The sequence below is a fragment of the Scyliorhinus torazame genome, chromosome 7 (assembly GCF_047496885.1).
Source record: "Scyliorhinus torazame isolate Kashiwa2021f chromosome 7, sScyTor2.1, whole genome shotgun sequence".
NCBI classification, from domain to species: domain Eukaryota; kingdom Metazoa; phylum Chordata; class Chondrichthyes; order Carcharhiniformes; family Scyliorhinidae; genus Scyliorhinus; species Scyliorhinus torazame.
The window spans coordinates 15,120,420-15,264,598 of record NC_092713.1 but is presented as its reverse complement, the minus strand read 5'-3'; the positions used below and the strand labels follow the sequence as shown (position 1 = coordinate 15,264,598).

The window sequence follows — 144,179 nt, the reverse complement described above, 5'->3', positions numbered from 1 at the left end:
GCGCCAGGGTCCCAGGTCCGATTCCCGGCTTGGGTCACTGCCTGTGCGGAGTCTGCACGTTCTCCCCGTGTCTGCGTGGGTTTCCTCCGGATGCTCCGGTTTCCTCGCTAAAGAGTCCCAAAACGTTTGTGCTTGTTAGGTGAATTGGACATTCTGAACTCTCCCTCTGTGTACCCGAACAGGCGCTGGAATGTGGCGACTAGGGGCTTTTCACAGTAACTTCACTGCAGTGTTATTGGAAGACTAATTGTGACAATACAGACTGTTACAAAAAAAAGATTATCATGTATGGCCTGGTAATTTGTCAGATACCGTGGTGAATTTTTTTTAATGCTACTCCCATCGGCTGGGGCCAACTAAAGTGAATCGAACCCAGCAAAGAAGGGAAGCAGTATCTTGACGGCAGTTTGGGCTGCCACTTGACCTAATTCATGTCGATTGTTTCAGAACATTCCTGGAGAGTTCCTGCAAACCTCAGCCCCGATGTTATCTGTCAATGGCTCCACAGAGCACAAAAAGGGAAGGCAGTATCTTGTTAACCTCAGCAAATGCCATTAATCTCACTTAAACTCTTTTTCCAAGGAATTCTACTGCTGTATAACTTTTCTCAACTTCCTGGATTTGGACTTTGTTGATTTTTTGGGGGGGGGGGGCAGTTAGCGAGAAAGTGAAAACATCGAGGAATGTCAGGGGGATCGGATTTTAATTTTTTTTCCATTTATTTTTTTTCCCAGTTGGAGCACATTGAAGGGATCGTGTCCAGTTGCGACCTTTCAGAAAAAAGGGAGGCCGTCAGGAACTGGAGGTGGTGCAAATAAGGGCCAGGAGGCTGATCGCTGACATTGGAGGAAAGAGACTAGAGGGAGAGACTGGAGGCACCTCGGGGTTTTTAACCATAAGACGAGGGGGCAAGAGGTGATCTGACAGAGCTATTTAAGAATGTAAACTGCCTTAAGATGTATCATGGGTGATAAAAGCAAATTACTGCGGATGCTGGAATCTGAAACCAAAGAGAAAATGCTGGAAAATCTCAGCAGGTCTGGCAGCATCTGTAGGGGGAGAAAAGAGCTAACGTTTCGAGCACAGACAGTGACCCAAGCCGAGAATCGAATCTGGGACCCTGGAGCTGAGAAGCAATTGTGCTAATCACTATGCTACCCTGCTGCCCTATGTTTAGTAATCCCAGGGATTACATTATAAAAACACAACATCATGTGCAACAGTAGTTCCTTCCAAAAATGTTCGGCCTGACAGCAAGATTAAGTACAGGTGCGACGTGATGAGAAATTGTCGTTTCCTGGTACATGGCAAGAGGAGACCTTTGATGTTTTGGTCAGGCTACAATGGAGTCACAGCGTTGGAGAGTGTTGCGAATGCAGAAGGGTGGCCTCCTGGTAGAAACATATACACAAAGTGAATGACAAACCAAAAAGTGATAATGATGTGCACGATAAACAGGCTGGTGGCACAATGGTTAGCACTGCTGCCTCACAGTTCCAGCGTCCCAAGTTCAATTCTGGCCTCGGGTGACTGTCTGGGTGGCGTCTGCACGTTTTCCCCGTGTCTGCGTGGGTTTCCTCCGGGTGGTCCGGTTTCCTCCCACAGTCCAAAGATGTGCAGGTTAGGTGGAATGGCCATGCTAAATTGTCCCTCAGTGTCCAAAAGATTAGGTGGGGTTTGTGGTTCACGGGAATAGGGTGGAGGCGTGGGCTTAAGTAGAGTGCTCTTTCCAAGGGCCAGTTCAGACTCGAAAGGCCTCCTTCTGCACTGCAAATTCTATGATTCTATGAGACAAAGAGCAGTGAAAAAATGGGTGGGATTCTCCATCGGCGGGATCCTCCATTTCGGCAGCAACGCACTCACGCCCACGGATTTCCCGACGGCATGGGGGTGCCCACAATGGAAAACCCCATTAGCCGGCTGCCTGGACAGAGAATTCCACTGCACCGGAAAACGGGTGCGACGGGACGGAGAATCCCGTCCAAGGTTTCACACCGTCAATCTTGCGGAAAACAGAGATGCCGTCACACCGTGCTTGCCAAGATTCAGATTATCTGCCCTAAAAAATAGTTGGTAACTGCGTGTTACTGGCCATAACTTACACAGAGGCAAGTGCCACCATACCATCCCCGTGAATTCCAAAAGACATGAATCCAAAGAGATGAAAGCCGCGGCGAGAGCTATGCTGGCCAATCCCTCAGCGTATGATGATGCATTGATTCCATGTGCAGCATCCATAGTCTTAAAGTGCAGGCATAATCAATCCTCTTGAATGTTACAGGTGTTCTACATAATGGAAACTAAAGGCCCAGTGATCGCAGGTCTACAGGCACATCGTAACCTCACACTAGTAACAATACATAGGATTAATCAGACTTCATGCAGCAGGTCAAGTCAGAGAGTGCTCCTCTCACCTCAGTTCATGACCGACCAACGGAATTGGCAGTTTCAAGATAGTTGCAATGTTACACTTGCAGGAGAATGCAAGCCCGTCAATTGGTCTGGTCTCTTTTGCTCAATAAAATCTCACTGGCTACAATAGATTTCACACTGCAGACACAGTGGAAAACCATCAATAGGGGGTGCTCTCATTCAATGCAGCATGTCCACAAACACATGAGATAATTTTGGCCTTATTGGGGTGAGCTAGATATTTCCTGGGGAGTTATTTTTAGAGGCATGCATATCATCGTGCCAGGTTCTTGGCAACATGGTGTTCTTCAAGAACTTCATCAGTCATGCATGGACATAGATCAGACAAGCAGACTCACAAGAGACATAGTCCATTGGTTGGATATGAACAATGACATTTCTTGTCTTTATTCATTCATGAGATGTGGGCGTTGCCGGTTGGGCCCGCATTTATTGGCCATCCCTGAGGGCATTTAAGAGTCAACCTCATTACTGTAGGTCTGGAGTCACATATATGCCAGACCAGGTAAGGATGACCGATTTCCTTCCCTGAAAGACATTAATGAACGAGATGGGTTTTTACAACAATCGACAATGGTTTCATGGTCGTCATAAGACTTTGAATTCTAGATTTTTATTGAATTCAAATTCCACTAACTGCCCTGGTGGGATTCGAAGCCGGGTCCCTGGAGCATTATCCTGGGTCTCTGGATTGCTAGTCCAGTGACAATACCGCCATGCCACAATCTCGCCTATTAATTGAAATCATTATCAATATTTGCAAGGCATGTCGAGAGCTTATTCTAAGGCAGCACAAAGAACCACTGATTCCCCATGAAGCTCCTCCCATCCTTGGTCCAAAATCACATCTCACCTCTTCTGTATCCATGGGACTGACTTCACTGTCATCATCGACTGCTTTACCAGGTCCCACATTATTTAACTATTGCACAATCCACCAAGCACAATTGTCGCTCACAAGTGCCATTTTCTGTTTATTTGGTCTGCTGTGGAGACCATTATGGATAACAGTCTACAACTTATAGATAAGCCATTTCAGGATATGCGTGTGAAGTGAAATATCAATCATACCACTACTTCTCACTGCCCTTCATCTCAAGGTCTAGCTGAATGAATGATTCACACATCACACATAAAATTTACAGTGTAGAAGGAGGCCATTCGGCCCATCGAGTCTGCACCGGCTCTTGGAAAGAGCACCCTACCCAAGGTCCACACCTCCACCCTATCCCTATAACCCAGCAACCCCTCCCAACACTAAGGGCAATTTTGGACACTCAGGGCAATTTAGCATGGCCAATCACCTAACCTGCACATTTTTGGACTGTGGGAGGAAACCGGAGCACCCGGAGGAAACCCACGCACACACGGGGAGGATGTGCAGACTCCGCACAGACAGTGACCCAAGCCAGAATCGAACCTCGGATCTGGAGCTGTGAAGCAATTGTGCCATCCACAACGCTACCGTGCTGCCCCAGACACTGACACAGTGACATCCCTAATTCTAAACACGGACAGACCAAGCAAGATTTGCAATGTTACATCTAAGCGGGGCGTCTTTAATTACAGCTGTTCCATCACAGGCAGAATTTGTGTTCGGCAGACCATTCTGTAACAAGTTACCTGCCCATTCAAAACTCAAGGCAAGATAACTCATCCACACAATAGAAATGCAAGTACAAAATTTCCAGGTTTACAGTTGAGACAACAGGTTCACATAGGGACCCCACAGAAGCTCCATGGCAACCAACCAAGGTGACAAGGGTTTGTATGGAACCAAGGTCCGATGAAGTCATTGCTCACAAAGGAGCAACGGTGTGACTCAGGGTAAATCGGATCTACTCCCGCTCCTCAACCATTGTACTGCCCTAGTGCATCTCGGGCAAGATCCAAAATGCAACTGGGAACAACAGCCAAGGGTGACAATCCCACCGATCATTGTGAGCAATTAGAGACATTTCCAGACAAGGCGATCAGTACAAGTTTTGGGCGTCCCAGCAGATTGCTTCTACCCTATTGAGACGCATAGGTTCACTTGTTCTCTGCGCTTTGGCAAGTGGTGAAGCCTCTTTGAGGAAAGTACCTTTTAAAAGAAAGGGGGGGTGCCTCAATGTGTCTTTAATGGATAGCAGCATGACATCATTGGAAAGGAAGTGTGTCATGCGATCTAGTTTATTTTCACTTTTGCATTTCAGAAGAGCACATCTCGACAGCGCTGCTGGTGACGTCTTCAAACTTTACACCCATGTCTATCTATTCCCATGTGCCTTATCTTAATAAATGAACCCACAACAAGCTTACCCAATTTCTTATGAGCGATTGGTGCCTTTATATCATTATGAAAACACAGCAGCCTTTGGGGAAACCAATTCTGTGGATTGGATATTCTTGGTTGAGTGAGCAATATATTTTGGGGCAACCCCCCTGCTCTTAATGGAATTGTGCTTGGGATCCTTTATGTTCACTCAGAGGGCAGATGGGCCTCGCTTTAACATGGGAATGGCAGTAGGCCAATTTGCCCCTCAACTGAGTCACTATCTGGAAGGTGGCATTTCCAATACTACAGCACTCCCTCAGTACAGCATTGGAGCATTAGCCAAGAATAGCCAGGGAGAAGTCTGACCTAAATGGGTGCACAGGTTGGCAGTACACACATTCTGTCTACTTGTTCATGCTGGCATGAGTCAGCAAACAGATTTGGGTATAAAGTGCGCTATTGCCACCAACTGGACATCCTGCTGCATCGTGGCAGCTCTGAGCACCATCTTATGGCCCAGGGCCCAAGTGGGTTGGCAGGTTGCTAGATCATGGAGATGGAGAGAAGGGCAGAACCAATCACAGGGGGAGGATAATAATAATAATCGCTTATTGTCACAAGTAGGCTTCAATGAAGTTACTGTGAAAACCCCCAGGTCGCCACATTCCGGCGCCTGTTCGGGGAGGCCGGTGCGGGAATTGAACCCGCGCTGCTGGCCTTGTTCTGCATTACAAGCCAGCTGTTTAGCCCACTGTGCTAAACCTGCCCCTGGATAAGGGGAGGGGGGTGACAGAAGCCCACGCTATTCTTGTGATTCCAAAAGGACCTTACATGTGGCCTATTTCTCCAGCTTCTACGAACAGTAAGAAGTCTCACACCAGGTTAAAGCCGGCATCTCCACATCATGTCTACGAACAGTGGCAGAGATGAACTTATTGGAGCAGCCTTGCATCCATTTTGGGTGGGCTGAATGCTCACTCATTTACAGGAGGCCCACCATCGGCCGGAGGGGGGGGGGGGCATTGGGCATCGAGGACCCCAGCAACTGATTTGCAACTTCCAGCCACCAATTCTTTCAACTGCAAAAATTAGGTGAATTTATCCACCTGTGACATATTCTGTGCAACATTCCAATAAACTTCCTTTGCTTTGTTGCAAATCTTAGGATTATATCACAGGCACTATCAGTTCTCCTGCACATGCCGAGCCCCTCGGGAATTAAATTCATCTTGTGACAGAAGCACAAAGGTTGAAATTGTCACGTATTGTTGCTGGAATCTGTGAGTTGCAAGCATATCCAAAGAAAGTATATCGGCGCCAACCGCCAAGCATCAGTTTTGACATGCGAAATGTCTCATTCTCGAACCTACAAGGCAGATAAAGAAAAAACGTTGCCATTAGTTGATAGACAAGGACGAGGAATCACAGGTTTAAGGTTTTGGCCAAGAGACAATGTCTAACGTGAAGAAGAACCTTTGCACGAGCACGTGGTGTTCTTGCTGCCTGTGAGGTGGTGGAACTGGAGACCATTATTTCAGAAGGAAGTTAGGTAGGCCCTTAAGGTAAAGAAACTTACTGGGGTTATGGGGATAGAGCTGGGGAATGGGATGAACCGAGAGCCTGCAGGGAGGTCGACCTACTTTGTCGTCATGACTCTTAAAAAGGAAATACTTGCATTGATCCATCAGGATTCACAATCTCAGGACATTCCAAAGTTGGTTGGAGCTAATGCAGCGCTTTCTGAAGTGTAGTCACTATTGTAAATTTGAAAACGGGACAACAAATTGGTGCACAGCAAGCTCCCACAAACAGCAGTGAAATACGTGACCAGTACAGGTGTTGGTAGCACAGTGGTTAGCACAGGTGCTTCACAGCTCCAGGGTCCCAGGATCGATTCCCGGCTCGGGTCACTGTCTGTGCGGAGTCTGCGCGTTCTCCCCGTGTCTGCATGGGCATCCTCCGGGTGCTCCGATTTCCTCCCACAGTCCAAAGATGTGCAGGTTAGGTGGATTGGCCATGTTACTCCACTTGGCTGGATGAGTGCAGCTCCAACAACAGTCAAGAAGCTCGACACCATCCAAAACAAAGCAGCCTGCTTGATTGGCGCCCTATCCACCACCTTAAACGTTCCCCCCCCCCTCAACCACCGGCAGCAGTGTTCACCATTCCCAAGATGCACTGCAGCAACCCGCCGAGGCCCCTTAGGCAGCACCTTCCAAGCCTGCAACCTGTAACACTTGCAAGAATAAGGGCAGCAGGTGCATGGGAACACCGCCACCTGCAGGTTCTCCTCTGAAGCGCACACCACCCTGACTCGGAATTACACTGCAGTCCTTCATTCTTGCTGAGCGAAAATCCGTAAATTCTCTCCGAACAGCACTGCGGGCGTACCCGCATGAATTCCAGGGGTCCAAGAAGGCACCACCACATTCTCAAGGACAATTAAGGTTGGGCAATAAATTCTCGCCTCGCACCCCATGAAATTATTATTTTTTAATGCCCCGGTGTGGTTGAACATCCTTTGGCAGAGGGCCACCCTGATTTTGTGGATAAAGATTCGAACACAATGCCACCCACCCGTCTGTTGAACCAGACACCCTTGTTGCATGAGGCGAGGGAAAAGCTTCAGGTTTCTTTACTTGGTTTGGTCCTTTGTGCTGGGAGCAACGAACCATTATGTGCAATAATGTGATCTTGTTCATCTGCCATGTGTAGCCATGCCACCCAATACGCAGCAAAAATGGATGTCAATCAGTGTTTTGTTTTTCTTTGTTAAGTACACGTATTTTTTTGTCTTGTGGGCCGGCTTAGCTCGCTTGGCTGGGCAGCTGGTTTATGATTCAGAGGGAGGTCAGCAGCGGGGGTTCAATTCCCGTACCGGCTGAGGTTATTCGTGAGGACCCCCACCTTCGCAACCTTGCTCCTTGCCTGAGGTGTGGTGACCCTCAGATTAAATCCCCACCAGCCAGCTCTCCCCCTCAAAGGGGAAAGCAGCCCGTGGTCATCTGGGACTGTGGTTACTTTACTTCAGTTATTTTGATGGCAAAGTGAGTTATTTGAGAGGTAAATGTGGAATGCTCACTAAAATTCACTGAAACAACAAGAAAAAATATGACGGTAACAGCTGGTCAGATTGATTCATTTCTTGGCGCCATGTGGGTGTCTGTGGGTAGTACTCTTGCGTTCTAAATTGGGAGGTTGTGTGTTAAAGTCTTGATTGGCGTCCTATCCACCACCTATCCACTAAAGAGACTGGAATGCAAAATTGAAGTTAACACTTCATAGTATTTACAGTGCAGAAGGAGGCCATTTGGCCCATCAAGTCTACACCATATCAAGGGAGTGTCCCTTTAAGAAATGTTTTTGTCTTATCACATGGCTTCAGTGATGCCATTGTGTGGGTGGAGCTGGGCTGTGGCACTGGGAGTTGGTTTTACTTTCGTTTTGAGTTTGAACTGGTTTTGTTCTGCACCGATTGAAAGAAGGTTTTTTTTCTCTATCTGCATTTTAAAAGCTGTTTCCAGACTGCTCGATAACTTGAAAAGAAACAACTGTTTTCTGGAAGAAATTCAAACCTGCTGTTTTGGAAAGGAAACAGGTGCATCCTTACCAGGACTTGAGTGCAGTGTGCTGGGCCACTCCTTTGAAGGGGGTTTTCTGGTTTATGGGATTTTGTTATTAAATTGGAACAGTTAAAGGGGGAATTTATTAAGTTTATACATAGAGTACTGTTGCTGTCTGGGATATTTATGTTTCTAATTGATAAAAATGGAGGAGCCGACCCGGACCTCGGAGCTCGCAACCCGGCCTACCGACCGGCGCCAGCCCCCGGATCGCCTCTGACCCGACCCCCGACAGGAAGATCCGGCACAACGCAACCCCGAGAGATGCGCCCAGCGACCCGACCCGGAGAGGCCCGCCCAACAACCTGACCTACCTGGTGATGGAAGAAAGAAAAATCCACGTGGAGGCCCGACCAGGCCTACTTCAAGATCCGACCCCAGGAGCGCCCAGGGAGGGAACAGACGACGGGACCGAGCCCAACCTGCCTCAGGAAGCCCCTGCCCATAACCCAGGACCCCGAAACGGCGGAGACCCCGCGTGAGGACCCAAACGCACTGCAAGGTATTCCCGCGCCCACAGAACGCCAGGACCTATCCGGATCGCAAACATGCCCCCCTAGCAACCCCTCTACCTCAACCAGCACACTGGACCCCGCCAGATGCAACCACCTATCTTCCACAAGAGCTGACATCTCCCATCGGATCCCAGGATCATCCAGCCGCAGCCGCCGACAGAGGAAGCGAGGGAAACGCAGCGGTCTGCAGGTTAGACTGAAGCAACGCGGTTTCAAGATCCCCTCCCCAGCATACTCCTGGCAAACGTCCAAGCAATTGGAAACAAACTGGATGAACTTAACGCTAGACTTAACTCTCAGAGGGAAGTAAGAGACTGCTGTGTGCTCTGTTTCACAGAGACATGGCTCACCCCCGCCTCACCGGACTGTGCCATACAACCTGAAGGCTTCTCAATTCACCGGGCAGACCGCACCGCGTGATCAGGCAAAGCGAAGGGTGGAGGGGTGTGCCTCCTCATCAACTCCTCCTGGTGCTTGGATGTGGCGACCCTGGCGACCTACTGCTCCACGGACCTGGAATACCTGACCGTGAAGTGCCGCCCATATTATCTTCCACGTGAGTTCACTTCAGCCATTATCACAGCGGTCTACATCCCACCCCAGGCAGAAGTGAGGAAGGTGCTGGACGAACTATACACAGTTATAAACAACTACGAAACAGAACATCCGGAGGCCTTGTTCATCGTGGCCGGAGACTTCAACAAGGCCAACTTCAAGAGTGTACTGCCAAAATTCCACCACACATCTCCTGTCCCACCAGGGGCGACAACACTCTTGACCACTGCTACTCAAAAATCAAGGGCGCCTACCGTTCCATCCCCCGACCGCACTTTGGGAAATCAGACCATAAGACGGTGCTCCTTCTCCCGGCATACAAGCAGAAACTCAGGTACAGAGGGGAGGAGAAATGTTTTCTCAGGCGGTTGTGCGACTTTGGAATTCTCTGCTTCAGAAGGCAGTGGAGGCAGGCTGATTTAAGGCAAAGGAAGATAGATTCTTGTTAGGCAAGCGAATCAAAGGTTGTTGAGAGGTAGATGGGACCGTCGCACTTTGGGACCCTGACCGCACTTTGGGAAATCAGACCATAAGACGGTGCTCCTTCTCCCGGCATACAAGCAGAAACTCAAGCGGGAGAATCCAGCTAAGAAGGTCGTACAGTGCTGGTCCGAGGAGACAGAAGAGCTCTTACGTGACTGCTTAGAGACAGTGGACTGGTCCATATTTAAGAACTCAGCGACCAACTTAAATGAGTATGCCACCACCGTCACAGACTTCATCAGCAAATGTGTGGACGACTGCGTGCCAAAGAAAGCAGTACGTGCGTTCCCCAACCGGAAACCATGGCTCAATCGCGGGACTGACTCCCTACTGAAGGACAGATCTGAGGCGTTCAAGGCAGACGACCCTGACCTATACAAGAAATCCAGGTACGACCTCCGCAAAGCCATCAGAGATGCCAAGAGAGAATATCAAACCAAGCTAGAGTCACAGACAGACTCTCGGCGGTTGTGGCAAGGACTAAACAACATAACGAGCTACAAAGCGAAGCCGAACAGTATCTCTGGCAGCAGCGCACCCCTCCCCGATGAACTCAATGCATTCTATGCTGGCTTCGAGCAGGTAACCAACAATCCGCTGTCGGGTGCCCCAGCAGCCCATAATTCACCCATACCCACCATTACAGCTTCCGAAGTCAGATTAGCCTTCCTGAAAGTGAACCCTCGGAAGGCGACGGGCCCGGACGGGATCCCTGGTCGTGCATTCAGAGCCTGCGCGGACCAGCTGGCAGAGGTATTCGCGCACATCTTTAACCTGTCCCTACTCCACTCCGAGGTCCCCACCTGCTTCAAGAAGACCACCATCATACCGGTACCAAAGAAGAACCAGGCAACGTGCCTCAATGACTACCGACCAGTGGCCCTGACTTCAGTCATAATGAAGTGTTTCGAGAGGTTGATCATGAAGCGCATCACCTCCATACTCCCAGAACGCCTTGATCCACTGCAATTCGCATACCGCTGCAACCGGTCCACATCAGACACCATTTCCCTGGCCCACCACTAGAGCATCTCGAAAACAAGGACTCCTACATTAGACTCCTATTTACTGACTACAGCTCCGCCTTCAACACCATAATCCCAGCCAAGCTCATATCAAAGTTCCAAAACCTAGGACTTGGCTCCCCACTCTGCAACTGGATCCTCGATTTTCTGACCAACAGACCACAATCAGTAAGAATGAACAACAACACCTCCTCCACAATAGTCCTCAACACCGGGGCCCCGCAAGGCTGCGTACTTAGCCCCCTACTCTACTCCCTGTACACACACGACTGCGTGGCAAAACCTGGTTTCAACTCCATCTACAAGTTTGCTGACGATACGACCATAGTGGATCGGATCTCGAATAATGACTAGTCAGAATACAGGCGGGAGATAGAAAATCTAGTGGAGTGGTGTAGCGACAACAATCTCTCCCTCAATGCCAGCAAAACTAAAGAGCTGGTCATTGACTTCAGGAACCAAAGTACTGTACACACCCCTGTCAGCATCAACGGGGCCGAGGTGGAAATGGTTAGCAGTTTCAAATTCCTAGGGGTGCACATCTCCAAAAATCTGTGCTGGTCCACCCACGTCAACGCTACCACCAAGAAAAGACACGACGGACTTCCTACAGAAACTCAGCACCCATGGACCAGTTGAACCAGGAACATTCCTCGTCACAATGGACGTTTCGCACTCTACACCAGCATCCCCCATGACGACGGCATTGCTGCAACAGCCTCAGTACTCAACACCGACAACTGCCAATCTCCAGATGCAATTCTGCAACTCAACCGCTTCATTCTGGATCACAACGTCTTCACCTTCGACAACAAGTTCTTCATCCAGACGCACGGAACAGCCATGGGGACCAAATTCGCACCCCAATACGCCAACATCTTCATGCACAAGTTTGAACAGGATGTACTCACCGCACAGGACCTTCAACCGACGTTATACACCAGATACATCGATGACATTTTTTTCCTTTGGACCCACGGCGAAGAATCACTGAAACGACTACACGATGACATTAATAAATTCCATCCAACCATCAGACTCACCATGGACTACTCTCCAAAATCAGTTGCATTCTTGGACACACTCGTCTCCATCAAGGACGGTCACCTCAGCACTTCGCTTTACCGCAAACCCACGGATAACCTCATGATGCTCCACTCCAACTGACAGAATACCCTTCGTCGTCCAGTACTTCCCCGGAGCGGAGAAACTACGTCATCTTCTTCACAGCCTTCAACACGTCATTGATGACGATGAACATCTTGCCAAGGTCATCCCCACACCCCCACTACTTGCCTTCAAACAACCACGCAATCTCAAACGAACCATTGTTTGCAGCAAACTACCCAGTCTTCAGAACAGTGACCACGACACCACACAACCCTGCCATGGCAATCACTGCAAGACGTGCCAGATCATTGACATGGATACCACTATTACACGTGAGAACACCACCCACCAGGTACGCGGTACGTACTCGTGCGACTCGGCCAACGTTGTCTACCTCATATGCTGCAGGAAAGGATGTCCCGAAGCGTGGTACATTGGCGAGACCATGCAGACGCTGCGACAACGAATGAACGGACATCGCGCAACAATCACCAGGCAGGAATGTTCCTTTCCAGTCGGAGAACACTTCAGCAGCCAAGGGCATTCAGCCTCTGATCTCCGGGTAAGCGTTCTCCAAGGCGGCCTTCAGGACGCGCAACAACGCAGAATCGCCGAGCAGAAACTTATAGCCAAGTTCCGCACACATGAGTGCGGCCTCAACCGGGACCTGGGATTCATGTCACATTACATTCATCCCCCACCATCTGGCCTGCAAAATCCTACCAACTGTCCTGGCTTGATGTAATTCACACCTCTTTAACCTGGGGTTGCCCCATCTCTGGATCTGTAAAGATTTAATCACCTGCTAATGGTCGCAATCCAAGCATTGTCTGGCAGCTTTGAATTTGTCTATATATATGTTTCTGGAACAGACCTCTTCATTCACCTGAGGAAGGAGCAGCGCTCCAAAAGCTAGTGACATCGAAACAAACCTGTTGGACTTTAACCTGGTGTTGTAAGACATTCGTACTGTGACCACCAAGAAAGGGCAACAGCGCCTATACTTCCTCAGGAAACTAAGGAAATTCGGCATGTCCACATTAACCCTTACCAACTTTTACAGATGCACCACAGAAAGTATCCTATCGGGCTGCATCACAGCCTGGTATGGCAACTACTCGCCCCAGGACCACAAGAAACTTCAGAGTCGTGAACACCGCCCAGTCCATCACACGAACCTGCCTCCCATCCATTGACTCCATCTACACCTCCCGCTGCCTGGGGAAAGCGGGCAGCATAATCAAAGATCCCTCCCACCTGGCTTACTCACTCTTCCAACTTCTTCCATCGGGCAGGAGATACAGAAGTCTGAGAACACGCACGAACAGTCTCAAAAACAGCTTCTTCCCCACTGTCACCAGACTCCTAAATGACCCTCTTATGGTCTGACCTCATTAACACTACATCCCTGTATGCTTCACCCGATGCCGGTGCTTATGTAGTTACATTGTGTACCTTGTGTTGCCCTATTATGTATTTTCTTTTATTCCCTTTTCTTCCCATGTACTTAATGATCTGTTGAGCTGCTCGCAGAAAAATACTTTTCACTGTACCTTGGTCCACGTGACAATAAACAAATCCAATCCAATCCATTCCCAAATGCTTACTGTGTGTGTTTATAAAAATGTTAACAAATTCGTAGAATAAACTTTGTTTTTGATTAAAAGTGCTTAAGGCCTCTGTTGAAGAACCCCTGAAAGGTAGGCCCTTGTGCTCATCGTAACCAAAATCAATAAACAGTTGTAGGTCAGGTGAACTCCCTGATATACTCTGGAGTTTTATACACCCTGGCCCATAACAACCGGCCCTTGGAAAGGGCACCCTTCCTGAGCCCCCCCCCCCCCCCCCCCCCCCCCCCCCACCATATCCCCGTAACCCAGTAACCCCACCCAACCCAACCATTTTAGACACTAAGGGCAATTTATCATGGCCAATCCACCCGACCCGCACATCTTTGGACTGTGGGAGGAAACCGGAGCACCCGGAGGAAACCCACGCACACACGGGGAGAAAGTGCAAACTCTGCCCAGGCAGCGACCCAAGCAAGAATCTAACCTGGGACCCTGGAGCTGTGAAGCAACTGTGCTAAACACTGTGCCACCATGCCCCCCCACCCCCACCCCACCGGGACAGCACCAAGAGGGTGCTGCACTGTTGGAGGTGCTGTATTTTGGGTGAGGGATTTAAGTGAAATCCCGTCAGCCCTCTCAGGCAGGCATAAAAGCTCCCACGGTGCTGTTTCGAAGAATAGCAGGAGAATTCTGTCTGCTGCCTTGTGTTTGACCCTCAAAAAACATCACCTAAATCAAATGACCTGGTCAACTGTTCCATTGCCGCTTACATAGATTACATAGATTACATAGAACATACAGTGCAGAAGGAGGCCATTCGGCCCATCGAGTCTGCACCGACCCACATTAATCCCTCACTTCCACCTTATTCCCGCAACCCAATAACCCCTCTCAACCCTTATGGACACTACGGGTAATTTAGCATGGCCAATCCACCTAACCTGCACGTCTTTGGACTGTGGGAGGAAACCGGAGCACCCGGAGGAAACCCACGCGGACACGGGGAGAACGTGCAAACTCCGCACAGACAGTGACCCAGCGGGGAATCGAACCTGGGACCCTGGCGCTGTGAAGCCACAGTGCTAATCACTTGTGCTACCGTGCTGCCCACACGGGAGCTTGCTGTGCACAAATTGGCAGTCATATTTCCTGCATTATGCTACCGTGGGCAGCACGGTCGCATCGTGGCTAGCACTGTGGCTTCACAGCTCCAGGGTCCCAGGTTCGATTCCTCGCTGGGTCACTGTCTGCGTGGAGTCTGCATGTTCTCCCCGTGCCTGCATGGGTTTCCTCCGGGTGCTCCGGTTTCCTCCCACAGTCCGAAGGTTAGGTAGATTGGCCACACTAAATTGCCCTCAGTGTCCAAAAAGGTTCGGAAGACTTATTGGGTATGGGGGATAGGTTGGAAGTGAGGGCTTAAGTGGGTCAGTGCAGACTCGATGGGCCGAATGGCCTCCTTCTTCACTCTATGTTCTATAATATCCGCTACACTTCAAGAAGGACTTCATTGGCAACAAAGCTTTTTGGGATAACTTATAAAAGTAAATCTTCCCCTATTTCTTTCTCTCTCTAACATCGCTTTCTCTCACAAGAGCCAAGCGAAACCAAATCATGGAAATTGCACAAATTTAACCCCAGCTTCTGGCATCCAGCAACCTAACCTTGCAGCTCCAAACACCCATACCGTCATTAATGCTTCCCTGTGTGACTCTTTCATTCTATTCTTGCAGATTAAGTTACAACATCTACTTGGTGGCCAGAGAGTTAAGGCTGCGATGCAGCACAGGGCTGGGCTGGAAACCGGGGCCTCAAGGGATCTCGCCAGGAAATTGAGTTGATGACTCCGACCGATATGAAAATATAATGCTAACCTTGAACAAAATAGACATTTCTTTTTGGGGGGGGGGGGGGGGGGCGTGGCGGGGGGGGGGGGGGGCGGGGGGGTGGGGAGGGGGGGAGGGTACACACAGGTGTCTTGAGGAACATTCTCAGACTGTAACATTTTTCTCTGGCAAGTTTCCATTTTTCTCTGGCGCTGGGGGAAAAAAAATAAAAGCTAAAATACAATAATTGGAAAGACAAGGTCAGTAGCGGAAATCACGAACAATGCGTGTCCTGCAGTGAATAAAAATGGGATAGTGTTCTACAAAGAGGCAGGAGCTGTGTTCTTTAAAATTTCAGGAAATATAAAATAGAGCCTGTTCTTCAGTATAACACTCTTCAAATGAGAAGCAGTCACATGTAAAATTAGAAAATATTATAAATGTAATTCAAGTCATGTAGAAAGGAACTTATTAACACAGCAAATGGAGGAGAAACATTGCACGTGACACTTGAGGTAAAGGAGTACATCAGAGGAGCTGACATTTAATTCTCCTCTGGGTCAGGTTGTGTCTTTTTGCTGTCTATTTTCTCCCTCAAAGGTGAGTCTTGACTTTGGTCGATGCTGCAAAATTGGAGGGGGGAGGGCAATATCGGACTAGCTCCTCCGTAATACACCTCTATAAATTTTGCTTTCAATTTCCTTCAGAGGGAAAGGGAAATAGAATGAGTTGTATAATTGGCTGGTCTTACATTGTCTCTCCTAAACCATTTCCCAAAGCGACAATCACCTCCCCGATATCTGCTGGGATAGAGTTCCATGTGTAACTAAGATCAACTCCGAAAGGAAACGAGCAGATAACATAAACACTGATAACAGACGCTTCTGTAAGTTTATAAAGAGGAAGAGAATAGCCAGAGTAAATGTTGGCCCTGAGGAGGACGATACTGGTGAGGTAATAATGGGGAACACAGAGATGACGGAGGCACTGAACCAATATTTTGCCTCTGTCTTCATGGTAGAGGGTAATGAACAATTTCCAAAAACTGCAGTTAATGCAGAGGAACTTGGTGCAATAACCACCACTTGGGAGAAGGTGTTGAATAAACTAATGGAATTAAAGGCAGATAAGTCTCCGGGATCTGATGGCCTGCACCTTCAGGTATTGAAGGAGGTGGCAGCAGAGATAGCAGATGCATTGGTTATGATATTTCAAAATTCCATGGATTCTGGAAAGGTGGATTGGAAACATGCTAATGTGACACCCCTATTCAAAAAGGGAGAGAGGCAAAATGTAGGAAACCATAGACTGGTTAGCTTGACCTCTCTTGCTGGAATAATTATTAAGGAGAGATGACTGAACATTTGGAAAGAAAAAGCTCAATCGACCATTGTCAGCATGGTTTTATGAAGAGTAAGTCATGTTTGACAAACTTTCTTGGATTCTTTGAGGCTGTAGCCAGCAAGGTGGATAATGGGGAACCTGTGGATGTGGTATATCTAGACTTCCAGAAGGTGTTTGACAAGGTGCCGGATAAAAGATGATCCAGAAGGTGAAACTGTAACAGACTGGAAGTAGAGTATTAGATTTGATTGAGGAAAGGCTGACTGACAGAAAGCAGAGTGTTGGTATAAATGTGTCCCTTCTCTGGCCGGCGAACTGTTAACTAGCGGGGTGCCACAGGGGTCAGTTTACAATCAACTGTTTACAATCTATACAAATGATCTGCAAGCAGAGACAGAGTGTAACGTAGCAAAATCTGTAGATGATACTAAAATAGGTGGGAAAGCAAGCAACGAAGCGGAGATAAAGATTTTACAGACGGGCATAGGTAGGCTAGGAGAATGGGCTAAAATTTGGCAGATGGAATTTAATGTGGACAAGTGTAAGTTGATCCACTTTGGCCAAAAAAAGTAGAAAGGCAAGTTATTATCTAAATGGAAAGCAGATTCAAAATGCATCTGTGCAGAGGGATCTGGGCGACTTTGTTCATGAATCACAGAAAGTCGGTACGCAGGTACAGCATGTCATTCAAAAGGGAAATGGAAATTTAGCATTTCTTGCAAAAGGACTGGAATATAAAAGTAGAGAAGTGTTGCTGTAATAATAATCTTTAGGGGCAGCAAGGTGGTGCAGTGGGTTAGCCCTGCTGCCTCACGGCGTCAAGGTCCCAGGTTCAGTACCAGCTCTGGGCCACTGTCCGTGTGAAGTTTGCACATTCTCCCCGTGTTTCGTGGGTTTCGCCCCCACAACCCAAAGATGTGCAGGCTATGTGGATTGGCCACGCTAAATTGCCCCTTAATTGGAAAAAATGAATTGCACACTCAAATTTATAAAAAACAAAAATAAATAAAAAAGTAATAATTATCTCTATTGTCACAAGTAGTCTTACATTAACACTGTAATGACGCTACTGTGAAAAGCCCCTCGTCGCCACATTCTGGCGCCTCTTCGGGTACACGGAGGGAGAATTCAGAATGTCCAAATTACCTAACAGCACGGGCTGGATTCTCCGACCCCGAGCCGGGTCGGAGAATCGTCGGGGGGGGCGGGGGGGGGGGGGGCAGCGTGAATCCCGCCCCGCCGCTCCGACGCCAGCTGCCGAATTCACTGGCGGCGGCTTTTGGGTGAGGGTGGGGATCACGCCGCGCCGGTCGGGGGCCGTTGGCAGTGGCCCCCCCCTCCGGCAATTCTCCGGGCTCCGATGGGCCGAGCGACCGCCCGTCTTCAGCCAGTCGGGATGGACCATGTCCATTTCACGCCGGCGGGACCTGGCTTGAAGGGCGGCTAGCAGAGTCCTCGGGGGGGGCGCACGGGGATCCGGTCCCGGGGGTGGGTGGGAGGCCCCCACTGTGGCCTGACCCGCGATTGGGGCCCACCGATCTGCGGGCGGGCCTGTGCCATGGGGGCACCCTTTCCCCCTACGCCGGCCTCTGTTAGGCTCCGCCATGGCCGGCGCGGAGAAGGAACCCCCTGCGCATGCGCAGGAAACACGGCGGCGGTTCTGCGCATGTGCCAACGTGCGCCGGTCCACAGCGGCCCTTCGCCAGCGTCGGCCTAGCCCCCGGAAGTCCGGAGGATTCCGCAACTTCCAGGCAGCCTGACGTCGGAGTGGTTCGCGGCCCTCTTGGCGTCGGGCCGTCCCGCCAATTGCGGGAGAATCCCGGCCCACATCTTTTGGGACTTGTGGGAGGAAACCGGAGCACCCGGAGGAAACCCACGCTGACACAAGGAGAACGTGCAGACTCCGCACAAGCCAGGTATTGAACTTGGGACCCTGGCGCTGTGAAGCCACAGTGCTAACCACTGTGCTACCGCGCAATTGTATAGGGTGTATCTGGAGTGTTGTGCCCAGCTTTGGTCTCCTTATTTGAGGAAGGATGTGGTGGCATTGGAAGCAGTTCAGAGGAGGTTCACCAGATTGATTTCAGGGATGAAAGGGGGGGGGGGGGCGGTGTCTGTGAAGCAATATGAAAGTGTTTGCTGAGCAGGGCCTGCTTGCTGGCTGGGAGAATGCCCATGGAGCTGCGACCATGGGGAGGTGACATGGTCAAGGCTATGCAAATGAGTGGGCGGTGACTAAGTGTGAACGGAAGAGAGGATCTGAATGATGTGGCCATGTATCAGATTGGGCTGGCTACCTCACCGAGGAGGCGAGTGCGAGGGGAGAGGGATTTACAGGTCACATCGTCAAACATCACACCAAGGGTTGACAGACGTGGCATTGAGAAGTCGGCGCACCATTCTTACAGTTGGATCCGGTTATTAAATAACGGTTTACATGCAGGACTTCCATATTATGAGTCATAGAATTTGCAGTGCAGATGGAGGCCATTCGGCCCATTGTGTCTTCACTGGCCCTTGAAAGAGCACCCTACCCAAACCCACACCTCCACCCTATCCCCGTGACACAGTGACCCCACCTAACGTTTGGGCACTAAGGGGCAATTTATCACGGCCAATCCATCTAACCTGCACATCTTGGACTGTGGAAGGAAACCGGAGCACCTGGAGGAAACCCACGCAGACACAGGGACAACGTGGCAAACTCCACGCAGAAAGTCACCCGAGGCCGGGATTGAACCCGGGTCCCTGAAGCTGCGAGGCAGCAGTGCTAACCACTGTGCCCCTTTGCCACCCTAAGTGTTGTATAGTATCGTATCTAATACTATAGGGTGGCAGATGGGTGGGTGGGAGCTGGGTGGGAGGGAAATGGGTGGGTGGGAGATGGGTGGATGGGCGATGGGTGGGTGGGCGATGGGTGGGTGGGAGATGGGTGGGTGGGAGATGGGTGGGTGGGAAATGGGTGGGTGGGAGATGGGTGGGCGGTTGATGGGTGGGCGGGAGATGGGTGGGCGGGAGATGGGTGGGCGGGAAATGGGTGGGCGGGAGATGGGTGGGCGGGGAATGGGTGGGCAGGAGATGGGTGGGTGGGAAATGGGTGGGCGGGAGATGGGTGGGTGGGAAATGGGTGGGCGGGAGATGGGTGGGTGGGAAATGGGTGGGCGGGAGATGGATGGGCGGGAGATGGGTGGGCGGGAGATGGGTGGGAGGGAGATGGGTGGGCGGGAAATGGGTGGGCGGGAGATGGGTGGGCGGAAAATGGGTGGGCGGGAGATGGGTGGGCGGGAGATGGGTGGGCGGGAGATGGGTGGGCGGGAGATGGGTGGGCGGGAAATGGGTGGGTGGGAGATAGGTGGGCTGGAGATGGGTGGGCAGGAAATGGGTGGGCGGGAGATGTGTGGGCGGGAGATGGGTGGGCGGGAGATGGGTGGGCGGGAAATGGGTGGGCGGGAGATGGGTGGGTGGGAAATGGGTGGGCGGGAGATGGGTGGGCGGGAAATGGGTGGGTGTGAGATAGGTGGGTGGGAGATGGGTGGGTGGGAAATGGGTGGGCGGGAGATGGGTGGGTGGGAGATGTGTGGGTGGGAGATGGGTGGGTGGGAAATGGGTGGGCGGGAGATGGGTGGGTGGGAGATGGGTGGGAGGGAGATGGGTGGGCGGGAAATGGGTGGGCGGGAAATGGGTGGGCGGGAGATGGGTGGGTGGGAGATGGGTGGGCGGGAAATGGGTGGGCGGGAGATGAGTGGGCGGGAAATGGGTGGGCGGGAGATAGGTGGGCTGGAGATGGGTGGGCGGGAAATGGGTGGGTGGGAGATAGGTGGGCTGGAGATGGGTGGGCGGGAAATGGGTGGGCGGGAGATGGGTGGGCGGGAGATGGGTGGGCGGGAGATGGGTGGGCGGGAGATGGGTGGGCGGGAAATGGGTGGGTGGGAGATAGGTGGGTGGGAGATGGGTGGGTGGGAAATGGGTTGGCGGGAGATGGGTGGGTGGGAGATGGGTGGGTGGGAAATGGGTGGGCGGGAAATGGGTGGGTGTGAGATAGGTGGGTGGGAGATGGGTGGGTGGGAAATGGGTGGGCGGGAGATGGGTGGGTGGGAGATGGGTGGGAGGGAGATGGATGGGCGGGAAATGGGTGGGCGGGAGATGAGTGGGCGGGAAATGGGTGGGTGGGAGATAGGTGGGCTGGAGATGGGTGGGCGGGAAATGGGTGGGCGGGAGATGGGTGGGCGGGAGATGGGTGGGCGGGAGATGGGTGGGCGGGAGATGGGTGGGTGGGAGATAGGTGGGTGGGAGATGGGTGGGAGGGAGATGGATGGGCGGGAAATGGGTGGGTGGGAGATGGGTGGGCGGGTGATGGGTGGGCGGGAGATGGGTGGGCGGGAGATGGGTGGGCGGGAAATGGGTGGGTGGGAGATAGGTGGGTGGGAGATGGGTGGGCGGGAGATGGGTGGGCTGGAGATGGGTGGGCGGGAAATGGGTGGGTGGGAGATAGGTGGGTGGGAGATGGGTGGGTGGGAAATGGGTGGGCGGGAGATGGGTGGGTGGGAGATGGGTGGGTGGGAGATGGGTGGGTGGGAATTGGGTGGGCGGGAGATGGGTGGGTGGGAGATGGGTGGGCGGGAGATGGGTGGGCGGGAGATGGGTGGGTGGGAGATGGGTGGGTGGGAAATGGGTGGGTGGGAAATGGGTGGGCGGGAGATGGGTGGGCGGGAGATGGGTGGGTGGGAAATGGGTGGACGGGAGATGGGTGGGTGGGAGATGGGTGGGTGGGAAATGGGTGGGTGAGAGATGGGTGGGCGGGAGATGGGTGGGCGGGAGATGGGTGGGTGGGCGGGTGAGCCCCATTCATTACTGATCTATTTGCAAAGTAGTCCTCCTACCAAAAATCTTTCAGATTCATTGGCCTGTATTACAACAGTGATTACACTGCAAAGTTACTTTGTTGGCTTTGGACATTGTGAGGTTGTGAAGGAGGCCAGATAAATACTGTATTTCTTTTAAACCTTCCTCATTTTAAAACCTCATCCAGTCAGCCACTGTGAGGAGAGGCAGTGTAGGCTGGTTATTCAGACAAGACCTTGCCTTTGCCTGGCAGTCCCTGGCAAGGTTCACTGGAGAGTGACCGGAATCCAGAACCCATTTCCCCTTTCCCGCTCCAGTCAACGAGAGCACCACCACAGATCCTCAGCCCTGTTATGATCAATTTGAGGTTGCTGATGGGGCTGCTGCCCCGACCGAGTTGACACTTGTTGTAGATTTTAGTTTGGAAATGTTCCAATCTGGAGAAACCATTTATGTGTTATTAGTGCTTGGACCAGAATTACGTCGGGGACACTGGAGCTAGTTTGATTATTGCTAACATTAAGTCATTCCCTGGACTGTGAATAAATCAGAGGCATTGAGTTTGACCACCCAGCTTGAAAATGACCAATTAAACTCGCGGTAAAGGTGGCATTGCAAGATTAAAACAAGCCAACTGGTGATTTAGTAACACCTTCTGCATGCTAAACGTGCATGCAATTAAGGTGTATTTAAATTGGATTTTGATTTTGATCCTCTATAAGTAGAGACATAAATGTGCTGTATTTTGCGCTGCGTGTGAAACTGTTGTGATTTGATTTTTTATGCACTGTGAATAACAAAGCTGAGTAGGAATTAAGTGATTTTGAAGTTTCGGCTAATTCAAATGAAGCAACTTTGAATAAAGTATTTTAACTTCTTCACAACGGCGGTGGCAAAATTTAATCAGAGGGTTTCTCCACCTTTTCCACTTTCTGATCACTATAGAAGAATGATCCCCCCCCCCGGCCCCCCCCCCCCCGATGTTCCGACCCCGACCGGCCGATGTTCCGACCCCGACGTCGGTCGCGTGAGGCCTCATCCGTCGGGAACTCGGCGTAGCGGCTGCGGAACCAGTCCAGCGCTGCCACAGTCGGGGGAGGACAGATCCGCGGGCGGGGGACTTTTTCAGGGGCTGAGTGCACTGTGGCGGGGGTGGTTCGGGGCACGCGAGCCGGCCAAAGTGGGGGGACTACTTTGCAGGCCGGGTCCGCAAGCGGCGGCCGCCATGTTGCACGGCACGGCCGTGGACCTGCCAATTCTCTCGGCCGAATCGGCAGATAGAGCCGGCTGCTCCAGCTGCTGACATGATAGCCCCCGGTCAAACAGAGGATCATTGGCCATTTTACACCACTTTTTCTGTTGTAAAACGCCACTGATCCCATGCCGGCGTGGGACATAGCCTCAGGCTCGGAGAATCCAGCCCATGGAATCTTAAAACAAACTTTATTATTAACAAAGTATTAAAATATTTTTAACATCACTCGATAAAATAATGGACAATTGCCCCTTCAGCAATGCTAATCAATTAAGTGACACAATAACCCTTAACTGCTACCTTTGCTTCTAATCAAACAACAGAACCATCACCGATCTCAATCCACTGTTAAATACAGTTATCACTCAGGCATACTTGCTGTATAGAGATGGCTGGATACTCGATTTTGAGATCTTTTGAGTCTGCTTTAAAGAAAGAGACATAGCTCTGTCAGAACAATGCAGTATCTCTGGCGGAAGTCTTAAGAAACCGTCTTCATAGTTTGACTACCATCTGCCAATGGCCCTGCCTGATTTTCTGCGAAAAGCCTGGTACTCTATCTCCTCCCATTAGTTACACCATCTTACCAAGCCGAAACACAATAGGCTGGATTCTCCAGTCCACCAGTCATGTTTTTCTCTGTGGTACGTTGTTCGCTGGTGGTGGGATTCTGTCTTCCTGCTACTTGTCAATGGGACTTCCCATTCAAGCCACCCCACACCCCATGAGGTTGTGCTGCCAGTGAGAAAAGATCATCCCAACAGCCGGAGAATTACAGCCAATGTCATCAACATCTACTCCCCAGGGAACCCTCTTGATCCAATCAAAAATTCCATTTGCCCAACCTTTTACAATGTTTTAATTGCACCTCTGGCTCCCAAAAACCTGTCTTGCAATCCAGGGTTCTAAAAAAATGCTACCGCGGCAGCAGTCATACACACTAACCCAGGTTTTTAACCCTTACAGCACCAAATACATATTGTATAAAATATACATACGAAATTCCTACATTCATCACAGGCTTGACAGGGTAAATGCTATGAGGAAATTGACAACTAGAGGGGCACAGTTTCAAAATAAGGGCCCCCCCCATTTAACATGGAAATGAGGAGGGATTTCTTCTGCTGAAGGGGAGTTAGTCATTGGAATTCTCTCCTCCTGTGAACAATGGAGTTTGATGGAGGATAGTTACACAATAACAATTATCTGGGTAAACCTCAATTATGGATGTCTGTGGCACAGTGGTAGTGTCGCTTCTTTTGGGTTCATGTCCCACTTCAGGACTTGATGGCTGTGAAAGGTGTGTTCATAATGTGGCCAAGCAGGTTGATTATCATAAGCAAAATGATAAGCGGATGCTGGAATCTGAAACCAGAACTGAGGACGCTGGAAAAACCAGGGGCCGAAACATCTGTAAGGAGAGAAAACAGAGTTAAGGTTTTGAGTTCTTTTGTCTCTTCATCAGAACTGAAGAGAGGGAGCACGCGTGTTAGCTATTGAGCTGTATCTGGGAGTGATTGCAACAAGATGTAGCGACCTTAAGAACAAAAAACAGATGGCCTAGTTTGGAAGGGAGAGGTTGGGGTTTGCATTGAGGCAATGCACATGTGGGATATTTTAACGAGAGTTTAAGATGGAGAGGAACGTTAACAGTCCAAAGTTGTTGAACTCAATGTTGTGGCTTTACTGGAGCAGGTTGATTATCAGTTTAGAAATTATTCCAATATGCCTGATGACAGAGCAAGAGAGTTTCCTGGTCAGCCAGGATGCGGACGGCAATGGCAAGCCATTGCAATAACTTCACCAAGCATAATCGTGGGCCAATCCAATAGAAAATCACGGTATGGTATCTGGAGGTGAAGGAGGAGAAACCTCAATTCTATGGCTTTATCTAGTGACACTGCAACATTAGGACGAGCACATCCTAATATTTTCCTACTCCTCTTGCAAGCAAACACACCAGCAGATATAAAAGAACTCAAATGTTAACTCTCTTTCTCGCTTATAGAAGTTGCCTGACCTGCTGAATACTTCCAACATTTTGTGTTTTTATTTCAGATTTACAGCATCTGCAGTATTTTGCTTCTGATATAATTATTCGCCCTGCAGGTACCATCTTTCTACCTTATGACAGTGGCTTCACCAAACGACTTGCTGTTAGGTAAATTGGGCATTCTGAATTCTCCCTCTGTGTACCCGAACAGGCACCGGAGTGTGGCGACTGGAAGCTTTTCACAGTAACTCCATTGCAGTGTTAGTGGAGGCCTAAGGTGACACTAATAAAGATTATTGTTGCCACTCGATTGATTATCTTAAATGAGTTGTTAGTGTACCCATTAGCACACTCAGGATTGTTCAGCAGGGGCTGCCCAATTTCAAAATAATCCGACAGTGGAGAATTTATTTTGGGTTTTGCATGCCTGGGCTGGTTAAATAGAGTCTGCATATTACGAACAACCAAAAGAACATGCTGTTTGATTCGATCAGCCAATCACTGGGATGCAGGGCCTACATACCCAGCATCATACATTCCTCTTTCTTCCCTCCATTTAGAGAACAAGTTTCCTTAGGAAAAGGGATACCTGAGATGGTGCGGAATACCCGCCCACCTGCTTGTTGCCTTATCTATCTGCTTTTACTTTCCAGCATCAGGGGTATTTGTATGGACTAAGGTGGCGACTACCTCAGGATAATGGTGCCCTCTGTTGGCTGAGTGTGGGAACGTTGGCCATTTGCAATTTAAATCCTCTGCCATCCTTAGTAATGATGAACACCAACGATGTACGCTTACAGTGGATCAATCCATTTGTGGACAAACATATTACGCTGCCTTCCACAACCTCAACCGATGTACTCCCAAACAACACAGATCCCTCTGTATCTGGACATCACCCTGGTTCTTGTCCAACCATCAGTGGAAGCAATATTCATGCCAACAGCATGAAAGGCTATTGAGCCCTTTTTGCCTGCACCTCTCTGCTTCAAAGCTGCTACATCCGAAACAAACACTCCCCTCACCTGTGTGACTGATTGCTCAAAGAAAGTCAAGTTGGTGTGCATCAAACAGCTTTAACATTGGCTCATGGTGCATGTGGATGATGGAGGGATTTATGTGGGAAACATTACTTCAGCCAGCGGTTTTCTTTTTGGTAATCAGTTTAATTGTTCCACGATCACTCTGTTCAGTTTGCAGATTGAGAGCTCCAACAGAATAACTTTAGCCGAGTCAGTGATGATGGCAGCAATATCATCGTTATGTACAGAGGGAGCTGGGCGGCATGGTGATACAGCGGTTAGGGCTGCTGCCTCACCGCGCCAGAGACCCAGGTTCGATTCCGACCTTGGGTGTCTGTCTGCGTGCAGTTTGTACATTCTTCCTGTGTCGGCCTGGATTTGCCCCGGTCTTCTCCCACAGTCCAAAGATGTGCAGGTTAGGTGGATAGGTGGAGAGGCCGTGCTAAATTGGCCCTAAGCATCAAAGGGTTGGGTGCATTTACAGGGATAGGGTGGGGGATTGGGCCTGGGTGGGGTGCTCTCTCGAAGAATTAGTGCAGACACGATGGGCCGAATGGTCCTATTCTGCACAGTAGGGATTCTATGGTTCTTTCCATGGAAGTGTACATTTTTTAAACTTTCTGCGTGGAAATTTAAAACAGATGTAGAACATGAAATAGAACCATAAATATATTTGCCTCCATGTAATTGCGGAAGCCTGGTGACTATTTTAAAACATTGGCTTCATGGCAGTTTAAAATACATAGATATCTAGATAATAGGTGTGTGTGTGCGTGTGTGCATATTTATATATGAAATGAAAAAATGAAAATCGCTTATCAAATGAAGTTACTGTGAAAAGCCCCTAGTCGCCACATTCCGGCGTCTGTTCAGGGAGGCTGGTACAGGAATTGAACCCACGCTGCTGGCCTGCCTTGGTCTGCTTTAAAACCAAGCTATTTAGCCCTGTGCTAAACCAGCCCCTGGTTTATTTATATTACATGATTTCTATTTATTTATATTATATATTTATATTATTTATATTATTTTTATTTATTTATTTTTATTTTATTTTTATTTAGATTAACATCTAAAGTACAATTTTCCCTAAGGGGGCTGAGTGAAGTAGTTCACCTTTTTAATCACAAGGACCTTTCCAATCAGGTCAGTTGGGAACACCAAGCTTCTTTCCTCGTGTGATTCAATCTTCCCCTTTAGTCTGCGGCGGTTAATTAAAGGCCCCCTTCTTCCTTGTTGCTTGGGTTTGGGTCATTAAGCCATTTCCTGCAGGGCCCTTGTTGTGGTGAGTTTCATTAACTTTCCCAGGAATGCTGTGTGCCCACTTTGTGTCGGCGCACAGCTTTTCGAGCACCTAATCACCCCTTTCATTTCCAGGGTACATTTCACCAGAAACAGAAGGTTCGGCTCCCCAGAACGTGGCTTGTATCTCGATGGGGCCGCGCCTGCCAATTTGTTTGTATTTGCACCTCCAGCAGAAATGAGGTCTGCCCGCTGATTAGCAAAGGTTAAGTGCTCTGTTTCCTGTCATTGGCCTGTCACGGTTTCATGATTGCAGCCTGAATTCTAAACAATTTTAAAAAAGAAAATCAAATTTCTTTCCCTTTCTTTGCTGCCTCCCTCCACAGTGCACACTGTTTTAATTTTTCAGTGAAATCTATTTCTGTGTAATCCTCCGTCTAATCCTTCATGTGCAGGACTAGACCTGAGCATCGGGGGCAGGCTGTTTGGCCAGGGGGGCCATCACAGATTCGTGCAATACTGTCCTCATTCAACATGTGCACACACTCACCGAGCATGGGTGTCAGAGATTAACAGTCAGCCACGGGGAAGGAAGCCTACCACAGAGAGGTACGGGTAAACTACGGCCCAGTGAATCATAGAATCATAAAATTTGCAGAAGGAGGGCATTCGGCCCATCGAGTCTGCAGCGGCCCTTGGAAAGAGCACCCTACTTAAACCCACATCTCCACATAACCCATAGCCCAAGCTAACCTTTTTGGACAAGAAGGGGCAATTTATCACGGCCAATCCACCTAACAAGCACGTCTTTGAACTGTGGGAGTTTTGTGAGGGCCACGAAGAATCCAGCATGAGTTTTAAGATTACAAAGTAATAACATTTATTTACAATAACATATATATATATAACAGCAGCAGTAACATCCCTTGCTGCACACTTCTTCCTGCTGGTTGCAAACTGGCCAGCTTTATTTATACTTGGAGTTTACTAATGGTTTCTCCGCCCCCTCATTGGGGAAGCTCATACTCCCACAGGATTGTGGGATTGTCATTAGTCCCCAGCCAATGGTAAGTAGGCAGGTTATAACAGGGAGGAAACCGGAGCACCCGGAGGAAACCCACGCAGACACGGGGAGAACGTGCAGACTCCGCACAGACAGTGACCCAGCGGGGAATCGAACCTGGGACCCTAGTGCTGTGAAGCAACAGTGCTAACCACTGTGCTATCGTGCCGCCCTAAATACAGTGGTTGCACTCTCTCATCCCTGCTGACCACATGGCGCTTATGACTAATATCATGTTGTGTGAATTCATATGGAGTAGGAGCAGCAAGAGGCCATTCAGCCCCTTGTGTCGGACCCACCAGTCAATAAGATCGAGACTTATCCTCAGTCTCAGTGCCACATTCCTGGCCTATCATAGAAACCCTTGGTTCCCCCAAATCCTACCTCTGTCTTGAATATACCCATCGATTCAGCAAACACAGCGCTCTGGGATAGGAAGTTCCGAAGACTCATGAGAATGCTGAATGAAGATACCTTTCCTTATTTCAGCCCGCGATAATAAGCCCCTTATTCTCAGATTTCGACCTTTGGTTGTAGGTTCTGCAACCAAGGTAAACACTGGGCTGGATCTTCCGGTCCCCCAGCTCCATGTTTCTCGGCGGCGAGATTCTATCTTCCCGCCGCTTGTCAATGGGATTTCCCATTGTAACCACCGCACGCGGCCGTGTGACCCGTGGGCTGGTGTGCGCTGCCGGCGGGAAAAGTGAATCCCGACGACCAGAGAATTCTGGACAGTCTAAACGCATCTACTCTGTAACGCCCTCATTCGGTACGTTCCAACGAGATCCCTTCTCGTTCTTTGAAGCTCCAGGACAGAGGCCCATTCTGCTCAATTTCTCTTCACCCTTTCGGGCGGCACTCTCTAGCTCTGGTCCCCCCCCCGCCCCCCCCCCCCCTTCCCGCCCCGCCCCCACCACCGCTGTCGGTGAGAACGGAGAACTTCGCTATCAGCCAAAAGTCCGTTCACTGCAGTGGAAACGGAGAATGCCAACCGCAGGCGAGGTCAGAGGGCTCCGGCCTTCAACCCAGGAACCATTCTAGCGAACCACTGATACGCTCCCTCTGAGACAGGAATACCCTTCCTTACGGGGACAGAAACTGGACACAACACTCCAGGTGCGACGGCATTAAAGTTCTGCAAATTACAGCAAGACTTCTTTAATGTTTTACTCCAAACCCTTTGCAATAAAGGCCAACATACAATTTGCCTCACAAATTGATTGCTGTAGTTTCAGTGTTCACTTCAATCTATTTGACCTTCTCATTCTTACATCTAACTGGAATCCAAAAATAAAAACTGATAAACTTGCCCAGTTGTACACATCATGTTGATAGCCCATTAGCAGCTTGTCTTACACGGTAGACAATTTTATTTTGCACATCCTTTGCTGGAAAATCTCAGGTGTCTTTTACTGATATCGATTATGCATTCGCTCATATCTTCCAAGCCAAGAACGTGAGTTGAACGCAATAATCAACAGAGGCTTATTATAATAATAATCTTTATTGCCATGAGTAGGCTTACATTGACACTGCAAGCACTGAGAGATTCGCCACTAATGGGGGGTTGCAACACATCACAGGTTCCGAAGAGGCAACTTAGACCAAATTGGAAGAAGTGCAAGTGAGTCACTGCTTCACCTGGAAGGAGTGTTTGAGGCCTTGGACAGTGAGGAGAAAGGAGGTAAAGAGGCAGGTGTTACACCTCCTGCAATTGCATGGGAAGGTGCTGTGAGAGGGGATGAGGTTGTGGAAGTGATGGAGAAGTGGACCAGGGTGTCACAGAGGGGCACAGTCCCTGCGGAATGTTGAACAGGGAAGTGAAGGTGTACTTGGTGGTGGCATCATACTGGAGGTGCAAAAAATGGCAGAGGCTGATCCTCTGAATTTGGGGTGAAAAGTGAGGGCAAGGTGGACCCTATTGTGGTGCTGCAAGGGGTGAGGGCAGAAGTGTGTGTAATGGAGTGTCATGTGAGAGTACCTTTAAGACATGGATGTTTAAGCAATGTACCTTGAAGAAAACAGTGATGTCAGAGAGTGGGTGGAGCTGAGGTCAGGTCAGCCATTTTGCAGTTTTAGTTTTGCAGTTTGGAGGAAAAGAGCTGGTGTGTGTCTGTGTTTTGCAGTGAGCTGGATCTCTGCCATAAAATACTATCTTTGGATCATTTGGGTGATTTAAACTCATAATTGTAAAGCCTTTAACCTGATGTGATTCTGTATAAAGGTGTTAAGTCTCTTGGAAGTTTGAAGGAACATTTTAAGGAGTTATTTACTGTTGCAATATTTTCTGAGTTATCTTTGAAGTAAGGGGTGTTAAGAGATCCAATGTTTATTTAAGATGTTAAGTTGAGTTCATGGAATAAACAGTGTTTTGTGTTTAAAAACCCACGTGTCCATAATTGTAATCCCACACCGAAGGAAAAAGCCGTGTGCTCGGAAAAGCAACAAATCCATTAAAGGGAGAGGTTGGTTGAACTCCATGGTACATTTTGGGGTTCTGAAAACGCCTCGCCCATAACAGGGGCGAACACAGTTGAGAGCCTTGTTACCCACAGTGGATATGGAAGACAACCTGGGTTCCGGAATAAGGAAGACATTTCGGAAGATTTGTTGCATCATCAGAACAGATGTAAGAGAGCAGGAAAAATTGGGAGGATGGGATGTAGCCTTCCAGGAAGCAGGGTGTGAGGAAGGGTCTTCGATGCAGCTGTGGGATGAGGTCGGGTTATAATAAGTATTAGTTAGACAGTCTGCCACCAGAGACCGAGACAGAGAGGTCAAGGAAGAGAAAAGAAAAGTCAGAGATGCGAAAATGAGAGAGAGGTGGAAATTGGAAATACAGTTGATAAATTATTCCAGTTCTGAATGAGAGCAGGAAGTGACACCGATGCATTTATTGATGTAAAAAAAAGAGAGTTGGGGGGGGGGGGCTGAGTAGGAGTGTTCTACATACCCCACAAAAAGACAGGCATAACTAGGCCCCATGCACTTACCCATAGCCACACTCTTTTATATGAAAGCAGTGCGATAGGTTCAAGGAGAAATCGTTCAATGGGAGAATGGGTATGAAGAAATGCTCCCTGACATCACCCCTGAAATATTAAGTTTATTACGCAGTTACTCTGTAGTACAAGAACTGAATATTGCTGAAAGGAGAGACATATTGCTTTTCACCTTGCACCCAAGACAAATGCAAGAATACCAAATTTCAAACAGTCACAAACATTTATACGCCAAGAGGAGAGGGCGCTAATTGGTTGGCACGTTGAATTTGATTGGCTGAGGTGATGCCAAAGAGAAATCAACGGGAACTATCGGCTCCCCGAGCTCTTGGGTAATTCAAAACGTTATAAGGCTTGATCATATTCCTTTTGTTCACAGATAACCGATCGCTGTGTATGAATGTGTGTCACTTCGAGCAAACACAAATGAGCCACATGTTGAGTTCAACTTAATATCTTAAATTGCTTGTTAGTGTAGCTATTAGCACACTCAGGATTGCTCAACAAGTGCTGCCCAATCACGGAACCATATCAACCATGGATTATTAAAAGGTGTTAACAATTCAGAAGCAGGACATTTAGTCTAACAGGCCTGTGGCGGTGTTTATGATCATGAATCCCATTCCACCCCATTTTGTCTAACCCTATCAAGATAAGATTCTATTCCATTTTACCCTCTTGTGTTTATTTAGCTTCTCTTTAACTGCACCTGTGCTATCCACCTCAAGTGCCCCTTATGGCCGCGCATTCCACCTTTTATATTTTGCTTCCTTGTTCTAAAGTCACCCACCAGGGGAACTACTTTTTAAAAATCTTAGCCTCTAAACCCCCAGGATCGCCTTCAACATCTCAATTAGATCCCCCCTTTGACTTTTATGCACCAATGTAATGAAAGCCCGGTCTATTCAATCATTCAGCATAAGGTATCCCTGGTATCATTCTAGTGAATCTCTGCAGCACTCCTTTCCAAGGTCAGAATTACTTTCCTGCGATGCAGTGCCGAGAGCTGGAGGCAAACGGAGGCACCAGGGGTGGGCTGTGTGTGTATGTATGTATGTCAGGGGCGGAGGGGGTGGATGATGCCAGGGTCGGGGTGTGGAGGAGGGGGTGGATGATGCTGGGGGCGGTGGAGTATTGATAGTCACAAGATTCTTTGACATTTATCAGATTTGTGTTTTTTCTTGCGTTTGTTTGCTTTGCTTATCAGAAGCAAGGGCCCTATCCGTTAATGAGCCTGTTAGTCTCATTTTGCAATGGTTGACAGTAATAATCGTGTCCAACTCGGATTCCAGTTAAAGCACCAAATGATTTAAGGCACTTGCACGCTTAGAAAAGGATGCTGGAGAACAGTCATGTGATTTTCCCTCCAGTGAAAATGCCCCGGTGGTAACAGCACACTGTGTTGTACATTCACCAATACAATCAGACCCAACAATCCCAATGCTGCCCCCTTGGCCAACCTCCCAAGTTCCACCGATGAGCTTCACCTCAGCCAAAACACTGCCGTCCACATCCCAAATCACACCGAATCCCGTTCACCCATTCGCTTAGCTCCTAGTCTAACAAATCCTCGTATTTAAAGTTTGCACCCTTGTGTTCAGGTATCTCCATGGCCTCCCTCCTCCCTTTCTCTGTTCCTCCATCCCTACAATCTTCCAAGATCTCCCAATTCAGAATTTAATTGAGAATATAATGAATTCAACTTGATAGCCTCTGACCAATGGGCTTTAAATGCAAAATGCAGATTACCTTTCATTTTTATCCTGTGAATTAAGGAGACCGGCAATTTTCACTGTATTGTTATGTCGTGGACTAGTGGGCAGCACGGTAGCACAGTGGGTGGCACTGTTGCTTCACAGCTCCAAGGTCCCAGGTTCGATTCCCGGCTTGGGTCACTGTCTGTACGGAGTCCACACGTTCTCCCCGTGTCTGCGTGGGTGTCCTCCAGTTTCCCCCCACAAGTCCCAAAAGACGTGCTTGTTAGGTGAATTGGACATTCTGAATTCTCCCCCTGTGTACCCAAACAGGCGCCGGTATGTGGTGACGAGGGGATTTTCACGGGAACTTCATTGCAGTGTTAATGTGAGCCTATTTGTGACAATAAAGATTATTATTAATATTATTATTGAAATGTTCACAATTATGAAAACCTTCAATAAATTTATACTTTATTTTTATTTTAATGATTTTTCAACAAATCAGTTATCTATCTCTATCCAATTTTAATCGCTCTATCATTCGCAGCCATACTTTCAGCTGCCTGGATTCTACAAATATCAGCACCAGATTCCGTTTGGTAATTCTTCCTGTGAATCACCCTGCTCGGTTTAACAACATTAAAGTTGTTATACTGATGCAAATTATCGTATTGTGTCCGGCTGACTGCCAACAGATGGTTCAGTTCGGCTTCTGACTAGCAGCTAATAGCGGACAGCTCAAGGTGGAAACACAAATTGTGGGAGTGAATTGTCGGAAGATATGAGGTGCTGTTCCTCCAGTTTGCGCCAGGCTGCACTGGAACATTGCAGCTGGCCAAGGACGGATATGTGGATGTGAGAGCAGGGTGGTGAGTTGAAGTGGCAAGCATTTCATAAATTGTGGAAGACCTGTGACCTGGGGCAGAATTGCTATCGTGAGAACGGTGCTAGGCTGTAAGAGCAACATTTGAGGCACCTTAAGTGGCAACTGACAGAAAAATCATGTTTTCCTTTTATTCGGCTGCCATTGCAAGTGTAACCCTGAAAGCTAATGATCCTTGCCATGAGTGAGGTTTTCAATGATCTGTTGACCTTTGCGCCTGACCTCACTGGAGTTCCTGGAGTCAGCCAATTTTCAACAGTGGGTGGGTGTCGCTAACATCCTTTGTGCACATGGGACATGCTGGTTGGAAAGCGGCTACGGAGCAGGTTTCTCTCAGACCATAGGCTTACAGGAGGAAAGACTTTGTTTCCTGCATTGGAGAGAGTGAAGAAGTGGTTTACAAGAATGGCTCTGGGGTGAGAGGCTTCAGTTATGAGGCTAGATTGGAGAGGTTGCGACTGCTCTCCTTGGAGAGGAGAAGACTTAGAGGAGATTTGATAGAGGTGTTCAAAATCATGAGGCTGCTGGGCAGAGTAGTCGGGGAGAAACTGTTCCTGCTTGTAAACAGATCAAGAACGAGAGGGCACAGATTTAAAGCGATTTGCAATAGAAGTAAATGTTTTTTTTAATTCGTTGCTGGCTGGGCCAGCATTTATTGCCCATCTCTGAGGGCATTTAAGAGTCAATCACATTGCTGTGGATCTGTTATCACATGTAGGCCAGACCAGGTAAGGATGGAAGATTTCCTTCCCTGCAGGTGACAATCAGCACCTTCAGACTTTTTAATTCCAGATTTCTTTTGAATTCAAATTTCACCATCTGCCGTGGCGGGATTCGAACCCAGGTCCCCTGAGCATGACTCTGGGTCTCTGGATTACAGCGACAAAACCATTGCGCCACTGCCTAACCCTGAGTATCATCATCTACATCATACATTAATATATCCAATCTGTTAAAGTTTAATACTACGGTTACGTTTTCCATAGCAACGCTTCATCAGTCAGAGGCAACAATCAACACCCTTTTCTCCTGCAATATAAATTATCGTGACTGTTTGAAATTTGACATTCTTGCATTTGTCCTGATGAGACAAAATAAAAGTTGACAACTTGCCTCTTCCTTCAGCAAAAATCTATGATTGTCATTGTTCCCCTGCTTCTATCTGGAGGTTGGAAAATGGGACAAAAATCGTGAAACTGACCAGAACTTCAGCAGATCCACTTCCACCTGTGCCATCAGGTTACAACTGTTGTAATATAACTTTCAGAAATAGCAGCAAGCCTATAGAAGGAAAAAGTGCCCTGTGATCAAGTCTCAGTGTCACTTTGGCCATAAGCAGAACACAGCACACACAGCCCTGCTGCTGATATCCTCAAGCTTCCTATCTATATACATATACGTTTTTATGTGTCTGGTCCAAATAAAATACTCCAAAACATGTTTCCACAATCCATTATGATTGAAATAGTGCATGAGTGACCCTCCATCATCTCAGTGGGCCGCAAGATTGAAATTAGGCATATTCACTAACTATGAACCTTCAGTAAGATTGAATACATTTAATACACATTGAATATTTAATAACAAGTTATAGAAAATTCTTAATCCTTCATATATTAATAGAACTGTCATCAACTCCAAATGGTAAAATCAAGAGAAAAATCTACATTTGATTGGATACAGAGGAAGCGCATGGCACTCATAGTCAATGGTGTGAGCAATCAACACTCATTTCACTTCACTCGCCCTTGCTTTGGTGTGGATCATTTCAGCCATACAAGTAGGAAAGAAACTATGTGGATGGGAACCAGCGGAGTGTGGGCAATGGTCAACAAAATGTCTCATGGGCCACACTCAGAACCCTGATGGGCTGCATTCACAGCATTATAAAACCACAACATTGCCTAACATTGAATAATCCAGAATGCTTTTACAAATTTGGCAGTTTCAAGAGAGCTGCAACATTACACTGGCAGGAGAATGCAAGTCCATCATTTGATCAGTGTCCCAATCCAAGTAAAATAGAGGATATTAAAGACATGGCAACTTCTTGTCGACCAGTAGATGGGGAGCATGGTAGCACAGTGGTTAGCACTGTTACTTCAATGTGCCAGGGTCCCAGGTTCGATTCCCGGCTTGAGTCACTGTCTGCGCAGAGTCTGCACGTTCTCCCCATGTCTGCGTGGGTTTCCTCCAGGTGCCCCAGTTTCCTCCCACAAGTCCCGAAATACATGCTTGTTAGGTGAATGGGACATTCTGAATTATTCCTCTGTGTGACCGAACAGGTGCTGGAGTGTGGCGACTAGGGTTTTTCACAGTAAGTTCATTGCAGTGTTCATGTAAGCCTACTTGTGACAATAATAAAGATTATTATTATAAGACCACAAAGCAGTCCACACCAAATTGTTAAAAGGAAATAAAGTTTTATTACAATAACTATTATTTGCATAGCACGAAAGATCCCAGCCTGGTCTTTCCTGTTCGTACCCAAACTGGTCGACTTTATGCAGAAGTTAACTATACATGGTTTAGGGTTCCCCTCCCCTTTAACAGGGGACCTCATATTCGGCGAGGAGTTTAATTATTGCCACCTCATAACTACCTTGCTGATTATGACACAACTCCTCAAGGTAGGGGTGATGTTTGAAGATGTCTGAGTCTCTTTCATTTCTTCTCTCCACACATTCTCAATTTCACTCAGAAATCATCATCACTTGAGGGAACTGTTGAGAAAGAATGTACCTCTCCTGTGGCACAAAGATCATCAATGCCTCTTTGAAGCACGGAAAAATCCATTACAACTTGTAAATGTAAATTTATTGTCACATGTACCGAGGTACAGTGAAAATTATTGTTCTGTGTACAGTCCAGGCAGATCGCTCCATACGCGAAGACATAGAACATACGAAAAATACATGAGGATACAACATGAAAATACATAAACATGGACAGCGAGTGAAGTATATGGTATATCGCGCTACAACTGTACAGAAGATGCGTAGAAAGATCAGTTCAGCCCATAACATCAGTTCAGACCCTAAAGAGGGTCCCTCAGGAGTCTGGTAACAGCGGGGAAGAAGCTGCTTTTGAATCTGTTAGTGCGTGTTCTCAGACTTTTGTATCTCCTGCCCAACGGAAGAGGCTGGAAGAGAGAATAACCCGGGTGGGAGGAGTCTTGATTATGCTGCCCGCTTTCCCCAGGCAGCGGGAGGTGCAGGCAGAGTCAGTGGATGGGAGGCGGGCTCGCATGACGGACTGGGCTGTGTTCACGACACTCTGTCGTTTCTTATGGTCTTGGCCAAGCAGTTGCCATACCAGGCTGTGATGCAGCCAGATAGGATGCTTTCTATGGTACATCTGTAGAAATTGGTAAGAGTTGATGTGGGAATGCCGAATTTCCTTAGTTTCCTGAGGCGATATAGGTGCCGTTATGCTTTCTTGGTCGTAGCATCGATGTGGGTGGAACAGGACAGATTGTTGGTGATGTGCACAGCTAGGAATTCGAAGCTGTCGACCATCTCCAGCTGGACAGGGGCGCGGACGACACTTTGCTTCCTGAAGTCGATGACCAGCTCCTTAGTTTTGCTGACATTGAGGGAGAGATTGTTATCATTGCACCATGCTATTAAGGTCTCTATCTCCCTCTTTCCTGTACTCTGACTCGTTGTTTGAGATCCGACCCATTACGGTCGCGTCATCAGCAAACCTGCAGATAGCATCCGTTTTGAAATTTTAGGACCCGAGGGAGACAACCAGCCTGGGAATAGATGCCTCACAGAAAGGTCTTGGAGCTTGCATCCTACAAAAAGGCAAATCCATTACATTTGCTTCAAATCTCTGTTTGTATTGCAATCCAACTGCCCCAACATTGAGCAGAAAACATTCATCTTAGTTTCTGGAATCACATGTTTACATACTTTTCTATTCAGCAACAGATTTATTGGTAGAGACTGACCACAAGCCACTGGAGATAACTTGTCAAAACCATTGACCAGTGCAATTCACCACCATCATCGACTACTTTACCAAATAGTTCATTATTCGACAATTGCACAATATATCAATAACAATTGTCACGCACACTCTCAAGTCCTATTTTCAGTTAATTTGGTGTGCCAAGGGAGATCCATTATGGATAATGGTCCGATTGTATTGGTAAGCCATTTCAGGATATGACTGAGAAGTGGACTATCGATCAGACTACTTATTATTATCTCAGATATAACGGCCGAAATGAATGATTTGAATAGTGAAGTCCCTAATCCTCAAATGTAGACACACCAAGCAAGTTCTACACGTTGCAATGTTACATCTGAGAGTGACACCTTTAAATAAAACTCTTCCATCACCGGCAGAGCTAATGTTTGGCAGATCATTCTGTATGAATTTACCTACTCTTACCCATTTGAATCTCTCAGAAACTAGAGAGCAACTTTTAATACTGCAAGAGAAGGTGACCAAATGTCATGATAAAAGTGCAGATACAGAATTGTCAGTAAGGACAACAAGAATCCACAGAAGGTATTTGGCAACCAACTAAGATGTCAGAGATTTGCTTGGAACCAAGGTCCTATGAAGTCATTACATGCAATGGTGTGGCAAAACAGAGGACAAATTGGATCCATTCCAGATCCTCAACCATCGTGCAGACCTATTGCATCTAGGATGAGATCCCAAATGCAACAGGAACAACGTCCAAGTGTGAAAATCCCACAGATCTCGATGTGTAATTAAAGAAGCCTCCAGATAAGGTGACCAGTACAAGATCTGGGCGTAACACCAGGTTACCTGTATGCTTTACAGACTCATATATTCAGCTATATAACAGAAACTAAACAAGAACATGCATAGTAAATAGTTATACTTCTTTGGAAAGGAAGAAAGTATCTGTAAAAGGAAAGGGGGAAGTTGTAATATGCCTCTAAGGGATAGCAACAAGACATCACCAGAAGGGAAGTGTGCCATGTGATCCAGCCTCAGTTTCACTTTGGCCTATGAGTATACAAACACCCCCAACCCTTTTGCTGATGTATTCAAGCTATACATATATATACATACATACATATGTATATATCTACAAACACACACATATACATATACATACATACATATATATATACAAACACACACATATATACTTGCATACATATATATACATATATATATAATATTATATGTATATATATATATGTATGCGTATATATAATATATTTGTTTGTGTGCTTATGTGCCTAGTCTTAATAAATGAACCCACAATGTGTTTACTCATTCCCTTATAAGTGATTGGTGCCTTTATATCATTATACAAAGATAACAGCAATGAGGATATATTGGTGCAAGGAACCTCCACAATCCTGTCATCCGCCAATCAGCAATCCCAACCCCCCCCAAACCCCGCCCAACCCAAGACAGTAAACCCCACACCTTCAGGAAATAGGACAGAGGCCGAGTGTAAAAATATCCCACATACCGTAGCACAGTGGTTAGCACTGTTGCTTCACAGCACCAGGGTCCCAGATTCTATTCCTGCCTTGGGTCACTGTCTGTGCGGGGTCTGCGTGGGTTTCCTCCAGGTGCTCCGGTTTCCTTCCACAAGTCCCGAAAGACGTGCTTGTCAGGTGAATTGGACATTCTGAATTCTCCCTCCGTGTATCCGAACAGGTGCCGGAGTGTGGCGACTAGGGGCTTTTCACAGTAACTTCAGTGCAGTGTTAATGGAGGACTACTTGTGACACTAATAAAGATTATTATTAACGTATGCATGTAAGAAGGAGATTATTTGAGGCTGGAAACTGCCCAAATGACCATGTTCCAGTGTAAATAAAGGCTCACTTAGCCGTAGATCCTGTTGGGCCACTCTGATAAGGACAAAAGATAACGAGCGGCTGATGCTCCCTTACCAGGTGGGACAGGCACAAACAAACACTTTTTTTTTACGTGCATATATTTTTAAACCTGTCAGTTTTGATAAATTATAATAAAAGCAAACTTACAATGTGCGTGATTATAATTGCATCATGCTGCTACTGGAAGTTAAAAACAGCAAGGTCTGAGTTGGCATCAGAGTTAATTTAAACCAGTAATGATTAAGAAACTGCTTCGGAAATTGTGCAAACGTGGCATTGGATATTTGATTGGGTTTTTCTTTGTGCTATTTGTTATACCGAGTGTGGCAACTTTGAGATTAGTCAATGTGATGAATTAATGATCTTCAGATCACAGCCAGTCGAGTCTTAAAATAATGGAGCAGTTGAAGTAACTCTTAGTTTTTCAAGGACCTGCTGCACAATGTTAATGCGCGGCCTTATAAACCACTGATAGGTTGCAGAAAGGAGTTAATCCGTCAATTGAAAATCGGTGAGTAGGTGGATGCTTAGGTAAGTCATTCACTGTTGCTCTCAACAACAGCAATAAATTACATTCATATAGCCTTTTAAATGTGGAAAGATGTTTCACAGAGCCTTGGAGGGCGCAGTGGCATGGCGTGGCAAGGTGATAGGGTGGTTAACACTGCTACCACACAGCGCCAGGGGGGGCAGGGGGGGGGGGCGGGGGGGGGGGGGGGGGGAGCTGTCCAGAAACATGAATGAAAAATGAGCAGAAAGTGCTGTAAATACTAATGTTGGAGTTAACGTTTCGACTCTCCAATATTAATCTTCTTCATAGTAGTATTTTACTAACAATAAGGTGAGAGAAAGAAGGAACTTCAACTATATACACCTATCACAACAGTATTTGTATATCTAAAAGATGTTTACAGACGATCAACTGTTTTTGACCTCCAGATAATTTAAAGCAGGAAATGTGACAACTTAATTATGCACAGAAAGCACCCACAATTGAGAGAATGACCAAGGATGGTTTCCATGTGATTTTGGTTAAAGGGGAAAATACTGGCCAGGACACCACAAAGAACTCCAAATCAGTGCTTCAAATTCGTTTACACCCACCTGAGACAGAGTTTTGGTTCAATATTTAATCGGAAAGGCATGAGCTCTGACAGTGCAGCACTCCGTCGATACTGCAGTGGGAGAGACAGCGACTCAGAGACGAGAATGCTATTCTCTCGAGCCATGGCTCACATTGCTTCAAGGTGTGTTTTAGGAAAGGTGTATGTTTTGTTACCTGTGTGGTAGGTAACATGTGTTACTCAAACCTTGGTTAGTGATGAGGTCTTCGGAATCTTGATGAAGAAGACTCAAACTCGTCCAGTAGTAACAAAAGGTTTATTGAGTAACTATAACAATAATTGCATGAGTTCTTTACTTTAACTTTGATATTAGTGATAAGGTGAACAAGATCTTACTACGGTAACTATACGTAACTCCACTAGCCATCTGAACTAGCCTGCTATTGCTCTGGTCACAGTGCACCCAAGAGAGAACGAGTGACCCAATGTGGTTGCTTTTTATAACTCTGTTGGTCCGGCCCTCTAGTGATCATGTGGTGCTACTGATTACACATTAACCTCTTGTGTACATGCACATATAGAGATCACTACATCCCCCTTTTTTCGTGTTACATATTTTCTGTATGTTGTAAGGAAAATTGAACAAACATAATGGATGCAGTTTGCAAATGCATTACATCAAATCAATGAGTTAGTCCGTCAAATGTGAATACATTTAGTCTCTTAGTTTTCTTTCGCTTGCATGAAATAGGTAGACAAATGATGTTATGTACAAGTTGTGATGATCTTGATGATTACACAAAGCCAATTAATATTTCTGAGTCCAATCTTAATTTTAAAAATTTGTGAATCCAAACTTAATGAATTTGTTCAGTTTAGTTGCTTTCTTCTTCTGTTGTTGAAGTGGTGATGTTAGTGTCGTTATTTCTTTGTGAACGTCGTCAGTGTTCCTGTGTTTAAGTAACCAAGAAGTCATCAATGAGGTATTTGAATGGTCGAATCACTTTGTTGTCTGATTTATGCTGCTTTTGGTTTCTATGCTTGCGGTAGCTATTCTGTGTTACATCTTTGTTGACTGACCTGGACTTTTTCCTGTGTTTGTGGTATTGATTCTGTATGTCATCTTTGTTGCCTGATCTGGACTTTTTCCTGTGCTTGTGGTATTGATTCTGCATGTCTTCTTTCTTGAAAGCTGGTTTGCTTGTTTGCTGTGGAGCAAATGTGAATTTGTGAGATGTGTTGCCATGCCATTGCATGTTTGTACTCTTGCCATTGTTTTGCAGTGTGCTGTGGCATTGCCCTTCATGTGCAGAGTTGTACCATGTTGTGCAGGTCATTGTTTCATTGTTGTCGTTTCTGTCTTGCTCGTTTTCGTTGTCGTTCTTGTTGTTTTTGTTGTGCTTGATGTTTCTGTTTCTGTTGTTTTCGCTGTTGTTCTTGTTGTTTTTCTTGTCATGCTTGTTGTTTCTGGTTTTGTTATGTTTCTTGTTGTTTTTGTTGTCGTTCTTGTAGTTTTTGGTGTTGCGCTTGTAGTTTTTGATGTTGCTGTTGTTGTTCTTGTTTCTGCAGCGCTTGTTGTTGTTGCTTTTGTTGCACTGCATGTTGTTTTCACTGTTGTTGCTGTTGTTGTTCTTGTTTCTGCTGTGCTTCTTGCGGTTTTTGTTGTTCCTGTTGCGCTCAATGAGTGTTCCGTGTGGATGATATGAGTCATTGTCACAGTTATTGGTGTCAGTGTCCTTTGTGGTATCTGTTACATTGAGCGTTTCTTCTTGAGAATTGTGAGAATGATCTGATGTTGCATTGATGTTGGTGACATCAGTCATTTGTAGTGGATTTGATTCCTCTTCTTTGCTTCCTTGGTACTCCTCTTCTCGAGTCATTTCTGTTTCACTTGAATCATCTGTGATCTCTTTGTGTTCCTCTTCTGGAGTTATTTCTGGTTCATTTGAATCACCTTTGGTTTCTTGGTGCTCTTCTTCTGGAGTCAAAATCTTCAAGATTTCTATTGACGTGGTCTCTCTGGGCTCTTTGTGCTCCTCTTCTGGAGTCAAAATCTTCACAATTTCATTTGACGTGGTCCCTCTGGACTCATGAGTAGCCGACCTCTGATTGTTGAGTGCTGCTGTGCAGGCGAGCTGAGATCTGTCAGTCTCACTGTGATCCTGCACATCCTGTATGGGAATTGTGATTTCTTCGTCACTTGTCTCACATACAGTGGATAGACATTCAGTGTCTTCTTGTTGGTTAAATGAGCTGTGTTCTGGTGGCTCAAATAAGCTGGGTAGACTGTCATAGTCTTTTTGTTGTTCAAGTGAGCTTGGTAGACTTTCATAGTCTTGTTCATGCATGGCGTTCGCTATGGCATGTTTGCTTGCTTCCATTTTTGCATCTGTCACCGAGCTGTCTGTGGAGGCTTGCGTCGCTCTCTCTGTGGAGTCTTTCATCGCTCTCTCTGTGGAGTCTTTCATCGCTCTCTCTGTGGAGACTGTCATTGCTCTCTTTGTGGAGCCGTGCAGTGTTCTCGCTGTAGAGTTGATCTGTGCTCTCTCAACAGAGTTGTTCTGTGCTCTCTGTGTGGCGTCATCTTCTTCTTGGGTATTGCTGTCATCCAATGTATCGACGACCTGCCATGGCATCATGGTATTGGATTCATCTACCATGAGAAGAGTCGTGTTGAGATTTTCAACCATGTTGCTGATGCTGTGATCAGCATATCCGAATAACTCAGCCATGTCTGAGTAGTAGTGTGTGTATTGTTCGATAGACGAATCATCTCTTTTAGTTTCGGAATTGTTATTGTTCTCTTCATGTTCAATGAACAAATCATCTTCTTTGGCTTCAGATTTGTCATTGTGCTCTTCACTTTGGGTGGTGCAGACTGCTTGCTCCAGGGTATTGTGAAAGTTACTGCTGGTGTAGGTTCGGGCATTGTTCTGTCTTTTAAGTTCAGAAAATTGGGTTTTGCAGATTTAAATTTTTTTGGGATCATTTTCGTGCATTTCCCTTTTAAATGGGAGTGGTCCTGGTCCTCTGACGTCATGACGCTCGTGACATCATGCATAGGACTCGATTGCGCATGCGCACACTGGGTTTCCTGTGTTGTGCGCTCTTTTTGCAACTGCGCATGCGCGGCTTCTCGCGCATGCGCAGAACACTATTTTGCCGGTTTGCGTCTTTTAGGGAAGTGCGCATGTGCGGACTGGTCAGACTGCAGATGCGCAAGGTGGCTGCCGCTCAGAACTTCCGTCTTCTTAAATTTCAACCCTGCCTCTGCCTCGTGGTGAGTATTCGCGCCATTTTTACCGATTTTGTTTTCTAGATACTTATTGTGTGTTTGTAGAGACTCAAAGTATTGGTTTTGTTTTTGTTCATAAGCAAGGCATTTTTGTACAGCGATTTCCAGAGTTAGATACTTATCCTGTGATAGTTGTCCCTCAATTTTTTATCAGATAGTCCAGAAATTAATTGATTCATTATCACAGTATCTCTGAAATCAGCATAATCACAGCCTTGTGGTATTAACCTGAGATTTATTAATCAGTGATGGTCCTCCGTTTCTCTGGCATTTATGACAAGAGTTAAATTTTTCCATCATCTCCCAGACTGATTCTTACAGTGTTCATCAAGTTTTTTGAGTATTACTTCTATTTTGGTGTTGTCTTCACCTTCGAAGTAATTAAAGCAATTATAGATTTCTCTGGCTTCATGCCCTCCTATTGAGAGTAGTAGTGCTATTTACGTTGCGTCAGAGACCGTGCTTAAATCATGAGCTGCGATAAATATTTGGAATATCTGTTCAAATCCTTTCCAGTCATAACTTAAATTACCGGTTGTTTCCAACTGCCCTAGAGGTCCAATGAGTCCCATAGTTAGTCGTTGAGGATCCATTTGCTGCAAAGTCGATTTCAGCGGGAGCGGAGCAGGTTAGTCAATTTCAGCGGGAGCAGTGCGGAAGTGATTTCTGGGAGGTAAGTCTCTCCTTTAAAAACACTTGTCTTTGCAGGAGCAGGCCAGTCGATTTCAGCGGGAGCGGAGCAGGTTAGTCAATTTCAGCGGGAGCAGTGCGCAAGTGATTTCTGGGAGGTAAGTCTCTCCTATAAAAACACTTGTCTTTGCAGGAGCAGGCCAGTCGATTTCAGCGGGAGCGGTGCACTAGTGATTTCTGGGAGACCTTCACAGGAGCAGGCTAGTCAATTTCAGTGGTAAACACTTACCTGGTCCCGTTTTCGGTCCCTCTTTGCTGTTTTTTAAAAAAAAATTGTGTTTAAGGCGGGAACAGGAAGTTCGACCCACGGACTTCTGGGAAGACCCTCACCAATAAATTCTGGTGGAGAGGAAACTCGAGACACTACACGTGTAGTGTCTCCCACCCGCCCTCCTCCTCTAACCTAATAATAAAACCCATTGGAGTGAGGTAAGTACCATATTTTATTATTATTATTTTTTAAAAAAAAATTTAATTTAGTTGTTAGCCAGATCTTGGTAGAAAGTTAGAGGGATGGCAGGGAAGGGAGTGCAATGTTCCTCCTGCAGGATGTTTGAGGTGAGGGATGCCGTTAGTGTCCCTGCTGATTTTACCTGCAGGAAGTGCTGCCATCTCCAGCTCCTCCAAGACCGAGTTAGGGAACTCGAGCTGGAGTTGGAAGAACTTCGGATCATTCGGGAGGCAGAGGGGATCATAGATAGCAGCTTCAGGGAATTAGTTACACCAAAGATTGGAGATAGATGGGTAACTGTAAGAGGGACTGGGAAAAAGCAGTCAGTGCAGGGATCCCCTGCGGTCGTTCCCCTGAGAAACAAGTATACCGCTTTGGATACTTGTGGGGGGGACGACTTACCAGGGGTAAGCCATGGGGTACGGGCCTCTGGCACGGAGTCTGTCCCTGTTGCTCAGAAGGGAAGGGGGGAGAGGAGCAGAGCATTAGTAATTGGGGACTCGATAGTCAGGGGCACAGATAGGAGATTTTGTGGGAGCGTGAGAGACTCACGTTTCTATTCATAGAATTTACAGTGCAAAGGAGGCCATTCGGCCCATCGAGTCTGCACCGGCTCCCGGAAAGAGCACCCTACCCAAGGTCAACACCTCCACCCTATCCCCACAACCCAGCAACCCCACCCAACACTAAGGCCAATTTTGGACACTAAGGGCAATTTATCATGGCCAATCCACCTAACCTGCACATCTTTGGACTGTGGGAGGAAACCGGAGCACCCGGAGGAAACCCACGCACACACGGGGAGGATATGCAGACTCCGCACAGGCAGTGTGTTGCCTCCCAGGTGCAAGGGTACGTGATGTCTCGGATCGTGTTTTCCGGGTCCTTAGGGGGAGGGGGAGCAGCCCCAAGTCGTGGTCCACATTGGCACTAACGACATAGGTAGGAAAGGGGACAAGGATGTCAGGCAGGCTTTCAGGGAGCTAGGATGGAAGCTCAGAACTAGAACAAACAGAGTTATTATAGAATTTACAGTGCAAAGGAGGCCATTCGGCCCATCGAGTCTGCACCGGCTCCCGGAAAGAGCACCCTACCCAAGGTCAACATCTCCACCCTATCCCCATAACCCAGTAACCCCACCCAACACTAAGGGCAATTTTGGACACTAAGGACAATTTTATCATGGCCAATCCACCTAACCTGCAACTCCAAGTTGTTATCTCTGGGTTGTTGCCCGTGCCACGTGATAGTGAGATGAGGAATAGGGAGAGAGAGCAATTAAACACGTGGCTATAGGGATGGCGCAGGGTGGAGGGATTCAGATTTCTGGATAACTGGGGCTCTTTCTGGGGAAGGTGGGACCTCTACAGACAGGATGGTCTACATCTGAACCTGAGAGGCACAAATATCCTGGGGGGGAGATTTGTTAGTGCTCTTTCGGGGGGTTTAAACTAATGCAGCAGGGGCATGGGAACCTGGATTGTAGTTTTAGGGTAAGGAGAATGAGAGTATAGAGGTCAGGAGCACAGATTTGACGTCGCAGGAGGGGGCCAGTGTTCAGGTAGGTGGTTTGAAGTGTGTCTACTTCAATGCCAGGAGTATACGAAATAAGGTAGGGGAACTGGCAGCATGGGTTGGTACCTGGGACTTCGATGTTGTGGCCATTTCGGAGACATGGATAGAGCAGGAACAGGAATGGATGTTGCAGGTTCCGGGGTTTAGATGTTTTAGTAAGCTCAGAGAAGGAGGCAAAAGAGGGGCAGGTGTGGCGCTGCTAGTCAAGAGCAGTATTACGGTGGCGGAGAGGATGCTAGATGGGGACTCACCTTCCGAGGTAGTATGAGCTGAGCTTAGAAACGTGAAAGGAGAGGTCACACTGTTGGGAGTCTTCTATAGGCCTCCAAATAGTTCTAGGGATGTAGAGGAAAGGATGGCGAGGATGATCCTGGATAAGAGCGAAAGTAACAGGGTAGTTATTATGGGAGACTTTAACTTTCCAAATATTGACTGGAAAAGATATAGTTCAAGTGCATTAGATGGGTCGTTTTTTATACAGTGTGTGCAGGAGGGTTTCCTGACACAATATGTTGACAGGCCAACAAGAGGCGAGGCCACGTTGGATTTGGTTTTGGCTAATGAACCAGGCCAGGCATTGGATTTGGAGGTAGGAGAGCACTTTGGGGACAGTGACCACAATTCAGTGACGTTTACGTTAATGATGGAAAGGGATAAGTATACACCGCAGGGCAAGAGTTATAGCTGGGGGAAGGGCAATTATGATGCCATTGGACGTGACTTGGGGGGGATAAGGTGGAGAAGGAGGCTGCAAGTGTTGGGCACACTGGATAAGTGGAGATTGTTCAAGGATCAGCTACTGTGTGTTCTTGATAAGTATGTACCGGTCAGGCAGGGAGGAAGGCGTCGAGCGAGGGAACCGTGGTTTACCAAAGAAGTGGAATCTCTTGTTAAGAGGAAGAAGGAGGCCAATGTGAAGATGAGGTGTGAAGTTTCAGTTGGGGCGATGGATAGTTACAAGGTAGCGAGGAAGGATCTAAAGAGAGAGCTAAGACGAGCAAGGAGGGGACATGAGAAGTATTTGGCAGGTAGGATCAAGGAAAACCCAAAAGCTTTCTATAGGTATGTCAGGAATAAGCGAATGACTAGGGAAAGAGTAGGACCAGTCAAGGACAGGGATGGGAAGTTGTGTGTGGAGTCTGAAGAGATAGACGAGATACTAAATGAATATTTTTCGTCAGTATTCACTCAGGAAAAAGATAATGTTGTGGAGGAGAATGCTGAGACCCAGGCTAATAGAATAGATGGCATTGAGGTACGTAGGGAAGAGGTGTTGGCAATTCTGGACAGGCTGAAAATAGATAAGTCCCCGGGTCCTGATGGGATTTATCCTAGGATTCTCTGGGAGGCCAGGGAAGAGATTGCTGGACCTTTGGCTTTGATTTTTATGTCCTCATTGGCTATAGGAATAGTGCCAGAGGACTGGAGGACAGCAAATGTGGTCCCTTTGTTCAAAAAGGGGAGCAGAGACAACCCCGGCAACTATAGACCGGTGAGCCTCACGTCTGTAGTGGGTAAAGTCTTGGAGGGGATTATAAGAGACAAGATTTATAATCATCTCGATAGGAATAATATGATCAGGGATAGTCAGCATGGCTTTGTGAAGGGTAGGTCATGCCTCACAAACCTTATCGAGTTCTTTGAGAAGGTGACTGAACAGGTAGACAAGGGTAGAGCAGTTGATGTGGTGTATATGGATTTCAGCAAAGCGTTTGATAAGGTTCCCCACGGTAGGCTATTGCAGAAAATACGGAGGCTTGGGATTGAGGGTGATTTAGAGATGTGGATCAGAAATTGGCTAGCTGAAAGAAGACAGAGGGTGGTGGTTGATGGGAAATGTTCAGAATGGAGTTCAGTTACAAGTGGAGTACCACAAGGATCTGTTCTGGGGCCGTTGCTGTTTGTCATTTTTATCAATGACCTAGAGGAAGGTGCAGAAGGGTGGGTGAGTAAATTTGCAAACGATACTAAAGTCGGTGGTGTTGTCGATAGTGTGGAAGGATGTAGCAGGTTACAGAGGGATATAGATAAGCTGCAGAGCTGGGCTGAGAGGTGGCAAATGGAGTTTAATGTAGAGAAGTGTGAGGTGATTCACTTTGGAAGGAATAATAGGAATGCAGAATATTTGGCTAATGGTAAAGTTCTTGGAAGTGTGGATGAGCAGAGGGATCTAGGTGTCCATGTACATAGATCCCTGAAAGTTGCCACCCAGGTTGATAGGGTTGTGAAGAAGGCCTATGGAGTGTTGGCCTTTATTGGTAGAGGGATTGAGTTCCGGAGTCAGGAGGTCATGTTGCAGCTGTACAGAACTCTGGTACGGCCACATTTGGAGTATTGCGTACAGTTCTGGTCACCGCATTATAGGAAGGACGTGGAGGCTTTGGAGCGGGTGCAGAGGAGATTTACCAGGATGTTGCCTGGTATGGAGGGAAAATCTTATGAGGAAAGGCTGATGGACTTGAGGTTGTTTTCGTTGGAGAGAAGAAGGTTAAGAGGAGACCTAATAGAGGCATACAAAATGATCAGGGGGTTGGATAGGGTGGACAGTGAGAGCCTTCTCCCGCGGATGGAAATGGCTGGCATGAGGGGACATAGCTTTAAACTGAGGGGTAATAGATATAGGACAGAGGTCAGAGGTAGGTTCTTTATGCAAAGAGTAGTGAGGCCGTGGAATGCCCTACCTGCTACAGTAGTGAACTCGCCAACATTGAGGGCATTTAAAAGTTTATTGGATAAACATATGGATGATAATGGCATAGTGTAGGTTAGATGGCTTTTGTTTCGGTGCAACATCGCGGGCCGAAGGGCCTGTACTGCGCTGTATCATTCTATGTTCTATGTTCTATGTTCTATAAAGTCTTCCACAGTTGAATGTCCAGTCTGAATTTTCTTCTCTTTTTGTCTAACCTAACCAAACTAGTTCTGTTAAAGCCACACGCCTGGTACCATGTTTTGTTACCTGTGTGGTAGGTAACATGTGCTACTCAAACCTTGGTTAGTGATGAGGTCTTCGGAATCTCGATGAAGAAGACTCGAACTCGTCCAGTAGTAACAAAAAGTTTATTGAGTAACTATAACAATAGGTGCATGAGTTCTTTACTTTAACTTTGATACCAGTGATAAGGTTAACAAGATCTAACTACGGTAACTATACATAACTCCACTAGCCATCTGAACTAGTCTGCTTTGTACACAGTTGCTGCATAAATTTACACACATCACACATTTCTACATTCTTATGTGAAATACGGCCTGCGTTCAGTGTTATCTGTTCTTCTTCTGTCCCATTCCTTTTGTAGATTTTGAGCTGCCTCCTTCAATTCCTCTGCGGTCTCTGGTTTGATAACGTCGGCAAATTTGTTCAATTTCCCTTGGGTTTGGGAATCTAAATAATAATTGAAAGTTGAAACAGTGTTGGTGCAAACTGTGGTCCCTGGACACCCGGCAAAAGTGCAGAAAGAGGCCATTCAGCACACCCTGTCTGTGCAGGAAAGAAAGAGAAAAAGGAAACTCGCCGCTCATTTTAATCCCACTTCCCAGCACCTGATCCGTAGCCTTGCAGGCTACAGATGCACTTCAGATGCAGATCCAGGTACCTTTTTAAATGAGTTGAGTGTTTCGGCCAACAACCACCAACTCTGGTAGCGAATTCCAGACACCCCCCCTGGTTGAAAAGGTTTGCCCTCATGTCTCCTCCAATCCTTCCACCAATCACCTTAAGTCTGGTAGCGGGAAACAAGTCTTTCTTGTCGACCTTATCCAGGCCCCTCATAATTTTGTACACCTCAATAAGGTCACCTCTTAGCCTCCTCTGTTCTAAGGAGAACAACCCTAGCCTCTCCAATCTCTCCTCAGTGCTGCAATTTTCAAGCCCTGGCAACATTCTTGTGAATCTCCTCTGCTCTCTCTCCATAGCAACCATGCCCTTCCTGTAATGTGGTGACCTGAGCTATACACAAAACCTGACCTGTGGCCTAACCAGAGTTTTATACTGTTCCATCATTACACCCCTGTATTCAATATCTCACCTTATAAAGGAAAAACATTCCAGATGCTTTCTTGACCACCTAGCCCGCTTGTCCTGCCATCTTCAAAGACCTGTGGACGCGCACTTCAAGGTCTCTCACTTCCTCAACCCCTCTCAATATCTTCCCATTTATTGAGTATTCACTTGCTTTGTTTGCCCTTCCCAAATGCATTATCTCACGTTTTTCCAGATTCCATTCCATTTGCCATTTTCCCACCCAATCAAACCATCGATATAATTCTGGAATCGAAAGCTATCCTCCAGGTTCGATTCCCCGCTGGATCACTGTCTGTGCGGAGTCTGCATGTTCTCCCCGTGTGTGCGTGGGTTTCCTCCGGGTGCTCCGGTTTTCTCCCACAGTCTAAAGACGTGCAGGTTAAGTGGACTGGCCAAGCGAAATTGCCCTTAGTGTCCAATGAGGTTCGGAGGGGTTATTGGGTTATGGGGATAGGGTGGACGTGAGGGCCTAAGTGGGTCGGTGCAGACTCGATGGGCCGAATGGCCTCCTTCTGCACTGTATGTTCTGTCTATGTCTATGTATCTGCAAATTTCCCAATCTGGGGCGGGATTCTCCGACCCCCCGCCGGGTCAGAGCATCGCCGGGGGGTGCGGCGTGAATCCCGCCCCCGCCGGCTGCCGAATTCTCCGGCGATTTTGCGGGGACGGGAATCGTGCCGCGCCGGTCGGCGGGCTCCCCCCGGCGATTGGCGATGGGCCGAAGTCCCGCCCGTTCTATGCAGGTCCCACCGGTGTAATTTGGAGTTGGTCCCTTACCGACGGGACCTGGTGGCGCGGGTGGGCTCCGGGGTCCTCGGGGGGGTCACAGGGCGATCTGGCCCCAGGGGGTGCCCCCATGGTGGCCTGGCCCGTGATCGGGGCCCACCGATCCGCTGGTGGGCCTGTGCCGTGGGGGGCACTCTATTGCTACGCGCCAGCCGTGTAAGCCTCCGCGATGGCCAACGCGTAGGTGAACCCCCACCTGCGCATGCGCGGGGATGACGTCAGCAGCCGCTGATGCTCCTGCGCATGCACGGACCCACGCTGGCTGGCGGAGTCCCTTCGGCCCCGGCTGGCGCGGCGCCAAAGGCCTTCCACACCAGCCGGCGGGGCGCCAACCACTCCGGGGGGGGACCTTGCCCCTGAAGGTGCGGAGGATTCCGCACCTTTAGGGTGGCCCGACGCCGGAGTGGTTCCCGCCACTCCGTCCCGCCGGGACCCCCCCGTCCTGCCAGGTACGGGAGAATCCCGCCCACTGTCTCCCACACTTAAGTCTAAATGATTAATATTTACAACAAACAAGAAGGGCCCTGAGTTCTCTCCAACTCCACAGGAAATAGTTTTCCATAGATGAGAAATACCCAATGACTGATTCCAATTTTGGATCTAGCCTGTGACCTTACCCTGTATCCCATGAGATCTCACCTTTCTGCCAGCCTGCCATGTGGGACCTTGTCAAATGCCTCACTGAAATCCATGCAGACAACATCCACTGCACTACCCTCATCAATGCTCCTTGTTACTTCCTCAAAAAATTCTATTACCTTTGTAAGACATGAATATTCCTTAACAAAATGATGCTGACTGTCCCTGATCAATCTGTGTGTTTCAAAGTGACAGTTTACCTTCCTCTCAGAATTGTTTCTAATAATTTGGCCACCACTGAAGTCAAATTGACTGGCCTATAGTTTTCTGGCCTATCCTTCGCAACCTTTAAAATAATGGTACAATGTTCATAGACCTCCAGCCATCTAGGACCTCATCTGTATCTAGTAAGGATTGGAAAATGATCCTCAGAGCATCCATTATTTGCACCCTGGCTTCCTTTAACAGCCTGGGATACAATCCATCTGGCTCTGGGGATTTATCAACCTTCAAGGATGTCCGTCCCTCCAGTATTTCCTATCTCATTACACTTATTTTGTCTAATATTTCATACTCTTCCTCTTTAACTAGAATGTCTGTACCATCCTTCTCCTTAGTGAAGACAGAGACAAAGTACTCTTTAAGAACATTGTCCACGTCTTCTGAGTCAACCCACAAGTTACCATGTACATCTCCGATAGGCCCTGTCATTTCTATTTCTATTCGTTTTAATTCCCTTTCATGCTTTAACTGCAACCAATCACTCTCCAACTCAATTTCTCCAACAAAAGACATCCCTGAAGCTACACTAACTGGTCGGATTCCCTGTGCTCCTAGCACCTCCATCAAATTTAAATGTTTAGCAATTTTTTCAAGTGCATCTTCCTTCTTAGCTCCAGCTGGTATAACCTGTTTTAATTTCCCTGCCAATTCAACTAGCGGGTCTTTGCGAAGCCCCTCCAAATAAACCAGAGTTAAGTCTTCTACCTGTGGGAAATGCTTAGCAGCTTTCAGAGCCATCTTGTGTCACTACAAACCTGCTGCCTCTTTTCAATTTATACTACAACCCAAATTCACCGTCTAACATTTCAAATCCTGGATGAACCTTCAATTTGTGTTACGACACCCTGGGCTAGTGCACAGTCAATTCCAGCCCCAAAGGCCCCGGAGCCCCAACACAAGTGAATTAACCAATCATTTGTGTTAGGTTTCTGAGATCTTTGGCCCTTGACTGCTCCAATGACATACAGGCACCAGATTTGTCAATGAACCACGACAACTGTTTATTTATAACAACAATAGAGATAAGACATGCAAAATGATTAAACTAGAATAACGGCCAGCTAATCTATTACTCACCTCCGCCCTTTACCATCCCATCCTCTACCCAAACACACACAAGATATACAATTGCAGAGGGAGTAGGGGGAGGGGAAATGAAGTGAATTAATGTGTGATGGAAGATGAGAACCCTTGCTTCGGATTTTGAAGATCTTTTCTCAGCTGACTGTCCTTCCAGGAAACAGTGATTGAAACCCCTGGTTGAATGGCTAACGAGGATCATCTGGCTGGAACATTCAGTCCGGATCCCCAGGCTATGGGATTCCCTCTGGGGAGAGTCACTTTCATTTTTATTAACCTGGGCCTTCACTCAGAAGATCCGCCTCAGGTCTGTTTAATTTTGTATTTTTCTCCAATTCCACCTGAATGTTCCCTATCTTTACTGAGAGAAAACAGAGTTCCACTCACGAGATTTTAAAGAAGGTTGTTTAAACAACTGGTCCTGTGTGCAGCTGTTGCTGGACTGAAACTCTTGCAATCCAATTCAGAGAGAGAAAGGTCTTTACTTTGAACCTTTAGACAGAGCCCATCAGGTAAGAGAGAGATCAGGGCTTTTTCCCTCCAGCTACTTGATCAAAATGAGACACTCACAGGCTGGATCGAGCGAAAAAGCGAGCTGCTCCGTTTACCTGGAGTGATCCCCAGCTGAGGTGTTTGAGAGAGTTCCACCCTTTGGCGGGAGAGAGAAAACTCCAAAGAGCTTTCTTCAGCTCTGAATTCAAACCAAAACTAACAAGAAACAGTCTCACAGAGAAAAGGAATAGTCTAGAAAAATCACTACCAATCAGTGTAGATGACCAGCTGAGTGCCCAGAAAGTAAACAGATCATTGGCCGACAGCCAAGTCCATCAAGTTAAGTCAGCATCGATGCTAGCAGATCGGGCCGGGTGCCTTTTTCTAAATTAAGGTGAAGTCCATCTTAAAGGCATGGGGTGAAATTTTGTCCAAGTACAAAAATTATAAAAACCAAAACAACAGAAAATAACGGGAATATGCAGGGAGAACAAGGTTTAAACAGGAGGATCCTTACAAGAGAGAGTCTAACCATTGCCTCTTGACATTCAATGGCATTACCATCATTGTAAAAGAAATAGGCACAGGGGAGTCAAGCAGTGGGGGGGGGGGGGGGGGGTGGGGGGGGGCGGGGGGCGGTGAACGCAGGGGGTCAGGGAAAGTAAGAAAATGCATACATAAAAGAGAAGAGAGCATTGGTTAAGGATGGTTAAGGATGTGGATTATGATAAGGGGGATTAGGTGAGGAGAATATCATTAATGATTTCAGACTCTCCTCTGACCATTGCCTCAGCAATGGGCACTAATCCTAACCCCAACCATCCTGACTTGGAAATAAATCACTGTTTGTTCAACGTCTCTGGTCAAAATCCTGGAACTCCCGCCCTAACAGCACAGTGGATGTACTGACCCCACGAGGACTGCAGCAGTTGAAGAAGGCAGCACCTTCTCAAGGGCAATTACGGATGGGCAATAAATGTTGGACTAGCCAGCGAAGCCCACATCCCAAGCATGAATACATTTCTTAAATTGCCTCGTGGCTTGTCGCTAGCTAAGGCATCCTCTTCAAACTTTACTCAGACAGTTAGCTAACATATGGGTCATGAGGTCTCACTTTGTAAAGCTTTATGAATGTCTTGTTTGAGAGCTTGTGCCAGAGACAGGTCTATGGTGGAGATAAGAGGCCGACACTATCCTGTGTTTGTCAGCCCAGCTAATTCCTGGAGGAACTTTCTTGATAAGTGGGGACCTGTTTCCATAATGCTCAATTTTCCAAAAGAATTTCTAAAGTTATTGGCTAACCATTTAATACGGTGGGACGAATGGCCCTTTCATACATTAAACCCTGACATGGCAACCTTGCTTCTGGTATAATTCAATGATTCTTTGAAATGAAAGTTCTTTCCCTATCACCTCTCGATCAAGTTGCTAACGACTCTACAAGTTCCACCAGGGAGACATCCGGAGTAGATTTTAGGATTTAATAATCTAGAAGAGAACTGAAAACACGTGGACAGCAGGTAGGCGGGCGACAATTTTTTTCCCTCCCTAGTTTAATTCCCCAGGTGTGCTGCCCCACAGATCGGGCTGTGCGCTGGGGTGGCTAAAGTGTAAAACTGACCCCCACCTGATGAATGGGAGTTTGTTTGCATAAAATGCACTGAGTAGAATTAACCTAGTTCATTGCACCAGTTTAAAATGACCTGAACACTATCACAGAGCTCTCACCTATTTCAGGCTGAATAGGTCAAACGGGTTTTAGAAATTGCAAACAAAATGACAGCCTGCTCTTGAACTGCTCTCCTCTTACAAAAGAAAGCATGTGGGAAACAGTGAGTCTTCATGGGCATATTCACTGGTTTATTTTCATAAAATAAGCTAGTTTTCCTGTGGAACAAAGCTTAACTCATTTCCTCGCTAGCAGAGGATGTCCATCTTCCGCCCATGGAGTAATGGGGGGAGCTTAGAGTTTCCATCTCCTGAGGTCACTTTGTAACGGGCTGGAATTCTGGCTCTACCTTTCACATTCTCTCTATCTATCTCTGCCACTTTTGCTCTCCTTCTTCACCATGGTCTTCTTCGCCATTTTCCTCTCCCTGCCACCATGTCTGTGCTCCTTTCTCGCGATCCCTCTTCTTTGTCTCAGTCTTTCTCCCTCACTCTGCTGTCATGATATTCAAACACACACATCATGATAGACACACCAACAGACAAATCAGAACACACAACACCACAACCAATGACAGAAAGATATAAAAGCACAGACACGACCCCCGGTGGTCAGTATTAGCTGCAGAGGAGGACCAGGACACATCTGCCACCAAACACACTCAGGGAGACAGCACGTGCAGAGTATCCAGAACGAACTGTATTATAAGAGTTAAAATAAAATAGAGTTGTACCACATACAACTGTGTTGGCTCATCTGTGCACCAGAGCACCCAACACCACATGGTACAGGAGTGGATCGATACCTGCCGGCATACCTCAGTGTACAGAGACAACCAGCAGTGCCCAGGCAAAATGATAGAGCTCCCGGTTCCGCAGCCGCTCCAGTGCCACGGCGACCTCCGCGAAAACTGGCGGCGATTCCGGCAATGGTTCGGATTGTTCCTGGTGGCAGCTGAACTCCAAGACCTGGATGATAGCGAAAAAATTGAATTTCTCCTCACCATCGCCGGTGCAAGGGCAAGAGAAATATTCACAAGGTTCAGGTTCTTCAGGAGGCAGCAAAGGTACGATTACCAGGCAGTCCTGGACAAATTCTCCAAGTACTGTGAAGAAAACACAATCCAATCGGCAAGTAAAGGTAAGAAAAGCTGCAGTACTCACCTCGTGGATGGGATCCCGGAGCCCGAATTCCCAGAGGCCGAAATCCCGGGCCTGAGAGAGGGCTGGGTCGAGGTCGGCGGCCATTTTGCTAAAGGTATCACGCTAGCACAGTTGCGCGAGCAGTGCGCAGAACCGGAAGTTTCATTTGCGCATGCGCGAGATGCTGCGCATGCGCAGTCAAGAAAATGGCCATCGGTAAAGGAACAGCGATTTGAGCATGCGCAGTCGCTTCCTACGTGCTACATACCGAGCGTCAGGATGTCAGAGGCCCCAGACTGCACCAATTTAAAGGGGAAACGTCCCAAATCCAATTTAAAAGGGAAACGTCCCAAATCAAAAAAACAAAAATCTGTTAAAGCTGTAAAACAACCTTCCCTCACCTGGAATGACAGCACAGTGCCGCAAATTGACCCAGGAGATGAATTTGACCTCCGAAGAACCCTCCGACAAGCAGTTACCTACGCACAAGCCGATGATTCCGACCTCGAATACTTCGATGACGATCTTTACAGTGTTTCCGGACCTCGCGAGCCCAATGATAGCTCCGTGGTCCTATATGACTATGACTCGGATGAACCTTTCATGTTGCACATTGGCGGCCCCCACATTGAATCCGACGCAGATGCGGATTCATTTTTCGGATTTGAGGATCTTCAATCCAGCAGATATGACGTTCCAACTTATCAGTACCGGATGATGCTGCAGCCTGACATTAACAGACAGGGAGCGGTGCAAGCACACGGAGAGCGCCCTGCTGCCACACAGAGCGTGGTCCACGTCCCGCTCAACGTTCCCGACTCTATGAAAGAAGACATGCAAGACTCCAGAGTGCAGTCCTCGCATGAACCAGAAGTGACTCCAGTGTCACAAGCTTCCACAGCAAGCTCGTGGACAGACTCCACAATTGCAGAAATGCAAGACTCCAGAGCGCAGTCCTTGCACGGACAAGAAGTGACTCCAGTGTCACAAGCCTCCACAGAGAGCTCGTGGACAGCCTCCACGATAGAAGCAACGCAAGACTCCAGAGCGCAGTCCTTGCACGAACAAGAAGTGACTCCAGTGTCACAAGCCTCCACAGAGAGCTCGTGGACAGCCTCCACGATAGAAGCAACGCAAGACTCCAGAGCGCAGTCCTTGCATGAACAAGAAGTGACTCCAGAGTCACAAGCCTCCACAGGGAGCTCGTGGACAGCCTCCACGATAGAAGCAACGCAAGACTCTAATGTGCAGTCCTTGCAGGAACAAGACCATGAGGGTCTAGCAACCTCTCCTGACCAACCAGCGGCAGATGATGCAAGTCTGCCATGCTCACGTGAACAGCAAGAAGGCTATAACAGCCTACCATGCTCCACTACACAGCAACATGACCATGACGGTCTCTCATGCTACAATGAAGGGCACAGCGCTGAAGACTGTTCAAGCCCAACTGAAGACAAGCCAAAGGAATCGCCTCGTCCAAGCCCGAAGAAAAAAGGTTTATGCGCTGACCTTCAGGATCATTATAGCCGAACAGAGATTAATAATGCTGCACGGCCACAGAAGGATGCTGAGGATTTGCTAAAGAAATTAATTGAATGTTTAACTTGCAAGGAGCAGACTGAGAATTGCCAGTGTTTTAGTACGGATCGAGAAAATGGACAAGACATTGATCCTCAGGTAATGGAAATAACACAACCTGAATCATGTCTACAGCAGGGACAAATGTCTCCCTTCAACACAACGCCGCATTATCCCAACTTCGGAGACCAGCAGTTAGTCAGTAATGACTCTTCAAACCTTGAGGGGAACATTAATTGCATTGAACCTATACACACTCCACTGATAAATGAGCAGAACATTGGAGCAAGAATCCTGAGGACATCGACATCGAGTAGCCAGATAACGAATTTAAAACCCACAGAAGTTTCACGTGAACCAAGTGTGCTTTCCACTAATGGTGAAGATGCAGATTAGGTCGACCCGATTATCCATTGTACCACACTAACCCCAGTGATTAAGCAGTTATGTATGGGGAGTATAATGTGGGCAATTGAGAACAGTAAAAGAGAGACTGTGACCATGCCAGTCCCAGCAAAATCAGACCCAGAGACCATGAAGGCATGTACATTAGACAAAGATACATATGAGGTACCTGAGAAGAAAAGTGAAACGGAATGTTCTTTGGAAAATAGTACAATGTCGATAGAAACATTGGATCCTATATTAGAGACCATACATATGGGAGAATATGGGGGTAATAAACAAGGTTCTGCAATGTCTGGGGGAAGATTTAAAATTCCAAAGAAGAAAAGCCCAAATGAAGGACAACGGCAAGACAATGACAGTCCACCGACATGGTGTGCACCACCAGATGAAAACTCTGACAATTTATCCAACCCTAGTGAACAGCAAGCTGCTAATGAGGATCTATCCACGGGATGTGAGACGAGTGACGACAGCATCCCACTTCCCATGCAAAAGGTGCAAGGTGACAGACCTCGCCTAGTGCGTACCGAGGCACTCGACGATCACGGTGGGACCACTGACGACTGCGGTGGCGGCGCACCGCTTCCACCCTCGATGGCTCGAGCCTCTCCACTGGTTGGTGCATTCCTGCATGTTCCGACTCCAGAAGTGCAGCTTCAGGGAATCTCGGCTGCCTCCAGTGAACCTGTTGGGACTCCGGACGGGGGGCATCGACGGAAGGCAGACCGGACTCCAGATGAGGAGCAGCCAAGCGCCGACTCTGATTTGCGCACGCCAGACCTTGCTCCGGACGGGCGGTGTCGCGGCCTCGGTGATGGCACGCTCAGGGTGACGGCGGATGCCACGGCGACAGGGAATGGATCGCGTGGCAGTCCCACTGGGTCGGCAGTGGCAACCAGCACCGGCGGTCCAAGATGGACACACCAATTCGCGCCATCGCCAGACGTTGATGCGAGCAACAATTCTCTCTCCAAGGCGACATGCTTCGACGTTTCTCTGCAGAGTCGCCCTTCCGGCACAGTAGGTGGCCGGAACCAGCGTGCACGGTCTCGGCCAACTTCCACATCTGGCACAGTCATCGCCTTGCATGATATTAGTGATGGTGCTACTTCGATGGCAACGACCCATCGGCTACAAGATGCCGTCCACCACAAACATAAAAAGAAAAAAGACTCCACCTTGTTCCTGACATGCAGGGCGGATGGATTGGTGCGTTGGCGCAATCAGCGAGCTTTGCGCCGCCTTCCACGCTCGCAACTGAACCGTACGCACACGCCGGATCCTCCACTGGTTCCCAAGGATGACTTCGTGGAGATGCCACGGATCATGCCCCTTCCATCGCCACCAGAACCAAACCACAGCCAAGGCACCACTAACAAAGATGTTGAATGTTATATTTGCACGAATGAAAAAACCAAGCACTGCACGAAGTACAACAAATGGTAAAGTAGAGACTTCGGCAACAGCATCATCTCCAACAGTCCAAGGTGAACCAGTGTGACCCCAAATCTCCACAGCTGAACCGGCTTGAAGACCAGCCCATTCTTGAGGCGGTCACCCATTAGACTGGACTTATAACGCTGTTCATACGTTCAAAAAGTCAAACACTTCTGTATTATAACCTGTTGTTGTTTATTGTTCCAGATATCGTCTGACCGGACCAATGTTCAAGTTTTTTTTTTCTCTCGCATCCAAGTTTTGTTATGGTACAACCTTGTTAGTGTGACGCACCCGACATCGCCCCATGTAAATAGTTACGTCATATACACACGCTGTACACAACACACACACACACTCTTAGATGCACTCACGACACAATTATATTTATAACCACGTAGGCACATATCTTTGTAAAAAGGGGGGATGTCATGATATTCAAACACACACATCATGATAGACACACCAACAGACAAATCAGAACACACAACACCATAACCAATGACAGAAAGATATAAAAGCACAGACACGACCCCCGGTGGTCAGTATTAGCTGCAGAGGAGGACCAGGACACATCTGCCACCAAACACACTCAGGGAGACAGCACGTGCAGAGTATCCAGAACGAACTGTATTATAAGAGTTAAAATAAAATAGAGTTGTACCACATACAACTGTGTTGGCTCATCTGTGCACCAGAGCACCCAACACCACATCTGCCACTTTTGCTGCTCCTCTCTCTCACTCTTGCTCTATCAGACTCTCAATCCTGTTCAGCCTTTTTCTCTCTGGCACTCTTCACCGTGATGAAGGAGGGGGGGGGGGGGGGAGTGCGCAGGGGTGGTCCCAGCGTGACATTGTGGGACCCGCCTGCCTCCTGCTTTTTTTTTAAACTAAGTTTCCAAAGATGTGGCGGGAACAGCCAACTGGGCAGTTTGGCGGGCTACCTCCTGTTTTTTCCTGCCCAAGTTGACATTTTGCCAAATAAAATCGGAAAGCTCAGCCCACAGTGTTGCAATGCACAACATGACAGCTACGGCACAGTTGGCCTGTGTCTCTCTTGCCTCTAAGTCACAAGGTGGGCACTCCAGGACAGTTCTGATGGAGCACTGCACTGTTGGATGTGTTGCTTTTCAGTTGAGGTATCAGAGAAAACAGGGTGTTATTCTGAAGAAGAACAATGGGGCTGTGTCCTGAACAACATCTACTCCTCAATCAACATCGCAAATTATCTGGCTGTTATCACATTGCTGGTTTTGGCAGCTTGCTGTGTCCAAATTCATTGTGTCTATTCTACATCACAAAAGTACTTCATTGGCTGCAAAGTACTTTGGGCTGCCCCCTGCTACCAACTGATCACCATTCGTGAGAAATATGGGCCGTTTGTAGCAAATGACAGTTGAGGTCAGAGGTGGTGCTCCCACTATGCCCAAAGGTCCAAAGATGTGCAGGTTAGGTGAATTGGCCATGGTAAAAATTGCCCCTCAGTGTCCAAAGGTTAGGTGGGGTTACGGGGGTAGGACAGGGGAGTGGACATAAGTGGGGTGCTCTTTCAGAGGGTCGGTGAAGACTTGATGGGCTGAATTCCCTCCTTCAGCACTGTAAGAATGTGCAAAGGCCCTTAATGTGGATGTGCTCTTTATTTTCCACCCTCTTAAAAGGAGTACATACTGGGGCTCATTTTACTGTACAGAAAATAAAAACAGAGTTTCCACAAAATGGATATGTATCAAGTAGCAGCATTCCCTCTACCTCTCCAACCAGAAAAAAAACCCCTACAATGTTCAAAGATTTATCAAAGAAATCCTTACTTCGTCTATCTAGATGTCCTTCCAATTGTTGACCACTTTGTCTGAAGGCCTTCCAAAATTAGCATTGGTGGCATTTGAACCTCATATCAAGTTACCAATTTGCAATGGGGACGCATTGAAGTGTTGCCATCGGATGACTGTTTCTGACATCAAGCAAAGGCAATTCAAGGGAACTGCAGCAAAGGCTTGTGTGAGATTGGGATGCTAAGCAGGCACTAAAGAGAATCTAAGTTAAAAATAAGTTGCCAAGCAACAAATTATATTTTCAATTTGCTAAATTTGAACGCTGACCTCAGAGGGCTTAGTTGATGAACACAGCTTGCAGCTGAGCCAGAGACATTGGCACCACCAACAACTTAGCTTTATATACTGCTCTCAACACAGTTATTAACCAGACAATGTTTGACACCCAGATGCATTCATCCACTTTAGATCTCTACCCCAAGGCAGCTCCAACTCACAGTATCATGGAAAGAGAAAAGAGGACGGTCCCAAATCCATCCTTTCCTGGACAGGGATCAAATCCAGTGCTCTTAACATTAGTATGATCCAGACCAGCCTTCCAGACAACTGAGTCAACCGACCCCCAAGGCATCCGTGTTGCTATGGCAATGTGCATGTTGTATTCTGTTGTATTCCGAAACAAACCTGTTGGACTTTAACCTGGTGTTGTTACTGTGCTCACCCCAGTCCAAGACCGGCATCTCCACATCGTTGTATTCTGGAGCTGTGAACAGTTATGGTAGAGGCTCCAATTTTGTTCCAGAACACTGCTGACCAGGATTCCTCCCGCTCTTACCACTTGCCGTTGGCATATATTGGAAAGATTTACAAGTTGATACTCAACCTGTCTGGCAGTGCCATGAATGCTCCTTCCTTGGGCATCAAGACCTGGAGTGGGACATGGACCTGGGGCCAATGTAGTTTAGTATGCACTGTGGTGATGGGGGAACGGGTCAATTCTAAGTCCACATGAGTTAGTTTGTCTCAGTAGGGATGCTTCAGTTGATATCAGCACCTTTGTGCGAACAAGTAGAAAATCAGTCTCACTCCTAATTGATATCCATTGACCCCCTTGCAGGAAAGTATGGTTGACAGGGGAGGACAGAATTGGTTGGGCTGCAGTTTGCCTCATGATGGGGACAATCCAACGACAATTCTTGCCCAGGATCAGTCCTAGAGATGGTTGAGTGAAGTGACAGGAGATATCAGGTGCTGTAAAATTGGAGGGGGGGAGGTGCTAGAATAATTTTTAATGTCTATTCAAATTATTGCAACAATAGACAATAGCAGGTAATACATTCTAGCACAGAGCTGAACATTAATTAGAAATCTGAAGGATTGGTCCTGTTGCTCTTTTTAGCCTTCGTCTATTTGCTCTGATTACATCACCTTTGCTCATGAGTCGCCAGGTATCTTTATGATACCGCCACGTGGTTCAAGTTCAGGTTATGATTAATAATACAGCACACCGCGTAGTAAGGATTAAAACAACGGTCATTTATTATAAACAACAAGCAATATTAATACCCTAATACTACTTTCTATATAATAAACCTATCACTACTGGCCAATACTTAACTTAGGAAGAGCCCACCAGGTAAGGGAAACAAATGGCTTGTCCAATCAGATCTGGCCCGCGGGATTCAAAAGGCTGCTACAGGTCGGTGGCTAGGTGTCTCTACCGGATAGCGATCGCTGGATTCAAACTTACTGTTGCCGGTTGCTGTTCTTGCGAAGGTCTCGAGCAGGCGAAGAGGAGAGAGAGAGAGATCTGAACTTGGACCCTCACTTTTATAGGGCCCAGGGGCTTCCCGCCTCCCGGGGCGGCCCTTGACCCTGAGTCCCAAGTGATTGGATTCTGTCCCCAATCTCTGGGGTCGATGTGTCCAATGGTGAGGCGATTCCTCGATCGGGGGGTGGTCGCTCACCTGTCTTTGTTTCGGCCACTGCAGGCGCCGACAGGTCTGGCCCGGTATTCAATTGCTAATATGTTGCAATTGTTCCCGGGGATAGCCGATGTAACTGTGGATGTCTGAATAGATTGGCTGCAAACAGTCCTGAATGCAACTGCGAATACCTGGGTTGATGGGCTGTTGATAGCCCTGAGTATCGATCTGGGCTACCTTCCCAGAGCCGAATATGCAAAACTGTCTGCAGCTGCCTGCTTGTGTCTTCTTGGCTGCTTTTCCCAGCAGTCTTTCGGGTTAGCCGTTTTAAACTGGGTTTTGGCCAGATTAATCGGAACGCAGCCATTTTACATGGCTACATTCCCGCCTTGTGATCCTAACGCGAAGCGTGAAGGATCACATAAATTTTGTCCTCTTCGTTTCCCGACTGGGGGGCACCTCCCACATGGCCACTACTCTGACCCTAGCTATGCATAAAAATTTACCTAAACAATTCTTGAGGGTGCAATGTCAGGCAGGGGCATGTGTCTGGAAAAAAATAAACTGTGAACCTCTAATTTTACCTAAACAATTCTTCAAGTATTATATAATCTTATCTCTCTAAACATACAATAACAATTACAACATTTAATATATTCTTTCCTGGCTTTGCAGTCAAGCTCAGGATCATACATTTCCATACATTCTCTTTTTATTTACAGGAAAAACCACCAGTGCATGTTTTATTATTCATATGTCGCGGGGGTCTGGGGTCTGGTCATAGCCGAATATCGGGGATCAGATCCGTTAGACAGGGGTTCGAGCGCGGTACACTCTCCTTTTCCACTTGCGGAGGCACATGGTCTGTACTGCACAACTGAGTATAGCCAATGCCAACAGTGCCTCAATGATGTACGATAGGGAGTACCAAGTTATGAACTTGGCTCACCAGCATAATGCAGCGTGGTTGGTGACTGGGCCCTCGGTACTACTGGGCCGTGAAGTGTTAACGGCAGGGGGGGTTTGGAGTAATGGGGTCCGCGTTCCCGCGCAACCAAAAGTTCGTCAAAAGAGTGTTGAGCACGATGAAAGGAGTCCTCATGGCTGTCTTCTTTCTTTCCTTTTCCTGTTTTCGCTGGTTTTCTCCGGACTTGGAGCTTCTGGAGTTCTGTAAGACAAGCGTAGTGTGTGTAAATACTTCGGTTTAATATCTGGTGTGTTAGTGTGTCTGTCCTTCTTGGGGCCAATTAAACCCTTATAATTGGTCACAGCATGTGACTCTCCCCCCATTTTCTTTTTCAAAACAAATGTTTGGACACGGCACACCTCCCAATGGTGGACCAGTGCTAGCTTTATCATCCAAATGTTCCAGATGTAAATAGCATGTGGCAGCAACCCAAAGGTTGCCTAAATAAAATAAAACTGTTTTTGAAAGAAAAGGACGAATGAGGTGCGTGTGGGCCGCGACGGGTAAGGCTTGGATGGAGTCCCCGGGTAGGACGGCTACCAATACCGTATCTTCCCTACCCGAGCGTCTTTGACCAACGGGGGGGTCCCCAGGCAGGGCGGGTCTCACACCGTTTCTCCACTGCCTGAGCGACCAAAGAACGGACAAAAATGTAGTCATCATGGTGGGGTTACTGTTCTGATTCTACCATCAAATCAGAAGAGTAGCTACGATCGGGCGCCTGGTCTGGTGACCACGTATCAGCTGAAAAGCTAGTTCCTCTGAATGGGCGTCTGGTCTGGTGACCAGGTATCTGTGGACAAGTTGGTACCGCTGAACAAGCGTCTGGCTTGTCCAATTGAAAAAGAGCTAAAAAGTTCAGGTGAATGGGTGTGGGGCGGTGAGAACATTCTCCTGTAGGACGAACAACATTTAACAAACAGACAGACAACATAAAACATTCTGCAGGTTCCATCAGGAAGGACAACACTTTTCACCAAGTGTCTCCTTTAAATCATCCTGTGGACACCTCAGTTCTCGGTCGCTACGGGCTCTGCCTTTTTCTTATCGACAGCGCCGGTCTGTTGGGCACTCTGTGGTTTTTTAGGGCCATTGCATTCTCTAGCAAAATGTCCCAATTGTCCGCAATTGTAGCACTCTTGCGGTTTGGCTGGGGGGCTGTTCTTTCCCTCGTTTACCCAGGCAGGGTTGTGGCGAGTGGTTCTTACTGCCTGCACGTCTGCGGCGGCTTGGTTTTCCTCGGGGGTTCTAGTTGCTGATTTGCCTTGAGCCGCTTGTTCCCAAATGCGGGACAATCTTTTGACCACCCACTTCTCATTATGAGCCTCCTCCGAGGGGTCATAATTGCTACAGGCATTCTGTCCTGCTTCCGTGGCATGGGAGATAAGGGTGCGGGTCCACTTGGCCATATTGTCTGGGGACAAATGGGCACGATCTACGTTGCCGAAAACGGCTTCAAAATGAATCCACAAGCGTCCTGCGAACGCTGTGGGGTGTTCATACTTTTCTGTCTGCATTTATTCAGACCGTCTACGGGGTCGCGCCGGTTGTACCCGATCGAATCCAGGATCGCGGTGTGCATTTCTGCAAGGGTGCCTCCTCCTACAGTCTGTGGGTCGGGAAGGGCTGCTGCGACCGATGGGTCTAAGCTGAGGACCGTGAGCTTTACCTGCTCTTTCTCTTCCAGGCCGTACATGGTCGCCTGGTGTTTGACGGTGGCAAAGAAATGGTGTGGGTCTGAAGCGGGGAGGAACGGTGTGATTTTGGCACACGCGTCCCGTAATTGGGTCACTGTGAGGGGGGTGGAATATAAGACCTCCGCCTCGTCTGCTGTGGCGGTGCGGTGGGTGGTTACAGGGTTCATGGGAGCCTGTATTATCTGTTGTGTGGGGGGTGGGGGTGCTTTCCTCCTTTGGGGTTTTCCCTGCGCACATGCTCCCTGAACATATCTCTACGCTGTCTCTTACAATTCTTCCCAATCAGGGCCGTCTTCCTGTTCTAAACTTTTCCCAAAGGTTTCTTGAAATCCCTTTTGGACAGAAAGCAGTGCTTTCAAGTCTGCAACCTGCTTTCGGCACTTAGCATGGTCTAAAGTACTCTGCCTTTGTTCCGTTGCTGTGGCGTGGAGCGCTCTCAAGGCTGCCTTGAGATCACTACATTGTTTCTGGAGCTTCTCTAACTGGTTTTCTGTTTCTTTCTTTACCAGGACTGCACGCTGCAGGTCCTGATAAGCCTTTTCATATTGTGAATGGAAACTACTCAAGTGCACCAGACAAGATTGGTGACCCCGTTTGGCGTCAGCCACCTCTTCGTCCTTTGCTGATAATCTCTCTTTTAACTCCAGGTTCTCTTTCTCAATTTCGCATACATCGATTTTACTCATCCGATGTATGCCTTCTATTTCCTTGCGGAGCGTCCTGACGACCTCCTCTGTGCCTCGCAATTGTGCCAGACAGGACACAATTGCCATCGGCTTGCACGCTTTTGCTAAACTCTTTCTGTGAATCTCACTCAGGTTCTCCCACCAAGTATGCCCTATACTTCCAGGACCTGAGTCGTCGTTATTGCAGAAATCCTTCCACACGGGCCATCCTTTGCCCTGCAGAATTTTGCGGATTTCCACTTCCCAAACGGGACACTGTCCCGCTCCTACGCTGCTGACTGGTGCAACAGCAAAATCTTCGGGGTTCATGAGGCACTGCATCGCTTGCATTGCCTGCATGGCTCTCTCTTATCTGTTCGTTACGTTCAAATTTGGAACAGGGGGCTAAGGTGGTGTGGTAGATGCGGGTACGGCTTGCGCTAATTTCCGAAATACCAACTGCCGATAGTTTTGACGCAACAAAAAATCTATCAGTTTTGCCTTATAACCCTGTTAGTTACGCATGCATATACACACTTCCGAATTGTGAATTATTAACCAGAACCGCTTGAACACTTGTGGGTTTTTTTGTTGTTGTTTTGTTTCCGATTGGATTCTAATTCAAAATGTTGGGGTTCTCCCGGAGTGGTTTTCCACTTCTAAGTCGGGTCCCGGCGGAGTCGCCAATTATGTTGCTCTTTTTAGCCTTCGTCTATTTGCTCTGATTACGTCACCTTTGCTCATGAGTCGGCAGGTATCTTTATGATACCGCCACATGGTTCAAGTTCAGGTTATGATTAATAATACAGCACACCGCTTAGTAAGGATTAAAACAACGGTCATTTATTATATACAACAAGCAATATTAATACCCTAATACTACTTTCTATATAATAAACCTATCACTACTGGCCAATACTTAACTTAGGAAGAGCCCATCAGGTCAGGGAAACAAATAGCTTGTCCAATCAGATCTGGCCCGCGGGATTCAAAAGGCTGCTACAGGTCGGTGGCTAGGTGTCTCTACCGGATAGCGATCGCTGGATTCAAACTTACTGTTGCCGGTTGCTGTTCTTGCGAAGGTCTCGAGCAGGCGAAGAGGAGAGAGAGAGAGATCTGAACTTGGACCCTCACTTTTATAGGGCCCGCCTCCCGGGGCGGCCCTTGACCCTGAGTCCCAAGTGATTGGATTCTGTCCCCAATCTCTGGGGTCGATGTGTCCAATGGTGAGGCGATTCCTCGATCGGGGGGTGGTCGCTCACCTGTCTTTGTTTCGGCCACTGCAGGCGCCGACAGGTCTGGCCCGGTATTCAATTGCTAATATGTTGCATTTGTTCCCGGGGATAGCCGATTTAACTGTGGATGTCTGAATAGATTGGCTGCAAACAGTCCTGAATGCAACTGCGAATACCTGGGTTGATGGGCTGTTGATAGCCCTGAGTATCGATCTGGGCTACCTTCCCAGAGCCGAATATGCAAAACTGTCTGCAGCTGCCTGCTTGTGTCTTCTTGGCTGCTTTTCCCAGCAGTCTTTCGGGTTAGCCGTTTTAAACTGGGTTTTGGCCAGATTAATCGGAACGCAGCCATTTTACATGGCTACAGTCTATATTTAAGAACTCAGCGACCAACTTAAATGAGTATGCCACCACTGTCACAGACCTCATCAGCAAATGTGTGAACGACTGCGTGCCAAAGAAAGCAGTACGTACGTTCCCCAACCGGGAACCATGGCTCAATTGCAAGATTGACTCCCTACTGAAGGACAGGTCTGGGGCGTTCAAGTCAGGCGACCCTGACCTATACAAGAAATCCAGGTACGACCTCCGCAAAGCCATCCGAGATGCCAAGAGAGAATATCAGACAAAGCTAGAGTCACAGACTAGCCTTATAGAGTCTATGCGGTTGTGGCAAGGCCTAAACAACATAACGGGCTACAAAGCAAAGCTGAGCAGTATCTCCAGCAGCAGCGCACCCCTCCCCGATGAATTCATTGCATTATATGCTTGGTTCGAGTAGGAAACCACCAATCCGCTGTTGAGTGCCCCAACAGCCCATAACACACCCATACCCACCGTCACAGCTTCAAAGTCAGATCGGCCTTCCTGAAAGTGAACCCTCGGAAGGCGACGGGTCCGGACGGGATCCCTGGTCGTGCACTCAGAGCCTTTGCGGTCCAGGTGGCAGAGGTATTCGCGGACATCTTTAACATGTCCCTACTCCGCTCCAAGGTCCCCACCTGCTTCAAGAAGACCATCTTCATACCGGTACCAAAGAAGAACCAGACAATGTGTCTCAAGGACTACTGTCCGGTGGTCTTGACATCTATCATTGTGAAGTGCTTCGAGAGGTTGGTCATGAAACGCATCAACTCCATACTCCCAGAACGCCTTGATCCACTGCAATTCACATACCACCGCAACCGGTCCACAGCAGACGCCATCCCCCTGGCTCTACACTCATCCCGAGAGCATCTCAACAACAAGGACTGCTACTTCAGACTTCAATTTATTGACTACCACTCCACCTTCAACACCATAATCCCAGCCAAGCTCATATCAAAGCACCAAAACCTAGGACTTGGCTCCTCCCTCTGCAACTCGATTTTGACTTTCTGACCCACAGACCACAATCAGTAAGAATAAACAACAACACCTCCTCCATAAGAGTCCTCAATATCAGAGTCCCGCAAGGCTGCGTACTTAACCCCGTATTATACACCCTGTACACACACGACTGCGTGGCAAAATTGGGTTCCAACTCCATCTGCAAGTTTGCTGACGACACGACCATAGTGGGCTGAATCTCGAATAACGACGAGTCAGAATACAGGAGGGAGATAGAGAACATAGTGGAGTGGTGCAATGACAATAATCTATCCCTCAATGCCAGCAAAACTAAAGAGCTGGTCATTGACTTCAGGAAGCAAAGTACTGTGCACACCCCTGTCAGCATCAACGGGGCCGAGGTGGAGATGGTTAACAGCTTCAATTTCCTAGGGGTGCACATCACCAAAAATCTGTCCTGGTCCACCCATGTCGATGCTACCACCAAGAAAGCACAACAGCGCCTATACTTCCTCAGGAAACTAAGGAAATTTGGCATGTCCACATTAACTCTTACCAACTTATACAGATGCACCATAGAAAGCATCCTATCTGGTTGCATCACAGCCTGGTGTGGAAACTGCACGGCCCAAGGCTGCAAGAAGCTCCAGAGAGTCGTGAACACCGCCCAGTCCATCACATGAACCTGCTGTGGTGAATGTATTACTGCTACCATTCACCATTGTAATTGCATTACATTGTATTGTATTATGTTGATGCCCTTGTGGGCTCCGCCAGTTGCTCTGCCCCCTCGGGGGAGGTATATAGAGCTGCAGCCTGGAGGCGGCACTCAGTGCAGAGCAGTCACAGGCAGGCACAGTTCTAGCTGATTAAAACCACTGTTCACTTCAACTCTTCGTCTCATGTGAATTGATGGTCGCATCACCTGCCTCCCATTCATTGACTCCATCTGCACCTCCCACTGCCTGGGGAAAGCGGGCAGCATAATCAAAGACCCCTCGCACCCGGCTTACTCACTCAAGCCTGAGAACATGCACTAACAGATTCAAAAAAAGCTTCTTCCCCGCTGTTACCAGACTCCCAAACAATCCTCTTATGGACTGACCTGATTAATACTACACCACTGTATGCTTCACCTGATGCCGGTGTCTAGATATTAACATTGTGTATCTTGTGTTGCCCTGTTACGTATTTTCTTTTCTTTTCCTGTACTAAATGATCTGTTTGAGCTATATGCAGAAAAATACTTTTCACTGTACCTCAGTACATGAGACAATAAACCAATCAAATCCTAACGAAGAGAAGTCCAATGTCATCCACCGTACAGGTGGATGATGAAAGGGTTTGGCAACATCATAAGATATAGGAACATAATTAGGCCATTCAGCCCATCGAGTCTGCTACACCATTCAATTATGGCTGATATGTTCCTCATCTGTTACCTACAATACTACAGACCAAAGAATGGATTGCAAAATCAGCCAGAGCATCTCCTCCCTAGAACACACGACCTAGGAGCAGGAGTCGGCAATTTAGCTTCCTGAGGCTAAAAACCTTCAATGTGATCATGGCTAATCCCATCTTGGCTTCAACTCCACCGTCCTGCCCATTCCCCATAACCCTTCAAACCCGCTACCAATTAAAAATCTGTCCAACTCCTCCTTAAATTTACTCATTGTCCCAGCACCCACCGCACTCTGGGGGTAGCGAATTCTACAGATTCATAACCCTTTGGGAGAAGTCATTTTTCCTCAAATCTGTTTTAAATTTGCTACCTCTTATTCTAAGATTGTGACCTCTTGTTTTAAAATGCCCCACAAGAGACAGCATCAGCTCCACGTCTACTTTATCCAGACCTTTTAGCATCTTGTATACCTCAATTTGATCTCCCCTCATTCTTCTAAACTGTAGAGAGGATAGGTCTAAACTGTAGAGAGGATAGGCCTAAACTGTTCAATCTCTCCTCACACGACAAACCCCTCATCTCTGGAATCAATCTAGTGAACCTCCTCTGAACTGCCTCCAATGCCGTTACATCTTTCCTCAAATAAGGGGACCAAAACTGTGCACAATTCTCCAGGTGCGGTCTCACCGATGCCTTGTATAGTTGGAACAACACTTTCTTACTTTTATACTCAATTCCTTTTGCTATAAGTGCCAACTTCCATATGCTTTCCTTATTACCTGCTGTGCCTGTACACTAGTTATCTGTAACTCATGCACGAGGCCATCCAGATCCCTCTGTATCGGAGCACCCGGAGGTTTCCCCCCTTTAGATAATAAGTTGCCTTCCCATTTTTTCGATCAAAGTGCATGTCATCACACGTATTCACATTACCATCTATCCGCCACATTTCGGCCCACTCACCTAACCTATCTATATCCATTTGTAAGGTTCTTGTTTCCTCATTACAACTTACTGTCTGACTTATTTTTGTGTCATCTGCGAATTTAGCTATGGAACCTTCTATCCCTGTATTCAAGTCGTTTATATCGATTGTAAATAGCTGGGGCCCAGGGACAGAATCCTGTGGCACCCCCCCCCCCCCCCCCCCCCCCCCGCCCCCCCACTAGTTACATCTTGCCATCCAGAAAAAGACACATTTATCCCGACTCTCTGTCTCCGGTCCGTCAGCCAGTCTTCTACCCAAGCGAATAAATTACCCCTAATCCCATGTGATCTCACCTTGTGAATTAACCTTCTGTGCGGCACCTTATCAAATGCCTTCCAGAAGTCCAGATATACTACATCTACAGGAATATTTTCCTTGTGTCCCTTTCTCCACATGTTCATCATTTTGCCAATCCAGCTGTGTGCTCTCAATTTCAATGTTGCCATCAAAGGGAATAGTTCCTCCTCTCCCAGATCCAGATGTGGGGAGGTGGTGGCACATGAGGAGGAGGTGGCATAGTGGTATTGTCACTGGACTAGTATACCAGAGACCCAGAGTAATGCTCTGGGGACCCAGCTTCAGACCCTACCACTACAGATGGTGAAATCTGAATTCAATAAACATCTGGAATTAAAAGTCTAATGATGACCATGAAACCATTGTTGATTGTTGTAAAACTCCATCTGGTTCATTGATGTCTTTTAGGGAAGGAAATCTGCCGTCCTTACCCGGTCTGGCCTACATGTGACTCCAGGCCCACAGCAATGTGTTTGACTCTTAACTACCCCCTCAAGGGAACTTAGGGATGCACAATAATGTGGCCCAGCCCACATCCCATGAATGAATAAAAACAACAAAATCCTCTCACGATTCGAAACGCCTCTTTCAACGTTCCTCTCAACCTATTCTTCCCTCAGGAGAACGATACCAGCTTCTCAAAGCCATCCTTCATTGTCAATCTTTTCGGCACCCTCACGTCCTTCCAACTGTGTTGCACCCCCAGAATTGGACGCACCTGGAATGGCAACTGCTCGGCCCAGGACCGCAAGAAACTTCAGAGAGTCGTGAACACCGCCCAGTCCATCACACGAACCTGCCTCCCGTCCATTGACTCCATCGACACCTCCCGCTGCCTGGGGAAAGCGGGCAGGATAATCAAAGATCCCTCCCACCCGGTTTACTCACTCTTCCAACTTCTTCCATCGGGCAGGAGATACAAAAGTCTGAGAACACGCACGAACAGACTCAAAAACAGCTTCTTCACCACTGTCACCAGACTCCTAAATGACCCTCTTATGGACTGACCTCATTAACACTACACCCTGTATGCTTCATCCGATGCCAGTGCTTATGTAGTTACATTGTATACCTTGTGTTGCCCTATTATGTATTTTCTTTTATTCCCTTTTCTTCTCATGTACTTAATGATCTGTTGAGCTGCTCGCAGAAAAATACTTTTCACTGTACCTCGGTACACGTGACAATAAACAAATCCATCCATCCATCCATCCAATACCCCACTGGAAGCCAAACCCGATGTCGTCATGGCCTCCTTGCATTTGGACGCTATTTCTCTGTTTAGGAAGCCTAGGTCTCGGTCTGCCATTTTCATCACCTTCTCAACTGCTTCCGACTATCCCCTCTGGCAAATGGTTTGAACCCATTCTACCTCTGATTCTCCATGTCAGCATGATTGCTCCTCAGATTCTTTCTTTCAAAAGCAGGAAGGCTTTGAAAAACTGAAGGCTGCAGGAGGAAGGAATGATTGAGCAGACGGAGGGCTTCAGCAGACAGTGGGGCAGAGAAATATATGGGGAAGGGAAGTTACATTTTTCCTTTCTCCAGGTTGTTAATTCTTTCCCCAGACAGGCAGTGCTGTAGACCCAGAGGAAAGGCAGTGGTATGGTGTTTTGTTCAGTGGACTAATAATCCAGAGACCCCGGGCAAAATCTGGGGACCAAGGTTCAAATCCCACCAAGGCAGATGGTGAAATTTTAATTCGATAAAAATCTTGAATTAAAAGTCAAACGATGACCGTGAAGCCATTGTTGTAAAAACCCATCTGGTTCACGAATGTCCCATTAGGGAAGGAAATCTGCCGTCCTTACCTGGTCTGGCCTACATGTGACTGCAGACCCACAGCAATGTGGTTGACTCTCAAATGGGATGGGTAACAAATAGTGATGCCCACATCCTGCAAATTCATTTTCTTAAAGATTACAGAACGACAAGTTTTTTAAAATTAATGGAGTGAACAATCCTGGCATGCAGCGGAATTGAGATCACATTGATACCATAGCAACGTGCTTGAGCAATGTTGAAGGTGTTCCATTGTCCAGCAGTGTAATCCGCCAACGCCGAAACTCCACTGAAACAATTTGAGTGTATCCAGCTTGTCAACAGTGCTCTGATTTTGCTATAATTTCTGTAGTAACTATGTGTTTTTTTTTCATGGAATTGTTTCAAAGATAGGCTTTAAATTACATTTTCAATCTGTCAGAAATATCATTATTATTATGACAGCATCTGTACGCAATCTCATGAAGCTTCTGTCTCGCAAAAATGATTCAGCCCATTTAAACCTAATGGAAAAATATATTCAGAGTTAGTCATGAGTGACCACGTTAAAATGCATACGTTTTTGCGCAGCAAACTTTAAATGGCTGAACAGTTTCCAGACATTCCAACTCAGAGCAGTACCAAATTTTTTTCACGATAAAATTGCTATTTTAAGGACTTTCTAGGCATACGATCTGGGGGGGGTCACTGATTCATTCTGGCCTGCACTTTTAGAGGTGCCCGTCAGCAGCTACGCAGCTACCAGTGCCAGTCACAGTCTACACTCTCATGCTACCCATCATTGCCTGCACTGTCACCATGGCTCATCACCTGCAAACTGCCCCCAGTACCCGCTTACTGAGCACAGCACAGGGTTGAGACCACACGGGTGCACTGTTTTGCAGACCCTCATCCGTTACGGGCACAGCTGCGGCATTTGGGAGGCATCAACATTGGCATCCCCGCTCCCACTCCCCCACTTCCGATTGTGTGACTCCTCAAACCAACAGGTTGGTCACGCCCCTTCTGCCTTTACCCATTGGAAAGCTATCTGACCAAAAAGACAAGAACAGAGGCACGTCAAACGCCCGGCATCCTCCAGTCCCCGACCCCCCCCACCCCCACCAACTTTAATTTAACCAGCTTAATGGTGGGATAAGATACAGCAAAGGTGCTGTCGAAGGAACCTTGCTGAGTTCCTGAAGTGCATCGTGTAAATGTTACATACGCTGCTAATATGCATCGGTGGTTGGGAGTTTGAATGTTAGTGGATGGAGTGCCAATCAAATAGGCTGCTTTGTCCTGCTGTTAGGAAAACAAATGTAGTTTTAAGGTATTTATATTTGTATTGGTAAACATAGGGCGGGATTCTCCTTTCCGAGGACTAAGTCCCCACGGCGGGGGGAGAACCAGCACCAACCTCGCCGGTGTCAACAGCCCTCGAAAGTGTGGAATTCTCCGCATTTCCGGGGGTCAGGTGGACGCTGAAGGGGTTGGCGCCGCTCCAACCGGCGGCGAAGGGACTGCGCAAGTTCGCGCATGCACCGAAAGGCCGGCGTGATCTCGCGCATGCGCAGAACCGCCGGCGTATTCTGGCGAAAGCGCAGGGGTTTGTCTTCTCCGCGCCGGCCATGGTGGAGCCCAACAGGCCCCCTCCAGATCGGTGGGCCAGGCCACCGTGGGCCCCCCCCGGGGTCAGATCCCCCCCCCCCCCCGCCCCCCCGAGGACCGCCCCCGCCGACTTACCTGCCATGTCTAACCCACGTGGAACTGGCCAAAAATGGACGGCTGCTCAGCCCATCGGAGTCTGGAGAATTGCCAGGGGGGCCGCTGCCAACGGCCCCCGACCGGCATGGCGTGAAACCCGCCCCCAACCGAAAACCGACGCTGGAGAATATGGTAGCTGGCGGCGGGGCAGGGTTCACGCTGCCCCTTGGGGATTCGCCGACCCGGCGGGGGGTCGGAGAATCCCGCTGATAGTGTTTTGTATCAGAGTAACACCATTGGCTGGTGCATTGTCACATGTTACACAATGACATAATCGGAGCATTGCACGGGCTTTTGTGGAGTTCACCAGTGTACCCTGTTTGAGCAGCAGTTTGTAAATAAACCCCTCGCACATACTCACAAACTCAACGTGAGCCACCTCTGATTCTATCTCTTTGCGGCTATGACAAAGAACAGAACAAAAGAGAAACGGACAACGAGATCTGGGGCATAAAAACAATACTGGACAAAAACAACTTTCGACGAGGATTTTGTGAGCCAGAAGAAAGAATGATTGACGGAGATCCAGACTCCTCCACCGTCGGGAATGAGGTCAGAAGACTGATGCTCGATCAATAACTCCAGAAGTGAGATTGGAGACAATTGAAGGCTTTATTACACTTGATGTTTCCCCCAGCAGCGCAGGTACAGAATTCAGCTGCTGGGGCGATACGGGCTCTTATACCCCGCCTTGCTGGGCGGAGCCAGCAGACAGGCTTAACCAATGAGAACAGAGTACCTTCCACACCAATGGTCTTCCCCCATTACAGAATACCGTAATACCTCTAATACTGACTACCACATTCAGCCCCTGTTAAAAGAAAGTCCGGCGGGGGTGGTGGCCTCGCATTACACAGTGGTAGATGTTAAAGTTATGAAGGTACTTGGTATACCTCCGTACAGTGTTTCGCCTCGTTACATCGCAACTTTTACAAAATTTATTTTCATTTCAGAATGAAGCAATTAGTCGATCGGGAGCTCTGGTCGTCCTCTGCGATCGTCGTAGCTTTGGTGATGATGCAGGCAGCTGCTCGGGTGTCTGTGGCTCCGGGAGCGTGGCTTTGGCTTCTTCGGCAGCTTCATCACCCCTAGATGGGACCAGTGGGCGAACCGATCCACCTGGGAAGGGGGCGGCTGTGGGGTGCGCCAGTGGGAGGGAGGGTGGTACTGGTGGTGGGGGTGTGTGTGGGGATCCAGCGGGCGGCAGGTCCCGTAGGGAGACCGTATCCTGTTGGCCGTCGGGGTATGCCACGTAGGCGACTGAGGGTTAGCGTGGAGGAGACGGGCCCTCTCGACCAATGGGTCCGATTTGTGCTCCCGCCGTGTTTGCAGAGCAGGATGGGTCCAGGAGCTGCCAGCCAGGTCGGGAGCGAGGTCCCAGAGGAGGACTTCCTAGGGAAGACAAGGAGATGTTTGTGAGGTGTTTGGTTGGTCGTGGTGCACAGCAGTGACCGGATGGAGTGGAGGGCATCTGGGCGGACATCCTGCCAGCGGGACCGTTCCATTCTCCCTCTCTACCTGTCCTTTTCCCCAGGGGTTGTAACTGGTCGTCCTGCTCAAGGCAATGCCCTTGCTGAGCAGGAATTGACGCCGTTCATCGCTCATAAAGGAGGACCCCCTATCACTGTGTATGTATGCGGGGAAACCGAACAGCGTAAAGATACTGTGGAGGGCTTTTATGACAGTGGCTGCGGTCATGTCGGGGCAGGGAATGGTGAATAGGAACCGGGAGTACTCGTCAATCACGTCCAGGAAGTACGTGTTGCGGTCTGTGGAGTGGAGGGAGCCTTTGAAGTCCATACTGAGGCGTTCAAAGGGACGGGAAGCCTTTATCAGGGTGCGCTTTCTCTGGCCTGTAAAAGTGCGGCTTGCACTCCGCGCAGATTTGGCAGTTCCTGGTGGCTGTCCTGACCTCCTCGATGGAATAGGGCAGATTGCGGGTCTTGATGAAATGGAAGAATCGAGTGACTCCCGGGTGGCAGACGTCCTCGTGGAGGGCTCGGAGGCGGTCCACTTGTGCGGTGGCACATGTGCTGCAGGATAGGGCTTCAGGAGGCTCATTTAGCTTCCCGAGACGATACAAGATCTCATAGTTGTAGGTGGAGAGTTCGATCCTCCACCATAAGATCTTGTCGTTTTTTATCTTGCCCTGCTGTGCATTATCGAACATGAAAGCAACCGACCGTTAGTCAGTGAGGACAGAGAATCTCCTGCCGGCCAGGTAATGCCTCCAATGCCGCACAGCTTCTACTATGTCCTGAGCCTCCTGTTCAACTGAGGAATGGCGGATTTCGGAAGCATGGAGGGTATGAAAGAAGAAGGCCACGGGTCTGTCCGCTTGGTTGAGGGTGGCCGCCAGAGCTACGTCGGACGCGTCGCTCTCAACCTGGAAGGGGAGGGACTCATCTATAGCATGCAGCGTGGCCTTTGCAAAGTCTGCTTTGATGCGGCTGAAGGCCTGGCGGGCCTCTGTCAACAGGGGAAAAACTGTGGATTGGATCAGCGGGGGGGCCTTGTCCGCATAGTTGGGGGCCCACTGGGCGTAATAAGAGAAAAACCCTAGGCAGCGTTTCAGGGCCTTGGAACAGTGAGAGAGGGGGAACTCCATAAGGGGGCGCATGCGTTCAGGGTGTAGGTCTATAACTCCATTTCGCACTACGTAGCCGAGGATGGCTAGGCAGTCGGTGCTGAACATGCATTTATCCTTGTTGTATGTGAGGTTAAGGATCTTTGCGGTCTGGAGGAATTTCCGGAGGTTGGTGTCGTGGTCCTGCTGGTCGTGGCCGCAGATGGTGACATTATCAAGGTACAGGAATGTGGCCCGCCAACCGTACCGGTCAACCATTCGGTCCATCTCTCGCTGGAAGACAGAGACTCCATTAGTGACACAGAAGGGAACCCTTAGGAAGTGGTAGAGCCGCCCATCTGCTTCCAAAGCAGTGTATTTGCGGTCACTAGGGCGGATGGGGAGCTGGTAGTAGGCGGACTTTAGATCCACCGTGGAAAAGACCTTGTATTGCGCGATACTGTTGACCGGGTTGGATATGCGGGGGAGAGGGTACGCGTCAAGCTGCGTATATCTGTTGATGGTCTGGCTATATTCTATGACCATCCTATGCTTCTCCCCGGTCTTTACCAACCACTACTTGAGCTCTCCAGGGGCTGTTGCTAGCCTCAATGACACCTTCCCTCAGTAATCGCTGGACCTCCGACCTGATAAAGGTCGGGTCCTGGACACTGTAGCGTCTGCTCCTGGTGGCGACGGGTTTGCAATCCGGGGTGAGGTTCACAAACAGGGAAGGCGGATCGACCTTGAGGGTCGTGAGGCCGCAAACAGTGAGGGGGGGTATAGGGCCGCCGAATTTGAAAGTTAGGCTTTGGAGGTTGCACTGAAAATCTAACCCTAGGAATATGGCAGCGCAGAGGTGGGGAAGGACATAGAGCCGGTAGTTTTTAAACTCCTTCGCCTGGACCGTGAGATTCGCTACGCAAAACCCCTTGATTTCTACTGAATGAGACCCAGAGGCCAAGGAGATTTTTTGAGTAATGGGGTGAATGGGGAGAGAACAACGCCTTACCGTGTCGGGGTGCATGAAGCTCTCCGTGCTCCCAGAGTCGATCAGACAGGATGTCTCATGCCCATTGATGAGTACCGTCATCGTTGCAGTCGAGAGTGTTCGGGGCCGCGACTGGTCCAGGGTCACCGAGGCGAGTCGTGGCAGCAGTTGGATGTTTTCTTCGGGCGGTGTGTGGTCATCTGAATTGGGGCCCTGGGAGCCCAGCTACGATGGAGGCGCCAACTGGTCGCACATGGGTGGGAGTGTACAAGATAGCGGCGCCCATCCATCGCACGTGGTGTCCGAGAGACAAGATGGCGGTGCCCGGAGGCCACATGTGGCCCATGGATGGGGTTGTGGTGGGGGGGTCTGTATTCGCCTCCTGGGATCGCAGCGACCGCCCGGGCCTGGCATACCGCCACGAAGTGGCCCTTTTTGCCGTATCCTTTGCAGAAGGATGAGCGGGCCGGACAGCGCTGTTGGGGGTGCTTGGCTTGTCCGCAAAAATAGCAGCGGGGCACCCCGGGGTTGCCAGGCCGTCTTGCAGCACAAGCTTGTGGGGGGATGGGAGATGCATCGGGGTTGGCCGCGAGGGGGTTCCACGCTGCCCAGGGGGCTGCCGCGCGGTCGGGGATGTAAGCATGGGCGTTTCGGGAGGCCACATCCAGGGAGCTAGCAAGGGCCCGTGCCTCCTTGAGGCCTAGTGTCTCTTTCTCCAGCAATCGCTGGCGGATTTGGGAGGATCTGCAACAAAAGCGTCCCGAATCAAAACTTCTGTGTGGTCGCTTGCCGAAAGTCGTCCGCATCCTCGATCAGGGTGTAGATCTCTGGACTCACCCTCGAGTGCAGAATTTGTAGTTTCTGGTCTTCCGTGGGTGTGTATCCGTTGAAGCCGCCAGCCGGTGCTTGAAGGTTGCTGCTGAGTTTGCCGCTTGGGGGCTGAGTTGCAGACACTCTGGCTTGATTCGGAGCTCCATTCTTTAAAATCTAGTGTCATAAAGTGATGCTGGATCAATAATTCCAGAAGCGAGATTGGAGACAATTGAAGGCTTTATTACATAAGATGTTTCACCCAGCAGCGCAGTTACAGAAGGCAGCTGCTGGGGCGACATGGGCTCTTATACCCCGACTTGCTGGGCGGAGCCAGCAGACAGGCTTAACCAATGAGAACAGAGTACCTTCTACACCAATGGTCTTCCGGCATTACAGAGTACCGTAATACCTCTAACACTGACTACCACAGAGATATATCGTCAACGTCCAAGGCAAAATCATCATTCTGGCAAGAAAAAATAACTCTCAAGTAAATATTTGGACACCGTAGAGTTTGACAGTTTGTAGTGGGGCGCCGGCGAATCATCCAGTCGATCGCGGCAGCCGCTAGTGCAAATAAAAAAATTTTTTTAAAGAAGCGATTGGACGATTGTGAATTACTGGGGGCTTACTTCAAACGAAGGATCACTACCGCTGTAGTGGGTAGAGCTGTGGAGGTTGCGCACGAGGCACTGAAACGGGCCGCAGGAACGTGAACCAACGGGGCTGCTGACTCTGCAACCTACTGCCCGGGAATCGACAGCAGGGCACAGATCAGCTAGTCTGTCTGTGCGCTGCCAGTGTGTCTGGTTTAAACAGAGAGAAAATAAACAGCAGGAAAGGCAGCCTGAAGGCTGAGGCAGCACAGATCAGGGAGCTGCAATCCAAGAAAAGGCGCCATGGATACATTTGATGAGGAGGAGGAGACATGGAACTCTTTTGAGTAAAGGTTCCAATCGTTCCTTAAAGCCAGTCAGGCACCAGCACACCTACACACTATGGAATTTAGTACGCCCAGCTAAATCTGGAGACAAGTGATATGGTGAGTTAATGGCTGTCTCGCAATAACATTTCTCTCCCCATCCACTATTAAGACCATAAGACATAGGAGCGGAAGTTAGGCCATTCGGCCCATCGAGTCCACTCCACCATTCAATCATGGCTGATTTCAACTCCATTTACCCGCTCTCTCTCCATAGCCCTTAATTCCTCGAGACATCAAGAATTTATCAACTTCTGTCTTAAAGACACTCAACGTCCCGGCCTCCACCGCCCTCTGTGGCAATGAATTCCACAGACCCACCACTCTCTGGCTGAAGACATTTCTCCTCATCTCTGTTCTAAAGTGACTCCCTTTTATTCTAAGGCTGTGCCCCCGGGTCCTAGTCTCCCCTGTTAATGGAAACAACTTCCCTACTTCCACCCTATCTAAGCCATTCATTATCTTGTAAGTTTCTATTAGATCTCCCCTCAACCTCCTAAACTCCAATGAATATAATCCCAGGATCCTCAGACGTTCATCTTATGTTAGGCCTACCATTCCTGGGATCATCCGTGTGAATCTCCGCTGGACCCGCTCCAGTGCCAGTATGTCCTTCCTGAGGTGTGGGCCCAAAATTGCTCACAGTATTCTAAATGGGGCCTAACTAATGCTTTATAAAGCTTCAGAAGTACATCCCTGCTTTTATATTCCAAGCCTCTTGAGATGAATGACAACATTGCATTTGCTTTCTTAATTACAGACTCAACCTGCAAGTTTACCTTTAGAGAATCCTGGACTAGGACTCCCAATTAAGAGCTGAAAGATTTCACTTTCACCATCATGCATCGGGGGAAAGGGAAAACATTTCACAATTTACTGCATCACTGCGAAAGCGAGCAAAGTACTGCGAGTTTGGAAAAACTTTGGATGACATTTTTCCTGCCATCAGAAATTAACCCATCCAAAGGAAATTGTGACCTGCAGGTGCATTATCCCTAAAATCTGCGATAGAAATCACAATGTCTGTGAAACTTGCTGCGAGGGAAGGTTCCCACATTGGAGTTCGAACTAAAGTCCAGAAGATGGAGACCACCAAGGACCTACCATGTCAACACTGCAACCAAGTGGGGCATCCAGCTGGAGGTTGTTGGAGCAAGGAGAACAAATGCAAATATTGTGGTAAAACTGGTCATGATGCCAAGGCATGTTGGTCATACCAACCTTCATCAGCACAAAAGAAGTGTACCAAGAAAAATATTGCAAAGTCTACAGGGTGCATTTACCAGTAAAGTGATCCAACTGAAGACGCACCGAGTCAGATTAAGGAATGTAAGCTCGTCGTTCTAGCAGTACAAAGAGACGGTTTTGGGTCTATCCAAAATTAAATTAAACATGATTAAGATGATGTGGAGATGCCGGCGTTGGACTGGGGTGAGCACAGTAAGAAGTCTTACAAAACCAGGTTAAAGTCCAACAGGTTTGTATGAATGGACATTGCATGACAATCACCAGGCAGGAATGTTCCCTTCCAGTCGGGGAACACTTCAGCAGTCAAAGGCATTCAGCCGCTGATCTCCGGGTAAGCGTTCTCCAAGGCGGCCTTCAGGACGCGCGACAACGCAGAATCGCCGAGCAGAAACTTATAGCCAAGTTCCGCACACATGAGTGCGGCCTCAACCGGGACCTGGGATTCATGTCTCATTACATTCATCCCCCACCATCTGGCCTGGGCTTGTGAAATCCTACCAACTGTCCTGGCTTGAGACAATTCACACCCCTTTAACCTGGGGTTACCTCTATCTCTGGATCTGTAAAGACTTAATTACCTGCAAATGCTCGCATTCTAAGCATTGTCTTGCATCTTTGACTTTGTCGATACATATGTTTCTGGAACATACCTCTTCATTCACCTGAGGAAGGAGCAGTGCTCCTAAAGCTAGTGATTTGAAACAAACCTGTTGGACTTCAACCTGGTGTTGCAAGAGTTCTTATTATTAAGATGGAGGTGGATACAGGTGCTGCAGCATCACTTATACCTGAATATTTTTTTTTGTCATGGGGTTGTGTTAGTTAAGAGTCAACCACATTGCTGTGGGTCACTGATGCACTAAGCGTCAAGAACCACAAAGACATGTGAGACTTTAACCAAGGCTTTAATACACCACATAGGAAGCTTACCCGACACAGACGACCCCAGACAAAATGGGTCAGGTCTCAGAAGCTGGGTCTTATACCTAACTCCCGGGGGAGTGGCCAAGGTGGAGCTCTCCGTGGCCAGGTCAGGTTACATACAGGTGACCGAACCTCTACAGAGCAACAGTACAATACACAGTACAATACACAGGATTACAGGGCCACGTTACACACAACTATTATATAACTATGTACAATGCTAGGGAAGTACAGTGGTGTATCACCACAGTCACATATAGACTCACCAAATGAAGGAGCTGCGCTTCCAACAAACCTGATGGACTTTAACCTGGTGTTGTAAGACTTCTTACTGTGCCCATCCCAGTCTAACACCTCTCCACATCACATATATGCCAGACCAGGTAAGGACGGCAAATGTCCTTCCCGAAAGGACATTAGTGAACCAATCGACAATGGTTTCATGGTCATCATTGGACATTTTTAATTCCAGATTTTTTTTTATTGAATTCAAATTTCACCATCTGCAGTGGTGGGAGTTGAACCTGCGCCCCCAGAACAGGACTCAGAGTCTCTGGTTTACGGGTCCAGTGACAATACTCCAACGCCACAACCTCCATGGCTATCTGCGATTGCAACCATCTGATGTGGCCTTAAGGACAGACACCGAGGAGGTTGTACCGCTGAAGGGTTCCATCAAGTTGACTGTGAAGGTTAACGAGCAAAAAATGCACTTGCCTCTTCATATTTCTCAAATAAACATTCCAGCATTGTTTGCAAGATCTTGGTAAAGGAAGATTAAGGAAGATTAACAGTGATTAGCACTGTGGCTTCACAGCGCCCAGGGCCCAGGTTCGATTCCCCACTGGGTCACTGTCTGTGTGGAGTCTGCACGTTCTCCCCGTGTCTGCGTGGGTTTCCTCCGGGTGCTCCGGTTTCCACCCACAGTCCAAAGATGTGCAGGTTAGGTGGATTGGACATGCCAAATTGCCCTCAGTGTCCAAAAAACGTTAGGAGGGGTTATTGGGTTATGGGGATAGGGTAGAAGTGAGGGCTTAAGTGGGTTGGTACAGGCTCAATGGGCCGAATGGCCTCCTTCTGCACTGCCTGTTCTATGTTCTATGTTTTAAGCTAAACAGGACCATTTTGAACCAACTTGTTGATTCTATGAATGATCCTCAACCACTTCTGAGAAAGTATACGAAGGTATTCGAGGAGTCACTTGGATTCATCATTGGGGCTGCGGGCGGCATGGTGGCACAGTGGTTAGCACTGTTGCTTCACAGCGCCAGGGACGCAGGTTCGATTCCCAGCTTCGGTTAATAGAACATAGAACATTACAGCGCAGTACAGGCCCTTCGGCCTTCAATGTTGCGCCAACCTGTGAAACCAATCTAAAGTCCATCTACACTATTCCCTTATCGTCCATATGTCTATCCAATGACCGTTTGAATGCCCTTAGTGTTGGCGAGTCCACGACTGTTGCAGGCAGGGCATTCCACGCCCTTACTACTCTCTGAGTCAAGAACCTACCTCTGACATCTGTCCTATATCTATCTCCCCTCAATTTAAAGCTATGTCCCCTCGTGCTAGACATCACCATCCGAGGAAAAAGGCTCTCACTGTCCACCCTATCCAATCCTCTGATCATCTTGTATGCCTCAATTAAGTCACCTCTTAACCTTCTCTCTAACCAAAACAGCCTCAAGTCCCTCAGCCTTTCCTCATAAGATCTTCCCTCCATCCCAGGCAACATTCTGTTAAATCTCCTCTGCATCCTTTCCAATGCTTCCACATCCTTCCTATAATGCACCGACCAGAATTGCACGCAGTACTCCAAATGCGGCCGCACCAGAGTTTTGTACAGCTGCAACATGACCTCATGGCTCCGAAACTCAATCCCTCTACCAATAAAAGCTAACACACCGTACGCATTCTTAACAACCCACTCAGCCTGGGTGGCAACTTTCAGGGATTTATGTACATGGACACCGAGATCTCTCTGCTCATCCACACTGCCAAGAATCTTACCATCAGCCCAGTACTCTGTCTTCCTGTTGTTCCTTCCAAAATGAATCTCCTCACATTTTTCTGCATTAAACTCCATTTGCCACCTCTCAGCCCAGCGCTGCAGCTTATCTATGTCCCTCTGTAACTTATAACATCCTTCCGCACAGTCCACAACTCCACCGACTTTAGTGTCATCTGCAAATTTACTCACCCATCCTTCTATGCCCTCCTCCAGGTCATTTATAAAAATGACAAACAGCAGTGGCCCCAAAACAGATCCTTGTGGTATACCACTAGTAACTGGACTCAAGTCTGAACATTTCCCATCAACCACCACCCTTTGTCTTCTTCCAGCTAGCCAATTTCTGATCCAAACTGCTAAATCACCCTGAATTCCATGCCTACATAAGAACATAAGAACTAGGAACAGGAGTAGGCCATCTGGCCCCTCGAGCCTGCTCCGCCATTTAATGAGATCATGGCTGATCTTTGTGGACTCAGCTCCACTCTCCGGCCCGTACACCAATTCCCCGTATCACTTTATTCTTTAGAAAGGCATCTATCTTTTTCTTAAAAACGTTTAAAGAAGGAGCCTCAACTGCTTCACTGGGCAAGGGATTCCAGAGATTCACAACCCTTTGGGTGAAGAAGTTCCTCCTACACTCCGTCCTTAATCTACCTCCCCTTATTTTGAGGTTATGCCCCCTAGTTCTGCATTCCCCGACCAGTGGAAACAACCTGCCCGCATCTATCCTATCTATTCCCTTCATAATTTTATATGTCTCAATAAGATCCCCCCGCATCCTTCTAAACTCCAATGAGTACAGTCCCAGTCTACTCAACCTCTCGTCATAATCTAATCCCCTCAACTCTGGGATCAACCTAGTGAATTTCCTCTGCACTCCCTCCAGTGCCAATATGTCCTTTCTCAGGTAAGGAGACCAAAACTGAACACAATACTCCAGATGCGGCCTCACTAACACCCTATACAATTGCAACATAACCTCACTAGTCTTGAACTCCATCCCACTAGCAATGAAAGACAAAAGTGGTGGAGAAGGTGGAGAAGTAGGCTGCAAGTGTTGGGCACACTGGATAAGTGGGGCTTGTTCAAGGATCAGCTACTGCGTGTTCTTGATAAGTATGTACCGGTCAGACAGGGAGGAAGGCGTCGAGCGAGGGAACCGTGGTTTACCAAGGAAGTGGAATCTCTTGTTAAGAGGAAGAAGGAGGCCTATGTGAAGATGAAGTGTGAAGTTTCGGTTGGGGCGATGGATAGTTACAAGGTAGCGAGGAAGGATCTAAAGAGAGAGCTAAGACGAGCAAGGAGGGGACATGAGAAGTATTTGGCAGGAAGGATCAAGGAAAACCCAAAAGCTTTCTATAGGTATGTCAGGAATAAGCGAATGACTAGGGAAAGAGTAGGACCAGTCAAGGACAGGGATGGGAAATTGTGTGTGGAGTCTGAAGAGATAGGCGAGATACTAAATGAATATTTTTCGTCAGTATTCACTCAGGAAAAAGATAATGTTGTGGAGGAGAATGCTGAGCCCCAGGCTAATAGAATAGATGGCATTGAGGTACGTAGGGAAGAGGTGTTGGCAATTCTGGACAGGCTGAAAATAGATAAGTCCCCGGGACCTGATGGGATTTATCCTAGGATTCTATGGGAGGCCAGGGAAGAGATTGCTGGACCTTTGGCTTTGATTTTTATGTCATCATTGGCTACAGGAATAGTGCCAGAGGACTGGAGGACAGCAAATGTGGTCCCTTTGTTCAAAAAGGGGAGCAGAGACAACCCCGGCAACTATAGGCCGGTGAGCCTCACGTCTGTAGTGGGTAAAGTCTTGGAGGGGATTATAAGAGACAAGATTTATAATCATCTAGATAGGAATAATATGATCAGGGATAGTCAGCATGGCTTTGTGAAGGGTAGGTCATGCCTCACAAACCTTATTGAGTTCTTTGAGAAGGTGACTGAACAGGTAGACGAGGGTAGAGCAGTTGATGTGGTGTATATGGATTTCAGCAAAGCGTTTGATAAGGTTCCCCACGGTAGGCTATTGCAAAAAATACGGAGGCTGGGGATTGAGGGTGATTTAGAGATGTGGATCAGAAATTGGCTAGCTGAAAGAAGACAGAGGGTGGTGGTTGATGGGAAATGTTCAGAATGGAGTACAGTCACAAGTGGAGTACCACAAGGATCTGTTCTGGGGCCGTTGCTGTTTGTCATTTTTATCAATGACCTAGAGGAAGGCGCAGAAGGGTGGGTGAGTAAATTTGCAGACAATACTAAAGTCGGTGGTGTTGTCGATAGTGTGGAAGGATGTAGCAGATTACAGAGGGATATAGATAAGCTGCAGAGCTGGGCCGAGAGGTGGCAAATGGAGTTTAATGTAGAGAAGTGTGAGGTGATTCACTTTGGAAGGAATAACAGGAATGCGGAATATTTGGCTAATGGTAAAGTTCTTGAAAGTGTGGATGAGCAGAGGGATCTAGGTGTCCATGTACATAGATCCCTGAAAGTTGCCACCCAGGTTGATAGGGTTGTGAAGAAGGCCTATGGAGTGTTGGCCTTTATTGGTAGAGGGATTGAGTTCCGGAGTCGGGAGGTCATGTTGCAGCTGTACAGAACTCTGGTACGGCCGCATTTGGAGTATTGCGTACAGTTCTGGTCACCGCATTATAGGAAGGACGTGGAGGCTTTGGAGCGGGTGCAGAGGAGATTTACCAGGATGTTGCCTGGTATGGAGGGAAAATCTTACGAGGAAAGGCTGATGGACTTGAGGTTGTTTTCGTTGGAGAGAAGAAGGTTAAGAGGAGACTTAATAGAGGCATACAAAATGATCAGGGGGTTGGATAGGGTGGACAGTGAGAGCCTTCTCCCGCGGATGGATATGGCTGGCACGAGGGGACATAACTTTAAACTGAGGGGTAATAGATATAGGACAGAGGTCAGAGGTAGGTTCTTTACGCAAAGAGTAGTGAGGCCGTGGAATGCCCTACCTGCTACAGTAGTGAACTCGCCAACATTGAGGGCATTTGAAAGTTTATTGGATAAACATATGGATGATAATGGCATAGTGTAGGTTGGATGGCTTTTGTTTCGGTGCAACATCGTGGGCCGAAGGGCCTGTACTGCGCTGTATTGTTCTATGTTCTATGTTCTATGTTCTAAAACTCGATTAGCCTTCTTAATCACCCGTTGCACCTGCACACCAACTTTTTGCGACTCGTGCACCAGCACACCCAGGTCCCTCTGCACAGCAGCATGTTTTAACATCTTACCGTTTAAATAATAACCCATTCTGCTGTTATTCCTCCCAAAATGGATAGCCTCACACTTGGCAACATTGAATTCCATCTGCCAGACCCTATCCCATTCACCTAACCTATCCAAATCCTTCTGCAGACTTCCGGTATCCTCTGCCCTTTTTGCTTTACCACTCATCTTAGTGTCGTCTGCAAACTTCGACACATTGCACTTGGTCCCCAACTCTAAATCGTCCATGTAAATTGTGAACAACTACGGGCCCAACACTGATCCTTGAGGGACCCCACTAGTTACTGGTTGCCAACCAGAGAAACACCTATTTATCCCCACTCTCTGCTTTCTGTTAGTTAACCAATCCTCTACCCATGCTACCACGTTACCCTCAATGCCATGAATCTTTAGTTTATGCAGCAACCTTTTGTGTGGCACCTTGTCAAAAGCTTTCTGGAAATCCAGATATACCACATCCATTGGCTCCCCGTTATCTACTGCACTGGTAACGGCCTCAAAAAATTCTACCAAATTAGTCAGACACGACCTACCCTTTGTGAACCCATACTGCGTCTGCCCAATGGGACAATTTCCCTCCAGGTGCCCCACTATTTCCTCCTTAATGATAGATTCCAGCATTTTCCCTACAACCGAAGTTAAGCTTACCGGCCTATAATTACCCGCTTTCTGCCGACCTCCTTTTTTAAACAGTGGTGTCACGTTTGCTACTTTCCAATCCACTGGGACCACCCCAGAGTCTAGTGAATTTTGATAAATTATCACTAGTGCGTTTACAATTTCCCTAGCCATCTCTTTTAACATTCTGGGATGCATCCCATCAGGGCCAGGAGATTTGTCTACCTTTAGCCCCATTAGCTTGCCCAATACTGCCTCCTTAGTGATTACAATCATCTCAAGGTCCTCACCTATCATATCCTTATTTCCATCAGTCACTGGCATGTTATTTGTGTCCTCCACTGTGAAGACTGACCCAAAAAACCTGTTCAGCTCCTCAGCCATTTCCCCGTCTCCTATTATTAAATCTCCCTTCTCATCTTCCAAAGGACCAATATTTACCTTAGCCACTCTTTTTTGTCTTATATATTTGTAGAAGCTTTTACTATCTGCTTTTACGTTCTGAGCCAGTTTACTTTCATAGTCTACCTTACTCTTCTTTATGGCTTTTTTAGTAGCTTTCTGTTGTCCCCTAAAGACTTCCCAGTCCTCTAGTCTCCCACTAATTTTTGCCACTTTGTATGTTTTTTCCTTCAATTTGATACTCTCCCTCACCTCCTTAGATATCCACGGTCAATTTTTCCCCTTTCTACCGTCTTTCTTTTTTGTCGGTATGAACCTTTTCTGAACACTGTGAAAGATCGCTCGGAAGGTTCTCCACTGTTCCTCAACTGCTTCACCATGAAGTCTTTGCTCCCAGTCTACCTTAGCTAGTTCTTCTCTCATCCCATTGTAATCACCTTTGTTTAAGCACAAAACACTAGTGTTTGATTTTACCTTGTCATCCTCCAACTGTATTTTAAATTCCACCATATTGTGGTCGCTCCTTCCAAGAGGATCCCGAACTATGAGATCATTAATCAATCCTGCCTCATTACACAGGACCAGATCTAGGACCGCTTGTTCCCTTGTAGGTTCCATTACATACTGTTCCAGGAAATTATCCCGGGCACATTCTATAAACTCCTCCTCAAGGCTGCCTTTACCAACATGGTTAAACCAATCGATATGCAGATTAAAATTTCCCATGATAACCGCTGTACCATTTCTACATGCATCCGTTATTTCTTTGCTTATTGCCTGCCCTACCATCCTGTTACTATTTGGTGGCCTATAGACTACTCCTATCAGTGACCTTTTTGCCTTACTATTCCTGATTTCCACCCAAATTGATTCAACCTTGTCCTCCATAGCACCAATATCATCCCTTACTATTGCCCGGATGCCATCCTTAAACAACAAAGCTACACCACCGCCCTTACCGTCCATTCTATCCTTTCGTATAGTCTGATACCCTTGGATATTTAACTCCCAGTCGTGACCATCTTTTAACCATGTTTCAGTAATGGCCACTAAATCATAGTCATTCACGATGATTTGCGCCATCAACTCATTCACCTTATTCCGTATACTACGAGCATTCAGGTAAAGTACACTTCTGCTGTTTTTTATGTCTTTGTTATGAATCCTAACACCTTGATCAGTAACTTTTCGCAAATTATTTTTCCTCTTACCCTTTCTCCTAATTTTCCTTGTCTTTGAACCCATATCTCTGTATGCCTCCGTATTTTCTGCAGTCGCCTACCGTGGGGAACCTTATCAAACGCTTTACTGAAATCCATATACACCACATCAACTGCTTTACCCTCGTCCACCTGTTTGGTCATCTTCTCAAAGAACTCAATAAGGTTTGTGAGGCACGACCTACCCTTCACAAAACCGTGTTGACTCTCTCTAATCAAATTATTCCTTTCCAGATGATTATACATCCTATCTCTTATAAACCTTTCCAAGGTTTTGCCCACAACAGAAGTAAGGCTCACTGGTCTGTAGTTACCGGGGTTGTCTCTACTCTCCTCCTTAAAGTTGGGGACAACATTTGCTATCCTCCAGTCTTCTGGCACTATTCCTGTAGACAAAGATGACTTAAAGATCAAAGCCAAAGGCTCAGCAATCTCCTCCCTAGCTTCCCAGAGATTCCTAGGATAAATCCCATCCAGCCCAGGGAACTTAACTATTTTCACATGTCTATGTCTGTTAATGTCTGTGCGGAGTCTGCACATTCTCCCCGTGTCTGCGTGGGTTTCCTCCGGGTGCTCAGGTTTCCTCCCACAAGTCCCGGAAGACCTGCTTGCTAGGTGAATTGGACAATCTGAATTCTCCCTCTGTGTACCCGAACAGGTGCCGGAGTGTGGCGACTAGGAGATTTTCACCGTAACTTCATTCGTGTTAACGGAAGCCTACTTGTGACACGAATAAAGGTTATGTTAAGGAAGGCATCCCTGCAAGAGAAAGAGCAGTGAACTAAACACTCAAATAAAAGCAAAATACTGCGGATGCTGGAAGGTGCTGTTTTGCAGATGGTGAATCATTTGTTAATTATTCATATCTAACTGTGACGTTGTAAATGTCAGGTACGAGTCAGGATTGATAAGAGATTATTGCTCAGTAAGTGATGGGTGAATTGAGGTGTAGCTGAGACTAATGGTGTTGTTGTGGGGATTCGGTAGTTGCAGATGCATTCGCTGACCTCAACCACTCGTGTAAGGTAATTGAACGTCTTGAGGCACTGCATCGAAGTCTTTGGGGCTAAAACTCCTGCCGCTGACCTCCACGGCTATCTGTCCCTACCGAGTGTGCCAGTGGAGGACCTCCTGGCTTGCTGTGGATACAGTTGAAGGGCTAATCCCACATGGTGATGCCTACGTCTGTGCTCAGGTGCTGTTGAATACAGCCCTCTTTGTGATTAAGCTGAATCTGAGAAAGCGTTGACGAAGGTGGTTTGTTAGTGTATTGTTATTGTGAAAACGAAGTTGCACGACGGCATCAAAATAATTACTCATTCTGATCACCGAACGTGAATATTAAATCAATATGTAAATGACTTACCAAAATAAGTGTAATTGTTTCCAGAACTTACATTAATAATAGGTAATAGACAATTTACTGGGCTAGTGCTCACAAAAGCTGTTTTTTGTAGATGGTAAATCATTGCTTAATTATTCACATCTAATCGTTATTTTGTCAGCAAGTCATTACTGTGTTTTAGATATTTAGAATGCTGCTAAAGAGCCATTATTACACGACTAATATTATAAAAACACATTATGGATTTAATATTTACTGGACAATTTCTGCAGTATATTAATTTTAAAATCGCAGCACTGTAATTGTTGAATTCATGGCTTGTCAAGCTTTAATCTGTAGTCCCCTTTTTAATTCTTTACATTGACTTGCCTCCGCAATTTTAATGTTGCCCGCACACTGACTCATTCTCCTGCCCAAGTGTTGCCTCCTTGTTCTTTATGATGTGAATTTATGTGTTCATTAACGTGAGGGATGTAAATGTTGTGGGAATCGAACAGTTCCCCAGCTCTGGCACCTTTTTGATTCAGTATCTAACACTCTCAGGTCACGATGACTAAGAACAGAGTAAAGCCCAACAATAGCTCAACTTCAACACACCAGCGTGGCATTTCTTCAGGTCACATGTTATGACTTCTGAAGCAATTTGCGATTAATTAAGGCCAAATTAGGGCCACTTTAGTGCTGTAGTCCTGAAGCCACTGAACAGAAATGAATGGAGGGCCGCAGAGGGAAATCAAGACCTTGCATTTACATAGTGCCTTCCACAACCTCCAGATAACCCAAAGCACGTCACGGCCATTTCTGCACCTTTTGAAGATTGGGATAATAATAATAATCTTAATTAGTGTCACAAGTAGGCTCACATTAACACTGCAATGAAGTTACTGTGAAAAGCCCCTAGTCGCCACTCTCCGGCGCCTGTTCGGGGACACAGAGGGAGAATTCAGAACGTCCAATTCACCTAACAAGCACATCTTTCGGGACTTGTGGGAGGAAACCGGAACACCCGGAATAAACCCACGCAGACATGGGGACAATGTCCAGACTCCACAGACTCAAGCGGGAATCGAACCTGGCACCGTGGAGCTGTGAAGCAACAGTGCTAACCACTGTGCTACCGTGTACGAAACGCAATAGCCGATGTGCACACAGCAAGATTCTGCATACACCAAAGCGATAAATCTGTTTTAGTGATGCTGGTTGGCGCCGATCCCAGCAGCAGGGAGAACCCCCACTGCTCATTTTATTCAAGATAGCACCGGAGGAGCTTTTATAGCCCCCTGAGGGAGAACGTGCAGGGCCTCAGTTTGATGTTTTATCTGAAAGGCAGCACCTCTGCCAGTGCAGCACCCCCTCAGGACTGTGGTGGAGTGATGGCCTATGTAACGTGCCGAAGAAGTGGGGCGTGAACTGACAGCCTCTTGACTCCCAGGCAAGACTGTTATCAATGGAGCATCAGCTGAGATACCTCAGGGAGGTGCTGCTCTTCATTGTGTATAATACCCTTATCTTCCTGGAGGACAATGGCCAGAATTTAATGTGGCGTGGCAGTCCCGATCGTTCATGAAGTGGCGCAGAATGACGTTGGGAGGGAGCCCTGATGTCATCAAGTTGCTTCCCGATATTTCAGTTGGTGGGCACAGATGGAAGTCGGGTGCATGATGTTATTGGGCATTACAACTGAATAGATTAACAGAAATTAAGCAAGGAACAAAGTAAAAGGGGCTGCTCCTAGTAGGAGCACAGCCCAAAACTAACAAAAGAGAAACGGAAACTTAAAAACATCAAATCAACGTGTGCAAAGAAGGGTCAATAAAACAACCCAAACCCTGCGGTGCCCACCGAGCCCGGCAGGTCTCAAGTGTGCCCGTGGACACCGCACGCCCCCTCTCCAGGGACACCCGGCCGCGAATGAGGGTGCGGATGAGGGGCAGACAGTCCGGTCGGAAAACCCCCTCAGTTGCCCGCTGCCCGGACCTGGTAATGGCAAGTTTCGGCAGGCCCTGGAGCAGGTTCACGAGGAGGTTCTCCGTCTTCCCCGCCCCTCTCCACACCGGGTGCCCGTAGATCAGGAGCGTGGGACTGAAATGTAAACAAAACTTTGTTAAGAAACTGAAAAGGGAGTGCAGCCTAGGGGAAGTCGGATGCATGCCCGCTGACAGATAAAGAGCCAATTCAGGGTAACTGGCAATTGACTGCGATTTTGATTACCCTCGTCACACAGGTTACTCGTTTCAGTGACCTTTACGTTTTTCACGGATTCTATATCCAGCGCGGGATAAAAGGCCCACAGACAGTTCCAAAGGTGAGTCATTAGGAGTTTGGCTGTGAGCGGTTTGGACCTGGTTTATAGATAGTTTCTGGTATTTTTATGTTGTTCAGGGCAGCACGGTAGTACGGTGGTTGGCACAGTTGCTTCACAGCTCCAGGGCCCCAGGTTCAATTCCCAGCTTGGGTCACTGACTGTGTGGAGTCTGCACGTGGTCCCCCTGTCTGCGTGGGTTTCCTCCGGGTGCTCCGGTTTCCTCCCACAGTCCAAAGAAGTGCGGGTTAGGTGGATTGGCCATGATAAATTGCCCTGAGTGTCCAAAAAGGGTAGGTGGGGGTACTGGGTTACGGGGATAGAGTGGAGGTATGGGCTTAAGTGGGTTGTTCTTTCCAAGGGCCGGTGCAGACTCGATGGGCCGAATGGCCTCCTTCTGCACTGTAAATTCTATGAGAAGAACTCAGTTCTTTGTGATCATTTCCTGAGGCTTTTTGCCAATAAGGCCTCTCAATGCCGAACCTGCAGAAACATCTGCAGAGAAATGGGGACTCTGCTGGAGGGACCTCCTCAGAAGAGGAGGGGAGGGCCAGAAGGGACAGGAGGCCTGTTTCCCGCAGGCCGCATTCCTGAGTGGGACCGACCTATGGACTGAGAGTGGTGCAGGGTTAGCAGGAAGTGCAAGGGAGAAGGGTCCGAAGAAGGCGCCATTATCCATTAGGCAGGGTCTACAGGCAGCCCTCAGTTACCTGGACATGTCTGAGGTTCGATACTGAAGAGGATTCTGCCTCTCCAGCAAGATTGTCAACTCCATACGCGAGATGATTTTTCCAGGGATCGCCTCCAACTGTAGTTGGTGGCCACTCTGTGCCGGTCACCAAAGGTGACGAGACGTGAACCTTTTAGTCTTAGATTCTTCCCAAGGGTCCCAAGGGTCACTGGGAGATCTATGGGGCGTCAGCAATTGGCTGCCCACAGCTGCATCAAACTGGTCCATGATGGTCTGTTCCGAAGGGTGAGCACCTTCATTCACTTCAGGTCCAATGAGGCCAGCCAGGCTGAATGACCGATTGCAGGATTTCCCGGATCCAGGAAGATATTGACTGCATGCATGTAGACATCAAGGCACCAGCATAGGAGCCGGGTGCCTTCGTCAGTCGACATTAATGTCCAGGTTGCGTGTGACACAGGAGTCAGACACTATGGGTTTACGCCAGGTATCCTGGAAGCTGTCATGATGCCTACATCCTCTGTCACTCACAGATCCTGTGACATTTTGTGACAAGGGCAGTAATTGAGAGGTCAATGGGTAGAGGAGGTCCTGCTGCCTGGACTGTTCAGGAGCAGCACTTCAATATCATTCTGAGTACGTTTACCTAACTGTTGTTTGCTGCGCATTGCACGATCTGGCTCTGTTAAGGGGGTACCGATTGGGCGATGAAGACAACAATCCTTCTCCAGAGGTGGCGGAGGGCCTCACAAGTACTGGGATTGAGGACGAGCCGGAGTAACCCCGGTGTGAGGATCCTGATGTGAGGCAGGGAGACGAGGGTCCGCATGGTAGCACAGTGGGTAGCACTGTTGCTTTGCAGCTCCAGGGTCCCAGGTTCAATTCCCGGCTTGGGTCACTGTCTGTGCGGAGTCTGCACGTTCTCCCCGTGTCTGCATGGGTTCCCTCCAGGCGTTCCAATTTCTTCCCACAAGTCCCGAAAGACGTGCTTGTTAGGTGAATTGGACATTCTGAATTCTCCCTCCGTGAACCCAAGCAGGCGCCAGAGTGTGGCGACTAGGGGCTTTTCACAGTAACTTCATTGCAGTGTTAATTGATTGATTGATTTGATTTATTGTCCCATGTACCGAAGTACAGTGAAAAGTAATTTCCTGCGGCCGAGGGAACGTACACAGTACGGACATAGCAGACAAAAAGAATAATCAACAGAGAACATTGACAAATGATACATTGACAAACAGTGATTGGTTACAGTGCGGAACAAAGGGCCAAACAAAGCAAATACATGAGCAAGAGCAGCATAGGGCGTCGTGAATAGTGTTCTTACAGGGAACAGATCAGTCCGAGGGGGAGTCGTTGAGGAGTCTTGTAGCTGTGGGGAAGAAGCTGTTCCTATGTCTGAATGTGTGGGTCTTCAGACTTCTGTGAGGTGTTGGGTGCTCTGAGGTACAGACGAACCAACACGGTTGCGATTGGTACAACGCAGTTTTATTCCAACTAACTATTTACACATCTGACTTGGTACTCAGCACGTTGTGACAGTGTGAGTGTCTTGTTAATGAGCTCCTGGCCCTGTGCTGTCTCCAGATGGACTGGCCAGGAAGTGTCGTGTTTCTTGTCTTATACTGTGTCTGCTCTTGTCTGTGATTGGCTGTCGTGTTATGTTTGCTAATTGGTCTGTTGGTCTGTCTATCATTATGTGTGTGTTATGATGTATGTTTGAATATCATGACATCCCCCCTTTTTTACAAGATTATCTGCCTACGTGGTTATAAATATAAATGTGTCCTGAGTGCAGCTAAAGGTGTGTGTGCGTAATATTTACATCATGTACATGGGGCTTAACTATATACAAGGGGCGATGTCAGGTGTGACATGCTGACGAGGTTGTACCATAACAAAAGAAGAACAACGTTGAAATTTGGACCGATCAAACGAGGCCTGGAACGATAAAACAGTGGCATGTTACAAAACAGTGGTTGCTAAGGTTTGACGTGTGAACAGTCTCATAAGTCCAGTCTAGTAGGTGGGCGACGAATTCGGGTTGACCGTTAGGGTGGCACTTCATTCATCGCCCGGATTGATGGTGTTGACCCGGTTCGCATCAATGACCGCAACCCGGAAGGCGCCTTGGTCATCTGTGTCGTCGGTTTGGATGTCGTGATGTGGAGGCTGAATGGTCTGCACGTTCCTGCGAGGTTGTCGGAGATGTGGAAGATCAACAGGTTGAGCCGCTTGAAAGTAGGCAGCGTAGTGGCCCAACTTGCCACGGCGTAGGCATTGTCGGGTTTTTGCAGGACATTGCCCTTTTAAATGTGCAGCTCCACAGTTGCCGCACGTCATGACATCATGGCGTTTGTTACGCCACTGCGCATGCGCAGTTCGGTCTTGCGTCGGGCGCGCCTGCGCAGTGCGTCCCTCAGTGTTGCCGTAGGTTTTGGCGCGCACAAACGCGGGAGGCCTCAAAACGCGCGCGAAACGGCCGCCCTCGTCCGGGCCGCGGGCCGGGAGAAACTCGATTGCCTGGATGCATTCGGCCTCGTGGGTGGCCTGGCTTGCCGATTCGATCGCGTGGGACCCCCTCCGTGCCGATTCGGTCGCCTGAAATTGGGCATAGCGGCTGGTCGCATTTTCATGCAGGACACAGGCTTCAACTGCAGATGCTAAGGTCAAGCCTTTAATTTTTAGAAGCTGCTGGCGTAGGCCACTGGAGGCAACGCCAAAAGCGATCTGGTCCCGGATCATGGACTGTGAGGTGGTGTCGTAACCACGGGACTGCGCGAGTATGCGGAGGTGCGTCAGGAAGGACTGAAAGAGTACCTTGCAGGCGCTGCTGAAAGACATACCTCTCAAAGCTTTCATTGACCTCAACGTTGAAGTGCTTGTCGAGCTTGAGGAGGACCGTGTCATACTTAGATTTGTTCTCGCCTTCCGCGAACACCAAGGAGTTGTATACATCGATGGCGTGCTGACCTGCGGTAGTGAGGAGCATGGCAATCTTTGTTTCATCCGAGGCGCCCTGTTTTTCATTGGCTTGCATGAACAGTTCGAATCGCTGCTTGAAGAGCTTCCAATTTGTGCCCGGGTTCCCAGCGACTTGCAACGGCTGCGGTTTGTTGCAGGTGTCCCTGGCTCAGGAAGGCAGATTTGCCGGTAGGTATCGATTCACTCACTGGTACCATGAGGTGTTGGGTGCTCTGAGGTACAGACGAACCAACACGGTTGCGATTGGTACAACGCAGTTTTATTCCAACTAACTATTTACACATCTGACTTGGTACTCAGCACGTTGTGACTGTGTGAGTGCCTTGCTAATGAGGTCCTGGCCCTGTGCTGTCTCCAGATGGACTGGCCAGGAAGTGTCGTGTTTTATACTGTGTCTGCTCTTGTCTGTGATTGGCTGTCGTGTTATGTGTGCTAATTGGTCTGTTGGTCTGTCTATGTTATGTCTCTATATCTCTGTATATATTATGTATGTGTTATGATGTTTGTTTGAATATCATGACATTCTGTACCTTCTGCCTGATAGAAGGGTCTGGAAGAAGGCAATGCCTGGCTGGCATGGGTCTCTGATAATGCTGTCTGCCTTCCTGAGGCAGCGGGAGGTGTAGACAGAATCAATGTGGGGGTGGCAAGCTTGTGTGATGCGTTGGGCTGAGTTCACCACACTCTGCAGTTTCTTGCGATCTTGGACCGAGCAGTTGCCGTACCAGGCTGTGATGCAGCTGGATAGGATGCTCTCTGTGGCACATCTGTAGAAGTTTGTGAGAGTCGATGCAGACATGCCAAATTTCTTTAGCTTCCGTAGGAAGTAGAGACGTTGTTGGGGCTTTCTTGATTGTTGCATCAACGTGAGTGGACCAGGACAGAATGTTGGTGACGGTGACCCCCAGGAACTTAAACCTATCGACCATCTCCACTTCAGAGCCAGTGATGTAGCCGGGGGCGTGTCGCACTAGGCTTCCTGAAGTCGATGATCAGTTCCTTGGTCATTCCAACATTTAGAGTGTAAGTTGGAGCAAACTCATCAAAGGACCAAAATGAACTTGACATGTTGGAACAGGACATTCCATTTTAAAAGGACAGATTGCTGTACAAACTATGTCTGCAGGCAGACAACTGAATCAAGACAAACAGGCCGTGAGTCATCAAACAGTCCGATCTCATTCAAAGAGGGGCAGTTGAAATGCAAATCACTTGCTGCCCTGGCCAGACGGAAGCACAATACCTTAATGCGATAACAATTAAAGTTGTCTCCAGTGACCATTGTCAAGAGACCAGCAGAAATCAGAGATATTGCAAGCTTTTGTAAGGGCATTGATTAAAATCAAATTACGTTCTGACACCTTTTGATTGAGGAACTTAATCACTTCCATCCTGTCAACAATCAGAGTGGCTTCCTTTGTCCTGGAACTCATCTGTGGGAGGGGTCAGTATTTGACCCATTCGGGGTTTTGCCCTTAAAATGACAAGTCTGAGGAACGGTTGGGAGAACTCTACTCTCCTGCCGGACACAAGCTTCGCCTTGCTGAAAACAGGCCATGAGAACCGGAGGAGCAATAGCCGCAAGGACCGGCCAGCTTGGAAGAAGATCTAAAGAAATCTGTGCCAACGCTTTTTTAACTATCCCGTCCCTGGAGCGGTGAGTATATTCCTCCAGCTCACAGAAAACTCCCAATTAGTATAGTTTGCTGAGGTTTGGAGTGGGTGAGTGAATATGAAATTAAATGAAATGAAAATCACAAGTAGGCTACAAATGAAGTTACTGTGAAAAGCCCCTAGTCACCACATTCTGGCTCCCGTTTGGGGAGGCTGGTACGGGAATTGAACCGTGCTGCTGGCCTGCCTTGGTCTGCTTTCAAAGCCAGCGATTTAACCTTGTGCTAAACCAGCCCCTTCTATCTGTGTACATCTGTGTATCTGTGTTTGCGGGCGCTAAAGTAAATCTGTGTAAGCTGTATGAATTTTCGATGTGCCGTTTAGTTTCTTGTTTTACACATAGTATTTCATAATCGGTGTTTGTGTGTGTGGGTTAATCTGAGTTGCAGAAGACTTAATTTCTCTTGAAAAAATCAATTATTTTAAAACTACCATTATTGTGGTCTCACCTTCCTTTCACTGTCTGCTCTGGTCATGTCACAATAATTGCCAGGACATAATCTCGTAGTCAAGGACCGGAAAAGGGGATCTGAGCGCTTCGAACACGCTCACTCAAGAGAGGCTACTGGTCAGTAATAAAAAGTGGTCCCTCTTTCTCTCTCTCTTGTGATGTTGCACTAGTGGGGCGATTCCGAGTGACATTTCACCATCACAGGAGATAGACTCACACAGGCGTAGGTGGACGTCAAGGTAACTGGTGTGGCATAAGGACAACCTCACTGGTTCGGTATAAACAGTGAGACTTGTCCCCTCTCTCTTGCGAAGCTGTCCCCAGTGCGACACTTCTGGGTCGTGGTTTCAATACCTGCAGGAGAGAGACACCCACAGTTATTTGTGACACTCAATACCAGCCTGTTGTGGAGTAAAGGGACCCCTTTTCGGTACAAGAGAGAGGTTGTTTTCGGTACACCATGCAAGCAAGTGATCTATCTCCCTCCTGTAGTCTGATTCGTCGTTGTTTGAGATACGGCCCACTACAGTCGTATCATCCGCAAACTTATAGATTGAGTTGGAGTTAAATCTTACCACACAGTCATGTGTATATAGGGAGTACAGTAGAGATTACAGTACAGTAATGTAAGCCTACTTGTGACAATAATAAAGATTATTATTAGGGAGGCCTTGATCCAGAGGGCTTTCAGCTGGATGAGCAAAGCAAGGAGTCAAGCGGTCCTCCACCTTCCTGACCTCTCCGGATGAAGCATTCTGTCACCCTGAAGACAGGGTCTGACCTCTGACGTAAACTTTTCAGACCCTCCAGTGCGTCACAAGTGACTCCCGGGCCTCTTTCCGATCATTTGTTTGAAGCTCACAAAGGCCATTGCGGATTCCCTGGTGGCAGAGGATGCGGATAAGGGGAAGGCACGTTGACAGCGGCGGGACCATCACAGGCCACCCACCGACGGGCCACCCCCATCACCGCAAAACATGCCACGGGGGGGGAGACAGAAAACCCTGTCCAATGGCTGGAACTCTCCAGTCGTTTACTCCAGCGGGATCTTCCAGTCCCGTCGACGGTGCACCCCCCCCCCCCCCCCCCGGGTTTCTCAGCAGCGAGGGGTGCAATCACAGGAAGCCCCATAGACAATGGCAGGACCAGAGGTTTCTGGCCAATGGCCGCCTCCCTCCGCGGCGAAACACGCAGTGGGTTGTGCGGTAATTCCACCCAATGACGAATTTTGATGATGACGGTAAATATATAAGTTAACCAGTGCACAAATGCCAAGGAGACATAAATCACCCATGACAACCCCTTATGTGGTCCTAGCGAATTAGACTTGCATTTGTGTGCGCTGCACCCTTGTCCTCCCCCTCACTGGCAGTTGGATTGGAGGCTGACTGCTGACTCTGATGCCCAAACAACCTTGATGACCTTTGTGGTCATCCTCTGATCACTGTGTTGGCACTGTCTGGGCAGGAGAATTCGACGCCACGACTGGGCACTCCTCAGTCATTGCAGTCTCACCAGATGCAACGGTCACTGGTAGAGGGGTGGAGGAGGTGCTGCCATCATCAAGAGCCCAGGAGAGGAGCCTGCTGATGTGAGCTCCAGCTCATCCGTCAACAGGAGGTTTGTTTCAACCTCTCTGCTCACCACTGATGGACGGGCAGCTAGCAGAGCTCCCTCATCCATCTCCCACACTGGCACTGACCTGCTGAGCTTCCTGCCAGTGTGTGGACACAAAAATCTGAACTCAATATCAGAAACCCCTGATTGAGGTCCTGGAGGTGCATCTCCACAATAGTCCCTCAATGGAAGAGGCTGTGCACTCTGAGCTCTGGGTCAACGCAGTACTCACACTCCGCATGGGCTCTTCCAAGATCGACGGCATGGGCACGCAGACCCTCAGGGATCTCTGCCAGCGTCTCCTGCGCATCACATTGGGAAGCCAGCATCTGCCACCTAGTGGGCAACTCCAGAGGCTCATCACTTGCCTCAGACTCAGCGTCATCCATGTCACCAGCCTCTCCTCCAACTCCAGCCCCTTGTGGACTCACTGCCTCCGCGAGCACCTCTGGCGAGTGCGAGGCTTCTCCACCAATGTGCACCACCATCTGATCTGAAACACCTCTGCTCCCCGGTGTGGCTGCATCTGTGCCGGTGGATGGTGCAGAGGGAGGCTGTGACGCTGGTACACCTGGCAGATGTTCCCCCTCAGGGGTCGAGCATCGGTCCTCAGGGTATCCTTGGAGTCGCGATGGCGAGGAATCTGAGGGAGCAAACAAAAATGTCAGCATCGGCCACCGTTAGGAAGCCTGAGTGCTTGCAGTCTGCTTTCCCTTTACAAACACATGAGCAGATGCTGTCGAATGGACGAGCAACAGGAATAAATGCATTTCAGATCTCAGTCTTATAGCGACAGTCCCAGATCTCTTTGATGCTAAACCAATCTCTTCCCTTTCCACTGGATTCTTACCCTCACCGGTCAGCGCTACCTCTCCGCGACCTGCGGACCTGGCTCCACGCTTGTGAGCCATTTCCGCGCATGTTCCTCCACACGACTGATGATCAGTAGGTTTGGTATCCCCCACTAGTCTGTCCTCACCCCAGTGAATTATGAAACTGTTTCTCCTGTACAGAAAAAAAGTGCTTCCATTAGCGCACTCCAACATGCCACTACATTAATTTTAAATGTGAGATAGAATTTTGTTGAGCAAAGATATTAAGGAATATGGACCAAATGCAGGACACAGATCAGCCATGATTTCATTAAATGACGGGACAGGCCCGAGGGGCTGAATGGCCTATTCCTGTTCCTATGCTCCTACATTGCAACATCCTCACTCCCAGAGATGCAGGGGCTGTTGGCCATCACCCTGGCATGCATGCCAGCCATGATCTATCAAGGCACATGATTTGCTTCTGATGTTCTGCATTTTACATCCCTGGGCACCGACATATGCTGCCACTAACAAAGACCATCGACCCACGTGGAAGCAGTACTCCCCTTGCCTGAGGGTGGAAGGTCTTCAAATCTTTGCGACACTGGATCCAGGTTCGGAGTACAACATCATGGCCAATGACCAGGCCTTCATGATAATGTTTGTTTTGTTTTGTTTTGTTTATTGTCACGTGTACCGAGGTACACTGAAAAGTATTTTTCTGCGAGCAGCTCAACAGATCATTAAGCACATGAAAAGAAAAGGAAATAAAAGAAAATATATAATAGGGCAACACAAGGTACACAGTGTAACTACATAACACTGACATCGGGTGAAGCATACATGGGTGTAGTGTTAATTAGGTCAGTCCATACGAGGGTCGTTTAGGAGTCTGGTGACAGTGGGGAAGAAGCTGTTTTTGAGTCTGTTCGTGCGTGTTCTCAGACTTCTGTATCTCCTGCCCGATGGAAGAAGTTGGAAGAGTGAGTAAGCCAGGTGGGAGGGATCTTTGATTATGCTGCTCGCCTTCCCCAGGCAGCGGGAGGTGTAGATGGAGTCAATGGATGGGAGGCGGGTTTGTGTGATGGACTGGGCTGTGTTCACGACTCTCTGAAGTTTCTTGCGGTCTTGGGCCGAGCAGTTGCCATACCAGGCTGTGATGCGGCCCGATAGGATGCATTCTATGGTGTATCTGTAAAAGTTGGTAAGAGTCAGTGTGGGCATGCCGAATTTCCTTAGTTTGCTGAGGAAGTATAGGCGCAGTTGTGCTTTCTTGGTGATAGCGACGACATGGGTGGACCAGGACAGATTTCTGGTGATGTGTACTCCTAGGAATTTGAAACTGCTGACCATCTCCACCTCGGCCCCGTTGATGCTGACAGAGGTGTGCACAGCATTTTGCTTCCTGAAGTCAATGACCAGCCCTTTAGTTTTGCTGGTACTGAGGGGGAGATTGTTGTCGCTGCACCACTCCACTCGGTTCACTATCTCCCTCCTGTATTCTGGCGCTGGCGCTGTGAAGCAACAGTGCTAACCACTGTGCTACCATGCCGCCCTGCTTCCATCATCAGTGCTTATAATGTGGCCTATCTTTATGTCATTGGCAGACTTGTATAAGTGGCTCCCCAGCAAACTCAGGGAACGGTCAAGACCCAGCAAAACTCTAATGGGGTGCCATTGGTCACATGCTGCCAATTAGAGTACTTGTCCATTACCAAGCTTCCTTACCTTGGCGGGGGTGGGGGAGAGTGGGGAGGGGGAGGGGTCTGATCCCACAGTTAATACGACCAGAAATTCCCAACAAGGACCAAGGGAACTTTTGACCATTCCGCCAAATTTTCCACCTGTGAGTGACGGGACCTGAAAATACCGGTCAATCCAAGTCAATAATTAGCCTTCAATTCCATTAGCTTTCGCTTCAGCTATGCGTCTTTGTCTGAGGATCCTTATCAAATGCCTTATGGAAGTTCATGTAATTAATATGCATCGGCAACCCATGTCCATTACTAATATAATAATAATAATCTTTATTAGTATCACAAGTAGGCTTATATTAACACTGCAGAGGACTGGAGGACAGCAAATGTGGTCCCTTTGTTCAAAAAGGGGAGCAGAGACAACCCCGGCAACTAAAGACCAGTGAGCCTCACGTCTGTAGTGGGTAAAGTCTTGGAGGGGATTATAAGGGACAAGATTTATAATCATCTAGATAGGAATAATATGATCAGGGATAGTCAGCATGGCTTTGTGAAGGGTAGGTCATGCCTCACAAACCTTATTGAGTTCTTTGAGAAGGTGACTGAACAGGTAGACGAGGGTAGAGCAGTTGATGTGGTGTATATGGATTTCAGCAAAGCGTTTGATAAGGTTCCCCACGGTAGGCTATTGCAAAAAATATGGAGGCTGGGGATTGAGGGTGATTTAGAGATGTGGATCAGAAATTGGCTAGCTGAAAGAAGACAGAGGGTGGTGGTTGATGGGAAATGTTCAGAATGGAGTACAGTCACAAGTGGAGTACCACAAGGATCTGTTCTGGGGCCGTTGCTGTTTGTCATTTTTATCAATGACCTAGAGGAAGGCGCAGAAGGGTGGGTGAGTAAATTTGCAGACGATACTAAAGTCGGTGGTGTTGTCGATAGTGTGGAAGGATGTAGCAGGTTACAGAGGGATATAGATAAGCTGCAGAGCTGGGCTGAGAGGTGGCAAATGGAGTTTAATGTAGAGAAGTGTGAGGTGATTCACTTTGGAAGGAATAACAGGAATGCGGAATATTTGGCTAATGGTAAAGTTCTTGAAAGTGTGGCTGAGCAGAGGGATCTAGGTGTCCATGTACATAGATCCCTGAAAGTTGCCACCCAGGTTGATAGGGTTGTGAAGAAGGCCTATGGAGTGTTGGCCTTTATTGGTCGAGGGATTGAGTTCCGGAGTCGGGAGGTCATGTTGCAGCTGTACAGAACTCTGGTCCGGCCGCATTTGGAGTATTGCGTACAGTTCTGGTCACCGCATTATAGGAAGGACGTGGAGGCTTTGGAGCGGGTGCAGAGGAGATTTACCAGGATGTTGCCTGGTATGGAGGGAAAATCTTATGAGGAAAGGCTGATGGACTTGAGGTTGTTTTCGTTGGAGAGAAGAAGGTTAAGAGGAGACTTAATAGAGGCATACAAAATGATCAGGGGGTTGGATAGGGTGGACAGTGAGAGCCTTCTCCCGCGGATGGATATGGCTGGCATGAGGGGACATAACTTTAAACTGAGGGGTAATAGATATAGGACAGAGGTCAGAGGTAGGTTCTTTACGCAAAGAGTAGTGAGGCCGTGGAATGCCCTACCTGCTACAGTAGTGAACTCGCCAACATTGAGGGCATTTAAAAGTTTATTGGATAAACATATGGATGATAATGGCATAGTGTAGGTTAGATGGCTTTTGTTTCGGTGCAACATCGTGGGCCGAAGGGCCTGTACTGCGCTGTATTGTTCTATGTTCTATGTTACTGTGAAAATCCCCGCGTCGCTACACTCTGGCACCTGTTCGGGTACACTGAGGGAGAATTCAGAATGTCCAATCCACCTAACAGCACGTCTTTCGGGGCATGTGGGAGGAAACCGGAGCACCCGGAGGAAACCCACGCAGACACTGGGAGAAGGTGCAGACTCCGCACAGACAGTGACCCAAGCCGGGAATCGAACAATTCAGCCATGTTTGTCAGGAATAAACTACTCTTAAAAATCTATGCTGGCAAAAATACTTTCTGTCAGTGTACTCACTGCTGTAATGTAGGACGCAAAGCAAGTTCCCACGAAAGAAGCCGTCTGATAATGGTAATATTATCTGTTTTTAGTAAATGATTTATATTGGTCAGGACACCAGGAAATCTCCAGCACTCTTCTTCAAAATAGCATCGTGCTATACCTTACAGACAGGTGAGGGGACTGGCAGAGCCCCGCTGTAACTGAAAGACACCACCTCGGGCAGTGCAGCACTCCCTCAGTTCTGCCGTGGGGGAGTCAGCCTGAATGCTGTGCCCCAGCCTCTGGAGTGGATCTTGATCCCACAGCACTCTGACTCGGAGACAAGAGCGCGGCCATCCAAGGCACTCCAATATCACGGCACGAAGCACTGATACAGAATGCTCCCTCGGTTACCATGCTGCTCCACCCACGTCCCCATCTTCTCCTGGCCCCTGTGCGTACGGTTTCAATTTTTTTCCACTAGATTTATTACATTAGTTGACTTTTCCTTTCAACAGCTTGCCTTCAGCTACACCTCAAGTTGTACAGATCATGTGCATCTCTTTCTACCTCACTGCTCATTCCCGTGTTTGAAATGCTGACCTTTCCAATGATATTTAGTGATATTTATATCATCACTTACCTTTTAATTTCAATTCACATCAATTTCCCTTTCTCATGTACATTTTTTGCTTAAGATAATTAAGATCTTTCTGAGGTCGCGGTTCCAGGCCCGGTGCTTTGTTTCACGAAGCAATTTGTCTTTTTCTTTTTGCATTTTGACACGTTTCTTTAATTGCAAACTTGGTATTTTAATCCGAATTAATTCCTTCAAATTCCGAGGCGCGCACTTCAGTGTCAGAATGCCCGGCACTTCTCACGTCCTCGGCAGCCTTGTTCACATCCTCAAACGCCAGAGTTCGCTCCTCTTTTATCTAGCCGTATTTTGCTGACTTTTTCCCCTCACCTAAGTTACCCGGGCGTCCCATCCTGTGCCAATCTGTGGGCCGGCCTCTGGTAGAATTGCAGCTAATGTACGTGTCGGTAATGAGTGCATGAAATGACTGCACCTCTAATGCAATGAATGTTAATGTATCGCCAGGCTTACTCTCGCACTTTACTTCTCTGCCTGTGGCATAGTATGTAAATGTTAAAGTTTTAAACTTTTAAGAACAGGGCCTTGATGATTTCCCTGGGGGAACATAAATGAAGCATTTCACATGCGTAACAGCAAAATGAAACTGTTTTTATCAGCAAACTTTTTGTTTCTAGGGGAAGAGGGTGAGGTGTCGGTACGATATGAATTTGACCTCAGTGCTTTGTTATTCAATGGGGTCTCTCCCGACCTCCTACTGCGGCACTCACGGAATCTGACTGCACTGCCAGCACTATTTCAAGATCATTGTTCTTGGCATAAAGGCAAAGTGTTTTTACTTTCCGTGTAGGGTCAGCAAGCGCTTTGCATTTGATTTGCACCATTAATGCAGCAAGTTGTCCCAAGGACCTTCAAAGGAGCACGATCGGCCTAAATTTGCACAGAGCCACATAATGAGATGTCAGGGTGAGTGATCAAAAACCTGGTCAAAGAGGTAGATTTTAAGGAGAGGGAGACAGAGGAGTGAAAAGATGTCAAGACGTCAGAGGAGGAATTTCAGAGCTTGGGGCCCAGCCAGCTGAAGGCCTCAAGAGTGGGCTATACTCGGGAGGCCAGAATTAGAAGATGCGGCAGATATCTCAAGAGGGCTGTGCAGTTGGAGGAGATTACCGAGCTCGGGAGGGATTCGAAAGCAAGGATGAGCATTGCAAAATCAAGGTGTTGCTTATCAGGAGCCATCAGGCAGTGGCATAGGAATGATGGGTGGATGGAGCTTGGTGCAAGTTAAGGCGCGGGTTTTGGGTGACCCAAAGTTCAGCTGGCAGCACATTGGAATAGTCAAGTCTTGAGGTAACAAAGGCGTGAGGGAGTTTCAGTCACAGATGTGCTGGGACAGGAACAGAATGGGGCAATGTTTCAGAGACAGAGGCAGGTGATCTCAGTGCCGGCAGAAATGTATGCTTGGAAGAACAAACAAAGAAGAACAAAGAACAATACAGCACAGGAGCAGGCCCTTCGGCCCTCCAAGCCTGTACCGGTCATGATACCACCCTTGGCCAAAACCCTCAGCACTTCCTAATGCTGTATCTCTCTATACCCATCCTATCCATGTAATTGTCGAGATGCCTTTTGAACGCCATTAATGTATCTGCTTCCACAATCTCCTCGGGCTCATCTCTGGGTTGAATATGGCACAGGGAATTACAAACGGCCTGGAGCAGCCTAAACAAGCGAGAGCGACAAAGTCAATGGCAAGGGAGTCAAATTTGTGGCTGGGCTCAAATGAAATATCTTAAGTATTACTGTGGCCCTCCACAAGCATATGAATTTCATTGTCCAGTTTCATCTAAGTGCAGTAACCAGCAGCGGTACAAAAATGTCAATAAGATAAATGTGTTTGTTGTGGCCAAATTATTTTTAAACCATGCATCATTGCTAAAACAAAAAATAAATAAATCATCGCCCTCGTGTCTGTGGAGACTGGTTGAGCAGGATTTCCATTATTAGCATGAAGGTAATTCTCCCGGGGGTCACTTAAATAGTTGGTAGCAAAGGTCATGATGATGCACTGTCTCTGTCGTATCCCGAGCTCACACCACACCTTGACCCATTTTCTCTTTGTTACTGAAGCGCTGGTTAGCTGAAAGCGCAATCAGTTTGTTAAGATGCAAGTAAAGTAGATCATCACTCAGGTTTGATCTCAAAATAAATGTACATTTTGGCCGGCTCCCCTCCGTGTTAGGTTAAACCAGACAGCTCCCATCAAATAAATGCTTTTTGCCTTGCACATGCTGCCTTACAAGCGTCTTTTAGAGCATCTCTTACGTTCCCAGAATGCCCCATGAAATGGTACACGGCCAATGAATTAAATTCAGAGTGTGGTCCCTGAGGTTTTTTTATAGGCAAATCCTGCAGCGCCAACAAAGATGCACGGGCGGCGGACAAAACAAATCACCAGCATAATCTGGTGTTACAACAACAGCGATTGTTGTGTTGTTGAAATAAAAACAGAAAATGCTGGAAATAAGCTCAGCGGGGCTGGTACCACCTGTGGAGGGGAAAGCTGAGTTAACATTTCAAATCTTTGTGATTCTTCTTCAGTGCTAAAGAGTGGGGGGGGGGGGGGGAGAGAAATGTGACGGATTTTGTACCTTTTAATAGAGAGTGGAGCGACTTAGAAGGCCAGTGATAGGTATGAGCTAGGAGAGATTGCACAAAGGTGCTTCGGGCACAAGCCAAATGAAGTGTTAATGGCAGTGTTAGTGGCTATAGTAGGTACTGAGAGCAGCATAAAGGCACAGTAGCAGAATTTGTTGATAGAGGACGAAGGTCAGCGCTCAGTGAAAGCAAAATTTAAGAATAAGTGACAGATGGTGCTGTGGGGAGGGGAGGGGTTTCATGGAGGCAAAATAAATCTTTGGATTGATGAGAAAAAAGGCTCAAGGTGGAGGAGAAAGGTCAAAGTTAAAGTTGTTGAGCTCAATGCTGAGTGCAGAGGCTGTATTGTCCCCAATCGGAAGGCGGGGTGTCGTTCTTCCGGTTTGCGTTGGGCATCACCGAATATTGCATCAGGCCGAGGACAGACACGTGGGCATGAGAGCAAGATGGTGAGTTAAATAGCAAGCGACAGGAAGGTGTGGGGTCATGTTGCGGACCAGGCAAAGAGGTTCCACAAAGTGGTCACCCAATCCGCACCTCGGCTCCACAATAGGCAAGGGGGCGGGGAAAAAGGCAGGAACTGTGCTAGTTTGGAGAGACGGTGCGGACACGATGGGCCAAATGGCCTCATTCTCCACCATAACAACTCTGTGATTCTGGGAGGTAGTGGAGACCTGATCAGAAGCAGTGAATTAGTAGATCTACTGCAGGAGGTGCAAGTTCAATGCTGTTGTTGATGATGACTGAGGTAGAAATGGTGACCAAGATATTGGGAGAACACGCGTCCAACCTTCATGTGCAGCCAGAAAATCTAGTCTGCTTTCCCATGTGGACACGCTTCAATTTAAAACCTGACACACCTCAAGACCCAGTTCACCCATCACTGTGTCCGTTGGCCTACGTTAACTCTTTGTTCCATAAACTCCTCAGTTATAAAATCATCATTCTTGTTTACAAATCCCACCATTGTCTCGTCCTTCCCTAACTTTCCAACATCCTCCAGCCCCACCAGGATCTCCGCGCCTCCTCCAGTGTGGCTCCTTGAGCATTCCCAATTTTCGTCACTCCACCATTGATGTCCGTGCCTTCAGCCGTCAGGCCTCTAACCTCTGGAATTCATTCCCTAAACTCTCTGCCTTCAAACTGCTCTCTTTTCCTTTAAGATATTACTAGAAACCAATCTCTTTGGCCAAATGGCTGCCCACCTATTTTACGAGATGGCGGTGTGGACCCAGATGGCAGAAATCCAGAGGCCCAGGCTAATGCTTTGGGGGGCATGGGTTCAAATGCCACCATGGCAATCGGTGGAATATAAATTCATTTAATTACAAAATAACCCAGTCTCAAAGCTAGTGGCTGTAATGGTGGCCGCAAAACCATAACTGATTGTCGTAAAAACCCACCTGGCTCACTAAACCCCTTCAGGGAAAGAAATCTGCCGTCCTTCCCTGGTGAGTATACGTGACTCCAGGCCCACAGCAATAAAGTTGGCTCTTAAATACCCCCTGAAATGCCCCCAAGCCACTCAGTGCAATCGGACATATGCATGGCAGCACAGTGGTTAGCACTGCTGCTTCACAGCAGCAGGGTCCCGGGCTCGATTCCTGGCTTGGGTCACTGTCTGTGCGGCGCCTGCACGTTCGCCCCGTGTCTGCGTGGGTTTCCTCCGGGTGCTCCGGTTTCCTCCCACAAGTCCTGAAAGATGTGCTCGTTAGGTGAATTGGACATTCTGAATTCTCCCTCCGTGTACCCGAACTGGCGCCGGAATGTGGAGGCTAGGGGCTTTTCACAGTAACTTCATTGCAGTGTTAGTGTAAGCCTACTTGTGACACTAATAAAGATTATTCTTATAAATATCAATGGACAACAAATGCTGGCCTTCAATTGTCACCAATGCCCACATCCCATTCAAGAATGACAAAAAAAGAAATCCTCTACAAGGCTTGGACTCAAGCTTTATCTGATTACGCTTCCATGAAGCGCCCTTGGGACATTTTACCGAAGAAAACAGAATATAGGAGCAGGAGTAGGCCATTCAGCCCCTCGGGCCTGCTCCACAGGAATATCTAGATAATTAGGTCAATCAGATCATGACAATCTTCTGCCTCGGTGCCATTTTCCTGCATTAACCCCGTATCCCTTTGTATCTTTACTGTCTAGAAATTCTATTGTAATTGTGGGTGGTTGTTGCTACATTTAAGACGCCCTGAATGTATCAAAATTGATGTGATTTTGATACACCTGCCAAGATTAATTGATTCTGGCAGCAACGAGTCTGTAGAGCACCCAGCAGGAGAAAGGTGTCTCGCTTATTAATTTCTTGCCGGTTACTGAAGAGAGGCAATATAATTTGGATATAATTTTTTTAATTCCAGTGATTTTGATATCTATTAAAGTATTACTCTGGAGACTGTCGCCCCAGCACACATGCTGTAATTTGAATATAAAGTGTCATCTGATTTTGCCTTAAATATTAAGTGAGCTCAAGAATATCCTGCACACTCAGAAGGGTCTTGCTGTGCTCAGCCGGGGAAGGGAGGCAATTGCAGGACTAAATCACAGCATGAAAAAATTAAAACAAAGGTTAAAAGCGCAGCGTCAAAGATCCAACAATTAAATTCCCATGCACTTAACAAGTAATTTTTTCCCCTCTATTTGCTGATTAGCTTTTGTTTGCCGCACCAGGGAAGAAATGAAGGATGATATACATTAGAAGAGAGAGATGCCAAGGTTGAGTCCAACGAAACAACAATTCAAGCTCCACCGCATCGCACATGTTTTGAGTATCCAGCTGGACTCCGTTGCTGACTTTGACCGGGGTTTGCTGGCTCTTCACGCTGGCGTGACCTTCCGGTCCTGCGGAGGGCACCCGCCTCCCACACAGCGGGTTCCCCGTTGGCAGGATGGGCAAACCAGACATATTGCCGTGGACAGCAGAGGGACCCGAAGATTTGTGCCAGTGGCCAAATAGCGAGCCGACTCTGCCGCTGGGCTACATGCCACAGCCGGGCCGGTAAACCCACCTTTTAACTCCATTACAAGTAGAACTCTTGCCTCCAAATCTAAAAGTTGTGGGTTCAGGCCCTCCCTCATGGACTTGAGTGTAACAATTGAGGCGGGTGCTCCAGTGCAGTTCTGATGCAGTGCTGCACTGTCGGAAGTGCTGCCTTACAGATGAACAGTGAATGTCTGCCATCTCAGGTGGATGTAAGTGATCCCATAACACCGTTGTAATGAGCATGGGAGTTATCCCTGGTGCCCCGGTCAATTGCTATCTCTTAAACAATGTCGCAAAAACAGCTTACCTGGTCTTTAATATAATTTTGTGGGAGCTTGCTGTGCACAACTTACCTGCCATGGTTCGCACAATACAACAACGCATTGTTTCTCACCATGGGACAGCGGCACGGTGGCACAGTGCTTGGCACTGCTGCCTCACTAAGCCAGGGACGCGGCTTCGATTCTAGCTTCGGGTGACTGTAGGTGTTTGCACGTTCTCCCCGTGTCTGTGTGGGTTTCCTCCAGGTTCTCCAGTTTCCTCCCACAGTCGAAACATGGGCAGGTTAGGTGGATTGGCCGTGCTAAATTGCCCCTTAGTGTCCAGAGATGTGCAGGTTAGGTTACGGGGATAAGGCAGGGTGGGTGGGGGAGTGGTCCAATGTAGGGTGCTCTTTCGAAGGGTCCATGGAGACTCAATGGGCCGAGTCGATTCTTTCTGCACTGTAGGAATTCTATGATTTTATTATTATGATAGGTGCTATAGAAATGCAACTGGTTTGGTTCTTTCTTTGAGTGAAGCTGTCTATTTGTTTTAAGACTCACAGCTAGATTCGCACCTCAGAAGATAGAGAACACCCTCCAACCCATTACTGCAGAAGGTCAGTGAGCATTCCGTAGCAAAGGCTGTGCCCCAGTTAAGATTGTTAAAAATTCATTTGTGGGCATCCCAGATGTGGTAGTCACCACTGATGTATTATACTGTATAGATATGGGTTTTACGGTAAGGCCCCTGTACTACAGGTACGGGGGTAGATCCCTGCCTGCTGGCTCCGCCCAGTAGGCGGAGTATAAATATGTGTGCTCTCCGAACAGCAGCCATTTCGTCAGCTGCTGTAGGATGCCACACATCTCTGCGTAATAAAGCCTTGATTACATTCTACTCTCGTCTCGTCGTAATTGATAGCTCATCAGCAGGCAAGGCCAACATTGATTGCCCATCTGCCCTTGAGAAGGTGGTGGCGGGCTGCCTTCTCGAACTGCTGCAGTCCATGTGGTGTAGGTACTGTTGTGTTAAGCACACTGAGATAACACGGGCTGCAACTGGATGCAGCTATAACTGAAAGATACTCCAGACCTTGAAGTTAGTTCAATTTGATTTATTGAATCTGTCACACAGTTAGCTCAGTTCTCTGTAAGTTTGACTCCCTGCTAACCTAAGTGTGATTACTCTGTCTGACTGAACCAGACTAGCTCTTAGCCACGTGCTGTAGGTGTTATGTGATATATACACCTGACTCACTCTGTAGATGTCTTCAGTGGAAAGAGGCGGAGTGTAAGTGCCTCGTGGCTTTTATAGTGGGACCACCCCCAAGTGTTCTGCCTGCTGATTGGTTATGTCCTTTCTCTGTGTTCATTAGCTGCCTGTCTGTATCTCATTATGTGCATGCCTGCATATCATGACAGGTACATCCACACTGCTGTGAGGGAGGGAGTTCCAGGATTTTGATCCAGTCATGCTAAAGGAGTGCTGAAGTGTGTGTGTGTGTGGGGGGGGGGAGGTTTCCACACCTCTCCCGCAGTGCATTTTGTAGGAATGGGAATTCCCATTGAATTCGCCCCATGCCGCTGGGAAAGCGCAGCGGGCGGTGGTGGCGGCGGGGGGGGGGGGGGGGGGGGGGGGTTCTGCTGTCCTTACATGATCTGACCTTCAGGCGATTTCAGACGCTACAGCAATGTGTTTGACTTTTACTTGCCCTCTGAAATCCGGGTTCGATTCCCACTTGGGTCACTGTCTGTGCAGAGTCTGCACGTGCTCCCCGTGTCTGCGTGGGTTTCCTCCGGGTGCTCCGGTTTCCTCCCACAAGTCCTGAAAGACGTGCTGTTAGGTGAATTGGACATTTTGAATTCTCCCCCAGTGTACCCGAACAGGCGCCGGTATCTGGCGACTGAGGGATTTTCACGGTAATTTAATTGCAGCGTTAATGTAAGCCGACTTGTGACAATAATAAAGATTATTATTAAAAATTCATGCAACTCAGTACAACAAGCAACCGGGGATGGGCAACAATTGCCGCCTTTGCCAGCGACACCCGCACCTTGTGAAAGAATGAAACAAAGATTGTGGTGTCACCGTCCGCCTGCCGCCCTCGTCCTGTAGTTTGTGGGTTTGTTGAACCTTGGTGAGTTGCTGCAGCACAGCTTGTAGACGGTAAAGACGATGTGGACGGAACAAAGCTGTAAGGTGATGGATGGGTGCTTTGCCCTGGATGGTGTCAACCCTTTTCTGATTTAGCTTTGCTTTCTCTTGTCCAAGAAACAATAATAGGATTAATGACGACCGACTCTCTGCCAGCTCAAAGGTGCATTTTAGGCAGTCATTGAGAAACTATTATTCATATGTCTCTAGATTAGGAAGATTATTTTCGAAAACCCAAACATAAATTCAATCACATATCTTCCAAAACTCCCTCTCAAATGTGCTCACCAAATATTGACTCGAGAATTAATGTTGGATTCCAAATTTTAAGGAGGCTCTTTTGTATCCTTGTTAAAAAAACACACAGAAGGAAACTAAAGTCACACTTTCTGAATGTTGAGGTTCTGAAGAGACTATACCTGGTTACCACGCTGCATTCACACAAGGGTTTCATTCTCAAGTGCAAACGCAAACATGAAACGGTCATTTGAGAGATGGTTTTAAAGTGTAAATGATTACATTCCATCGATATTTAAACTACTTGTGGCATCAGGTGCAGAATTCTAACTATTCCTAGCATGGTAACAGTGTCGGCTGCAGATCGAACACTTCTGATGATTATTGCAGGGAGCACCGATTGGAAAAACAGAGGCTGGTAGTTCCAGATCATCAGACCACACACACACAGATACACAAATTACACACACACCGATGCAAAAACACACAGATGCAAATACGTGCACACGCAGACACACAGATAGAACACACCCACAAGCACATGCACAAACATAAATAGAATACACACAGATTCAAACACACACTCAAAGATATATAAACACATACAAAGATGTACACATGGCCACACACAGATGCACATACACAGATACAAATGCACACACGCAGATACACACACATATACACACCTACTGACACTCACACGCACACACACAGATACATATATGCACACATACAAACATGCACACAGATACAAACATGCACAGGTACAAACATGCGTGCACACACAAATGCACAGATACACACACAGATTCAAGCACATGCACAAATGCACAAACACACATGCACACAAACATACAGATACAAACACGCACACACATACACACACAAATACAAACATACACAGGCACAAATAAACACACACACACAGATGTACACCCACACAGATACAGATCCACGCACACAGATACACACCCACAGCTATACACACAAACAGATATGCACACACAGGTACACTCATGCACATACACATACAGATACAAACACACAGATGTACACATGAACACAGGTACAAACACACACAGATACACATATACAGATACACACATTCACAAACACACGCAGATACAAACACACGCACATACAGATATCGTGGGCAAACAGCCACTGAGGCGAAGCAACAGGGAAATAGTTGAAGTGTATGATGTTGGTGGGGAGATAAACTGGTTCTAATTTATTTTGATATGATCCCAAATATTCGTCAGGAAGTGGCATTTTATGGCAGAAGGCAAATGGTTATGGCATGTTGCTGGCTACAATGGAGTGCCACTGTATCTGATGAATTAATTATGATGATGCTTGCAGGGGTCACCTTGCCGACGTAGGTGAAAGTCCTGTCCATTTATAATCAATGTTAAAATCCCCATGGCTACAATAATGTTGGATTGTTCTGTGTTTGATTAGGTGACTCTGTGCTTGATTGGTTAAGCTTGTGTGTGGACTCAGAGAAAAGTAAACAAAACTGTAGAAAGCGGAAAAAGCATGGAGAGGACATTTTAAATCACTGTAAATAATACTTGTTAGACACATAGAAACTAGTGTCGTCTCTGTATTGATCTGAGATCTAAAATATACCACCTATATCTCCTTCAACCATTCTCCCTGTTCCCCCTTCATATCCATCTCCTTTGCTGAGGGCAGTCTCCTGGTTTTTATATTCCATGGTTACTTATCGCAGCAGGTGAAATTGTCCTATCTGTAGCAAATGGAGGTCACTTGCGAGACCTTGTTTGAGCTGTACAGCATTCCACACCCACAACCTCACCACACCACCACCATTGATCTCCCTGGGTTTCTATCCATCAATGGTCCGGTCCACTGGAGCTTGGGGGTGTGGTGATTGTATTATGCCAATAATCCACCATTGTATTTGTATCTGTGCTATGCTGCCCTTGTGGGCTCCTCCTATGGGCCATTGTATGGCATTATCCATAGGGGACCATGTTGGGGCCTGTATGGGCTCCGCCCATGGCTCCTCCCCTTGAAGGGAGTTATAAAGAGCAGTCGACCTGTAGGTGGTTCTCAGTATTGGATCAGTCGCAGGCAGGCACTGTTCTAAGTTGATTAAAGCCACAGTTTACTTCTACTCCCGTCTCGAGTGAATTGATGGTCGCATCAATTTAATCAACTTAAACGCAACTGTGGAATCGGCCCTCAAACCTGACCGACTGGAACTCGATCCACAGGCCGCGGAGGCGAAATAAATTTTTTTGCACTGGCTCCGCTGCTTCAAGGCCGATCTCGCAGCCTCCTCCACGCCTTCCGTCACCGACGAACAGAAGCTGAGCCTCCTCCACGCACGGGTGAGCCATCGAATCTCTGTTCAACACGTCGAGGCCTCCTCCTACGCAGACGCCCTCGCGATGCTCGAACGCCTCTATGTACGGCCCGTGAACGAGGTCTACGCGCGACACATCCTCACCACTCGCCGCCAGCACCCTGGGGAATCGCTAGGAGACTACCTACGCGACCACAAAGCCCTCGCACGCAGCTGCAACTACCAGGCCATTACGGCCACTCAACATATGGAACTCGCCGTCCGAGACGTCTACGTGGCGTGAGTCCGGTCCAACTACGTGAGACAGCGCCTACTTGAAAAGGGGGCCCTGGAACTGGATCAGACGGTAAAGTTAGCCTCCTCTCTGCAAGTAGCGTTCCAGAGCCTTAACACAGTCCCAGCTGACCACGCGACCCCCTCGTGGACCCCCGACCAAAGACTACCCCAGGCCTGTGCCGCGTGGCCACCCGCCCACCATGGGGGGCTACCCTGCTATTTCTGCGGCCAGTCCCAACACTCTCCGGCAGCACTGCCCGGCCCGTAACGCGAACTGCAGCAGCTGCGGGAGAAAAGGACATTTCGCAAAGTTTGCCTGGCCAGGTCCAAGAACTCTAACTCACAGGCCCGATCCTCAGACTCACAGGCCCGCAGATCCCGCAGTGTGGCGGCGTGTCTGCCGACTCCGCCCCCTGTAGACGCATCATCAGCCTCGTGCTATCCATGGGGGCAGCCATCTTCCAGCCCTCACAGCACGTGCGACTCACGGGGGCCGCCATCTATGCCATCCTCCCCCACGCGGCCGGCCACGGGCGATCTATGGGGGCCGCCATCTTGGATGCCATCTTCCTCACCTCCCCCCACGCTCGACCAACGGGGGCCACCATCTTGGGCGCCATCTGCTACGCTGCTCGACGCGTACGATCAACAAGGGCAGCCATCGTGGAACCGCTCCAGCACCTCCGACCACGTCGGCTACCCGCAACTCAGCACGGTCACCCTGGACCAGTCGCGACCCAAGCACCTCCGGAGCTCCATGATGACCGTCTGGGTAAACGGGCATGAGGCGCCTTGCCTTTTCGACTCCGGGAGCACAGGGAACTTCATTCACCCGGACATGGTAAGACGCTGCTCGCTCCCAATTTTCCCGGCGCAACAAACCATATCCCTCGCATCTGGGTCGCACTCGGTGCAAATCTGAGGGTGCACTACCGCAACCCTAGCAATACTGAGTGCTGAATTTGCTGCTTTTGAGTGTTATAGTGAGAGTTTGGTGACCGAGGGAGTACAAGGCTTCATTTTTATCTGAAGTAAAGTCTTTCTTTTATTTAGTTAATTAACCTAAAAGTTGCTCTTTGGTTTAGAAGAAGGTGAATTTTCAATCAGCTTTAAACAAAGGTTCCACTTGTAGGTACTTGCAGCTGGAGCTTGTTAATTAGTTAATTGGATAAGGCCAGTTTTCAGAGGCTAGATTCACAGTATAAAAGTGACCCCCTACAGTGCAGACTTTGTTTGCACTAAGTGCTGAATTTGGTGCATTTGAGTGCCGTAGTGAGAGTTTGGTGACTGAGGGAGTGCTGAATTTGGTGCATTTGAGTGCTATAGTGAGAGTTTGGTGACTGAGGGAGTGCTGAATTTGGTGCATTTGAGTGCTATAGTGAGAGTTTGGTGACTGAGGGAGTTAGGTGAGGAGGGAGTAAGGTGCTCCTTTCATTTCATTTCCTACATTTCCACAAAGAGCGAGAAGGGAGCCAGGAGTTTACAGAGAGTGCAGCTGACTGGGAGCAGAGTTGGAGGGCGGAGGTCCAGTTGGTCCACAGGGCAGCTATATTCTGTAAGGTAAGAGGGGATGGAGGCTAGGCCAGTTGCATGCTCCTCCTGTAGGATGTGGGTGGTGAGGGATACCACCGGTTTCCCCGCTGACTATACCTGTGGGAGGTCCACCCAACTCCAGCTCCTCAAAGACCGTGTTAGGGAACTGGAGCTGAAGCTGGATGAACTCCGGATCATCCGGGAGGCAGAGGGGGTGATAGAGAAGAGTTACAGGGAGGTAACCACACCCAAGGTACAGGACAAGAGTAGCTGGGTTACAGTCAGGGGAAAGAAAACAAACAGGCAGACAGTGCAGGGATCCCTCGTGGCCGTTCCCCTTCAAAACAAGTATACCGTTTTGGATGCTGTTGGGGAGGATGACCTACCGGGGGAAGGCCCTAGCGGCCAGGTCTTTCGCACTGAGTCTGGCTCTGGGGCTCAGAAGGGAAGGGGGGAGAATAGAAAAGCAATAGTAGTAGGAGATTCAATGGTTAGGGGAATAGATAGGAGATTCTGTGGTCGCGAGTGAGACTCCCGGAAGGTATGTTGCCTCCCGGGTGCCAGGGCCAGGGATGTCTCGGATCGTGTCTTCAGGATCCTTAAGTGGGAGGGGGAGCAGCCAGAAATCATGGTGCACATTGGTACCAATGACATAGGTAGGAAAAGGGGTGTGGAGGTAATAAATGAGTTTAGGGAGTTAGGCTGGAAGTTAAAAGCCAGGACAGACAGAGTTGTCATCTCTGGTTTGTTGCCGGTGCCACGTGATAGCGAGGCTAGGAATAGGGAGAGAGTGCAGCTGAACACGTGGCTGCAGGAATGGTGTAGGAGGGAGGGTTTCAGGTATTTGGATAATTGGAGTGCATTGTGGGGAAGGTGGGGCCTGTACAAGCAGGGCGGGTTACATCTGAACCAGAGGGGCACCAATATCCTGGGAGGGAGGTTTTCTAGTCCTCTTCGGGAGGGTTTAAACTAATTTGGCAGGGGAATGGGAACCGGATTTATAGTCCAGCAACTAAGCTAGCCGATATTCAGGATGCCAAAGCGTGTAGTCAGGCAGTGGGGAAGGGAACACTGACAAAGGAGAGTACTTGCAGGCACGGAGATGGGTTGAAGTGTGTATACTTCAACGCAAAAAGCATCAGGAATAAGGTGGGTGAACTTAAGGCATGGATCGGTACTTGGGACTACGATGTGGTGGCCATCACGGAAACTTGGATAGAAGAGGGGCAGAAATGGTTGTTGGAGGTCCCTGGTTAGAGATGTTTCAATAAGATTAGGGAGGGTGGTAAAAGAGGTGGGGGGTGGCATTGTTAATTAGGGATAGTATAACAGCTGCAGAAAGGCAGTTCGAGGAGTATCTGCCTACTGAGGTAGTATGGGTTGAAGTCAGAAAGAGGAAAGGAGCAGTCACCTTGTTAGGAGTTTTCTATAGGCCCCCCAATAGTAGCAGAGATGTGGAGGAACAGATTGGGAAACAGATTTTGGAAAGGTGCAGAAGTCACAGGGTAATAGTCATGGGTGACTTTAACTTCCCAAACATTGAGTGGAAACTCTTTAGATCAAATAGTTTGGATGGGTGGTGTTTGTGCAGTGTGTCCAGGAAGCTTTTCTAACACAGTATGTAGATTGTTCCACCAGAGGGGAAACAATATTGGATTTGATACTTGGTAATGAACTGCAAGTGATAGATTTGTTAGTATTTTGGAGATAGTGACCACAATTCTGTGACTTTCACTTTTGTAATGGAGAGGGATAGGTGCGTGCAACAGGGCAAGGTTTACAATTGGGGGAAGGTAAATACGATGTTGTCAGACAAGAATTGAAGTGCATAAGTTGGGAACATAGGCTGTCAGGGAAGGACACAAGGAACAGGTACTACGTGTCCTTGATATGTATGTCCCTGTCAGGCAGGGAAGAGATGGTCGAGTGAGGGAACCATGGTTGACAAGAGAGGTTGAATGTCTTGTTAAGAGGAAAAAGGAGATTATGTAAGGCTGAGGAAACAAGGTTCAGACAGGGCGTTGGAGGGATACATGATAGCCAGGAGGGAACTGAAGAAAGGGATTAGGAGAGCTAAGAGAGGGCATGAACAATCTTTGGCGGGTAGGATCAAGGAAAATCCCAAGGCCTTTTACACATATGTGAGAAATATGAGAATGACTAGAGCGAGGGTAGGTCCGATCAAGGACAGTAGCAGGAGATTGTGTATTGAGTCTGAAGAGATAGGAAAGGTCTTGAACGAGTACTTTTCTTCTGTATTTACAAATGAGAGGGGCCATATTGTTGGACAGGACAGTGTGAAACAGACTGGTAAGCTCGAGGAAATACTTGTTAGGAAGGAAAATGTGTTGGGCATTTTGAAAAACTTGAGGATAGACAAATCCCCCGGGCCTGACGGGATATATCCAAGGATTCTATGGGAAGCAAGAGATGAAATTGCAGAGCCGTTGGCAATGATCTCTTCGTCCTCACTGTCAACAGGGGTGGTACAAGGGGATTGGAGAGTGGCGAATGTCGTGTCCCTGTTCAAAAAAGGGACTAGGGATAACCCTGGGAATTACAGGCCAGTTAGTCTTACTTCGGTGGGAGGCAAAGTAATGGAAAGGGTGCTGAAGGATAGGATTTCTGAGCATCTGGAAAGACACTGCTTGATTAGGAATAGTCAGCACGGATTTGTGAGGGGTAGGTCTTGCCTTACAAGTCTTATTGAATTCTTTGAGGAGGTGACCAAGCATGTGGATGAAGGTAAAGCAGTGGATGTAGTGTACATGGATTTTAGTAAGGCATTTGATAAGGTTCCCCATGGTAGGCTTATGCAGAAAGTAAGGAGGCATGGGATAGTGGGAAATTTGGCCAGTTGGATAACGAACTGGCTAACCGATAGAAGTCAGAGAGTGGTGGTGGATGGTAAATATTCAGCCTGGATCCCAGTTACCAGTGGCGTACCGCAGGGATCAGTTCTGGGTCCTCTGCTGTTTGTGATTTTCATTAATGACTTGGATGAGGGAGTTGAAGGGTGGGTTAGTAAATTTGTAGACCTAACGAAGATTGGTGGAGTTTTGGATAGTGAGGAGGGCTGTTGTCGGCTGCAAAGAGACATAGATAGGATGCAGAGCTGGGCTGAGAAGTGGCAGATGGAGTTTAACCCTGAAAAGTGTGAGGTTGTCCATTTTGGAAGGACAAATATGAATGTGGAATACAGGGTTAACGGTAGAGTTCTTGGCAATGTGGAGGAGCAGAGAGATCTTGAGGTCTATGTTCATACATCTTTGAATGTTGCCACTCAAGTGGATAGAGCTGTGAAGAAGGCCTATGGTGTGCTGGTGTTCATGAACAGAGGGATTGAATTTAAGAGCCGTGAGGTGATGTTGCAGCTGTACAAAACTTTGGTAAGGCCACATTTGGAGTACCGTGTACAGTTCTGGTTGCCTCATTTTAGGAAGGATGTGGAAGCTTTGGAAAAGGTGCAAAGGAGATTTATCAGGATGTTGCCTGGAATGGAGAGTATGTCTTACGAGGAAAGGTTGAGGGTGCTAGGCCTTTTCTCATTAGAACGGAGAAGGATGAGGGGCGACTTGATAGAGGTTTATAAGATGATCAGGGGAATAGATAGAGTAGACAGTCAGAGTAGAGACCTTTTCCCCGGGTGGAACAAACCATTACAAGGGGACATAAATTTAAGGTAAATGGTGGAAGATATAGGGGGGATGTCAGAGGTAGGTTCTTTACCCAGAGAGTAGTGGGGCATGGAATGCACTGCCTGTGGAAGTAGTTGAGTCGGAAACATTAGGGACCTTCAAGCAGCTATTGGATAGGTACATGAATTATGGTAGAATGAAATAGTGTCGATTAATTTGTTCTTAAGGGCAGCACGGTAGCATTGTGGATAGCACAATTGCTTCACAGCTCCAGGGTCCCAAGTTCGATTCCGGCTTGGGTCACTGTCTGTGCGGAGTCTGCACATCCTCCCCGTGTGTGCGTGGGTTTCCTCCGGGTGCTCCGGTTTCCTCCCGCAGTCCAAAGATGTGCATGTTAGGCGGATTGGCCATGATAAATTGCCCTTAGTGTCCAAACTTGCCCTTAGTGTTGGGTGGAGGTGTTGACCTTGGGTAGGCTGCTCTTTCCAAGAGCTGGTGCAGACTCAATAGGCCGAATGGCCTCCTTCTGCACTGTAAATTCTATGATAATCTATGATTAATCTCGGACAAAGGTTCGGCACAACATCGTGGGCCGAAGGGCCTGTTCTGTGCTGTATTTTTCTATGTTCTTTGTTCTATGTTAATGCAGGGCGCCGAGTACACCAATTTTAAATTATATGTGCTCCCAGACCTCTGCACTCCTCTCCTATTGCGACTAGATTTCCAATGCAACCTCAGGAACCTAACCCTGAAGTTCGGGGGGCCCCTACCCCCACTCACCATATGCAGCCTCGCGACCCTAAAAGTCGACCCTCCCCCAATCTTCACAAACCTCACCATCGACTGCAAACCAGTCGCCACCAGAAGCAGGCTGTATAACATACAGGACAGGACTTTTACCAGGTCCGAAGTCCCGCGACTCTTGCGGGAGGGAGTCATCGAGCCAGCAATAGCCATTGGAGAGCTCAGGTGGTGGTCGTCAAGACCGGGGAAGAGAACCGGAGGGTTGTTGATTACAGCCAAACCATAAACCGGTACACGCAACTCGATGCATACCCCCTTCCCCGGATTGCAGACATGGTAAACCAGATCGCACGCTACCGCGTGTTCTCCACGGTGGATCTGAAGTCTGCATACCACCAGCTCCCAATCCGCCCGGAGGACCGCCACTACACGGGTTTTGAGGCAGACGGTCGCCTTTTCCACTTCCTCCGGGTCCCCTTTGACGTCACGAACGGGGTTTCAGTGTTCCAAAGAACAATGGACCGAAGGGTGGACCAGTATGGGCTGCGGGCCACATTTCCGTACTTGGACAATGTCACCATCTGCGGCCATGATCAGCAGGACCACGCGCCAACCTCCACAGATTTCTCCAAACCGCCCGAACCCTTAACCTCACTTACAACAAGGAGAAATGCGTTTTCCGCACAACCAGACTCGCCATCCTCGGCTACGTTGTGGAAAACGGGGTTCTAGGACCCCGACCCTGACCGTATGCGCCCCCTCCTGCAACTCCCCCTCCCCCACTGCCCCAAGACCCTGAAGAGGTGCCTCGGGTTCTTTTCATATTATGCCCAGTGGGTCCCCAACTATGCGGACAAAGCCCGCCCGTTAATTAAGGCCACCATCTTCCCACTGGCGACTGAGGCCCGCCAGGCCTTCAACTGCATCAAGGCGGACATCGCCAAAGCCGCGATGCGCGTGGTGGACGAGTCCGTCCCCTTCCAGGTGGAGAGCGATGCATCAGAGGTCGCTCGCGCCGCTACCCTCAATCAGGCAGGCAGACCGGTAGCGTTTTTTCCGCTCACCCTCACCACCTCTGAAATTCAGCACATCCTCAGCCGAAAAAGAGGCCCAAGCCATCGTGGAAGGCGTACGGCACTGAAGGCACTACCTCGCTGATAGGAGGTTTACCCTCGTCACCGACCAACGATCGGTAGCCTTCATGTTCGATAATACGCAGCGGGGCAAAATCAAGAACGATAAGATCTTGAGGTGGAGGATCGAACTCTCCACCTATAATTATGATATAGTATATCGTCCTGGGAAGCTCAATGAGCCCCCAGTTCCCCTGTCCTATGGCACATGCGCCAGCGCGCAAGGTGACCGACTACGGGCTATCCACGATGACCTCTGTCACCCGGGGGTCACCCGGCCTATCCACTATATCAAGGCCCGCAACCTGCCCTACTCCACCGAGGAGGTCAGAGCCGTGACCAGGGACTGCCAGACCTGTGCAGGGTGTAAACCGCACTTCTATCGACAAGATAAGGCCCACCTGGCAAAGGCATCCCGGCCCGTTGAGCGCCTCAGTATCGATTTCAATGGGCCCCTCCCCTCCAATAACCGCAATACATATTTCCTCAACATTAGTGATGAGTTCTCCTGCTTCCTCTTTGCAATCCCTCGCCCCAACATGACCACGTCCACCGTCATTAAAGCCCCACATAGTGTCTTCACCCTGTTTGGTTTCCCCAATTATGTCCACAGTGACCGGGGCTCATCATTCATGAGCGACGAACTGGTCCAGTACCTGCTCAGTAAGGGCATCGCCTCGAGCAGGACTACCAGTTATAACCCCAGGGGAAACGGGCAGGTGGAGAGGGAGAATGTGACGGTCTGGAATACCATCCTACTGACCCTGCGGTCCTGGAATCTCCCAGTTTCTCACTGGCAGGAGGTCCTCCCTGATGCGCTCCACTCTATTAAGTCCCTACTTTGCACAGCCACAAACGAGACCTCTCATGACCGCCTATTCGTTTTCCCTAGGAGATCCACCTCAGGGGCCTCGCTTCCATCCTGGCTGAAGACACCAGGGCCAGTCCTACTCAGAAAACATGTCAGGAGCCATAAGTCCGATCCTCTGGTAGAGAGGGTCCAGCTCCTACACTCCAACCCCCAGTAAGCTTATATCGAACACCCGATAGCCGATAGGATACGGTCTCCCTCCGGGACCTGGCGCCTGCCGGTTCCACCACCACCACCATCACCGCCCCCCCCCACTATATCCCACCCAACCTACCATGACCAGCGCCCCTGCCACTATGTTGCTCCCGTGCACCCTCCCGCCCGCCATCCCCCCTTCACCGATCCACAGGAATGAAGCTCCAGAAGAGACGCTCCCGGAGCCCACGTCTGTACTCGCACCGGCGCCCTCACTACCGATGCCAGCACGGACGAGCTCGACACCCAGGCCAGCAACAACGCCAGAGCTTCGGCGATCACAGCGCACAATCCGTGCGTCGGACCGGCTGAACTTATGAACCCGTCACCCTCGCCGGACTTCATTTTTTTAACAGGGGGTGAATGTGGTGAATGTATTATGCCAATAATCCACCATTGTATTTGTATCTGTGCTATGCTGCCCTTGTGGGCTCCTCCTCTGGGCCATTGTATGGCATTATCCATAGGGGAACATGTTGGGGCATGTATGGGCTCCGCCCATGGCTCCTCCCCTTGAAGGGAGGTATAAAAAGCAGTCGACCTGTAGGCGGTTCTCAGTATTGGATCAGTCGCAGGCAGGCACTGTTCTAAGTTGATTAAAGCCACAGTTTACTTCTACTCCCGTCTCGAGTGAATTGATGGACGCATCAGGGGGCAAATATGAGCCTCACTTCCTCTGTATGCTGGTCTTCCATAGGGTCTTTAGTCACAGCTGCAGTGTGCAACCCTCATTCCTTAATCAGCCACATTCCGAGGACCCTATTGCTTCAAATAATGCTGGCACCTCAGACTGTCACAAGTGATGGCTCCTTTTAATATGGGCACAGTAAGAACTCTGACAACGTCAGGTTAAATACCAACAGGTTTGTTTGGAATCACTAGCTTTCGGAACGTAGCTCCTTCATCAGGTGAGTGGAGAGGCGGGTTCCACAAACACATATATAGAAAAAGTAAATGATGCAAGGTGATACATTATTGACGACAGCTCAGCCTTCAACACCATCATTCCTACGAAACTCATCTCCAAACTCTGTGGCCTGGGCCTCGGCTCCTCCCTCTGCGACTGGATCCTGAACTTTCTAACCCACAGGCCACAATCAGTAAGGATAGGCAACAACACCTCCTCCACAATCATCCTCAACACCGGTGCCCCACAAGGCTGTATCCTCAGCCCCCTACTATACTCCTATGACTGTGTGGCCAAATTCCCCTCCAACTCGATTTTCAAATATGCTGATTACACTACCGCAGTGGGTCGGATTTCAAACAATGACGAGACAGAGTACAGGAATGAGATAGAGAATCTGGTGAACTGTGCGACGACAATAATCTCTCCCTCAATGTCAACAAAATGAAGGAGATTGTCATCGACTTCTGGAAGCGTAGTGGAGAACGTACTCCTGTCTACATCAATGGGAACGAAGTAGAAAGGGTCGTTAGCTTCAAGTTTGTAGGTGTCCAGGTCACCAACAACCTGTCCTGGTCCCCCCATGCCGACAATATAGTTAAGAAAGCCCACCAATTACTACTATCTCAGAAGACAAAGGAAATTTGGCATGCCAGCTATGACTCTCACCAACTTCTACAGATGCACCATAGAAAGCATTCTTTCTGGTTGTATCACAGCTAGGAATGGATCCTGCTCTGCCCAAGACCACAGGAAACTACAAAAAGTTGTGAATGTAGCCCAGTCCATCACCCAAACCAGCCTCCCATCCATTGACTCTGTCTATAATTCCCGTTGCCATGGAAAGGCAGCCAGCATAATTAAGGACCCCACACACCCCGGACATATTCTCTTCCACCTTCTTCCGTCAGGAAAAAGATACCAAAGTTTGAGGTCACGACTCAAGAACAGCTTCTTCCCCACTGCCATCAGACTTGTGAATGGACCTACCTCGTATTAAGTTGATCTTTTCTCTACACCTTGCTATAACTGTAACATTATATCCTGCAGTCTCTCCTTCCTTCCCTATGTACGGTATGCACTGTTTGTACAGCACGCAAGAAACAACAGTTTTCACTGTATACTAATACATGTGACAATAATAAATCAAATCAAATCAAACCAAACATTGAATGCGAGTCTCTGCAGATAATTAAGTCTTTACAGGTTCAGACGGTGCGACTGGAGAGAGGGATAATCACAGGTTAAAGAGGTGTGAATTGTCTCAAGCCAGGTCAGTTGGTAGGATTTTGCAATCCCAGGCCAGGTGGTGGAGGGTGAATGTTGTGCGACACGAATCCAAGGTCCCGGTTGTGATCATACTCATGCCTCATGACAATTCACATCTCTTTAACCTGTGATTATCCCTCTCTCCAGTCGCACCATCTGGACCTGTAAAGACTTAATTACCTGAAAAGACTTGCATTCAAAGTATCATCTTGCATCATTGACTTTGTCTATATATGTGTTTGTGGAACCCACCTCTTTACTCACCTGCGCTCTGAAAGCTAGTGATTCCAAACAAACCTGTTGGACTTTAACTTGGTGTTGCAAGATTTCTTACTATGCCCACCCCAATCCACAGCCGGCATCTCCACATCATGACTTCTCTTAATATGGCGCATTTCCATTCAGTTCTGATGGAGGAAGTGCTCCTGTGCAGCAATTATCTGAGACCCTCTCTTGCAATCCATCACATTGCTACAAAGGACCCAAATGACCACTTTGGGCACCTTCAAAGAGGCCTTGTGCTTTTGGCAAACCTGCCACATGGAACGTCCAGCAGGAAATACTGCCCTCCCTTCCCAAATTCTCAACTTGCAGCCTGGGGGATGCTATCGATTTTTTTTCTTTGCGGAGTGAGGAATGTCGGAATATAGATTTCTTTGTCACATTACTCTCCGATGCCGGACAAGGGCTGAACAGCCAATATGAACAGAATTGGTTTGAACTGTGTGGTGGAAAGTCTGCTATTTCCCTTCAATGGCATTGATAACAGCAGAGAAAATAAATGTGAGGGCCAAAGATAGTGCATTCTTTGAGGACTGACATATGTAGATTATAAGATAAATAAGCTCGTTCACAAGAACAATATAAGGTTGATTTCACTTCATTGTTAGGTTGAAACAAAGGCTTCTAAATGACAGGCTTTTCATCGCAGTAGCAAGAGTGTAAAAGGAGGAAATGACTGGACTATAAGTAATGGTCCTTTTTATTATCGAGATTGCAAGTGATAAGAGGTCAAATGTTTGTTCAACAAAAGCTTTAATTTGGCAAAACAAAGATAGGAAGCGTAGATAACAGAACATTATACCCCCCCCCCCAGTAATTATCTAGCAACGTGGTCAATGATCTAAGGGTCATAAAACACCCAGTAGAATCAAACCCATCAAGAATCGAACAATGAAAGAAAAATATGTAACAAAAAAGAGATTCAAAAGTTTCACTCAATAGGAATTTTGAGTGCACTCAAGAGGAAATAACATGACCAGGCTTAGATAAGACACTTCCACGATTCCAGATAAATTCTCTCCACGTACAGCTAGTGTAAACTCCATTGTATGAAGCTCCAAGTTTAAAGTTTGAAACATTAATAAATAAAGTTAATTGTCAGATGCATTGTCCTCTCGTGCTTTTTGAATCTGTTCAAAAGGATAAGGAAGGCATTTTCCAACAAAGAAGAAAGAGATTTCAACAAACCCTTCACTTCAAAGGAGGTGAACTTGATTTCCATCGAGTATGGAGGTCTTTTAATCCCGGTGAAATCAGCATTGATGATGCAGAGCGTGGGAGTTCGAAGGATTGAGTAATTGGACGTGAATGAGAAGAAGGATTCAGCTGCAACCTACATGGCTTCATTTGTACGTGAAATGGTCTTTTCAACAGCACATGTGTCCAAATTAACTTCTCACTTAATAGTTCTTTTGGAGTTTGTCATCTGGAATGCTTCCTTGTGTGAAATCTGACATGAAAACTTTCAGTATTTTCTCAAAGGAGATAAAGAAATGAGGACCTTTTGAAAGGCCAATTATCAGGGAAGCACAATCACCCCAGATTGAATTTGTGAATGCTTTTTTCACTTATCAAAATGTTTAGTCAGTGCCATGTTATCAATCTTTAGTGTAATTATGCATTGCCAAGCAGAGCTGAACAGCTCCAGAGACATCTGCAGAAATAGGATGGTTGCCAGTATTATCATCTATTCAGCGGAGGTTAGGGCTGTTGTTAAACTAACTGCTGTGCTATCATTATAATCATCTGTAGCAAAATTATCATCATTACAGTTGCTGCTTCTAGTACACAAAATAAGACTTAATGGAATAAAAGATCATTATTGTCTTAATGGAGTAGGCTATTTGCAACAAGGAGCGCTGATTTCCAACTATCGGTTTTGGGGATAAATTCAAACTTATTCCAATTATATTATTTCCGGCGTGCAGATCAAATGGAGCAGGTTCTTATGTCGCTGCTGCTCCTGAGACTTTTGGTTGGCGTGGAAATGGTTAATACAGGCAGGGAGCCCGAGACTTAACAACCAGCCTCAATCCCGCTGTGTTAACAACGCCTTAGCAATAATTCCAATAGGTTTTGATGAACTGACATAGGGCATCACAGACTCACGCCCATTATTCTTCGCTTCTTCATCAATGAGAGCAGAAGAAATAGTAGCAAGAGAAGGCCATTTGGCCCTTGAGCCTGCTCCACCGTTTAATGAGATTGTGGCTGATCTGATTGCGATCTCAACTTTTCTGACTCTCTTCCCCCCTATCCAAAATCGTTGACCCCTTCAGGCAAAAAGGTTTGTCCAACTCAACATTGAAAATATTCAATGATCCGACCTCCAATATTCCCTACGGATGAAAATTCCAAACACTAGCAACACTCTGAGGAAAGAAATTCCTCCTCATCTCCATCTTAAATAGATGACCCGTTACGCTAGGGTCCAAGGTTCGATTCCCAGCTTGGGTCACTGCCTGTGCGTTCTCCCCGTGTCTACGTGGGTTTCCTTCGGGTGCTCCGGTTTCCTCCCACAAGTCCCGAAAGACGTACTTGTTAGGTGAATTGAACATTCTGAATTCTCCCTCAGTGTACCCGAACAGGTGCTAGAATGTAGCGACTAGGAGCTTTTCACAGTAACTTAATTGCAGTGTTAATGCAAGTGACAATAAAGATTATTATTATTAAACTGTATTCGCCAGTTCTAGATTTCCCCAACAGCATCTATCCTGTCAAACCTCCTCCGACTCATATATGTTTCAATCAGATCATGGCCTGGACTTTCGTATTTGAGGCCGATATGGGGGAGCTAGGAAAATCCCTGGCTCAGATCGCTTGCTCGGGAGGAAGTGCCTGCAAAGGCGGGATCCTTATTGTTGGGCGCTAGATAAGAACTGGGTCAAGCCAGCCAACCTGGCAAGGTGGTGGGGGGCAGCCACAGGGGCTGCCGGTTGCAAACAGGCAATTTAGAAGGCCCGCTTCGGTGAGAGATAACAACACAAAGACCATTCAGGCACTCACCCTTTGCATCCCCTTCGCTCTTCAAACATTCCCCATGCCCCTTCCATGTCAGCTCATGCCACATCCACTCTATATGGCACCTTGTGTCTCCTATGCCAAGCTCTACCCTTCCATCCACCCCCTCAGGCCCCTTAGAACATAGAACATAGAACAATACAGCGCAGTACAGGCCCTTCGGCCCACGATGTTGCACCGAAACAAAAGCCATCTAACCTACACTATGCCATTATCATCGATATGTTTATCCAATAAACTTTTAAATGCCCTTATGCCCCCTATGTCCTTCTATCTACCCCTTATTGCTCTTAATGACCCCTGTCCTACACATTGATCCACTGTACACTTTCTGTAACTAACAGACACATAGTGTATGGTTGTATGTATAAAAAGCTTTGAAAAAGTAATCCATTGATAATATTCTCCTGTGCTTGGAAATAAAGTCTGGAAATGAAATGAAAATGGAGTGCAAGTTAATAAAAATGTCAATCATTCAGGCCCTTGAAGGTCAAAAACCATGAACCACAAAACCTTGAAACCACTTAACTTGAGTTAACAAACATTGTGAAATTGACCACAGAGAGCCTGAGCTGTAGATCAAATGATGTTTCCTCAGGGTGACAGCTGTTCTCGGATTCCAGTAGCTGTATGGGGTCTCAGAAAAGCACACATAATGAGGCTGCCACGTTTCTTACATTGAACAATGACTAGACTTTTAAAAATTCTTTCATGGAATGTCAGCATCGCTTGCAAAGCCAGAATTACTTGTCCATCCCGAATTGCCATTTAACTGAGTGGCATGCTGGGCCATTTCAGAGGGCAGTGAAGAGCCAACTACATTGCTGTTGGTCTAGAATCATGTGTAGGCTAGAGCAGATAAGGGTGGCTGATTAGTGAACTGATGGGTTTTTACATCAATCAATGATGACTGAATCAATTGCAGATTTATTAATGAAATTTAAATCCACCAGGTGCCCTGGTGGGATTTGAACCTGTTTCCACAGAGTGATCACTTTGGGCCCTTAGATTCCCAGTCCAGCGCCATTACCACTATGCTACCATCACCCCAGTCTTCACTTTGAATGGCCTGATGATGTGAAAGATGCTAAAAAATACAAATATTTATTTCCTGAATGAAAAGTTAGATGAGAAGGAATTTCCATCATGGTTGGGCAACTCTAAGTGCTGTAACCACACCGTTTATAAACATCAACCACTTCAAAGAGAGTTAAGGGCTGTCAATTTTGTGCTCAGCACTTAAAAATCACTGATACGTGAAGGAGGGTGATTGGAATGCACTTAACTCAATGTTATGCGGTTGATGTTTGTAAACATTGTGGTTACAGCACCTAGAGTTACTCATCCATGAAGGAAGATGAATGATACAAGGCTGATACCTGTGTTTGCAGAAGCTGTTAATCATAGCTCACTGGAAGAAATTAATGAATGGCTGGCAGCTTGCAGCTAAAGGATCTGAGGGTTTTAAACACAGGTCACTGTTTCTTTCTTTCCAATAATGGACAGGTGATGCTTCCTCTGTCTGAGCCAGCAGGTGTATTGCCCAGGTGAGTGTTGCAACAGCAATTTCTTCCACTGCCCCTTTATGGACTGCTCTCTAGCTTCTCGGGGATCTGTGTGCGGGGGAGGGGGGGTTCCTTTAGCTAGGGGGACTCTGGGGGCTTCCCTTTATTTAGGATTTCTCTGTGGGGGGGTCCTTTCATTCGGGGCCTCTGGGGAATCCTTTTGGTTAGGCGTTACTTTAGTTAGGGAGTCTCTTGGGGTCCCTTTATTTTGGGGGCCTCTGGGGATTCCCTTTAGTTAGGTGGTCTCGGAGGCCCCCTATTAGGGCTCTCTGTATGGGGTCCCCCTATTCTGCAGGCCTCTGTTGTGGGTCCCCTTATTCAGGGGGCCTCTGTGGGGGCCTCCTATTTGTGGGTCTCCTTGAGGGTCTCCCTATTCCAGAGTGTCTGTCCTGGGCCTGCTGCAATGTTCCAGTGAAGCTCAACGCAAACTGGAGGAACAACGTCTCACCTTCCGGTTCGGCACGCTACAGCCTTCCGGTCTCAACGTCGAATTCAACAACTTCAGATGATCAGCTCTACCCCACCTCGACCCATTTGTTTTCATCCCATTTCATTTTAACTGTCTTTTACCTTTTATTTATTTCTTGTCTTTCTTTATACACATATTTCCCCCCTATCGTATCCCCCCTCTCCTTACCGTATCTGTCCTTTGCTACCCCCTTCCCCCCTACATCTGTCACAGCTTACTCTCTGATTTTAGTTTCTCTGCTGTTTGCCATCTCTCTGGGGACTGCCATTAGCACTCTTTTCCCTTGGTTTCTGTGGCTTGGCTCATCTTTCATTCTCTCACCCCACAGTATAAATATCTCCCACTTTCTCTGTCTTTTAGCTTTGACAAAATGTCACCTGGACTCGAAACATTAGCTCTTTTCTCTCCCTACAGATGCTGGCATACCTGCTGAGATTTTCCAGGATTTTCTCTTTTGGTTTCAGATTCCAGCATCCGCAATAATTTGCTTTTATCTCTGTGGGAGACCTCTATTCATCCTATTCAGGGGGTCTTTGGGAAGGTCTCCCTATCCAGGTGGTATCGGGGGGGGGTCCCCCTATCCAGGTGGTCTCGTGGGTCCCCTTATCCAGGGAGCTCACGGGGTTCCCCTATACGTCAGGATTCTGTGGGTGGTCCCCCTATCCAGGGGGTCTCGTGGGGGGGACTACCCTATCCAGGGGGTCTCGGGGCAGGTCTCCCTATCTAGGAGGTCTCTGTGGGGGTCTCACTATCTAAAGGGTCTCTGGAGGTGTTTCACATTTTAGAGGGTCTTTGGCAGGCATGATTGGGTGGACTGATAGGGGAGGGGTGGACAGGTTGTGCATTGTGGGGGGAGGATGGCCAGCGGGTGGTCTTTGAGGTAAACTCCTTTAAGGGGTTACCCCCTTGGCCCACGCAAGGTCCACCACGTCAGGGTCACGCTAATAAATACCAGTAATGATCACGCTCACATGATTCCCAACCCGGAAGACCGGAGAATCACAAAGGTCCAGAGATTCTATTGCTGGGCCCACTAAATGGATGCAAACGGGCCATTAGAGCTCATGTTCATCTATCAGCAACTTCCCGCTGGTGCGCGGATGTGAACCCCGATCCCCCAACAGCAGGGGACCAGTGCAGAACGATTGGTTTGGTGTATGGCACGAGTGTCGATTTCAGCCCGATGCCTGATTCTTTGCCTGATCACGGTCTGCGTTGCTAGCGTCGCGGTGAAGAATTCAGCCTGATATAATTAATGGGATGAGCCAGGTCTGTCTGCAGATTTGTAGTTGTCCATAGCATTTTAATAAATTGAATAGAAGTTCGCCATTGGAATTAATTGTGACAAGTAGGATTTTCAGGTTGTTCCTGAAAGGGTCTCGGTCCAAAGATCTGCACAGAGAAGCAAGTAACCTTGACTGCTAACTTTATTTATAAATGGTATTTGAACTGTATTCAGATGTGTAATTGGAGTATATAGTGGCAGGTGTAAATAGGGAGTGTTTTTTTAAAGAACTGTTTTAACTGTTAATTGGAAAGCTATTACTGTGCTGCTAATGTGATTGATTCAACAAAATGAAAGAGATCTAGGGGTTCCGCTTGACAATACATTGAAAGCACTATTACAACAATGCTCCTTGTCAAGTGAGCGAAGCAAATCTTCATTGTGGGATGTATTAAACGATTAATGTGGAGTTGGAATTGTGAGTGAATCCTGTCACTTTGTAAAAATCACTGTTGCGACAGCATTTCGAATACGGCGTTCTGTTCCGGTCACCAAGTTAAAAGATGTTACCGGATACGCAAATAAGCCACCAGAATGTTTGAGCAAAGGGTTACTTCGGGAAATTATCCGCATTTCATTTATTCTCACTGGATAAGTGAAGGTGATGTGATTGCTGTTTCTCGAATTCTAAAACAGCCAGATAATGTAAACCATGTCCAGTGGTTTTGTTGTGTCCGGGATAATAGAACCGGAGGAAATAGCTTGTGCTCAAAGGGGGTTAGGGTGGAAACTAATCTACAGGAAATGATTTCTGTGAATGCGTGAGCTGTAAATCTTAGGAGCAGGATCCCTGTAGGTAGATGGATAAGCAGATCATTCAAATACAGGTTAGCTGCAAGTCTTTCAGAAAATAATACTTTGGGATGAAATATTTGAGCAATTTAAGATAGGAAATAGAGCAAGATTGAGAGGAAAAGGTCACTTTGAACTGACGCTTTCCAATGCTTCCCATCACAGTCCATTTCCCCATCTTATTACTGCATCCATCGTCAATAATTTGATATAGATTGATTGCTATAATTAATTAACAATGCCATTATCATTGTTGTCATAGGGCGGCACGGTAGCACGGTTAGCACTGTTGCTTCTCAGCGCCAGAGTCCCAGGTTCGATTCCCGGCTTGGGTCACTATCTGTGCGAAGTCTGCATGTTCCTCCTCTGTCTGCGTGGGTTTCCTCCGGGTGCCCCGGTTTCCTCCCACAAGGCCCGAAAGACGCGCTGTTCGGTAATTTGAACATTCTGAATTCTCCCTCCGTGTACCTGAACAGGCGCCGGAATGTGGAGACTAGGGGCTTTTCACAGTAACTTCATTGCAGTGTTAATGTAAGCCGACTTGTGACAATAAAGATTATTATGTGACTATTGTTATGAGGCTATGTCTCTTTAGTTTCCAAAATATAATTTTTAAACCTTATACACTGTAAATTTTGCAATTTGAACTGAAACAGAGGGAACTTCTTAAAACTGCAAGGCCACATTGCAAGCGGGAGGTGAGAAATCAACAAATCACCCACGGGGACTGTGAAGAGAGAGACATTGCCTCTAATCCAGGCACCCAGCAAAACTCGTAGATGCCTGAGGAAGAGACGTTAAAAGTTCCTGGGGATTGAAACAATAACAGCCACAGGCAGTCATACCCCTAAACCCCTTGGAAATGCACGATCGGTGAATTACTTCAAAGCAAGCCTAACCAGCCTCTGGAGAGAGATTGACACAGCGGGTGTCAAGGACGCCTTCATCAGAGGAAACAAGCTGTAGGCTGCTCTTTCACCCTATCGCTCTTTTGCAGCAAGTGTGCCACCCAGTTCGAGAAGCCAACTCTACCAGAAACCGACTAGCGAACTGCGATCTCGTAATAATTCCAACATCTCTTATATCTGACTGGATCCAGGAAATCAGCCAATCGAAATTGACTACAATGCTTAAAATCTACACTTCAAGCACAATCACAGAACAGGTAACCATAGATACTTATACCTTCTTTGATTAGACTACAAAGCGCCTTATTTCTAACACCTACATGCATTTGCGTGTGCATGGGTGTGCACGCGTGTGTCTGTGTGTGTGCTTGATGTTACGCTTTCATTATCTTTCTCAGAGTGACTGATTAATAAATTGACTCTTTCACTCAAGGAAACCTTCATTGATTGGCTTCTTATTGCTCACAGCTTAAATCCTTAAACACAGGGCAGCACGGTAGCACAAGTGGCTAGCACTGTGGCTTCACAGCGCCAGGGTCCCAGGTTCGATTCCCCGCTGGGTCACTGTCTGTGCAGAGTCTGCACGTTGTCTGCGTGGGTTTCCTCCGGGTGCTCCGGCTTCCTCCCGCAGTCCAAAGACGTGCAGGTTAGGTGGATTGGCCATGATAAATTGCCCTGACTGACCAAAAAGGTTGGGAGGGGTTATTGGGTTACGGGGCTAGGGTGGAAGTGAGGGCTTAAGTGGGTCGGTGCAGACTCGATGGGCCAAATGGCCTCCTTCTACACTAAATGTTCCATTCTACACTGTATGTTCCATGATCTATATTCTGATTTGGAAAAGGCACATCCTTGTGAGAGAAATAAAATCTTTGGCAGGAATTTGTCCGGCCGTCCTTATTGGCAGGATCCTCTGCGGTGAACCTCCGCCGTGGTTTTCCCGGTGGTTGGTGGGTGGGTGGGGGAGCCATATAATGGGAAACCCCATTGACAGTGGCAGTGTCAGAGGATCCCGCCGCTGGGGATCCCACGGCCTGAAAATCCCTGCCAACATTTTTATTTGCGAAACACGAAGCGAGGAAAATCATGCCCATTAACTTTCATTGTGAGCCAGCCAAGGAGGTTGCGGAGTGGGAAGCCAATTCATTGCTTCCAACCTGATCATAACACTGAAAGCAAACTGGATGGATCCGGATCCTCTCTTGTCTTACAATTCCTACGGTGACCTGTTTATTGCAGCTGGACGTTGCAGATTGGGAGATACGAGGTGATGCCTTCCTGTAGCAGTCTAGAAGTTAACTGAGGCGCAAACAAAAAAGACGATGAGAACCTTTTCAGCCAATGACAAGGCGTGATTCCTGGTTAAGCGGGCAGCGAGGTCCTGCACAGACCTGCAACAGCCAAATTGGTGACATGAAATATGGAGCACAGCTTCCCCTGAGTTGTCCAGGGCATTGCCCCTTGGATGGAAGAGCTTTGTTAGGGTAGGCTTACACTGGTACTCAGCTGCTGGGCTCTGACAGGGACAGTTACCGCCCATCCTGATTGTTGAGGCTGTTTCCCTCCCCCCTTCATTCGGGAGACATGGGGGGGCGATTCTCCGATATGGAAGCCAAGTGTTCGCGCCGTCGTGAACGCCGTCGCATTTCACGACGGCGCGAACAGGGCCCGGGCACGACCTATTCTGGCCCCAACAGGGGTCCAGCACGGCGCTGGAGCGGTTCACGCCGGTCCAGCATCCTTACGCGGTGCCAAATGGGCGCCACATCAACCCGCGCATGCGCGGTCGGGGCAGCCCAATCCTGCGCATGCGCAGTTGGGCCGCGCCATCCTGCGCATGCGCGGGGAACGTCTTACGCACGCCGGCCCCTCACCAACATGGCGACGGTGTTCTGGGGCCGCGCGCGGAAGGGGGTAGTCCCGTGGGGGGGGGGGGAGAGGCCGGCCCGCCGATTGGTGGGCCCCGATCGCGGGCCAGACCCCATCGGAGGTCTGGCCCGATGGACAACGCCGTCGGGAACCTGTCATGTCGGAGCGGCCGCTCGGCCCATCCGGGCCGGAGAATCGTCGCTCGCCGGTTCTCCGAGCGGCCCAGTGCGAATCGCGCGCCGCTGGTTTCCGGGGGGGTGGGAAAATCGCGTGCGGGGGTCGGGGCGGCGTGGCGCGATTCGCACGGCACCCCGGCGATTCTCCCACCCGCCGTGGAGGGAGAGAATAGCGCCCATAGAAATTGGAGGAGGCCATTACGCCCCTTCAGGCTTTCCCATCATTCAATTAGATGATGGCTAATGCATTTTACCTCCCTCTATCTGCCATGTTTTCACCTCGTATAATTTCCTCACCAACAAAAATCTCTCAGTTTTGACCTTTACAATGGACCTCCCAGCCTAAATGTTTTCTGCGAAGAGAGTTCAAGATTTCTACTATCCTTTGTTTGAAGATGTGCTTCCTGTCCTCGCCCCTGAATGACTTAGCTCCAATTTTACTGTTGTGCTCCCATTCTGATCTTTCCCACCAGAAGAGATCTCTCTATCTGTCCTATCAATTTCTTTAATCATCTTAAACATCTTAGTGAGACCAGCCCGCAGTCTTCAATATTCAAGGGAGCGCATGTCTCATCTGTGTAAACGCACATCATAATGTAACCCTTTGAGCTCAGGTATCATTCTGGTGAAGCTGAGCTGCACCTCCTGCCAGGGCAGTAGATCCTTTCTGATGGGCAGTGCCCAGATCGGAACACAGTGTGTCCAGTGGGATCTAACCAGAGCTTTATATAACTGTAACGTCATTTCCTTTTCTTTGTCTACAAGAAAATTCATCCCAATTGTTCATTTGTTTCGACCAGATTCCCAAACCGTTCCAGCCAAAGAGCCCTTTTAACTTCCCAAGCGGATTGAATGAACCCCTGAGAAACATTCTTATTGTGTAGAAAATAACTGCAAACCTGCAACAACAAATTTATAACGGTCTGTTGTACTTCTTGTATGGACATATTTATTATGAATAAAATGTTCTCACATTCAACCAGTGATTTAACTCTTGGCTTTTGGCCATTTTTATTGGGGGAGTGATGCCGCTTCTTTAGCTCAAAACATTGTTTAATATTTGGAGTGTAGCTCGAGAGCTGGATTCTCATATCCAACACACACACATCTCCCTCTCTCTCACACACTCACCTCCCTCTCTCACACACACACTCACCTCTCTCTCTTTCTCACATACTCATCTCTCTCTCTCTCACACACTCACCTTCCTCCCTCTCTCTCTCTCTCACACACACACACACACACATCTCCCTCTCTCCCACACACTCACCTCCCTCTCTCTCTCTCACACACTCACCTCCCTCTCTCACACACACACACTCACCTCCCTCTCTTTCTCACATACTCATCTCTCTCTCTCTCACACACTCACCTCTCTCTCTCTCTCTCTCTCTCACACACTCACCTCTCTCTCTCTCTCTCTCTCTCTCACACACTCACCTCTCTCTCTCTCTCTCACACACTCACGGCCCTCTCTCTCACACACACTCACCTCTCTCACACACACTGACCTCCCTCTCTCTCTCACACACTCGCCTCCCTCTCTCTCAAACATGCACCTCCCTCTCCCTCTCACACACTCACCTCCCTCTCTCTCTCTCACACACACTCACCTCCCTCTCTCTCTCACACACACACACACACTCACCTCCCTCTCTTTCTCACATACTCATCTCTCTCTCTCTCACATACTCATCTCTCTCTCTCTCACACACTCACCTCTCTCTCTGTCTCACACACTCCCCTCTCTCTCTCTCTCTCTCTCACACACTCACGGCCCTCTCTCTCACACACACACACGGCCCTCTCTCTCACACACACACACCTCTCTCTCTCACACACACTGACCTCCCTCTCTCTCTCACACACTCGCCTCCCTCTCTCTCAAACATGCACCTCCCTCTCCCACACTCACCTCCCTCTCTCTCTCACACACTCACCTCCCTCTCTCTCACACACACACACTCACCTCCCTCGCTTTCTCACATACTCATCTCTCTCTCTCTCACATACTCATCTCTCTCTCTCTCTCACACACTCACCTCTCTCTCTCACACACACACTCACCTCTCTCTCTCTCACACACACTCACCTCTCTCTCTCACACACACACTCACCTCTCTCTCTCACACACTCACGGCCCTCTCTCTCACACACACTCACCTCTCTCTCACACACACTGACCTCCCTCTCTCTCACACACACTGACCTCCCTCTCTCTCACACACACTGACCTCCCTCTCTCTCACACACACTCACCTCTCTCTCTCACACACTCACCGCTCTCTCTCACACACACTCACCTCTCTCTCTCTCACACACACTCACCTCTCTCTCTCTCTCTCTCACACACTCCCCTCCCTCTCTCTCACACACACTCACCTCTCTATCACACACACTCACCTCCCTCTCTCACACACACACTCACCTCCCTCTCTTTCTCACATACCCATCTCTCTCTCTCTCACATACTCATCTCTCTCTCTCTCACACACTCACCTCTCTCTCTCTCTCACACACTCACCTCTCTCTCTCTCTCTCTCACACACTCACCTCTCTCTCTCTCTCTCTCACACACTCACCTCCCTCTCTCACACACACTCACCTCCCTCTCTCACACACACACACCTCCCTCTCTCTCACACACTCTCCTCCCTCTCTCACACACTCACCTCCCTCTCTCTCTCACACACTCACTTCTCTCACACACACACACACCTCCCTCCCTCTCACACACACACCTCCCTCTCTCTCTCTCGCTCTCTCACACACACTCACCTTTCTCTCTCTCACACAATCACCTCCCTCTCTCACACACTCACCTCCCTCTCTCACACACACACACACCTCCCTCTCTCTCTCTCACACACTCACCTCCCTCTCTCTCACACACACACACACACTCACCTCCCTCTCTCTCTCACACACACTCACCTCCCTCTCTCTCACACACTCGCCTCCCTCTCTCTCTCACACACTCACCTCCCTCTCTCTCACACACTCCCCTCCCTCTCTCTCACACACTCCCCTCCCTCTCTCTCACACACTCACCTCCCTCTCTCTCACACACTCACCTCCCTCTCTCTCACACACTCACCTCCCTCTCTCTCACACACTCACCTCCCTCTCTCTCTCACACACTCACCTCCCTCTCTCTCTCACACACTCACCTCCCCCTCTCTCTCACACACACACCTCCCTCTCTCTCATACACACACTCACCTCCCACTCTCACACACACACCTCTCTCTCTCTCTCACACACACACACTCACCTCCCTCTCTCTCATACACACACACCTCCCTCTCTCTCTCACACACTCACCTCCCTCTCTCTCATTCACACACACACACTCACCTCCCTCTCTCTCATTCACACACACACACACCTCCCTCTCTCTCTCACACACACACTCTCCTCCCTCTCTCTCTCACTCACCTCCCTCTCACACACACACACTCATCTCCCTCTCTGTCATACACACACACCTCCCTCTCGCTCACACACACACTCACTCACCTCCCCCTCTCTCTCTCACACACACTCACCTACCTCTCTCTCTCACACACACACACACTCAACTCCCTCTTTCTCCTCTCTCACACACACACACACACAAAGACCTCTCTCTCTCACACACTAGTGCACGATCAATGAGCACTAAAGCGAGGTTGTAGTCCAACTGAAGGCATTAATAAGCTAGATGTTTTCCCCGCAGCTCAGGTCCAGAAAGAAGGCTGCTGGGGTGGCACGGGCTCTTATACCCCGCCTTGCAGGGTGGAGCGACCATACAGCTTGACCAATAGGAAACATACAATATCTACCAATGGTGTTCCAGCATTACCAGGTACTGTACTACCTCTGCACAGACTACTACATTCACCCCCTGTTAAAAAAGAGTCTGGCGGGGGTGGTGGCTTGATATTACAACATGGTAACGTGGTAGAAATTATAGTTATGGAGGTACCGTAATACCTCCGTACAGCGTTTTGTCTTATTGTCGTAACTATTTACAGATTCACAATTAACTATATACACTTTAAAATGAAGCAATCAGTCGATCGGGGGCCCTGGTCGTCCTCTGTGATCATCGAAGCTCTGGTGGTGACTCCGGTGGAGGCTCGGGCGTCTGTGACTCTGGGAGCGTGGCCTCGATCGCTGTGCCAGCTTCAACACCCCTAGACGGCGCTGGTGGGGAAACCAGTTGACCTGGGAAGGGAGTTTCTGTGGGGTGCGTCGGTGGGTGGGGGCGGTGGCCAGCGGAAGGACCGATCCTCCTGGGAAGGTGCTGTAAGGTGCACCGGTGGGAGGGAGGGTGGGAATGGGGATCCGGCTGGCGCCAGGTCTCGTAGGGAGACCGTATCTTGCCGGCCGTCGGGGTACGCCACGTAGTTAGCGTGGAGAAGATGGACCCTCTCGACCAACGGGTCCAACTTGTGCGCCCGCACGTGTTTTCGGAGCAGGATGGGTCCGGGAGCTGCCAGCCAGGTCAGGAGCGAGGTCCCAGAGGAGGACTTCCTGGGAAGACAAGGAGACGTTCCTGAGGTGTCTGGTTAGTTGTGGTACAAAGCAGTGACCGGATGGAGTGGAGGGCATCCGGGAGGACATCCTGCCAGCGGGAGACTGGGAGGTTCCTGGACCGTAGGGCCAGTAGGACGGTCTTCCAGACTGTTCCGTTCTCCCTCTCTACCTGTCCGTTACCCCGGGGGTTGTAACTGGTCGTCCTGCTTGAGGCAATGCCCTTGCTGAGCAGGAATTGACGCAGTTCGTCGCTCATAAAGGAGGACCCCCCTATCACTATGTATGTAAGCGGGGAACCCGAACAGCGTAAAGGTGCTATGGAGGACTTTGATGATGGTGGTTGCGGTCATGTCGGGGCAGGGGATGGCAAATGGGAACCGGGAGTACTCGTCAATCACGTTCAGGAAGTACGTGTTGCGGTTGGGGGAGGGAGGGGGCCTTTGAAATCCATACTGAGGCGTTCAAAGGGACGGGAAGCCTTTATCAGGTGCGCTTTCTCTGGTTGTAGAAGTGCGGTTTGCACTCCGCGCAGATTTGGCAGTCCCTGGTGGCTGTCCTGACCTCCTCGATGGAGTAGGGCAGGTTGCGGGTCTTGATAAAGTGGAAAAAGCGAGTGACCCCCGGGTGGCAGAGGTCCTCGTGGAGGGCTCGGAGGCGGTCCACTTGTGCGGTGGCACATGTGCCGCGGGACAGGGCATCAGGAGGCTCGTTTAGCTTCCCGGGACAATACAAGATCTCGTAGTTATAGGTGGAGAGTTCGATCCTCCACCGCAAGATCTTATCATTTTTTATCTTGCCCCGCTGTGCATTATCGAACATGAAAGCAACCGATCGTTGGTCAGTGAGGAGAGTGAATCTCCTGCCAGCCAGGTAATGCCTCCAATGTCGCACAGCTTCTAC

At 48.1% G+C, this 144,179-nt stretch overlaps 1 long non-coding RNA gene across 1 annotated transcript; it reads right to left on the bottom strand.

The window, feature by feature from the left end:
• Nucleotides 1-63,423: 63,423 nt before the first annotated feature.
• Nucleotides 63,424-107,481, bottom strand: LOC140427255 (uncharacterized). The gene is made up of 2 exons (XR_011948410.1): nucleotides 107,231-107,481; nucleotides 63,424-65,000 (listed from the first exon to the last, which is right to left on the bottom strand). It is a non-coding gene; the product is annotated as an uncharacterized lncRNA (long non-coding RNA).
• Between the last annotated feature and the right edge of the window lie 36,698 nt (nucleotides 107,482-144,179).